At 42.4% G+C, this 144,179-nt stretch overlaps 3 protein-coding genes across 5 annotated transcripts in view; all 3 read right to left on the reverse strand.

Moving 5' to 3' along the window:
• Nucleotides 1–9,836: 9,836 nt before the first annotated feature.
• vps11 (VPS11 core subunit of CORVET and HOPS complexes) lies at nt 9,837–45,665 on the reverse strand (the record flags this gene model as incomplete). Its single annotated transcript, XM_083641888.1, has 16 exons — nt 9,837–10,628; nt 11,714–11,936; nt 14,235–14,406; nt 21,640–21,842; nt 23,442–23,575; nt 24,012–24,173; nt 24,393–24,590; nt 25,773–25,916; nt 26,027–26,213; nt 28,831–28,982; nt 29,401–29,602; nt 34,788–35,035; nt 44,163–44,326; nt 44,444–44,579; nt 44,670–44,809; nt 45,512–45,665. 16 exons carry the CDS (start codon nt 45,663–45,665, stop codon nt 10,464–10,466), a joined length of 2,784 nt encoding a protein of 927 aa, XP_083498014.1. The 3' UTR covers nt 9,837–10,463.
• Nucleotides 45,666–46,492: 827 nt separating this feature from the next.
• Nucleotides 46,493–72,774, reverse strand: bbx (BBX high mobility group box domain containing; the record flags this gene model as incomplete). Of its 2 annotated transcripts, none has more annotated exons than XM_083641067.1 (14): nt 46,493–50,727; nt 52,700–52,880; nt 53,150–53,344; nt 55,146–55,220; nt 55,444–55,595; nt 58,245–58,377; nt 58,562–59,387; nt 62,678–62,755; nt 63,443–63,523; nt 63,949–64,026; nt 65,479–65,546; nt 65,649–65,853; nt 72,103–72,360; nt 72,603–72,774. In XM_083641067.1, the coding sequence occupies 14 exons, from the start codon at nt 72,759–72,761 to the stop codon at nt 50,649–50,651; spliced, it is 2,568 nt and encodes an 855-aa protein (XP_083497193.1). In that variant the 3' UTR covers nt 46,493–50,648. The 2 variants fall into 2 exon arrangements, with proteins under 2 accessions (XP_083497193.1, XP_083497192.1); XM_083641066.1 differs by having other exon boundaries at nt 72,103–72,357; nt 72,603–72,761.
• Nucleotides 72,775–114,816: 42,042 nt separating this feature from the next.
• Nucleotides 114,817–144,179, reverse strand: part of dlg2 (discs, large homolog 2) — a gene marked incomplete at both ends in the record, with an annotated part of 222,832 nt that continues 193,469 nt past the window's right edge. Inside the window, 10 exons of one of the 2 annotated variants that reach the window (XM_083645376.1) lie at nt 114,817–114,923; nt 117,416–117,507; nt 119,151–119,260; nt 119,388–119,560; nt 125,199–125,300; nt 130,784–130,834; nt 136,854–136,950; nt 141,493–141,568; nt 142,340–142,516; nt 143,745–143,859. In XM_083645376.1, the coding sequence (XP_083501502.1) occupies nt 114,817–114,923; nt 117,416–117,507; nt 119,151–119,260; nt 119,388–119,560; nt 125,199–125,300; nt 130,784–130,834; nt 136,854–136,950; nt 141,493–141,568; nt 142,340–142,516; nt 143,745–143,859 (1,100 nt within the window). Of the gene's footprint in view, nt 114,924–117,415; nt 117,508–119,150; nt 119,261–119,387; nt 119,561–125,198; nt 125,301–130,783; nt 130,835–135,170; nt 135,217–136,853; nt 136,951–141,492; nt 141,569–142,339; nt 142,517–143,744; nt 143,860–144,179 lie in introns of those variants that run through there. The other variant, XM_083645377.1, reaches the window with a different exon arrangement.

Genomic DNA, 144,179 nt, shown 5'->3' on the forward strand with positions numbered 1-144,179 from the left:
GATATCTCCATACAACTACTGGTCAGTGTTCAATAGCACCCTAGACAATTCAGTAATGGTATATTTTTCAGGGATTTCAGTTTTTCTGATAAATGAGAGAAAAGTGATGGAGTCCTATGTTCCTATCACCACAAAGTACAATTTCCGCCTAAACTAAAGCTATATTTACAGGACTATAAGTCATTATCTTTTTAGGTAAATCATTTTTTGACTATTTGGTGATGTAGGGCAGCCACCTGGTTCATACCTCAGCAAATCTGATGAGGAAAAGAGTGAGCATTCTCAAGTTATTGGCTTTTTTGTCACCTTTCCCCTATTCGGACTGGCCTAATTTGGCTCTTTTTCAGGGATTGGGGTAGTTCTAAAGAACAGCCCAAAAAACATCTTTTCCCCCAAATTTTTTTTTGACAACAATCAATTTCATTAATGGGAGACCCTAAAGATGAGAAAAATCATTGTTGTCATTTGTTCTACCTCGGGTAGGGGTATCTCAAAATCTGAGGGCCAATTCTGCTAGACTATTAGCGGAGAGAGCCAGCTCGAACCCACGCCACACCCCCGTCTTCCGGTGGCCTGTGCTGCAGTGTTTTCTTCCCCCCACAGAAATGCAACAGTAGGCAGTCGCTACGAGTTGGAGAAAAAATAAGAAGCATGGACATATCAAACGAAGTGTTTGTTTTTAGCTAACGCTAGTTACTCGCGTCGCCCATGTTTTCTAAACTGAACGCAAGAATTTAGCTTTTTTTTTTTTTTTTTTTTAAATCTCATCGACTGTATTATCGTTTACCACTGATTGTGACAATGGCTAAAGATAGCCGTGCCAAGAGGCAGCGGATGCGTGATGCAAAGCGCCGTGTACGTGCAGCTGAGTCAGATAAAGAACGAACGGCACGCCTGGCTAAGAACGCTGAACAGAGGGCAAAGAAGAGGGCAGAGGAATCACCGCATCATGTAACATACACGGCTCACATGAAGACAGAGAAGAAGTTAGAGGAAACACCGGAGATGCGACAGCAGCGCCTCGCAAGGAATGCAGCATACATGGCTAACAAGAGGGCAAAGGAAACACCGCAGAAGCGAGAGCGGCGCCTGGCGATGGCTGCAGCACGCAAAGCAGCATGCAGAGCTCTATTGAGGGCAAAGGAATTTGAACCTCTGTAAACCTCAAACCTTTTGGAACATAGATTTATTAATAACATGGGCGCCTCCTCCCACACTACAGTACAAAGTCTCGTGGATTGGACGCTAAATTACGCAGCTCCACCATGATTCTGAATAGGAGTAAATTGAAAGAAGGAAATTATTGAACCCTCCACCCAATTTGCCTATCTTTTACCAATAAACTATCAATGCATTAAATTTGCAAGCCCAAGGTTAGCTCCACTTCTTGCCCTATGTCTCACTGCCCTCATAGTCCATGGCTTCCTTCCAGACTCTATATGATGACTGTGCTGCTGGTTCCTGTGGTTAAGGATGAAGCAGGAAAAGTGGGTTGCTCAGATAACTATAGACCTATCGCTCTTGCGAATATATTATCGAAAGTGGTTGAACGAATTATCCTGGAGAGGATCGAAGAATTGATTATTTCTACAGATAATCAATTTGGGTTTAAACCGAGACATGGTACGGATATGTGCATTGTGCATATGTGTTAAAGGAATTGCTGAGTAACTATAAGAGAAAAAATTCATCTGTTTTTATGTTTTTTTGTGTTCATGGCCTTTTGATAATCAGTCTATGTGTCATATTATGCATAATGTAGCTATATGACTGTCATTGGATTATTCCAAAATGCTGCAGTAAAACCACTTGAAAATCACCAGGTAGGTAGACTGTAGCCTGGGTAAACCCATCCCCCACGTGACCTGCTCTCAGACCTGTTCTCAGTCACTATGGTCTGGATTCCCACCATTGTTAAACGATTTCCTGCGGTTGTTGGCCCCCCCCGATAGACCGCTCCATTACGCAACCGTCATCCAACCAGCTTTGTGCACAGAGCACATGCGCAGTGCAGCAGATGGCGTCATCGCTCTGCGACCTTTGTTGTTAGCAAGCGAGCTAACACTTTTCATTTCAGTACTGCTAGCACGCAAATGGTTACAACCAGCTACAAGAAGAGAGAACATCGCGTGACGGTGGTCAGGGAATGAAAGAGGAACAGGACGTGTCTACACGGACCCAAACCTCGATCCCTGCTGCAGATGGCCGCAGATCTGGAGAGATATTTGTGGCTGTGAAGAACAGTCATCATCTATACAGCTGCTGCCAACCTGATGAGGAAACAGGCGTGCTTGTTATGCTGGACACTGAATTCCAGACTGCAGACTTCATCCTCCAGTGCTGTTCGCCTCAGGACTTGAAGGGCTAACGTTGTACCATGGACTGTATACATTCTGTGCTAATAATGCTAGCATGCTAACATCCTTTTCACACACACACACTGAATATACCGAAATGCTAGATTTGATCATGGACTTAACGCTAATGTTAATCAAAAACGGCCGCAGTCATAACGGTAAGGTGTGTTTGACCTAATTGAAATATTAACGTTAATGCCCTCACATTTCAGCGTGGTTACAGATAAACCTATTTAACGCTAGCTAGCTACAGTAGATTTTTGGAGGCGTTAATGTGAATGTCATGACGTAGTGAGCGTAGTATTATACTGTATATTATACATAATCCAGATGTAACCTAGCTATAGCTAGACGTTAAGAGGTTAGCGTGAATGCGACTGAGACCTGACATTCCTGGCTTGATATCATATTCCAGATGCAACCTAGCTAGATAAGCTCCACACGGCTGTATGAGTAGCTACAATCAAATGTATCAAGCCTTGATATCATATTCCAGATCCACCTAGCTAGCTAGATGTTAAGAGGTAGGAATATACCGAAATGCTAGACTTGATCGTGGACTTAATGTGAATCCAAAACGGCCACACTCATAACGTTAAGGTGTGTTTGACCTAGCTAGAAATATTAACGTTAATGCCCTCACATTTCAGCGTGGTTACAGATAAACCTATTTAACGCTAGCTAGCTACATTACTGGCTTGATATCATATTCCAGATGCAACCTAGCTAGATAAGCTCCACACGGCTGTATGAGTAGCTACAATCAAATGTATCAAGCCGATATCATATTCCAGATCCAACCTAGCTAGCTAGATGTTAAGAGGTAGGAATATACCGAAATGCTAGACTTGATCGTGGACTTAATGTGAATCCAAAACGGCCACACTCATAACGTTAAGGTGTGTTTGACCTAGCTAGAAATATTAACGTTAATGCCCTCACATTTCAGCGTGGTTACAGATAAACCTATTTAACGCTAGCTAGCTACATTACTGGCTTGATATCATATTCCAGATGCAACCTAGCTAGATAAGCTCCACACGGCTGTATGAGTAGCTACAATCAAATGTATCAAGCCGATATCATATTCCAGATCCAACCTAGCTAGCTAGATGTTAAGAGGTAGGAATATACCGAAATGCTAGACTTGATCGTGGACTTAATGTTAATCCAAAACGGCCACACTCATAACGTTAAGGTGTGTTTGACCTAGCTAGAAATATTAACGTTAATGCCCTCACATTTCAGCGTGGTTACAGATAAACCTATTTAACGCTAGCTAGCTACATTACTGGCTTGATATCATATTCCAGATGCAACCTAGCTAGATAAGCTCCACACGGCTGTATGAGTAGCTACAATCAAATGTATCAAGCCTTGATATCATATTCCAGATCCAACCTAGCTAGCTAGATGTTAAGAGGTAGGAATATACCGAAATGCTAGACTTGATCGTGGACTTAATGTTAATCCAAAACGGCCACACTCATAACGTTAAGGTGTGTTTGACCTAGCTAGAAGTTAAGAGGTTAGCGTGAATGCGACTGAGACCTGACATTACTGAAGTGAATACAAGTGACCTATATTTTTCAATCCTGTCTTTGAATAAAAGTTGTACATTGTGTTATGCTTGAAAACCATGTCTTTGCTCCCTTATGTGTTCACAATTACAACAAATCTGTATGGTTTATCTGTTGGCATTAAACCGTGGTATTTCCTTGGGTGATATTCCATATTTGTCATTAAACCTAGCTGTTCACATAAATTTGCAATGATGATCGACCACGTGAGATATCACAAGTAGCCTACTTTTATTAAAAAATAAAATGCAAAGAGAGGTTTCCTTCTCTAACTATTGGTGCGTTCACAAAATATTTCAGCGTTTCATAACTATAATAGCCTAATGTTACTGTAGCCTGGATGACGTCAGCTAATGCTACCCAGCCTTCCAGCGTTTATCTTCCATAATGCATTAAATCATAATCACAATGCGAAGACATTAGCTGATCACCACAGAGCTGCACAGACAAGTTTATCAGATAATTTCGCCGTAAAATGTGTCCAGGTGATCAGCTCTGAAGCCCCGGCTTGTATGGTCCGCTAAAATCCGATTTCGATATAGGTGTTATTTTGATCAATATTGTATAGCTGGCTAGACAGAGGAGTTTATCTGGAATCAGTGTGACAAGATCCCTGCTGCTAGCTTGTCTGCCTTTCTGTGTCAGAGTATCTAGCTACATTATCTGCATTACATGCTACACCATGCAAATATATTTCGATATAATTCAAACAATTAGCCCACTGTACTACTGGACTGTGTATTGCTGTGAATAAGTTAGATTTGATTGTGTAAAGTGTATCAGCTTTAAATATCCAATATATACAGCATTAAACAAACGACCAGCAGCATTCAAATGTGCAAAAACGTTATATTTATTGAAATGTGGTGATCTCATGTCACATTACATAATGTTATGCCCAAATGGTCTACTGCCCAGAAGCGTCACTTTACATGTTTGGTAGGGAATTATTTTAATTATGTTAAACCAGCGTTTATCTTCCATAATGCATTAAATCATAATCACAATGCTATGAAGACATTAGCTGATCACCACAGAGCAGCACAGACAAGTTTATCAGATAATTTCGCCATAAAATGTGTCCAGGTGATCAGCTCTGAAGCCCTGGCTTGTATGGTCCGCTAAAATCCGATTTCGATAACGCTAGGTGTTATTTTGATCAACAGACCTCAACCTCAACAGCTGTTTTCACTTGAATTTCCTCACGTAGTTGCATAGCCATATAGCTAGCCAGCTAGTAGCTAGCTCGGGAGCTATGCTTTAGAGAGGCCAAATGCTAACGGCTAGGTAGTGCTAAGCCGCTGCAGCTGTTACACGTCATTGACAAAGACGCACTCTCTGATTGGCCGATCACGGCAGGACTGATGTTGGCAGTCACGCCGTCACTCATTGGCTGCGGGGTGGCTGCGGGTCTGCGCGGGTCTTTCAATCGCCCCAGAAATCGATCTGAATGGCCCGGAGTCTAGACGCTAGTGACTGGGAACTGAGAGAGCAGGTCACGTGGTGGCTGGGTTTACCTAGGCTAGGTAGACTGGGGAGTACTGAGCAAGAATCTGGTGGAGTTTGCAGGAAACAAATTGATTTGAAGTGTTCATGGCCTTTTGATTATGAGCCAATGTGTCATATTACGCGTAATGGAGCTATATGACTTTGCCACTGAATTATTCCAAAATGCTGCAGTAAAACCACTTGACAATCACCAGGTAGGTAGACTGGGGAGTACTGAGCCAGAATCTGGTGGAGTTTGCAGGAAACAAATTGATTTGAAGTGTTCATGGCCTTTTGATAATCAGTCTATGTCAGATTATGCATAATGTAGCTATATGACTGTCATTGGATTATTCCAAAATGCTGCAGTAAAACCACTTGAAAATCACCAGGTAGGTAGACTGGGGAGTACTGAGCAAGAATCTGGTGGAGTTTGCAGGAAACAAATTGATTTGAAGTGTTCATGGCCTTTTGATAATGAGCCAATGTGTCAGATTATGCATAATGTAGCTATATGACTGTCATTGGATTATTCCAAAATGCTGCAGTAAAACCACTTGAAAATCACCAGGTAGGTAGACTGGGGAGTACTGAGCAAGAATCTGGTGGAGTTTGCAGGAAACAAATTGATTTGAAGTGTTCATGGCCTTTTGATAATCAGTCTATGTCAGATTATGCATAATGTAGCTATATGACTTTGCCACTGGATTATTCCAAAATGCTGCAGTAAAACCACTTGAAAATCACCAGGTAGGTAGACTGGGGAGTACTGAGCAAGAATCTGGTGGAGTTTGCAGGAAACAAATTGATTTGAAGTGTTCATGGCCTTTTGATAATCAGTCTGTCAGATTATGCATAATGTAGCTATATGACTGTCATTGGATTATTCCAAAATGCTGCAGTAAAACCACTTGAAAATCACCAGGTAGGTAGACTGGGGAGTACTGAGCAAGAATCTGGTGGAGTTTGCAGGAAACAAATTGATTTGAAGTGTTCATGGCCTTTTGATAATCAGTCTATGTCAGATTATGCATAATGTAGCTATATGACTTTGCCACTGGATTATTCCAAAATGCTGCAGTAAAGCCACTTGAAAATCACCATGTAGGTAGACTGGGGAGTACTGAGCAAGAATCTGGTGGAGTTTGCAGGAAACAAATTGATTTGAAGTTTTCATGGCCTTTTGAAAATCAGCCTATGTAAAGAGGGCTATTATAGCGCCACCATGAGGTCAATCTGACATAGATCCGTACCTAAATGTAATGCCTTCTTCCTTTGTCCATGCTTCACCCTTCCACCAAGTTTCATGAAAATGTGCATATTAGTTTTTGTCTAATTCAAATAAACAGACATACAGACAGACAAATGGCACCACAAACAACCTCATTGACAGTTAATTATTAAAAATGTTGTCTTGAAGAACAATAAAGTAGCCTTAATGACAGATGTATGCATTTCAACAGGGGAAAGTGATAAGAAAAACATTATCTGTGCTGTTTACAACAAGCTCTGTGGCCATTAGTATCCTTTCTGGGTGTACGAGGCGTACCTGAAGGCACCATGAGGGGCTCACCCACTCTTTACCGTGCAGAGCGAAGTAGACGCTCAATGGATTTTACGTGCAGATAGCGCTACTACGCTTCCTCAAAGTGCGGATGGCGTGACCGCAGTCCTAATTGCTGTGTAGCTACTGCATCTATTGCACGCTTAAACCGTGCCTTTGGAGTTTCTCACGTGTGCTGTGTGTGCATAATCATTGGCCTGTTGTGGCCCAGTTTGCAGTGATTTCATCTTCATGTGTGTAGTGTTGTTGCCTTATGATAGACCCCAGGGACCGTTGGGAAGCGTATTTGACAGGGATAGCGGAACGCATCTGAACTTGGGGGGGCCGGGGGGCGTGTCGGCCCCCCCCCCCCCCACACACACACACACGTCTGTGAACCACCATCATTGATTATTATTATTATCATCATATAAAGATTTTGGTCGTTTGAAGCCAGATTCATATAGGAATATCTCATTTTAAATTAACATTAGGATTAGACGGTTGCGATGTCAGTATTCAGTCTTAACAATCATATATTTGCTCCTTTTCTCACTCACTCCTATGTCACTATACCTGCTCTCACTGCAGGGTTTGAGATTCAACTTTTTTTTTTATCACCAGCCAATATGGCTGCTAGATTTTAAAGTTACGAGCCAATTAATTTCAACTAGCCAAAATGTTTTTCTTGAAATAAACCAGAATATGAGTGTGACTGGGTTTTACAGCAGGGATATTCAACTAAATTGTTCAGGGGGCCACATTGTCAGAAACCTAAGGGACCGGGACCGGACCATTCCCCGAGCCAGTACACTTGACACAATGCGCCACCATATTTTCGCAGCCGCGCTGGAACTATTATTAAGTAGGGGGTGCTGTAAGGAATGGAATCTCGGCAGCGTCGAAGAAAATTTTATGTTTTTTGGACTTTTATCCATATTTAGAAGAATATTTAATTTTAAATTAACATTAGGATTATACTGTTGTGATGTCATTATTCAGTATATTCTCCTTTTCTATTATTAGTATTAGTATTAGTATTAAATACTGAGTATCTAATGAAAAACTATTAATATTGCATCTTTTGTGTTTAGCTCCGTCTCACAGCAGGCCCGGCTCCAGAACCAAATTACAGAGGGGGCCTGCCCCTAGCTTGGGGGGGCCAAGCTACCCAAGGGGGGTCCGGGGGGATTCTCCCCCGGAAGAAGATTTTGTACATTTTAAAGTAAAATTCGTCAACCTGGTGCATTTGAGAGCAAAATGAAGAGGCTAAATCTATGAAGAACTACACACACCTCTAATGTGTTGTGACTTTACAAATAATTAGGCCTAAACAATTAATATTAAATGTATTTACACATTGTGCACAAATTGCATTCATTGTGACAAATTTACAATAGTTAATATCTAGCCAGAATCATTGCAAATGGAGGTTCAAAGTAACAGTTAGCAATAGCATTCAGTTAATCAATGCCTAATGACAGCCAGATTCCGTTTTAAACTTTGAAACAGAAAAACGGAAAAACGTTTTTAGCACACAAAAAAAATAAAAAAATAATGGGGGGGCCAGTTCAGGGAATGGGGGGGCCCGGCCCGGTCAGGCCCCCCTCCAACGCCGGGCCTGTCTCACAGCATTGTAACATTGTAGTGCAGCAAGAAAGGAATACTACTGTAAACATTTGAACCATATTTCTTGTTTAGAACCAATAGCTAGCAACATCGCCATCTCCTGAAAAACATTAATATTGCACCTTTCTTGTGGCTACATCACAGCATCTACTGAAAAACATTTATAGTGGATCTGACTTGTTTAGTTCACTTTAGATTCACATCACATCTGAAAAACAACCAGTCGAGTGTAATAAGTAAATGAGGTTTAATTGTAAAAAAAAAAAAATTGGGGGGGGGGGGAACTGAAATGTACCCGGGCCCGTGTGGTCCGGGCGGTTCCGCGATCCCTGGTATTTGATACTCACCTGTGATCACCTCTGTGTTTTACTTTGTCATTAAAAGCCTGTAATAATAAAGCTATCTATTTTTATATACTCCTGGGATTTGTGTTGCTTGCCTCCGTCAGAGCCCTTTCCGGGCTGGTTTATTAGCCTACATTATGTACGCGGGAGATTGTGTCATTTTTAGCCCGAGCTCAGCCGGTCTGCAGTCTGTCTGGGGAACAACAGGATGTAAAATATAACGATTCAAAAAGTGCTATTATGATTTGCAGAACCGTGGAAGATAGACGTATGACCTTTCCTGACTTTAAACTGTCTGGTAATGTTCTGAATGTCCGCAGTGAAGTGAAATATCTTGGTCACGTGATCACAGACCAGATGACGAGGACATTCATCGTCAGTGTCGTATGTTGTATGTGCGAGCAAATGTATTGTCACGTAAATTTGGTTGTTGCACTGATGGAGTGAAGCCGACTGTTTACAGCGTATTGTTCACCTTTGTACACTGCACATCTGTGGTTGAACTATAAAAAAGCCAGCCTTCAGAGACTGCAAATGGCATATGACGCTCTGAGAATACTGCTAAAGTGCTGGAGTGAACACACTGCAAGCTGTCTTGAGAAATGTAATGTATAGGTTTATCTGTCGGTTAAATTATTCTGAAAATCAAATTGTTGTGGTGCTGGTGAACATTGCGTAGTGCCACACGCTGCACGTCTCAGCTTTGGGAGCACTGGTATAGGTGTCTTTTAAAATTAGTCACTAGACTATTTTTTATTTTGTTTTCTTTTCATCTTTTTTGTATTGTGTGTATTTGATTGTATTTTTGTATGGACCTTGAGTCTGGAATAAAGCATATCTACCTATTGCATTTTATTTTGTGAACATGTTTTTCATTTATTACATCAATTCAGTAACAGCACATTTGCCTTGGGTAGAACACTCATTGGCTTCAAAGTATCAAAATTCCAGTAGGTCTTCAATTGTAGCTTAATCCTGTTTAACCATTCTTGTGGCTAAACAGTTATTAATCGGTAATTAATGATTAATTCTGCCCTGAAGAGATTAGGTTGTTCTACACTACAGTGTAGATATAATCTAGATTCTGTATAAACCAAGTCCTGGGATGCATTGACCATTTTATTCAAGTTAGCATGACAGACAGTAATAATCAGTAACAATTTCATTGATGATTTAATTGTTAAGAGCTTGTGCAACAATATTGATATTTAAGACTACAACAAAGCACAGTGAACCAGAAATTCTTCCAAGGCATGATTCAGCAGGGGTTTTAGACACAGTATTAGAGTTTCAATCTGAAAAACATTTTACACATGTCCCCAATGAAAGGGGACACAGCAGGAACTACCGTATGCAAACAAGTTAATCACAGGGACTAACAGCAGGCAACTGTGCATTCTCTGCTAAATAAAGTGACATCCTGTGCAGCAAAGCTTCAGGTCGGGACCCTTGATGATGTGAAGTGGGACATAAAATGGCTCCTTGGGTAGGATTCGGACCATATTCAGTTCAACTGGAGGTTCTAGCTGTTCCTCTTGGTGTGGATGAGAAGGTCTCTCTGCAGGTCCACTTCCAGACTGGCAGCGTTTTTACCCCCGGGAAGGTCAGTGACCAGAGTCAGTTTGTTAAACACTCCACGGCCAAAGTAGTCTGCCACCACTGAGAACCCGTCATTGGAGCTGCGTAGCTGGAACACAAAGAAAAAAAAACAGCTTGAATTTTTCCTGCAGCTGTTTTATACTGTGTATCCAGACAAAACACATGAAAAATTTGCGCAATTAGTTTAGATGACATTTTTACCAACACAATGGTTCAAGTATGTCAAAAAAACAATAGAACATACCAAGCAAAAAAGTACAGTAGCCTATACATGTAGGGTGTGCAATGATTAAAAAAAAAATACAAACATGACAAATATTTATATTCTGAAAATGCATATAAAAATGAATGTATGCGGCATAAAAAATAGATATATGCAATACATTGCCGGTTTTCACGGAATTGTGTTGCTAGGGAACAGTTTGAAACATAGCTTATTTCCTCTCAGCTATTGTATTAGCAAATACTGCAACAGGAAGTAAGCTAGGGGCAATTTAGAATGTTTATTGTCATGTTAAAACTGTCTATATAGAAAATATGAAAATATTTAGATATATTAAGACAGTCTAATAACAGCGTGGCTTCCACGCCTTCATTGGATGTGATGTGGATGCATGTCATTTTCGCGGTGTCAGTAGAGCCAGTGGCCGGGGGCTCTGCTCTCATCGGGGGCAGCACGCCTCTTGCCGGCGGGGCGGACTGTCATCGGAACGGCTGCGGCCGGAGCTGGGGGGGACATATCGTGGGTGCAGATATTTCTGGGATGCGTCTTGTGGGGGGCCGAATGCATGTTTCTGCATCTACCTTAAACTAAGATATTGACATTTTGTTGTAATTTTTGCATGCATATTCGTGCAGCTGTTATTCTGGTGGGCTGAGAATTGCGTGTGGCTCTTTCATTTCGTCATGCACGTAGCAACGTGAGTTGTGATTCTTCTACTTTTGTGGGGGCAGACATACATACATACATACAGACATAGACATATCAGATCATAAACATGTGCAAACATGCATAGAATTATGCAGAAGTTTTCACAGAAAAAGTGATTTCCACTGTAGTCAATCACAAACCCAATCACAGCAGGAAGCAAACTATAGGAAGTGCCGATCAAAGAGAGGGAGAATGCTTGTTTTTGTGCATTCCCTCCCGCTCAGAGCTTGAGTGTGGTTCACCTGTCTGGTGAAGTGGTCGTGCAGGTCGCGTTTCTGGTCCTGGGCGCGCAGCATGTCCATCACCTTGCGGTTCTCCGGGGTGCAGGTGGGACACTCGGCTTCGCTCTCGGCGTAGCTCTCGAAGCAGTGCTGGTGGAAGGAGTGGCTGCAAAGGAAGTGGACGGAGGGCAACTCCAGGGGGCTGTTGCACATGTTGCACTTGGTCTTCTGGAAAATCTTTGCACTGTAAGGAAACATGAGGTATTAAGTCATTAAGGAAACGTGGGGTATTAAGTCATCTGTGACCTATACTGGTGACTAGTAGCAACGGCAACATCATCTAGGAGAAACATTGTAACATACATACATACATGTATATATTTTGTATTTATTTAATCGATTATCAATCACTGCTTTCAACTTATTTATTCTGATGTAAATGCGTCTTGTCAAGTTAAATGAGCCTGAGGCCAGTTGTTTATGAATTTTAATCACTTTCACTTTTGCAGGAATTCAGGTCGCTTACAATGCTTTGTGGTTGACTCTAAATCCAGAGATCCACTTTCACTTGACCAACCTGTTCCTGCCTAGCCTGGGTAAACCCAGCCTCAACGTGACCTATTTGCTATTTAAGCACGCAAATTATTTGAAACTCATTGTAAATGAACGTCATCAAAATATTTATTAAAACAAATTCCCATGACTTTTCCAAAACTTTTGGGGATTTAATTTTTTTCCAAAACTTTTCCATGACCTGGAAATTGATTTTAAATTTCCATGATTTTCCAGGTTTTTCCATGACCGTACAAACCCTGATACATACATAGCCTACATACATATACATTAGGGCATTCACAGACTAGTCGACTAGTAAAACCACTAGTCGACACTGTGCTTAGTAGTCGACTAGTCGTTTTAGCAAAAAAAAAAAAAAAAAAAAAAAATCTTTAAGAAAGAACATGAGGTATTTACACGACATACATGGACTATCATATCCCATATCCCCCACAAAGAACATCAAAACACAACAAAACAAAACAAGAAAACTGCATAAGATACACAATAATCCAAGAACAAACAAGACTATTGGACAAACAACCAAACAAAAACAATGCATTCAAAGTAAATACATAGATCTTGCCCTGTTGGCAGCTAGGAAATGCATAGCTTTAAATTGGAAAGCATCCAATCCCCCAGCTGTAGTTCACTGGTGGAATGAACTCTCAAGCTACCATACGTTGGATAACATTTACTACAAGAGCAAAGGCAGATTCTTAGACATCCCCAAAATATGGCAACCACATACAGAGTTTGACTTTAAGAACTTTTTACCCCAGTGTCATTAGGCTTATCAGGATAGGAGCTGAATGCATTGTTTTTGTTTGGTTGTTTGTCCAATAGTCTTGTTTGTTCTTGGATTATTGTGTATCTTATGCAGTTTTCTTGTTTTGTTGTGTTTTGATGTTCTTTGTGGGGGATATGGGATATGATAGTCCATGTATGTCGTGTAAATACCTCATGTTCTTTCTTAAAGATTATTATTTTTATTTATTTATTTATTTATTTTTTAAACGGTTAGTTACCTTTAGGGACGACTAGTCGACTAGTAAAATTCACTAGTCGTGAATGCCCTAATATACATACATATATATATACATATACACACATATATTATACATACTGTATATTTAAGCAATATAGCATGAGAGCCAGTGTGTTGTGCCAAATATATCCCCCTGATCAGCTGTTATCCCACGAGGCCGCAGGCCGAGTGGGATAACTGCTGAGCAGGGGGATATATGCCACAACACACGCAGCTCGAGTGCTATATTGCTTTTATAAAACGGTTTCCAAGTATGATAATATAATAATAATAATAATAATACTATAAGTCCGACTCCGACTGGCATGTCATTCTGATAGAGTCAGTTGAAACACTACTGTAAGGCGGGACCGCAAGAACGTGCGGGTGATTTGATTGGATCGTTCTGGAGACTGAAGTTGACACATTGGCCAATCCTGGCGCTTGCTGAGAACCTGAGAGCTTTCTGGAAACCCCGACAGGCAGCTCGAGCGCAGCGTTGCATTCTCAGCGCTTGCTGAGAAGCTGAGTGCTTTCTGCAAAGCCCGACACCAACTAACGTTACGGGGTTAAATGCGGGGTTAAATGGGGGGTTAACAGCCTTTCTTTTGCAAAGAAGACATTAGCCCGCATCTATTCTTGTACAAAACATCATTTTCTGCGAAGTATTAGTGAAGTTATAAGCGAAGATCGATTCACAAGGATCTGACAGCTGTCTCCGCCATTTGTTTTTTTTTTTAAACCAAAGGCTTTTAGTAAGAGAGTTGCCATGGCAACCAATAACCGAGTCCAATAACCCATGGCCATGGGTTATTGGACTCGGTTATTGGATTTATACAATGGCTGTGAACCAATCAGATTGCTTGATTTGAGAGAGCCGTTTTATAAATATATACATACACACATATGTGTATGTGTGAGCGTGTACGTGTGAAAAATCCCATCCTTCATCTTACTAACCTGCTTCTGAGCTCCTGGATCTCGGAGCGGAGGTTTGCAGTTTCCTCGCGGTACTGCCGGATCTTGCGTTCATCGTCCTCTATCTGCTGGCTCTCCCGCTGCAGCTTGTTGATGAGGTAGTCCTTGATGACGGACAGCGTGGCCGTCGAGTTGTGGGCCAGCGTCTGCACCACTGTAGCCATAAACAAGACTGCTATGAACGCTGTGCAACATCATTCTGTTCAAACTACATGCTACTGATGCTACATGCCAATAGCCTTAGAATCAATAATCGGTCACTCAGTCAGTATTGTTCACCTCTGATAAGATGCGTTCCGTTTGTTTGATGACATTTATTATTATTATTGAGTTATGTCACACTGGTTTTCCATGGGAAGCCCTCAAGCTGAACTTATTTTGATCAGGCTTTAATACAAGTATGCATGAATAACAATATGATCATCTTGGGTTTCAGCGGGTAGGTCCCATTGTCTAAGTGCACGTTCACACAAGAGACAGAGCATAGGCAGAACTGAAGCTTGAGGCAGGCTGACGCTAAACCATTCACACAAGAAGCCTTCTCTTTTCCTCTCAGCGCCTCCTCGGTGCGCCTTGAACTTGCCCACAACTCCCATTGAATTCATGCCTGGCAGCTTCAAGCGTCAAGCCTGGAAAATGGAAAACGATGGCTTCAGCGCGGCTCAGGCGTGGCGTGGCGTGCGGATGGTGTGAACGCTCTCACCTGTTAACAAGGCTTCAGCGTGACTTTGGCGTTGCTTCCGCGTATGGTGTGAACAGCCACTAACTACTGTTTCAGAGGCTTTTCCACTCTGACAAGAATCACATTATGGGGGAAACATATATATATATATATATATATATATATATATATATATATATATATGATATTATACAGTGGTAGACGGATCAATAAGCGTCTTTTACCGCAACGCGGCGTTAATTCTGTTTGCCGTTAGTATGTGGTATCAAAGTGGGACACTAGGGGGCGGCAGTGCACAACTACCTACAGTACAGTATATGCAGCAAGCAGGGAGGCTCTCGCTCTCAGCCTACGAAATCAATCGTGTTTTGTCTCCCCTTGATGATTAAAGTCCCTGGAAACCAAATCCACAAACTAACTATTAAATTAACTATTAAATGTAGGGTCTTATGTGAGTAATTGTGTGCCTCTGAAAAGAGAGAGAATTACTTTCAACCCTAACCCCGAAAATCGACACTTTTCTACAAGGTGTGGATTTCCATTTCCTCATTGAAGAGAGCGGAGCGCGCGGTGCTAAAATGAATGATCTTATCACGTCATAATTATTATTATTATTATTCCTTTGTGTGACATTTGTGCATTCCTGCTGAATATTCTACATGCAGAATAAAATCACTTGCGATGGGGGGTGGAATGTTTCATGTACTCTGCCAACAGTATCCTTTGTACATGTATCCTTTGTACATGTATCCTTTATAAATAAAATAAATAACTCCCATAGCCTACACCTTAATCAAGAGGTGAGAGTAGCTACTTTATTTATTTGTCATCTGGTTCTCGGCCACGCTGGCCGCCCGTCATGTCGCTCAGCAGGCACAGCGTGCGCAGAGCCTGCGGTTCTCGTAGGGGAGCAGTGTGTGTGTGTGTATGTGTGCGCGCGCGCGCGCCGTGCCCATTGTCTGAAAACATATTTTTATCAAACAATATAGGCCTACTCTGGTTATGTAGGCTCTTTCACACCAGCCTTGAAAGCCACAGATTTTATATATAGCCTATTGTAATATAGGCTACTGTAGGCCTATTCTCATCGGGACTGCCCCCGTTCCTTTATTTACATTTCAATAGGTTGGCCACATGAGACAATAGACAGGTAGGGTCTAATAGGGGTGAAACATTCCACCCGCAGAAGTCACAAGGCTGATGCAGATCGCAAGTTGTGGAAAGGGTTTGGAGGCCTTCAACTTTGCACATGCAGCGGAGCAGTTCAATGCAGTGAAGTCCCGACGCAAATAAATGCTAAACGAAAACAGGCAGAACCGAGCAGCCAGCCACTTTATTAAAACATTTTTTTACAAGTGATTCTTCATTTATTAGTTTTCAAGTTATTTAATTTCACGTTCTAGAGACATTCTAGGCATGCCAGACAGTGCATGTATTTACTTAGGTGCCCAATAATGCTGCTATAGGCTATTTGTTTAATTTATTGTTGCTTGCTGAGTTTGCACTTTGCAGTTAGGCCAAAGGCCTTTAATAGGCTACATTCAGCAGTCAGACACCTCAGGCTATCATTGAAAATGTTTTTAATTAGGCTACATGAATAAACAAACGTCTTCAGTCAGGGTTCCATAAGTCTCTACTCTTCCTTCATGTTCACTTGTCCGACTATCCCAGAAACTGAGAAAATGTAAACATAAAAATATGCTTCTAAAATATAGAAGGCTAAATAAAATAAGTAACCGACCAGCATATTTATTGTTGTTTTTAACTGAGCAGCCTACTAGCCTGCAGTTTATGTCGCGCCTGACTCCGTGACATGACATGTTTGTGAATGCGCATTCGCAGCAGTGCCAGGCCGGGCAGCCAAACAGCACCGCAACGACTTCATAAAATTTAATCAACCCCCCCCCCTCCTAATAATAGCCATATAAGACAAATAAAAATGTTACTATAATAAACAGAAATAAAAGAAACAAGCTTGTTTCCGTACAACATCGGGACTGCCCCCGTTCCTTTATTTACATTTCAATAGGTTGGCCACATGAGACAATAGACAGGTATGGGTCTAATAGGGGTGAAACATTCCACCCTCCATCCCCCTCCCCCAATTCCAGTCTCCAGTGTCCCTGCAGAAGTCACAAGGCTGATGCAGATCGCAAGTTGTGGAAAGGGTTTGGAGGCCTTCAACTTTGCACATGCAGCGGAGCAGTTCAATGCAGTGAAGTCCCGACGCAAATAAATGCTAAACGAAAACGGGCAGAACCGAGCAGCCAGCCACTTTATTAAAAAATTTTTTTACAAGTGATTCTTCATTTATTAGTTTTCAAGTTATTTAATTTCACGTTCTAGAGACATTCTAGGCATGCCAGACAGTGCATGTATTTACTTAGGTGCCCAATAATGCTGCTATAGGCTATTTGTTTAATTTATTGTTGCTTGCTGAGTTTGCACTTTGCAGTTAGGCCAAAGGCCTTTAATAGGCTACATTCAGCAGTCAGACACCTCAGGCTATCATTGAAAATGTTTTTAATTAGGCTACATGAATAAACAAACGTCTTCAGTCAGGGTTCCATAAGTCTCTACTCTTCCTTCATGTTCACTTGTCCGACTATCCCAGAAACTGAGAAAATGTAAACATAAAAATATGCTTCTAAAATATAGAAGGCTAAATAAAATAAGTAACCGACCAGCATATTTATTGTTGTTTTTAACTGAGCAGCCTACTAGCCTGCAGTTTATGTCGCGCCTGACTCCGTGACATGACATGTTTGTGAATGCGCATTCGCAGCAGTGCCAGGCCGGGCAGCCAAACAGCACCGCAACGACTTCATAAAATTTAATCAACCCCCCCCCTCCTAATAATAGCCATATAAGACAAATAAAAATGTTACTATAATAAACAGAAATAAAAGAAACAAGCTTGTTTCCGTACAACACTTTATTTGCAAAAACACAACCCAGTGGGACATTGGGAAAACCTTCATCATTTCACACACAAAAATTAAAATAAATTAGCCTGGTAAAATTAACCAGTAGATATTGCTGTGTAAAATAAATACAAAACGAATTATGCAATTATCTTAAATGAATTAAGCTTGTATTAACGAACTTCAGGGATTTAAACAACACAAGCCCACCACACGATCTTATAAACTTAAAGGAATTCGAAATTAAACATTTTGGGCTTGGTTAAAGGCTATAGGCCTTTAGCCATTAGCCTTTTTGCTTCGTTTTACCATTACAGGTTTCTGGCCAAGAATACCAACAGCTTTACCTTTTCGGGCAATAATTTGCTTCGGAGTGGCATTGCAACAATCCCTGCTGTGCTGAACACACGCTCGGATGGTACACTGGTGGCACAAATACACAAATATTTCCCTGCCAAGCCGGCCATGAGTGGAAGCCGTGCCTGGTTATCTTTCCACCAGCACCTGACTCGTCTTCTTCACCCTCCACTCTCACGCGTGCAGCGGGGCCGACTGCTGCCACAATCTCTGTTTCAACACCTGCCCCGCATATGACACGAATAAACACGTCGTTGCACGTTCCAATTCTTTCATACTTTTGGTAAATGCGATCAGCGGTATGGGGACCCTGTATGTGATCACAGCCTAACAGAACGGTGTGCCCCTTGAACGTCCCGTCAATGAAACTGGCCACGATGCCCAGGAAGCTGTGCCCTCTCCTATTTGTCCAAATGTCAGCTGACAAGACAAATCCATCACCCTTTTCTAATAGCGCCCGCAGTCCATGTAAATCATTTTGAAAAATGATATATCCAGCTCCCTTTTTCTCGCTGCTGTCACGGTTGGGCAATGAAGAAACTCTCAGATCTCCATTTCTCTTTCTCTGCTTGCTGTTGGTTCGCCTCGCTCTCTATAAATAAAACATATTCAGACGGTCCGAAATTAAATTAACATTACAGGCTACTTTTTGCATGATAGCCTACATTTTTATTTTATTTTAACGCTATATTGGGGCCTATTTAGCTGCCGTAATTACCTTTTGTTTTCTTCCCGGCGCGCCCTATTGTGTCACATTCAACACTTGATCTCAAGGATGCTCACAGATGACACCTGGTGGTCAACGGTGCAACTACACCTCAATTAGTTTTAATGCCGCCGCGCGTCAATACACAGCTTGCGGTAAGGCACGCTTATTGATCCGTCTACCACTGTATCCCCACCAGAAATGGAAGCTCGGGCTGTGTGTCTGTCCCACCGGGCTCTGTGTGTCTGTCCCACTGTGTCTGTCCCACTGTGATTGTCCCACTGTGACATCATCAGTGATGTCATAAATCCCACTGTGACATCATACATGATGTCATAAATCCAGGGGTCTGTGTGTCTGTCCCACTGTGATTGTACCACTGTGACATCATCAGTGATGTCATAAATCCCACTGTGACATCATCCATGACGTCATAAATCCCACTGTGACGTGATGCTGGTCTCATAGACCTTATTCACAGCTCGGCCATCTTGTGATGACGTCACCCGCTGGTTGGGAACGCAACAAGACTCTCATCCAAATCCCTGTCTGAACATGGGAGCAGTAGACTAAAAGTTTGAGTTCTGTCACACCAATTTCATTTGATCACATCGATAAATGGGCAGATGAATGTGTACAGGGTTCAAAACAAGGGCTACAACAACTGGATCGAGTCTTACATCCATGATATTCAAGAAAGCGCAGCCGATGGTCTAAATTGTAAACTGCTTTACACCCTCGCACCACTGAGCACCGAACAGATACTTCTGGCGCTGTGGAGCAGTTGAACCCGAAATGTTTGAGCTTAAATGTAGGCACTGGCATGTGAATACATGTGAAACTACGCAATATTTGGGAATACCATGACATCAAAATAAATCTTGGATAACAATAGTGTCGGAGGTGACACCTCTGACAACTTTAGTAGCGCTAACATTGACACTAGCGTTAGCTAGGGGTACGGTGGCGCAGTCGGTAGCGCTGTCGCCTCACAGTTAGAAGGTCCTGAGTTCGATTCTCGCCTGGGACACTGTGGGCGCTGTGGTTGTATTCCCCCCCATATCCTCAGTGCCCACTGCCCAGGTGGGTTATCTCGTCGTAAGGGCCTTTCTCTCTGTGTGGAGTTTGCATGTTCTCCCCGTACCCCCCAGGGGGCTCCTCCGTATATAACCCCCCCACTAAAAACATGCAGAAGATCAGATCGTCATCCGACCAGTGACGACAACATCCGAAGTTGGTCCCCGGGCGCTGTACGAGAAAGCGACCACTGCTCCTGGCCTGCCCCTCGGAGGAAAGAACATGCCTGGATGGGTTAAATGCAGAGGACACTTTTCACCGGCCTCCATCAGCATGAGTGTGTTGTGGCCGCATGCATGTATTGTGGTGTTCGTGTGACAATAAAAGACGGGCTTGTCCGTTTAGAGAGTTTTCTTTTTTTTTTTAGCTAGTGTTTGAGCTCACCACTGTCATGCTAACCTAGCTAGCGAAGGTGCACAAGTTTAAGCTCCAACACAGCCTTCTTCGGCTGCGTCATTTCGGGTTCAACTGCTCCACAGTGCCAGATGTATAGGTTCGGTGCGAGGGTGTAAAGCAGTTTACAATTTAGACCATCGGCTGCGCTTGCTTGAATATCGTGGACTCGATCCAGTTGCTGTAGACTTTTTTTTTTTTTAATCCTGTACACATTCATCTGCCCATTTATCAATGTGATCAAACAAAATTGGTGCTCCCACGTTCAGACAGGGGTTTGGATGAGTCTCGTTGCGTTCCCAACCAGCGGTTGACGTCATCCCAAGATGGCCACGCTGTGAATAAGGTCTATTGGCCACACAGCAGCCGAGTTGCGGGCAAGGCCGCGCAGCGGGCAAGCTGCGAATGCGAGCTGCAGGACGGGCTCGGCCGCTTCGCCTAGGAATCGAGCGCGCGAGATTCCTAGTATATAGATTCCTAGTATATATATACAATTGGGTTAGGGCTCTGTCTGTCCCACTGATGATGTTATCAGTGATGTCATAAATTGTGACATCATCAGTGATGTCAGAGGCATTGTGACATCACACACACACAAACACACACACACACACACACACAGAAGACAAGACACACACGCGCACACACACAAAGTCCCAGTGATGTCAAATTGTGACATCAGTGATGTCAAGCATTGTGACATCATCAGTGATGTCATAAGCGGTTGTGATGTCATCAGTGATGTCATAAAAGCAGATGTAACATCATCAGTGATGTCATAAGAGCTAATCAAAAGTCCCAGAGGCAGACCCTGAAAGAAGTGGGAGTCTGGCTTCAGACCCCTGTCTTCAGCCATGGACAGCTGTATGTTGCCAGCTCCAGAACAGGTGATCCATCATCCCTGAAGTATGCCATCAAGGAGGAGCCAGGGCGAGGCTGTGCAGTGGTCGAGCTGCGTATGCGAGCTGCAGGGCCAGCTCGGCGAGGTGCAGGGCGGGCGAGGCCATGTAGCGGGCGAGCCTAGGAATCGAACGCGCAAGATGCCTAGTATTGAATATCAGCACAAAATATCAGCCATCGCAGCTTGCATCCAAACATATCAGTATTTCCTTACCCATACCTAGCCTGATCACATATTCACATGATAACTACAACATTTCAGAAAACCCACAGATAATGCACAGAATGTACAGTATTTGAGTGATAACAGACTACTACAGAGAACATGGATAGTTGCATCCAGCTCACCCAGTAAAGGAGGCATCAGGTTGTTCTGGTCGATGTGCAGCAGGACCTGGCTGATGTAGGCCTTGCAGTCCTCTTCTTTCCTGGCAAAGTATCCCAGCGCCTGCTCCCACAGGCAAACCTCCTGGTCCCCGTAGCGCTTGCAAGCCTCCACCACTTTGCCATACTCCTCGTTCTGCATGTGGTAGTGCATAATCTGCTGATACCTGCACGGGAAAGCAAATAATGTTCACTTTAGCTACAAATATTACACATTCAAATCGTGTTGATACATGTAAGGGTTAATGCACGACGAGGTGTACATTATCACTTTTTAAGGGACGACGCGAGAGGCGTGAACCGTCCGAGGCGAAGCCGAGGATGGTTGCCTCCGCGAAGTCCCTTAAAAAGTGATAATGTACACCTCGAAATGCATTAACCCGCTTATACCATGGTCACTTGCCAACAAAACAATAAGACCAGTCATTTATATTTCCATGTGTAATAAATAAAGCAATCTAAATGGCTAAATGTCTGTTATTCATACTGTAAATCAGTCTTCCACGAAATAAAATAGTCCCTCCCACCTCCACCACCCTCCGTTTTAAAGCCGACTCAAACGTTAACTTTATCACAGGAATGCGGGTTTAACGACGTTTTGCGTTCTACTTTAAATGAAGACATTACCGTTTGGCTGCTTGCTTTATTTTGTATGATAGATACGTATTGGCCAAGTATATTAACATTTAAGAGCGAAGAGTTTCAGGAAGTGACAGAGCAGCGGGGGCTCGCACTGCGTGTGCTGTTGTGGTGAAATGCAGAGAGTTGTCTCTCTCTCTTTCGCTCTCTCTCTTTCTCTCTCTCGGTACGTGCACATCATGAAACGCTCGGCGGCTTGCACGTTTCATGATGTGCACGTACCGTCTGTCAAAGGCCCCCGCTCGTGCACGAGCCGAGGGAAATCTCCTCTTTGTCGCCGAGAAGAGCCTGGTGACGCGAGGTTAGAAATGTCGAAAATCAAAATTGTAAATAATAGTTATTTTTGATAAACTGAGCACACAGGGGTGATTTAAATAGTTACTTTGACCGACTCAATTTTTTTCTCAAGTTCCAAAATTGTCATATTAACCCTTAACGGGGGTATAGAACTCAAACTGCTCTCTTGATAACACTTTTGAAACTATGGCGCATTGATATGAACGGTGAACAGACCATTTAGCTAGGTGTACATTATCACTGTACAATATCACAAATTAATGGACACCCTGCAGCCAATCAGAATCGAGTATTCACCCAGACCATGGTATAAACACACGATATACAAGGATCATAGGTACAAGAGTAACACCATAACTTTTTGGAGCCACTCTAACCAGACACGAGATTTACTAATTCCCACACAATGATAAGCAGTCAAATGATATACAAAATATTCCATGGTCTTTGAATAGAATTGAGGATTTCTCTGGGTTGGAACATTTTAGATAATGTAAGTAGACAACAGAAAAAAGTGTACGACATAGGTCTACTCATTTTTAGATAATTTAATGTAATAATCTTACTTAAGTTTACATATTGCATCTTTAAACATGAGACATGAGATTTATACTTGAGCCCTCTCATAAGACAAGACTTCACTAGACAGTAGACACCAGATATTGGTCAAAAGTGCCCCAAAATATCCCCCGAGCAGCTCACACTGTGCCTGACCAGCTCACACCGTGCCTGACACTCCAAGGAAACATCAAGCAGTGATGTGATACGAGGTTTTGAAAAACATTAGAGCTAATTTAAAAACCGCTTTCATGTGTTTTTCAGACACTCACAGTTTGCCCTTCTCGTAGAGGTAGAGGACACCTTCTTTGAAGTTGTGCATCTGACACAGGACCAGGGCCTTGTCAAACACAGTGTTGTCACTCCTCAACAGAGACAGTGCTGCCCCCTGCAGGACCTTCTTTCTCTGCCACACAAATAGAAAAAAGATCTGACACAAAACCCTTTAAAAACACCAGGGTTCCTAGTACTTCCTACACATTTTCAATTAAACAAGTGGACTCAAAGTGGGTCTACCAGAACATAAAAGCTATGATTGTGTGTGTATCGGACCTGAACCACAACATTTTCCATACTCGCACCCCCTCCCACCCCCAAATTCCGAAACTGTTCAAGACATGGTCATCATAATACATAATACTTTTCCTGAATTTCCAGAACTGTGCAGGAACCCTGAAACACACCTACAAATCCTCAATAATATGTCTTGGAGGCTTTCAGTTTGCTGGATTGCCATCACTTGAACTGACCAATGCAATCCGTGTTATATTATACATATATTCTGCAATCCCGCGTGGATGCATTTGATAGTTTGTATGTGTTGGTCTGTGTGTTGTGCCAACCTCAGGATCCTGCTCGTGTGCCCAGTCCTGCAGCCGCAGCTCCAGCAGCGTGTCGTACACACCCTGGGGAGAGAAGGGCTCCACCTCCATCATGTGCTCCAGGAAGGCCTTCAGCTCCCGGGGGTTGTTGGCGAAGATTGGGATGAACTCCTCAGAGTTGGCCTGGGAACAAAAGGGATATTCACACCAGTTTCCGTTTCAACATGTTGAATCGGCGGAAAAAGGCAGATTCAACATTCAGGCAGCAGACAAGGCCGACTAGAGCCAACAGTGCGAGACACACCGCAAAGACTAGGGCGACAGACACGCACCGACAGCCCAGACATTGCCGACACCTGAATGGGCCTGATTATCGGGTCTATAATGTGTCAGGGGTTTGACCTGGTTTGCAGAGCCTCTTTCCAGGCTGTCTCTGTCGGCAGCGTCTCGGCTGGGCTGGTAGTCGGTGCACAGGCCCTTGAGGAGCAGCGTGGTGCCGTCGGGGACGTGGTGCATCAGCGTCTTGCCGTAGCGCTTCATGTTGCTCTCAGCCTGTTCGAAAGGCAGGCGTCCGATGTAGCGGAGCGCTTCTTGGTAGTTCTGTGACACAGAGCGAGAGAAATCGTGGTTGAATTGCATATGTCTTGTAAGTGCCTTCATCTGGATAATTATCATCATTACGGTTATGATTTGTATCCTATGAAACACAATCTAGCTTTTATACTTAAATTAATCAAATTGGATTACTAGTACAATGTACGTTTTGATTTCTGCTTTAATGCTGCAGTGCTACTTCCATAAGAAAAACATGGAGCAATTACTTTTTGAATTCATAATAAAGTCAAAGTCAAAATCATCTACTATTCACACCTCATATCAATAGTAAGAACAGCTGGTGGACTAATTCACAACTAATGTTAACAGGGACAAATACTGGAAGTTAAAGCACCCACTTCCCCGGCTTGAAACCTTCTGGTGCTGCCTATCGAATGATCAGTTTTGCAAAATCTTCTCTGCAAACAGATACTGTTAATTTTATGCACTGATGGGATTTGATAACTGAGTGGACTCAACTTCCACCTCAATGAGTGTTTACATGCACACTAAGAAACCGATTATTATCTGATTTATGGAGTTACGCAGTTATTCAAGTGGTCATGTAGACAGCATAGTCCGATATGCTTTATCGGATAAAGGCCGTCTTTGGATTATGAGAAATCCGATAAACACACCTAGGATTTTGCGGAATCATCAGTTTTATTCAGTGCATGGCCCAATCTCAATGCCATCCCAGCTGACTTCGCTACGATTGGCTGTTGAAAAAGGTGACGTACTCAAAACAGCCCCTGCCACTTGGCAAGCTGAAACGCTGGAAACAGCATCGGCCGGCTGGAGTCGAGCTGAGACTGGACAGTTTACACCGCTGCAACTTTCCCTGCGATGGTTTCGTCTCGTTGCAGATCTTTGGTGTAAACTGCCCTTTAGGTGCGTTCTCGCTTCTTACTAAAGTGCATGTAAACACATCAATCAGATTATTGCCATTACCTGATTATTCTCAGATATTGGATTGCGTGCATGCATGTAAACACACTCAGTGTCTGAAGAAAGAAAAGCATACGTAAGCAGGGGGTGAACAATAGTAAATATTTCCCTCTCCTCACTACAGAGGCTGCCAATGTACAAAAGCAACTAACTTAAGCTTCAAGAGATCTGACAGACCTCTTGATTAGAAGTACTTCTCAGTCTCGCCCCAACAGATTATCTGTAAAACTACTTCCAGACCTTGAGGTCTTCAAGCTGGATCTTCAGGTACCACTCATGGTGCATGTGTTTCTCAGCCAGGAAAACGGCATGGCTGTGGTAGCCGGCCTGGCGGAGAACCTTGATGGCGATCTCAACGTCAAAGTGCACCTCACTCTCACTGCTCTGTTGCCAATACATGGGAAGAGAAGAGCGTTAGAATACGGTGGCCGTAAATGACCTGTTCAGTAAGAAATGATAAATTATGCGTCGACAGCTTTGCCAGTCACACTCACCTTGATGAACTCTTCCAGTTTGGAGCTGTCCTTCAGCTTGGTGTAGCAGTTGAGCAGCAGTGTGGTGTGGTCTGCATTGGCCAGCGACTGCCTGTGCAGGGCTTGCAGGTATGCCGTCAGGTTGTGGATCCTCTGCGCGTCCAGGAATTTCCTGATCACGTAAGACGGCTCCAGTTTTCCAATGGTGCTGTGAGAACATAATGGTTTAAGGCAGCAGTTCTCAAACCTTTTGATGACAAGGACCCCTAAACTGACACAAATTAGGCCACGGACCTCCATTTGATAAGATGTTGTCCCAGGGTTCCCCATCTGATACGATTTTCGCTTTTAGATGTTTTATTACAGAACGTGTATGAAACTCATGACCAAAATGTCATACATTCTGTCATTGTGTTACTTATGGATGTATTATAGTGAAAATAAATAATCCCTCTTTTTTGCTGGGGACCCCCTGGAACACCCTCAAGGACCCCGCTTTGAGAACCACTGCTTTAAGGTTTAACAGTGGTTGATTTACCAGGAGAGTGGTCGACAATCCAATCCACTAAAGCAATTTGAAGATTTGCACTGGCTCTGTGCTTGCTATGATAAGAGTACACAAATTGGAGTCTCTGTATTTTCTATCCATTTATCTGACATATCCTTATATATCTGGGGCCGGTTGCACAAAGCACCTTAAAGGGGGACTAAACCCCCCAGATTTCTGGCAAAACGGTATTCTACTTGATTTGAAAATTCTGCAGGCAAGATGGCCGCCTATAGTCCATTGTACCCTGGCAGAATTCCTAGCCCATAAACTAACTAATAACTTGGCCAATAAGTATGTAACACACAAAATAAAACAAACAGTAATTTCTTCATTTGATGTAGAATGCAGAGGACATGAAACTGGTTCGTTAAACTCGCATTCCAGGAATATTGTATTTACCGCACTGCTCCTAAAGTTAACTTACCGTAAGTGGCTCGTGCCTCAGAGAGCCTGGTTGTCCTGGAACCCACTCACTTAGCGCCAGAACACACTCGATTTGGGGGTGGAACACGCCAGGGTTGGCCAACGCCAGTGCCCAGAACGGTCAAATCAAATCATCGACAGAGACGCTATGGCCCGCCTCCCAACCCCTCTTTCTTTTTTTTACAAGGCAGGCAGTATTTTCAGTGTATCAGAGATAGAGTACGTTATAAATATAGCCACGTTATAAACAACTAACTAATGCTGATGGTCCGTATGGAAACGGTGTTACTCGAAATGGTTAAAAGTTATATCAATTTGGTCATTCAGTGGCGGTAAAGTAACTAACGTTAGCTGCTAGCATTAGCCACAGTAGCCGATTTACCCATAATGCATTACGTTATCCCAGCACCCGAATGGCTCGCGCATAAAATAAAGCTGATAATATACAATTGATTCACATTGAAGTACACTGCGCGCAAATACCACCGTGACGTAACGATGTACCAAATCGTCCATTCATTCGAGGCCCCCCAAAAAAGCAGGTTTGAACCCATAGAGGGCACCTATGCTGTTGAAATGATAAAGGCCAGGTTTCCCAAAAGTTTCTTAGCGCTAAGAAGCTTCTTAGACCCCTCCCGTGGAGCCTTAAGAAGGGTCTAAGAAGCTTCTTAGCGCTAAGAAGTTTTTGGGAAACCCAAAGTTTGTAGAATATTATCAGTTTTGTCTCAAATGTGGAAATTTTGACCAGAATTCTTCACATACCACCCCAAAAGCGATATATATAAGCTGAAGAAAAGTGTTTTGGGGTTTAGTCCTGCTTTAAGTTAAAGTCGAACTGAACCCGTTCGTCACGTGCGTCGCAGTCCGTTTCAGACTGAAAACATAATTTGTCTGAGATGACAAGTTGAGAGGCGGGTCATAGTATCATGTCGATGATTTTATTTGACAATTCTGTCAACTGGCTTTGGCATTGGTCAATCATGGCGTGTTCCACCCCCAAATCGAGTGGGATTCAATGTGTTGCCGTGCTACGCGAGTGGGATCCGCGGAGTACCAGGCAGCCAGCTGCTTCGTGCACAGCAAGCGGACAATCCGATGCATGGGTGCTGCCCGCCCGCCTGGAAACTCCAAGGGGAGACCCCTGACAACCACGCTCTCAGGCGCGCGCCTTTTACGCTATTTCTGTAAATACGATATTCCTGGAATGTGCATTTTAACGAGCCAGTTACATTTCTTTGCATTCTTAGAGATTATTGTTTTTTGTTCATGTTTCATGCAATTCGCCAAGTTAGTAGTTAGTTTATGGGATAGGAATTCTGCCAGATGACAGGCACTAGTACCATTTCCTACTTCATTTGGAAGAGAAAATTATCCTGAAATTAAGATTTGATTGACAGCTGCCATGTCGTGATATGATTGGTTGAAATGGGGTAGAAATTTGATAGTACTAGGTGACGTCAGCAAACTGTAGATTTCTGTTATCAATGAAATCTTGAAAAATTAACTTTTGATGTGAAAAAGTGTGAAAAACTAAAGAAATTTGATTTTTGTGATTTTCTTTTGCATACATTATTAAATAGGTGCACTGCATACCCAGGTATTTGAACTAAAAGAAAAGAAAAGTCATTTTTGGGTTCAGCTTGACTTTTAAGATTTTTCTTAAGAGTCCGAGTTAAGGTGTCCATAAAATAGAATCGGCTGCACAAAACACCTTTAAATGTTGTGCTTACATTTTCCTTAAAATGTTTCACCTTAAGGAGAAACGCTTGAACATGTCTGCTTGAGTAGATGGTCAACAAGCAAACGCCACAATAGTGAAGAAGACATGGCAGATTTATTTTCATGTAGTTACCGGATGTACTGCTGGATGGCGCCATCATGGTCTCCCTTAAGGTAGAGGTGATCACCATACTGTCTGAAGATCTCTGACAGTCCATCACTATCCAGATGTTGGCTCTTAGCCAGGTTTATGGCCATCACAAACAGGTTCTTCTTGAACAGCATCTTGAAAGACAAACAATAATATTCAATTCAACTCAATTCAATTCTTTATTTCAGACCCAGGGAGATCCATATCACAGTAAGAAACAGTAAAACAGCACAGTACAAAATAAGAAAATAACAACAAAAGGGAAACATGCAAGGCCTTCCACAATGTTCAATGCCTAACATACAGACATGTTCAATGCCTAACATACAGACATGTTCGCCAACGGTTCCACAGTCTGGAAAAGAATCTGACAGAACTGCGTACAGGGTTAGTCAGGACAGCGATGAGGTCATTTTCTGACACAGATGCCCTACACATAAATCTATACATTCCAGATGAATAGCCGTTGGGTTGATTTGGACCGGATTCCTCACTATTCTTCTTTAAGACCCCTTTAAAAGGATGTTTCCTCATGCTGCCTTCGGGACTCACCTCTAATTTAGTCTGCGTGTCCTTCTCCTGGAGAACGAACATCTTGCCGTCTCTGGTCAGGATGTAGAAGGAGCCCCACTCTGCCAGCACATCAACAATGTCGTCGAAAGCGGCGCTGTAGGCGATGAATTTGTTGTCCAGGTCGTAGATGGTCAGAAGCTGCTTTTCTGATGGAGAGGTCTCCCTGCTACCGAACGCTGTCCTGGGTATAGAGTAAGCAGTGTAAGCAGAGACCCGACAAGCCAACTTTGTGTGATGCTTTCGGTTAGCCGGAATTTGCCAAATTAAGCCTTTATTTTTTTTTATGAAAAATCCCTATGATCGCTTAGGTCTTCGCTTAGATAGCCTTATGCAAACAAGACTGCGTCCTTTCTGGCTGAGAGTTAATTAGATAGAACATTTTAGCGGTGCAACCGCTTCTATAAGTGACTTTGTGTGTATGAACACGAGATGTATTCACCTGAAAAGTGACCTGAAGTCACCTGGTCGAATCCATCTCATGCTGTGTTGAGTGACATCACGAGATGTAGTCTCGTGAGATCTGGCAAGTGATGTCACTCAACTGGAAGTGATGTCATGCAATTGCTCGACTGTGATGTCATCAGGCAGTCGTGTTGTCTTCTATGAGTGACTTTGTCCGTATGACCACGAGAGTTCACCTGGAAGGGGTTAGGGTTACCCTCGGTTCACACTAGGGGTGGGGGAAAAAATCGATTCCTAGATGCATCGAGATGCGGACGACGTGGACGATTATGAATCAATTCACAAACGTAAATAATCGATTTTTTTTTGCGTTAGTTGTAACGTGATGTTGACGGAACGAAAAGGCGGAACTAAACTGCGAGTGCGATGCAGCGCCGGACAGTTTACGGCGTGGCGCAGCCAAAAGCATGTTGCTTGATAAACTCTCACTTTAGGGGTAGCCTACTGAGTGAAATGCAGGCTCTCTCAAAGGAGAAAGACTACTGTACTCACTAATTTAGTGCTTAGCTTCAACACAACAAACATGCACAGAGAGCTAAATGGAATTATGTTTGCTTGCGTTGCGTTGCTGACAGTGGCCCGTCTACAGGTTGGCCATGTCATGGCAACAAACCCCAAATCCAGTGTAGCGTTATATTTTGCATGATTGCTGTATTGTATTAAACTGCCATGAGATTTGCTTGGGGAGCATAGCGGATGCACAGAGAGACATGCAGATAGAGAGAAAAAGAGAGACTCCCCCACTTCGTGTCTTTTTCGTGTCAAGCCAGCCAGCCTCAACCACCACAATTTCATTTTCTAACTGAATTTAAAAATAAAATAAATTTCTTTTAACCTAATAATACCAAAGTAAACTAGAACGACCGCAACGCGGACTTATGCCTCCGCCATTAGTTCATTCTGGAGTCCAAATCGCCATTTGAGGCTAATTGGAAGAGATTCCGTCAAGGCGCTCCTGTGATGTTGCGTTACAGAGCTTGGAAATTGGGTGTGTGAGAGGTCACAGTGACCTTGAACTTTGACCACCAAAATGTAATCAGTTCATCCTTGAGTCCAAGTCGATGTTTGAGACAAGTTTGATTAAATTCCGTCAAGGCATTCCTGAGATATCGCGTTAACAAGCTTGAAAATGGCGTTCGAGAGGTCACAGTGACCTTGACCTTTGACCTTTGACCACCAAAATCTAATCAGATCATCCTTGAGTCTAAGTCGATGTTTGAGGCAAATTTGATGAAATTCCGTCCAGGCGTTCCTCAGATATCGCGTTAACAAGCTTGAAAATGGCGTTCGAGAGGTCAAAGTGACCTTGACCTTTGACCACCAACATCTAATCAGATCATCCTTGAGTCTAAGTCGATGTTTGAGGCAAATTTGATGAAATTCCGTCCAGGCGTTCCTCAGATATCGCGTTAACAAGCTTGAAAATGGCGTTCGAGAGGTCACAGTGACCTTGACCTTTGACCTTTGACCACCAAAATCTAATCAGATCATCCTTGAGTCTAAGTCGATGTTTGAGGCAAATTTGATGAAATTCCGTCCAGGCGTTCCTCAGATATCGCGTTAACAAACATCGTACGGACGGACGGACAGCCGTACGTACGTACGGACGGACGGACAACCCGGATCCATAATGCCTCCGGCCTGGCTATCGCCGGCGGAGGCATAAAAATAATGAATACAGTGACATGCAAGACACAGGGCAGGAACAGGTTGGTCAAGTGAAAGTGGATCCCTTGATTTAGTCAACCACAAGGCATTTATGCAACCTGAATTCCTGCAAAAGAATGAAATTGAGTGATTAAAATTAAAACAGCTGACCTCAGGCTCATTTAACTTCACAAGACGCATTTAAATCAGAAAGAAGTTGAAAGCAGTTATTTTAATCAATGAAATCTAATGTTTTTCTGCAAATAGATTCTGGCACTCAATATTAGGGGTGGGCAATGTTATATCAATATTGTGATATCAGACTATATATGGTCTTAGATGTTGGATATGGTGATACAGCATAAATGTTGTATTTTCCTGGTTTTAAAAGCTGCATTACACTAAGTGTAGGCTAGTGACATTTGAAAGTAGAATGTTGTGCCAGTGGTTGAGAAACACTTTTAAAATACCTAATTTCCCCTCAAAATCAGATGGACTCCTCTATAAAATCACCCCAATCATTCTAGAAGAATTTTCTTTAAAATATAGCTATTCTGGTAATCTGGTGAAAATCTCTGTATTTTTTCATATTGCAATATACAGTATATCGCTGCGGGGGAAATATCGCAATGCCAGTTTTTTCCAATATCGTGCAGCCCTAATCTGTTTATTTAATTATGGACCATTACAATGCAATTCAAAATGCACTTTATTTTAAAAGTAGTCACACAGTGAGAAAAAAGAAAGCATGTATTGAAAAAAAAGATGCATCTATAATCGATGGCATCGTTAATCGTTTTATCATCTAATCGTAGCCCTCTGAATCGAAATCGAATCGAATCATGAGGTGCCTAGAGATTCCCACCCCTAGTTCACACGAGGCGCTATTCAGAAGCAGCGCTTAAAGATGGCCTGAACCCATGTGGTGTGAGGCTCGGAGACGTATCTGACTGAAAACCATCTGAAAACAAATGTTGTCTGAGATGACAGGAGAGGCGGGCCATAGCATTCGATGATTTGATTCATTTGACAATTCTGGGGACTGGATTTGCCATTGGCCAATCCTGGTGTGTTCTGCCCCCAAATCGAGTGGAATTCAGCGTGTTGTGGCGCTACGCGAGTGGGATCCGCAGAGAAGCAGGCAGCCAGCTGCTTCCCTGTGGAGCGTAGTGGAGAATCCGATGAGTGCTGCCTGCCCGCCTGGAATCTCTGAAGGGCCGGGGTAAGACCTGCGTACGTTAACGTTATCCTGGAATGCGAGTTTAAAGAGCCAGTTACATGTCTTTGCATTCGTATACATTACCGTTTGCTTTATTTTGTATGTTACATACAATTGGCCATGTTATTAGTTAGTTTATGGGCTAGAAATTCTGCCAGATTACAGGCACTAGACGGCCATTTTGCCTGCAGAATTTTCTCCTCGAAATGATTGATTGCCAGCTGCCATGTCGTGATATGATTGGTTGAAATGGGGTAGAAATTTGATAGTGCAATGTGACTTCAGCAAACTGTAGATTACAGTTATGAATGAAATCTTGGAAAATGAACTTTTGATGTGAAAAAGTGTGAAGTCCATCCCAGGTCCTTTCTGTATGGAGTTTACATGTTTGCATGTTCTCCACATGTCGGGCAATTGCGCACAGTCATTCCACGTTCGCTAAAACTGCTTGTTTTGCCACTGGGAGACTCAAACTGTCATTATAGTGTCTGGCAACATGGAAATGACTCGATACATGAATATTATTCTCCTGGGTCGGACAGAGAAAATGGCCGTATGAACACTTAACAGGCGAGGCAGAGGGGCAACCAGCAATACAGGGAAGCTCGTGCTGTGTCACCAAGGAGGATTTCCCCTCTCTCATCAACACAACAGCGCTGTGCTGGAGACAGTTCTTTCATGTCCCAAAAGTGAATTGGAAGAAGCAGCCAAAACAGAGGGGAAACCATCCATCAATCAGCTAAATATATATAGAGTCATTTCCATGTTGCCAGACACTATTGATAGTTTGAGCCTCCCAGCCGGCAAAACAAGCAGTTTTATTAGCGAACGTGTATTGACGACGCAGCGCACAATTGCCCGACTGGGTTACACTGTGTAGTTGTTTGAGCACATTGCTCCAGCTGTAAACAAGGCTATCTCTGTGAGTACTCGATCAATTTGAAAAAAATGTGTCACGATGAATTTATTAGACACATACAGTGTGGAAAAACAACAACAAAATGATCCTTTAACAAGGACGCCAAAATGAAAGTGCCATAGCGCTGCGTAGCTTCAGCGTATGGTGTGAACGAGGGCTTAGGCAGTTTTGTGTGTGTGTGTGTGTGTGTTGAATGCATTTGCAATTGCCAAACTGTGATGTCACCCGAGATTTGGGTCTGGATCGAGGCAACAAGGAAGAGGGTGTGTGAAGTGATGTCACTCAACTGGAAATGATGTCACGCAATTGCTCGACTGTGATGTCCTCAGGCAGTTGTGATGTCACTCAAGCAATTGTCTTCTTCTCTTTAGTTAAAATTGGTTAAAGTCGAGCTGAACCCCAAATTATTTTTTTGTTCAAATACCTGGGTATTCAGTGCACCTATTTAATAATGTATGCCAAAAGAAATCACAAAAATCAAATTTCTTTTGTTTTTTCACAATTTTTCATATCAAAAGTTCATTCTTCAAGATTTCATTCATAACAGTAATCTACAGTTTGCCGACGTCACATAGTACTATCAAATTTCTACCCCATTTCAACCAATCATATCACGACATGGCAGCGGTCAATCAATCTTAATTTCAGGAGAATTCTCTCCTCCAAGTTAATGCAATTCAGTGTTGTAGTAGTTCCCAAACTTTTCTGGCTTCAGTACCCCCTTTCCTTGATTTCTGAATCCAAGTACCTTCTTTACCCGACTACAATATTTTCCTTAGAAAACTGCAAAAGAAAATTATAGCATATGGTGCCATGAATGAATGATAACCAAACTTTTGAAGAATATAACATTACAAAATAAGAAATGGGGTGAAAGAGTTGTAATTAGTGCCTCCTGGACAGATTTATTTGAGTGTTTCATTTATTTCCATGATTTATATATACTTACATTTTTCCATTTTCCCCTTTCTCTCAAGTACCCCCTGTAGTACCTCCGTACGTGTACCCAAGTTTGGGAACCACTGGTTTACTGAGATAGCAATGCACCATTTTTTTGTTTATTCTTAGTCATGTCTTTTTCTCTGCTACGTCAGTCCAAACAAATGTAACTGTCCTTACTTGCTGGGTGACTTTGTGTCCCTGATGAGTAAGAGCAGATAGCCTCGGTGCCAATGGGCCAGCAGCTTGTGTCCATCGAAAGCGAAGCAGGGCCCTCGCTCATCAGGCTGGTACAGGTAAACGCATTCGTCGCCGGCCACGATGAACTGGGAATCCTGGGAGGGATCTGCGAGGGAGGAGCAGCGCAGCGCACAGCCATGTGTGTCCAGTTCTAGTTTAGGATACTCCTTGATGGACAGGGTGTAGCACTGACCATAAGGGAAGAGAAAACAGTTTAGGATACTCCTTGATGGACAGGGTGTAGCACTGACCATAAGGGAAGAGAAAACAGTTTAGGATACTCCTTGATGACCATCAGAGCAGAGAACATGCAGATCTGTTGGGTGTCATTTCAGCACTACAGACAGCACCCCGTGCTGTGCGCCCAGCACCCGCACAGTGTTTGTGAATTGGAGGCGTGGTTGAATGTTACAAGTACGCCAGGAGAAACACCTGTGGCAGATTGATTTAGTATCCATGGTCAGACTCGTGTCTGCCATGTGTTAGCACTGTTCTAATTCTTCACAAGTAACATGTAAATTATTGTAAATAAACTATTTTTGAACTGCAAAATGTGTCATCAATTCTGGGAAATCTACCACACATGTGAAAACCACTTTTTAATACGTTTTAATAACCTTTCTTTGGAGATTGCATAAACTCAAAAATGGATGGTGGCCAAGCATGCATGGTGGTCAAGTGAAGAAAGGATAAGCTTGGCCCCGCACTCCAGATCAGTGGCATCGTTAGGCCTGGGCTTCCGGGGCTAGAGCCCCGGATCTTTTTTGAATAGCCCCGGATCACAAAATGCAAAATAAATAAATATGATATATATATATATATATATATATATACACATACATACATACATACATATACTGTATATATATACATTTCTTTTTTAATAAGAATAGCTGGCCCGCCTCATTTCTCATTCATGTTTTAAAGCCCTAAAATATAATAATAATGGTATTGGTGATCAGAAATGCATGCAACATACAACCTTTATTTTGAAAATTAGGTTAGGTCTAGAGGAAGTTACTCATCTACACTCCTGGAAAATGTATCGATCACCCAGGAAATAACAAGGAAGTGTTGTATTTCTCCGTGGGAGAGAACAGAGACCACCAGAGAGCCAAGGTAGATGAATTCTATTTTCTATAGTGAGTAGGTGTTGAACACCATGATCATTGAGTTGGTTGAAAAACAAAGTCTTTATTTGAAGTTATATTTTGTAAATGAACTTCTTCATTCGTCAACCAGAGTTTACCATGAAGTGAATGCGGGCAACATCATGCGCCCTGCAAATGTATTGGGTACCTGTGATCTGTAGGGGGCTACTGCTAAGGTGTAAACTACTAGTGCTAAGCTGTTTGTTAATGGATCTGTTGATATACAAATGCCCACTAGCATAATGTCTGGCTACGTCCGCACTTGTTACTGTGGTCTGAGGTAGAGAAGATAGTTTATTTGATCTAACTCACAGTCCCCTGGGAAGATCAAGTTGAGGAGGCTTATGAGCGCAAGAAAGCTAGGTATGCTGAAATGGCAGCAGAGGCAGAGCAGCGAGGTTGGAGGGCTCGAGTGCGGCCTGTAGAGGTGGGCTGCTGTGGTTTTTTGGCAAAGTCTGTTATTGCCCTACTAACTGAGTTGGGCATTCGGGGACGGAGCCTGAAGCTTGCGGTTAGCAACATGTCTCAGGCAGCAGAACGAGCAAGTGAATGGCTGTGGCTAAGGAAGAAACATGCTAGCTGGGGAGCTCGCTAAGGAAAGATTGATTGTTGTTGGTCATGATTGACGGTCCGCATCAACAGGGCTGAATCATTGACAGTGGTGGTGTAGTTAAGAATGTCATACCGAACCGACCTGGATAGCTAGGCTTAGATGGTAAGGTAATATACAGTTGTGCGGTAGTAGCATGGAGGGGGGTGTTTCCAGGACGCTGGATTACACCGTTAAGCCTTCTTGAGGTGTTGTGGGCCTAAGTTAACGAAACATCTGTGAAGGAAGGTGCCCACTTGAAAACCCCAATGACATGCTTCATACTGCTGTTGGCTAGGGTAGGTAACTGGTGGTGATTTGTGTCTTGTTTATTAGTTTGTTAGCCTGTTAGCTTGTTTAATTCTGGATTGGGCTTCTAAATGTGTTTTTCCTCAGATTTTGGCACAAGGGATAGTAACATCTTGTCCTGTGTATTAATTAATAATAAGTGGCCAGCCATTTTGGTAATGTGTTAAATGGTAGTATGTGTGAAGGTTAGCTTTATTCATGGTTGCCATACAGTTTATAAATTAATTAATTTAACATATTTGGTACCTCATTAACTCATTGAGTGCCAGCCACTTTTGGAGAACGGAAGCTCCCAGTGCGAGTTTCAGAGCGTTTTCAGTGATTTCTCGAGGCCCACAGAATATTGTGTGATATTACTATGTAAACACCGAACACGCACAAAGAACGAGGAGACTCTCTTCTATCATCTGCAAAAAAAAGTTTATTGATCCCATTTTCCGTTCTTTAGTTATGAGCCAGAGAAGATAGGCTGTTTTGAGCAAAAAGCCAGTTTTCAAATTATAAGCTGAGATATTCAGCCTTTTGTGAAATGCAGCATTTCAAGCACATTCACTGACGCTAGAGATGCAGCGGTATGATTTTTTGACGGTATGATAACCTTGGAGAAAATTACCACGGTTTCACGGTATCACGGTATCGCGGACCTTTATGTATTCTTGTCAAATATGGCACAAATTTTTTTTTTTTTTTTTTTTACCATGAACAAAATGATAGTTGAATGGGGACCATGATCACAAAAATATCTTTGGCAATGAAGTATGCCACAGCATCATTTAATTCTTTGGCATGTTTGGATTTGGGTGCATAGGTGTGTGTGCTTGGATATATAACAGTACTATTCTTACTTGTCATAAATGACGATTTATTTAATCTAATTTTATGTAAAACTAAAACACATAATATCAAATAGATGCTTATCTTTTGTAAAAATCGGATGGACACTGACTGCACTGGACACAAATGATTGTTTCACGTTGATGGCGCACACCCCCACTCACACACACCCCTCTCCCTCTGTCTCACGCATGCCTCTGCCCCTGTGCTGAGAGCGCTTGTCTTTTCCCCCTCTCTCTCTCTCACACACACACACACACTGTTTGTGCCTCAATTCACTGGCAGGTTGGAGGAGTCAGTTTCTACATTATTGAACGTTACTTCTCTCTCATTAGTGCAATATGTTTTTGATAACGAGGCGCTGGCCAGCCTGGCCTACACAAGACGTGATCACTCAGTCAAGAAGTAACGTTACGTTAACGTTAGTCAGCTGATGCTAATTAGCCATGTTAACGATAGCCTATGATGAGTCATGACGTTAATGTTAGCTACTCCTCAAACCTGCCGGTGGAAATGGTTTAGCGTTATGTCCGATGTGATGCATGATGAAGCAAGACAACGTTAAGTACCTTGAATTTTGCAAATGAGGACGGCTGGTGTTGATGGGCTATCATGTTTGAGGTGGGCTATCATGTTTGAGGTAGGCTATTGCCTCCTAGTGCAGCCACTCTTCGCCTGCATGTCTTGCATGTTGGCTGTCCTTCCTCCTGTAAGCCCTGGCCATCCGTTTTTCTGATAACCAAAATAGTCCCACACTACCGATTTTGTCCTTTTTTGACTGGGGAAAAAGTTTGGGGGGTTCTTCACCTCTCTGGCAGTGGCAGCCATTGTCATGCGGCACGCCACTCACAACAATGATGACTCGTTGATGATGATGACGCAGCTGCGGTCTGCCAGCTACTGATTGCTCTACACACACATGCAGCAGGGGGGAGGGGCCGCGTAACTGCACTCTGTCTCTGCAAGGGACTGGGCACTTTTTCTCAGGGAAACAGCTGATACCGTGGAGAAGGTATGACGGCAAAATTTAGTGGTTTTGATACCGTGGCTTTTTCAAACCCCGGTATACCTTCAAACCGGAAACCGCTGCATCCCTAACTGACGCTAGCTAATATTTTCTGATGTAGTGACGTGGTGTAGTTCTGTGGAGCCTGCGTGCCCCACCCCCCTCTCCCCGCCTCAGCTGCAAACTCCTCCCCACACGCACCCAGTCTATTTTCGGAGCCTCCGTTTTTGCGCCGGGCGGCTCCCGGCCGTCTCCCAGCGCGACAAGGAAATGCCAAACGGGACTGCAGGGATAGGTTTGGCCTTTCGGCGTCGGGTGCTGCCTTTCTGGCGGGTAATCGTGTGGAGAAACTATATGCAGACAGACAGACAGAGGCAGAGGAGCTCAGTTGTGTGCGCGGATTGACTGATGTTCGCAGCCCGACTTCAGCTGCAGATAGAGCAATCTATATGGCTCTGGCTGCAGCATGCATCGGCTTCTCTTTGATCACGGCTTTTTGCTGTAGTTTTCCGGACCTTTCTGTAATCTGGAGAGCACTGTCGCCACCTATGGGTCTGTAAAATAGGTTATACACACCCAATAGCTACAATATTTGTACAGGAGATACAGAAGGCTTTGATCAACGTCCCACCGTCAAAAAACGCAATTGACGAACATGTTCGTCCTTGGCACTCTACGTTACTAAACCAATTGACGAACATGTTCGTCCATGGCACTCAATGAGTTAACCTCAAGTCACTCTTAGGTTATAGTTTTACTTATTTTGTGTGGAGGTGGAGAACAGAGGAACTGTGAGAAGAAGCTGTATCTGCTAAGAAGCACACACACACACACACACACACACACACACACAGAAGAAGAGTGAATCTGACAAATTGATTAAGCTTTAATAAAAACATTTTTTTCCCAACAAGTCTCTCAGTATTTAATTATAATTTAGATGAGTTTGTGTGTAGTGTATAGTTCGGGTTGTGTTTGCAGGCATCATTTTGGCCCGAAATTTGCTTGGCGGCGAGCAAATTCTTCCCATAAATTTCCATAATCAAAATTCTGGAAAATTAACGATCGATTATCGATAGCGTAATAATAATAATAATTATTATATATATTTATATTTTTTTAAATGACTGGTAATAACGTCGCGCGTTCTCGGCCGGCTATAATGACGATGCCGCTGTGTAGTAAGAATATCAGACAGTAGCGCTGTGGCCAGCTAAACAAACATGTTACATGACAGGTTACATGATGTAACCTAAGCCGTTTTCCCACATGCGTACCAGAAAATTACCTGTAAGTCAATATCGGACATTTCCCTGAATTTCCCTTCACACCTTAGTGCTGCATGTGGGAATCTAGTCGTCAAATAGCCGGTATGTTGGGGGGAGGGGGGAGCTTATTTGGGGGGTCGGCAAAACTTGCCACACAATAAATCACACTCGTTTGACATTTGCAGCGTCAAGCCAGCGTAATAAACACAGCCGATTTCCCCCCTCCCCTCTCTGCTCCAGAGAGGCCAGTCCTTCACTCAGTCCTCCGCAGCAGCCTGACACAGGACAGACACAGCGAGAATGGCAGCGGCTTGCAAGCTGCCCAACGCTTGTAGCCTATGTATGTAGAGAAAGCAAATGCACGAAGCGAAATGTGGAAGTAGTTTGCTTTGATGTGCGCGAATGATTAGATGATGCACGCTGGAAGTGAACGTTAAGCAACGTGTGTACACCTCGCCCATGAGAGAAGGAGGACCGGTGTCGCGGAAAATGACTGCACTTGTTTCTCACTTGAGTCCGTTATAGCGCATACTGCTCTTCTGACTGGCTCGAAACTGGTGAAATCTCCGCGACGACGAGGTCGCGCTTATACCGGCACGACGACTTTCCCACATGCAGGCAATAGACCACGTTCCGGTCATTTAGCGGTACAAAGCGCATGTGGGAAAACGGCTCTAGCTAGCTAGGCTACTGTACTCAGATTTTGAAAGTAGGACTCAGCTCACCGGCCACGGCTTCCAGGCTTATAAACTCGTGACAAAAACCTCATCTGTCGTGATGGTCGAGTTCCATCCAGCTGCTCTCAGTCAGATACGTGGATATTATTAGCGTTATTTGCCACGAGATCTGTGTGAATTGATTCAGGTGGGCATTAACAGCTAAAGGCTAGCTGAGTCCATGCTGACTGTTTGCTACTTCATAGTTCATAACATTATAAACAAATAAAACGACTTGAATTAACTTAAACACGTGTACAGTTACTCACACTTTGTTGAAAATTAGGAGAAAAGTGTACGAAGTTTCATAGTTATAACAGCCTCAATGAGGTCCGCAGACCACTGGGTGCGTTTGTTTGTGTCCCCAGAATTTCCCATGTTAAAAACAGTGTTGTTGGCACAAAGGGCCCCGCCCAGCCAGAAAACCTAGACACTATACGAAGTTCCACCTCACGTTAGTTGGCTGTGCAATGGAGTGGGGCGAGGAGGAACGAATTCCACCCAAACCTAGTCCGCAAAAACAAAACAAAACAAAACAAAAAAACAATAATCGATCAAAATTCCACATGATCGAATTAATTCCTCAACGATCAATTATCGATTATTGATGAACATCCCTACTTTGAATGTTATTATTTTTAATTCAAGCAAGCACTTTCAAGTCATTTCCAGCCCCGTAGCAACCCTGTTAACTAGAGGTCGACCGATATGGGTCTTTCAATGGCCGATGCTGATATTAAGATTAAGATATTAAGATATTAGAGAGCAGAGCTATTTAAGGGAGAGCATGTATGTCAGAGACCTCATTCAACTGTATTATTCAATTAACTGAGACAGTTTGAGAGACGATTCGTCTCCCAAACTCTTAATATTATTACAAGAAAAGAGTGTGGGCCTGAAATTCGGCGCAGGATTGCGGGAATCGTGCACATTTTCGGGAATTCCCGTATATTTCGAATTTATAATGCGGGACGAATCCCGCATCTGTTTGCAGGAGCCGATGTCTATGCATGTAGTAATCATGAACATCGAGATGTTTTTACCCTGTCGGCATGTCACGCTACATGTTTATGTACCCTGTCGGCATGTCACCCTACATGTTTTTACCCTGTCGGCATGTCACCCTACATGTTTTTACGCTGTCGGCATGTCACCCTACATGTTTTTACGCTGTCGGCATGTCACGCTACATGTTTTTACCCTGTCGGCATGTCACGCTACATGTTTTTACCCTGTCGGCATGTCACCCTACATGTTTTTACCCTGTCGGCATGTCACCCTACATGTTTTTACGCTGTCGGCATATCACGCTACATGTTTTTACGCTGTCGGCATGTCACGCTACATGTTTTTACCCTGTCGGCATGTCACGCTACATGTTTTTACCCTGTCGGCATGTCACCCTACATGTTTTTACCCTGTCGGCATGTCACGCTACATGTTTTTACGCTGTCGGCATGTCACGCTACATGTTTTTACGCTGTCGGCATGTCACGCTACATGTTTTTACCCTGTCGGCATATCACGCTACATGTTTTTACCCTGTCGGCATGTCACGCTACATGTTTTTACCCTGTCGGCATATCACGCTACATGTTTTTACCCTGTCGGCATATCACGCTACATGTTTTTACCCTGTCGGCATGTCACCCTACATGTTTTTACCCTGTCGGCATATCACGCTACATGTTTTTACGCTGTCGGCATGTCACGCTACATGTTTTTACGCTGTCGGCATGTCACGCTACATGTTTTTACCCTGTCGGCATATCACGCTACATGTTTTTACCCTGTCGGCATGTCACGCTACATGTTTTTACCCTGTCGGCATGTCACGCTACATGTTTTTACCCTGTCGGCATGTCACGCTACATGTTTTTACGCTGTCGGCATGTCACGCTACATGTTTTTACCCTGTCGGCATGTCACGCTACTTGTTTTTACACTGTAATAATCGGCCTTGTGAGCGCAGGCAGCGGTCGATGCGGATTAATTAAAAATGCCAATAATCGGTGCCGATTAATCGGTCTACCTCTACTGTTAACAGTTGACATTTTGGAGGTACAAGGTTTCCCCCGATAGCAATGATGTAACATAGGCCCCCATAAATGCCCCATTATCTATCTATCTATCTATCTATCTATATCTATATATATATATATATATATGTATATACTGTATATAAAATTGAGTATGTGGGCAATGTTTGTTTCAAGTTATGTGTTCGGCCACAGCAATGCCGTTTTACGTGCGATCAGGCTGAAACCTTCAGGGTGTGTAAAGGGCACCCGTGCGGGTGACCTGACCGAGCTGGATTTTTTAATTAGGCTAATTAGCTAATTATGTGATGTCAAAAGTGATGTCATAATGCTGCGCGCACGCACACACACACACACACACGGATGCATTGTGACAAGACTGATCAGTGATGTCACACACACACACACGGAGGCATTAGGCTCGTTTGAGATGAGCAAATTCTGCGCAGATTCGACCAGCGCCTTGCTTGCCCCATTGCATGATGGTTAGAAAGTTGTCCGACTTGCTCCGTCCTGCCCGACTGCGTGAGTCACGTGATTCTCGCGAGAGCAAGGCGGGCACAGATTTGGAGCGAGGCGCCGCAGTTGCTCCCCACCAACTGCGCCCGACTGCGGATGACAGAGGATGACGAGAAACGCATCAAGCTGAGCGCCCATTGGTTCAACACAGGTGCATCTAAACCCACAGTGAAGTGTAGAAACTTCAATTTTATATCTATTCCAAGCTGTCACTCCATATTTTACATAAATACCACCTGGAATGCCTACATTAAAATAAAAATAAGGAATCTGAAGGGCTGTGTTATTTGAGCAGTGAGTGTGGGTGGGGCTAATGCATGTTTTAATTTGTTTACAAACCGCTGTTAAACAAAACGGTAGAAGAAGAAAAGCAGCAGGAAGTGTGCCGTCGGGGGTGTTCGACTTGTTGACGCCTCGCCTGACTGTGCTCGCCTGCTCTCGTCTGCTTTCCAGGCGAGGCGGCAGTCATCTCAAACGAGCCTATTGTGACAAGAATGATCAGTGATGTCATAGGAAGGCACACACACACACTGATGATGTCATCAGTGATATCATAATGGGACGCACAAACATACACACACAAACACACACACGGAGGCATTGTGACATCACTGATGTAATAACATTTAGTGAGCAACACACATACGCACATGCCAATCGGGCAGGCGAGGCCACGCAGCAGCCGAGCTACAGGGGAGGCCGCGCAGCTTTATACAAATGCATAAAGGGTGGCAAACTGACTGGCAACTGGCTGAAAAACATGACTTGGCCTCACAAAGCAGAAGGAAGGACATAACTTGCCATTCATCAAAAAGTCAATTAGATCGTTTCCTAGCAAACCAGTCTCTGCAATACCGGCACAAAGTGTAATTCCATTGACTTACATGAACTTTCTCCAGCGTGGCAACAAATAGATGCGTGACCTTGCCCATTTGGCGGAAGGCGAGGCCTGTGACTGGGCAGGTTCCCTCATGCAGCGTCAGAGTTTTACTGTGTCGATCCCTGGTAATGTCGCCTTTGGTCAACACCACACTGCCATCTGTGAAGCCTGACAAAAATATACATTATCACCATCATCCACTTGCAAACCAGAAGGAGAGAACTCTGTGGCAGTGGAGGGTCAACGCTGATTGGCGGGCTTAAATCGGGGCTTTATGTGGTTTACCGATTGCCATGAAGTTGAGGTTCTCATGTACGCTGAGGCAGGACACTTCTGTCGGCTTGTTCCCTGGAATGGCGGGAAAAATCCTGGTGCACAGAGGATTTCCACTGTCTCTCTTGTCGAGGTTCCACACCTTTACCTGTGCAATGAGTATCAGATTCAGTTTAGCGATGGTCCATCAAAAAAAATGAGACAATCGTTCTGTTTCTCTGAAGGTCCGTGCACTTACCAGGGGGTTTATTCCATGTTCGTCCTGTCCCACCGATACAAGGATGCTGTGCTGCTTCAGTTGATAGAGGTGTGTTACCCGCAGCTTGTAGGCCTGAAAGGAGGACAGCTGCAGGGAACGCGTCAAAAGGGAGATCTGGCCTTCCATATGTAATATTTAGAAGGTTGAAGTCAAATATCTAGAGTTGTGGCATGGGATGGATAAGCAGGACATGTGGTGCAAATAATCTTAGCTAACTAAACTCACAACTGTGGCGCCCCCCCCCCCCCCCCCACAAATAATAATAATCGTATAATAGATTTTAGAAGTATACTATCAAAGCTAATCAGTAGGTCGCCCTGCAGTAGGTATGTTATTTGCTATCGCCCTCCACTGTGTATTATTAGGTGGACGAATTGGTAAGAAGAAAAATAATTATAAATGTTGACGTTTATAATACATACAAATAAACAATAAATATGCTACCTGTTGTGATGTATGCCGAAGAGTAGTTAAGTTTGCGTTGGCTCCAGTCCGTAAAGACTCGTAAAGTCAAATCATGTTGATGTTCTACCGAAACGTCAGCATAGACACATAATTTACAGACAGATGTTAGATGTTAAACCGACTTTGGCGTTACGGTCGGGGGGCCTATCGTGGCTAAACTTCTGCTTTCCTTCTTTGTTAACGTTACATGTCACTCCATAGCTCACGCTCCCCTTGCTTTTTTTGAGACCACCAAATCATTGTTGCATTACTGTAAGGCTACGTTCAACAATTAGCTAACTAAGTTACCAAATGTTTTGACCATAGCTGAGGCAGGGCTAACGTTAGCTGTCAACACACTTAACTGCGCTCGTCACTGTAAAGGATATCTCCAAGAACAATATGGCCCCGGCCGGAGTCACAAGCCGATATTCCGCTTGGAAGGACAAAGTTTTTTCCATTATCCACAGGATCTTTCACCGTCTCTTTGTCAAAAAAGACAAATTTTCTCCACTGTAGGAATGCTGCCATTTTGTTAGCATTAGCCTGTGCTTAGGAGGCGGTGTCTCTCATGTGACACAAGTACGTGAACAAACCGGAAGCGGAAATATTTTTCAAAATAATAATAATTGTTATTATTAAAACAAATTAACAGAACAAAAGGTGCATTGGCGAGGAGGGACAGAGACTGGATGGTCTGAAGGTCCTAAGCCCAAGAAGTGCACTGGGCCCAGGTGCACCCAATTAGCCTAATGACCCAACATGCTCCTGCAAGACAGGCCAGCAGAGTAAGCTCAAATCTTATCAGCCTGGGCCCTGGGACAAAATCTTATCAAATGGGCATCCATGGTCTAATTTGTATTAGTTTAGGGGTCCTTGATGTGAAAAAGTTTGAGAACCACTGCTCTGGAGGACAAAATTAATTTTCAGCATTTCGTTGCCAAATGAATATCAAGCATTGAATAATTGACTCTTAAAAATGTCCTCATCACAATGAGCTAATTTGGTACAATTGAAATGATTGAAATTCACAAATATGAAAATTAACTTGCGTGCCATTTCTGGGCAAGAGGCAGAAACATAATCTGTTGTATTTTAGGTCACACAGATCACCCATCCTTACTGACAAACAATAGTAGCAACCATATTTTAATCAATTCTGAAAAAAGGCTGGGGTGTGTGTGTGTTAATTTAAGAAGCAGCTTGGACCATAAGAAACACTTCTACAAGAGATGAACAAAGCCATTTGAGGGCTTTACTTTGTCGACCATCACATCAGTGACCATTCTGACAAAAAGTTTATCAATATCATCACCGACGAAGAAAAGCCATTCACACAGATGCACAGATTTAATAGATGTTATTTTAATAGGTGTTCAAGAAGTAACAGTTGCGTCAGCAGAAAGTGTAAAAGGAATAATAGTTGCATCAGCAAACAGTGTTATGACATCGGAGTCGTGGGTGGGTGGAGTAGGGGTGTGTGTGTGTGTGGGGGGGGGGGGGTTAAGGGATCCCTCACTAAGCAGGGGTTCCAGTAAGGCAAGGCTGCATTTAACAACTGGACTGTAACAATCAAAAAACATACCTGTTATGATGATTACTATTAACATAAATTACTTGAACATGTTGTACAAACTATCCGAGGAAATAGACTTAAAAGATCTGACGTAACCTCTTCTCCACACACACAAAAAAAAGGAAGCCATGATCTACATTCCAGTAAAGGGTACATAATCTTACGCAGGTTGATGTATAAATTGATGCATATTCAGTTGTATATTTCATTGTTTTTATTTTATCTTACTAAACCTATAAAAAAGGAATAGCAATAAATAAGTTGAAATCCAAGCATTCAATAGATCTATTTGATTGCAGGAGTGTCCCTGTTGTTTTAACTGTCCTGAACAGAGTTTCACTTTGACTGCAAAGAAAAGGAAAAAGAACACGCAAACTAGGGGGCAGCCGTCATCCCGCTGTTGAAATTATAAGAAGCTCTCAATCATCAGTCTAATGGATGCTCACACGTTAAGTCCTTTGGACTTGAAACCTCCACACATTTCCAATGAGTTTGCAGCGCAGCAGCTATCTTGATATGAGAACTGTTGGTTGTAACGAACTATGCACCTAGGAACAGTATACCATCGCATACACACAGTACAATCAAGACTGAATTGGAATTAGAAAAATACAGGTACAAAATGATTACATTCAAGAAGACAGTACTAGCACAAAAGGGTATTATTTATAGTCATTTAGGTAACTAATATAGGAATTTCAACTTTATAGAAGCATTTTCTAGATAGAAAAAGTGAGGGGAGGGGGAAATGATAGTATTATGGCTGTTTGGTAGATGTGTGGGTTTGTTGTTGAGTGGATTCTAGCATATATATATATATAATAGTTAAAATGCATAATTTCCATAGATGGGGTAAAAATTATATATTTTCTTTAAAGATCATGATCATTTTGGTTTGGGTCATAAGGTGCAAATACTGTCTATTAAAAGAGGCATTGAGTGGTGCCCTTTTGTTGCACACCGTTCTGGGTTCAAACATCAAGGAAAACCCATTAGAAACACAGGATTAGTTGTGCTGATATTATCATGTTACCTGAAGATTTATACACCTAAAAAATGCAGTGCAACTGTTATGCTAACTTTCTTTCTTTTTTATTTTTTTTATTTTTACAGGATTTCCATTTGAAGACAACTTTCCCTTTTCTTTGGCAAATGTCAATAAACTCACTTGCTATAAGCAAATATATATTTTGGGGGAAGACAATTTCTTTGTCTTTACAAAGAACTACACTGATGTCCACCAGTGAAAGAACTATACAGTTTACTGCTTGGATGATATCATCCTTAATGTAACTTTCTCTCATATCTGAAAATATATATATATATACTATTAGGATTATCTTAAAGCATATTCTGTTTCCCTTAAGCATAACTGGGAAACACTGGCTTGTGGTTAATTTGTTAGCTTTTACCGTCAAATTTAGAGAGGAATCATATAGCATCATCAATGCATGTTCTCTACTATTTGTACAGAAGGGCCTAGCCAAGCAACACATGTTTACCATGTAACAATGCCTTGGTTCAGAATAAATACTCTATTTCAAAGCAAGAGTTCTCTCAAACCCATATCTTGTTTGTCTGTCCTGTCGCTAAGAGTCGGCGAAGCACACTTCACACATAACCAAGAAATGGCAATGCAGTCGCAGTCAAACACACACTTCCAAAGGTGAAAAGACGGGCTCACTATCTAGAGACGGTGCATTTTTATCTCAGTGCCTATTCGCTTAGCAGGTAAGCATAGATGCATTTGTCATGTACGAGCTTGTTCTTTTTTGACAACAGTCTTAATCCAGTAAACCTGACCTCAGGAAAGACTACTGAAGTTAATAAAGAAAGAGGAAATCCTACCTAGTTAAAAAGAGCATCAGAAATGAACAAACACCTTAACAGATAAGGAATCGAATAGAAAAAAACAACTAAAAACATGATTGAATCTAAAATTCGCGATAAATCAAGCATTGGTCTACACAGTGGAACAGAAGGCTATTTGTAGCATGATGGCGGCTTCCTGGGGTTATCGGGGCTTTTTTTTGTTGGGGAGTCTAAGTAGCTTGTGAGATCAGTCTGATGGCTAGTTCCAACCCACAGGAAGACGACAAACCTGCAGCTTAACTAGACGCTTCAGCCCTTACTTCTCCTCGCCACTACCACAAACACACTGTAAACAAAAGTACGGCCAAGAGAGAGATCTGGAAACGGAATGACTCTGACCACGCAGCGAGAAAACAACGCTAAAAGCAAGAACACCACCAAGTGGCACCTAATATAAATCTTTTTAAAAAGCAAAATGATTTCTCATGGCCTATGAGTGAGTGGACCATTACTTGGCAATAAAATCTCAAAAGGCCGATAGGAAACAAATGAGGGAAACATTATCGAATGCCTCATCTCCATTAGGTCTGTTCAACCGGGTTTGGACTAGTCCTAGTATGGTACGGCCCGATTAGCCTGCAACTTGCACACAACAGATAGTTTCATTTCAGCACACAAGCAAGAGAACAGTCACACAACAGAAAAATTATTTTCATTGTTACTCTTCTCCAAATTGATAATCTTATGAGACAAATAGCAATTCAGTACAACTGAATGCTGCCAATATTTAGAATCACCAACTACAACTATGAGCAAGACGGGCTCTGACATGGCTCAACTGTGGCCAGTGACGACAAGGCATTTTACTAGCCTACCAAGAACCACTCATACTTCAGCTACAAATTAGTGCAGTGTTTGTGTAATAAACAAAAATATCTCATGAAAACAAGCCGCACACAAGGAATTAGCCATTCTAACTGCTACGCAAACTGCAATAAGACCAAGTATCGACACAACCTGTATTTCACTATTCAAAAAAATATTTCAACCGATTTCAGAACTGTGATGGCATTGAGCAAGAGGCTGGTCGAGGGCTTTGTGGCTTCATGAGGGAATAAGTGGGAGGGTTAAGGCTATATCTGAATCTTTTTTTTTTACCCACACACTACTTTCCTATCACAAAGAAGCGGCTTTTAAGCAGACCCACCATCTCATAAACCTGACATGGACGTTGTGAAGCAACTACTAAAAGATAATAACCGATAAACAAAATACCCTCAGCTAGAGTGAACTCTGGTTCAAACGCAAGGGCGTACACAGGTCTACTCTTACACCTTCAATCTAAAGTGATTATACTGGAGCTACCACATACCGTTTTACAGTAGCACTTTCTATGATAGCAAGTCAAGGTAGTTATTAAATACTTAGCCTTGATTTCTTCATAATTTGAATACACAGAGTTAGTGTACCACATGGAAACACTAAGTGAGATGTAGGTAATGGAAGCCTATCTGTCATGATTATTTACCCTGGTTAAAGTCATTTTGGGTTGAAGCTGGAAGGAATGAAGGGAGCCACAAGATAAGAGCTATTCAAATATAGAGGTATTCTACCGGAGGTGGAGGGAACTCTTTCAGTAGGTGTGTGAGGTAAAAAGGTGACAGAAAGCTGTGTTCTTCTATAAAATTAATGCTGTGTTGGGTTTTTTTTCCTTCCTAAAATGCTATTTTTTAAATTGCAAGACGTGACCTTAAAATGGCCTCTATGTGACAAAAGGATATACGATAAACCCTTGACAACCATCTCTATAAGGGAAGCCATGCACTGGGGGACAGCTTGGTTCTTCCACAGGCCCTGCTGGAGCGGTGAGAGGAGATCAGAAAAGCATCCTCCTCCTAACCAAAGCGAGGCTTCAGGAGAACACTGAGATGGTGAGGAGCGGGGAGGATCTCCTTCCCCCCCACCAGAAACCAGAGCTCAAGCAAATTCACCACAAGGGGGGGAGGTGGAGTCTGTCCGAAGCATCCTGCTCAAGTCTCCCCTTCAAGCGTAGGGTTACAACATCGAGGAACGTGAAGCTCAGGCTTCACGTCCATGTTGTGGCTTCTCATAACAGCAGCTGCGTTTCACTGGTCGGCGCAGGAGATGAGGACTGGAGTCTGGGCGAGGTCCTTCTTCTGACTCTCAGCTAAGCCTCGTTGGCCTCTGAATCAGGACACAAAGCACAGCTGCTGTCAGGTGTTTTTTTTTACACCCCCCACACACACACTCCCCAGTTTTCTTTTCTTTTTTGGACCCCCCAATTCCCCCCCACTCCCCATTTCCCCCTCTGCTGTCCCGATATCGTTGCTCCACCCCCTCTGCGGATCTGGGGGAGTTGTAAACTAGCACATGCTTCCTCCGATACATGTGTAGTCGCCAGCCGCTGATTTTCACCTGACAGCGAGGAGTTTCACCGGCAGGACATAGTGCATGGGAGGATCATGCTATTCCCCCAGTTCTGCTCCACCCGGAACAGGCACCCTGACTAACCAGAGGAGGCACTAGTGTAGCGACCAGGACTAGAGTTCTCAATGTCAGCCCGAACCCGACGGGTCCCACTCAGCCCGACGGGTTTGGGTCAGCACAGGCTTAATTGGCCGGGTCGGGCGGAGCTCGGGCTTGGGAAAAAAAAAGGCTATAGGCTATATTTAGGACTATAATATGCTATTTACACACAGAGACCGCACAGTGGTGCTCATGTTTGAATCAAATAAGAATTAAATTATCATCTTAATATGTTAAATGCAGTTATTCATTTATTACTTTCTCTCATTTGCTGAGAGAGTTAATGAGGTGACATGACTTACTGTGAGTGAAGTAGACCACCTGACAAAATGGATGCTAAGACGATAAAAAAAAAAGTTAGACAAAGGGGAATACACCCTGGAGCGTTGGGACGGAGGAGAGTTTAAGTCAGAAGTATGGAAAACTCTATGCTGTGGTGGACGAAGACGGTGAGGCGCAGTAGGGATACGTTCAATGCAAAAAAAAATGCAAGGTGCTCTTCAAACACGACTCCAAGACCGGCACCTCCCTTCCCTCAGCCGCCATACCTGCTGCACTGCCACCCCTTCTTCAGGTCAGAAATCGATGTCTGGTTTTGTCAGTAGCCTACAGCTGAAGTCCCCATCGCCATCAAGCAGACAGTGACGGAAGGGAAGCATGTGTCTTTATGTGCGCCAAGGGGAAAATGACGAATGCTGGCAGAAAAAAATAGATACTCACAATTCTCTCATGAATTATCGGACTAAATTGGTCGGCTTCAATGTATATAGATTAATAGAAACAAATTCTTAAAAGCTGATAGAGAATGTGTGGTGGTGCAGCAAAATTTGACTTCAAAGGGAGCGGCATCACTCAGGCTCTCAGTACGCTGGGTAATTACGCACGCAGCAGCCCCGCAGTGCTGATGCGAGCGAGCCAGAAATGGAATAAGCATACCACCCATAACAACATAGCATGAAAGCTGAAAAACATTTATGGCAGTAACACACATTGTTCCCATTGTACTTGAGCCGTGCCGACATTAATTAATTGCACACTTTTTATAATGTCCTAGTCTAATAACTGCTTTTTCTTTGGTCGGGCTGAGTCGGTCTCGGTCTGAGTGTTCTATATGACAACGACAGCCGAGTTGAGCTCGGACCTCGTCTCAAGCGGGTTGGGTTGGGTCGGGTTAGATTTTTTAGGACCGTTGAGAGCTCTAACCAGGACTCATACCCTTAATCCAGCTTCCCACCCAGAGACACGTGCCTTTATGGACGCCCGACCAAACTGGAGGTAACACGGGGGCTCGAACCTGCGACCCTCGTGTTGGTAGGCAGGGAATCTACCGCTGCACTACCGGACGCCCAAATAGTCAATTTCTAAATTTTGTTTAGTCTAGTCTTGTTTATTTACATAGCACAAGCATGTTTCAAAGGGCTTTACATAGCATCATATAAAGTACATGTTATATACATATCATATTACACACTAATTTAAAGGCGAGTGGTCACAAGGCAGACAGCAAGTGTACGCTTTGAATAAGTGTTCCACCTGGTGTCATTTAATAGAAAAACATATATGAAAAACTAAATGTTGTATTTAGCATGTTACATATAAATATACGGTATGAAAGCTAGGCTCTGTCTACCTGTGAACGTTTTCCATGGCTGCGACCTCAGCGAGCGCGGTCAAGCTGAAGAAAGCAGGCACGGGGCTCCTCTCAGCTTCCTCTGGTCTGGGAGTTCTGTAGCAGCCTTTTTCATTGCATAAATTCTGTTGGGGTAATGGCTTCTCATCCTGTTCCTGGTTCAGGTCCCTAGTTTTGTCTTCTGTTTAAAAAAAAGAAATATAATATATATATATATTAATATATATAATATGCTTCAGCAACAGCAGTAAAGCACGGCTTTAGCATGGGGGGGAAATCTACATTTTATTTTCTTCTCTTGAAAAATACCTATGTGGACTACGTACTTTTACATTTGGATTCCAAAACATTTTTCACCTAAATATAATAGTGTTATTTGGTATGAAACTCTTCCATTGTAACCTTAAAGATCCAGTGCCTGACGCAGGCCAAAACAAGTTCATTCCTCACCCTCAGCCGGAGACACACTGCCATCAGCTGTGCGCACCAAGTGGGTGATCTTGCTCTTCCTAGCCTTCCTCTTCTGGCTACCAACTAGCATCTCAATACTAGCGGTGCCCTGGGCATCTGGGCACATTGTGGCAACGGGGGCACATGTTTTGGCTTTGGAAGCTGAATCCGCCATGGTGGAGTCACTCTGCACCACTGCTGTGGAGTAAAGGTTCATCAAAATGCTGCTCTGGATGACAAGGATTTGGATGAGTTGGCCCATGCACATTCACATTCACAGTCACAGTCATGAAAATCAATGGTGCCACAACAAGGTTTCAATTTTCTAAACAGTTCCTAACTCTTTACTATTCTGACAACAGAAAAGAATATCTATCTATCTATCTACCTACTAGGGGTGTCACGATACACTCAGTTCACGATATGATACACGATATTGGGTTCACGATAACGATACGATATTTTAACAATATTTCTTGCGATCGATTTGTAAGTTGAGGGAGCATCCTCCACGCTAATTTGAGTAATTTCACCATTTTCATCCTCCGTGTCTGTAACGTCCCTCATCTGTTCAAACAAAGCAATGAAAAGGAGAGCGAGCATGCAATCAGATGCAGATCAGTGCCACCATGTTCAGCTTCTTTTTCTCGCGATATGAGATTTCATCTCAACGATACATATTGTCACGTTTTGATATCGCGATATATTGTGGGACGATATATTGTGACATCCCTACTACCTACCTATCTTTAACAGCAAAATCTTAATGACAATTTTTAACACATTGGGTGCCAGCCATGTTTTCATTCCTGTAGGTAAGTTGTGCCAGGGGTGTTTTTGACGATTCTGGCTCATTTTAGAACAGCCGAGGATTCTTTTCTGTTAAGAATTCATGAACAGCAATCATCTAAAAATAACTAATAGAATGTGTGCTTTCTCTGTCTAAAAGAGTTAGTTTGCAGAGTTAGTAGTTATGTAGATATTAGCCGTTGAGTACAGCATGGTTTCAGCGTCTGGAAATTTATTCAGAGATAAATGGCTTTTTGTGAAACAGTCACTTTAACCATTCATTTTTGGCATCAGTAAGACCGTCAGACATTCTAAACAATAGTTTTGAACAGTAATTTCCTCCATAACAACAGGAAACACCCCTCTCATTCAAACTCCTCCCTCCGTGTGTCTTCTCCTCCTTCCTCCTGGCTTCAGCGGGCGTGTCAGAAGCGTGTTGTGCTGCCTGCCTGTCTGTCTGCGTGCCTGCCTGCCTGCTTGCCTGAAATGGATTGGATTACTGTAAAATCGCCAAGCTTGCTCCCGCGGTGTGTGTGTGTGTGTGTGTGTGTGTGTGTGTGTGTGTGTGTGTGTGTGTGTGTGTGTGTGTGTGTGTTCGCGCGTTGATCCGCGGCTCTGGGGGGAAGGGATCTCTGTCCGTTCTGTGTGTGTGTCTCGGGCTTCTGACTGTAAAATCCAAGCCATTTCCGCGGAGGCGGCTGCTTTTGGGTCCCGTGGCTGTGACTTCTCTCGGTCTCTGTCGCCACTTAGTGGTCGGTAAAATAGATTACACACATGCTCTTGCTCCAAATAGTTATCTCGAAGATGTAAGAGGGGTTGATTGATGTCCCACCGTCAAAAAAACATGTAAGACGAGTTATTTCGGCTCTGGCACTCAAGCGTTGGATTATGTAAGACGAATTATTTCGGCTATGGCACTTAAGGTGTTAACATGTCCTCTTCTTTATGGTAAGATAAATTCTGTAATTGAAGTTCTGTCTTTAACAAACTGGATAACAATTGAAAAATGAAATTAAATATATTGTTTATGATATAAACTGTGACACAACTGTTGGAAAACATTCAGCAAAACTCACCATAAACAATCACCTTTACTAATGACATTACGTGTAATCAGTTACTGTTGAATGTCTTCAATATGAAAACATTTACATCCCTACTATAATGCATAACCATCAACATTCTAGTTCACCTTTTTCCACATCACCTGGTTTCTCCTTTTTGAGTTTGTGCTTCCTAACAATCTTGTGGAATGAAGTCTTTTTCTGAGATGGAGATGATCCTGATATAGTAAAGAAAAAAAAGAAAAGGAAAAAAGAGCATGGGAATGCCATGTTATGGAGTCGAAATGTTTTTGATTTAACAGAGAGAACAGGTTTTGAATAACAGAAGGTGTGAAAAACATGGCTCTACAAACAATTGCAGAGTGGGCCATGGATGGAATGAACGGATATTACAGAACAGTTTATACACTGGAGAAATCTTCCAGCTATCCTTTTCCTCACCTTTTGTGGTTTTCGGTGGTTCTTCTTGTGCAGCAGAGCTGTCGGGTTTCTTCTTCTTTGCCACAGCAGTGCTCTTCTTGTCAAAGGTCATTGGGCTATACTGTGGCAGGCTGTTGAACTTCTTCTCAAACTCTTCCTCCAGTTTTCCTAGCCTACAAGTAGAGTTTACAGTTTATAATGTGAGCATATAACAATGTTAAAACAAGGGGCTTATAAAAACATCTCACCTCACAAAAATAGATGACCAAAAACAGGAACGGCATAACAGGAAATTCACTATCATGAGTCATGACAGATAAATGGCTTAATTATTTACAGTCCTCCTGATGCAGAGGCTGAGGAATGGTGTGGTATGTCAGCAAGTAAAAAGTCCAGCTAACGACTGTAAAAATGCATTCCTCAAAGCAATGTACTTTGATAAGAAAGGCGGACAGAGAAAATATCACTCTGCAAAATTCTGATATGAATATCTAATTCTAAATAGTTGCTAGTTAGCCTCCTGAAAAGCTGTATAAAGATCGGCGCGGCCTGGGGTCCTTCAGGCTAGAGCGAGGTGCTCGCCGCAGGCGAATGACGTGCAGCGCACAGGCCTCCTTGAGGCATCCTCTCTGTCCATGGTACGCCATGATGGTACGGCATAGTAGGATTGCCTTTTGGAGGGTCTGGTGAGACGAAGGAGGAGCGCGGCCGGGAGAAACCCACAGAGCCTTAGCCCTCCATGCACTGAAGGGTCTTTCAATGCTGCGGTGTAGCACTAGCTCTATTGCAGCGGATTGGGCATGATCAACCCTTCCGCGGGCAACGCTGCAGACAGAGTAGGAAGGCTGATCCGTGAGCGGCTGCTTCTGGGACGAGGGTCGGGGTCTTAATCGGCCTCGGCTGGGTCTACTGGGCGAGGGTGTATGATGTTGGACAGACCCGAAACACCTTACGACCCCAGTTAACATCACTGATGACGCGTCCCAGCGCATGCTGAAGCATTGTATCTTGAACCTATGCTTTATTTGTGCATTGTGTACATTGACATATCTGACAAAATGCTTAATGGCTAACTGGAGGTGGCAGCAGTATTCCCATACATTGACAGCCCCAGGCTCACCACACTGATAATTTAACTGAATGTTAACAAGTGAATGTGTTGAATGTAACACTGACTGCAATGTTCTGTGCTGCCAAACTGAATTTCCCTCAGCACAATAAATGGTATTGTTACTTGTACTTGAGCAACACCATCACCGATGCACTGAAATGGCAAGACAGTGTAAACAATAAATAATAATAATAATAATACATTTTATTTGTATTGCACTTTTCATTAGCAATACAATCTCAAAGTGCTACATTAGTACAAACAAACAAACAGGAGCATAAAAGATCAACCAAAGCTGGAGCATAAAAAGCATTAAAAGTCACATAATAAAATGCCAGAGGTGGCCTGAAAGGCCTAAAGACCTAAAACAAAAACAAAAATCACAAAGTTAGGCGAAGGCTTTGTTAAAAAGGAAAGTTTTTAGTCCCCTTTTAAAAGCATCCACCGTCTGTGGAGCCCTTAGGTGGTCGGGAAGAGTGTTCCACAGATGGGGTGCAGCCGAGCAGAAAGCACCATGTATGTCAGCTGAGAAGACTCAACTGGGCGGCCTCATTGTTATAGAGATCAACCTTTAACCAGCAGATACAAGTTCACACTGTCGGTAAGCATCCAACTACAACCATCCAACTACAAGATTTTGTTCACTGTTTAATATGATGTATAAACTGATATATGTTCAGTTAAACCAGACTAACCAATTTGTGACTAATCTCTCGAGACAGACTTTCGACTTTCATTGAAAATCTGTCGGCAGGCTCCGTCAAAAGGGATGTAACAGCGCTCGCACGCATGCTTCACGCGCTTCACCCGATCAAAATGAAGTGAACGGTGTGTAGTCAAAACTTTCAATTTTCAGAGTATAGCAAGTTGCTACTTGCTCCTAGCAACGAGCTAGAGTTGTTATTGTTGTTTCATACCGACGGACGGATTTGAGAGCGACACGCAAGGAGCGGAAAATAAATCCATTAATGGGCAGAGCCGGTCGGTTGGAGCCAATGGCAGAGGTTGCAGGGAGCGGAAAGGGATTTTCTTCCGCTGCCGACCGCGCCTCTTGAGTTCCTGTTGCACCACATTGAAACAGGGCTGCCCCCAGAGGTTAGAGAAAAAAAATGTTTTTCTTGTTTTGTTTTAACCAATGGGTTCCCAGATTGATTTGTGACTGACCATATGAGCATGACATGAGTTAACAGCCTCCAAAAATCTAAGAAGTGCAATCAGAATTAGAAGAGTTGGGTTATTAATAAATCATAGACTAGCAATATGATGTATGTTGTTGTTTGTACATTGACTACATTGTTTCTGATTTCTATCAGGACATTTAGATTGTACGTTATACACATTAAACGTGAACTTCGCGAAAACAATGCTGATTTATTTTGCACATGATCTCACACATCTGAAAACTGTAAACATTTTTGCAGGCATTGCAGGCATTTGTGCATGAATGACATCACTGGTCCACAAGCTAAAAATCTATTCTCAATTCTCAAACGGTTTACAGTTTTCGGATATGTGCGAGATCATGTGCAAAATAAATCAGCATTGTCTGTTCGGTGAAGGTCTGTCTCCTTTATGTGTCTGAAAGATAAAAGATTAAAAAATATATAAAAAGATAAAGTTACCGTTAACATTATGCGGCAAAACATAACCACTCAACAGTATACAAAAAACAACAACAACAAAATGGATAGAAATAAGAAAAATGACCAACCCCTGTGAAGATTCATCTTTGGACTTGGACTTTTTCAGCTTCTTGGGGTTATTAGCTCCCATTTGAGAAACAGTCCAGCTGTCGTCACTCCAGTTTGCATCATGATCAAATGCACGGAAAGCACCTCTTTTACCTGGAAATACATGAAAACTGATGAACTAATGAAATAACACTTTGAAGCACTTTCATCTCTGGTAATTGCAGTAGTGGGCAAATTAATTCACTGTTGATTACTTGTCATAACACACAAACTAAATACAAACGGATGATGCTGCCTACTTTTATGAACCAATTTTCCCTTGAATCAAGACGGATACCTCGGTCAATGTTGGCTCTCAGAGAAGTCAGCATTCCCTCGGAAACCAGGGTCTTATACAAGGCACCTTTGCAGCTCCTCTCAGACTTCCTGGAACCACGGCCCTCTGTGCTGGACTCTGCTTCATTCTGCCTCTCCTTGCTCATGTCTTCATCTTTGAGCTTATCCTGACTGGAGGGGGAGTGATGGGGCTCTGTCCCGCTACCCTCTAGGTCTGTGCTTCCCATACCTGCTTCTTCATCCTCATTCTTAGGGATGTTGTCTGTCGTCTCCTCCACCTCAGAGGAGCCATCCTGCCCATCCTGCCCATGGTCCTCATCCATCTCCTCATCTTTCTCTTTGAGAGGGCTCTTGACTCTGGGCTTACTCTTCTTTCTGGGCAAGTTTCCCCCGCCAGGGCTGCCGTGGATCTTCTTCTTGGGCTTGTCCTCCGTGTCCTTCCAGGCCCCTTTGGCCACTGCCTCAATAGTACAGAAGACACTGTCCAGGTCGGATTCTGCATGATCAGATTTCTTGATGATCTTCTTGGGTGAGCAAGGGATCTCATCGTGATCACTTGACTTGGCCACATCTTTTTTCTTGCTCTTCTTTTTGACACGTGCATTTTGGCTGGCGGGTTGTGGGGGGATGGCGTCAGTGGAGGTAGGAGAGGAAGAGGAGGGTAAGAGAGGTGGTGTGTGATGGGAGGGAGGATGGTCATGGGTGTCTCCCGTCTCCTCCTTGATCTCTGCCTTGACTGTGGCATCTTCGACGGAGGCTGTGGAGGAACTGTCCTGTGGCTGCAATGTCGCCGTCTCCATCTTCCCAGCTTCAGATGCTAAGCACATCTTACAAAACACAATTCATAATCTAGGTCAAACAAATGGATACGAAAATGGAGCCAGGTCACAAACACATTTGCTAGCTTTTAACTGCTACCACCGGTGACCATTTGTTTGAGCATGACATCTGACAAGCTAGCTAGCTACCTGCAGTTCATCCTCTGGTTCAAGACACCCAACATTTTATCCAAAACAAATTGGGTCAATGGCAAGTAGTTCATAGTTAGAGATGTATGAGCTTCAAGCTGCATGTTTTTTGGTGTCCAAACAAATTATACAGATATAAGTTATACATCTCTAAAGGGGCAAGGCATTCTATGATGATGTGCTTTTCAATGATTCCTCTTGATTCCTGATATATTAGTAGGATAAAGATATTACTAGAATATAGTGAGGTTGCTGTATGTGAGCTCACACTTGTTATTGTTCTGGACACATTTGAGAACAAGTTCTTTCAGAACCTTTACAGCACATACTGTACATCATGGTGCATCATGTTATGTATTTTCTAAATCATACACTTAATGATTTGTAATATATTATTTACAAAATGTATTTGTTTTAGACAAGAGACTTGCTAATGTCACATCTCATTTACTTGACTTACATTATTTATAATAATTTGTGCACTGGCAAGTCCATTCAAATGGCATGGCCTACTATTCAATATGGACAGCCGATCAACACTGCAGATGTTTATAATGGGCCATATCTTCTAGCCTAGGTAAACCCAGCCCCCACGTGACCTGCTCTCTCAGTTCCCAGTCACTATCTACACATAGTGACTGAGAACAGGTCTGAGAGCAGGTCACGTGGGGGATGGGTTTACCCAGGCTACATATCTTCCACCGCCTGCAAAGTGGTGCAAAGCACAGCACAAGTGTAATTTCTATTTTCCAACTGACAGTTGTCAATTTCACGCTGTGGGGTCATTGTGTGGCAATAACAATGGGCATCTTATTATTCGTTTTTTACTTTGCATAAGCAAGTTTGCAACCCTACATGAAATAGTTGATAAATGTCTGGATGGACGACACTTACTGTATATTTTTGCCTAGGGCGCTTGATTGGCACTAGCCAGCACTGATTGCATGGTTAAGTCTAGGGATGCACGATATATCGGCAATCATATCGGTATCAGCAGATGTTAGACATTTTCACATCGGTGCATCCCTAGTTAAGTCGATGAATCCCATTAAACCTACCACCAGACCAATTTTAGGTGGTGACCTGGCAATCTGCCCAAAATATTCAGAATTCAGATTATGGCCATGACACACGTTTCTCCAACTTGCCATTGAAACAATAGTGTGCACAACGGGGCAAGCGCACCTGGCTTTTAGAGGGAAGGGGAGATGATGACACTCTGATTGGTTGAGTTCATGTGATGCGCAAAACACACCTAATTAAGGTACTTAATACAACCCCATTACACCTTCCACCAGCTTTGCGCCCAGATTGTGTAGTGTAACTAGCAAAAGTGGACTTGGACACACCCCCAAAAGCACTTGTGCCATGCGCTAGAGACCATGCGCTATCATGGTTGTCAAACTAGGGCCCATCATGTTAGTCTTGGAGGTCTAAATTGCATGTCAGTCAATCACATTCTTCTGGTACTTCTACAACACTGTTAATTATTACAGTACACACTTAGTGCAAATGACTGCGAGCCATCTAATTAGAGACTGATTGACACCTGGGATGCCTGCCAGGTGAATGCAATGAAAACCAGCAGCACTCTGAGAATTTCACAATTTTACATTCTCTCAAAATATCTCAAGATGAAAAACAAGAATAATTGATGTTAATATCCAATCAGCTGAAACTGAAATTGCAATCTGAATCTACAATATGAATTGATGTACTGAAGCAGGACTAATCCCCCCAGATTTCTGGCAAAACGGTATTCTACTTGATTTGAAAACTCTGTAGGCAAGATGGCCGCCTATAGCCCCTTGTACCCTGACAGGATTCCTAGCCCATAAACTAACATAACTTGGCCAATAAGTATGTAACATACAAAATCAAACAAACAGTAATGTCTTCATTTGATGTAGAATGCAGAGGACATGTAACTGGTTTGTTAAACTCGCATTCCAGGAATATTGTATTGACCGCAATGCTCCACATTAACGTAGGTGGCTCGTGCCTCAGACAGCCTGTTGTCCCTGAACCCACTCGCTTAGCGCCAGAACACACTGATTTGGGGGCGAAACACGCCAGGATTGGCCAACGCCAGTGCCCAGAACTGTCAAATCAAATCAAATCATCGACAGAGACGCTGTGGCCTGCCTCCCAATCCCCTTTTTCTTTTTTGCCAGACAGTGTATCAATGTGGCTATATTATAAATATAGCCATGTTATAAACAACTAACCAACACTGATGGGTCCGTATGGAAACGGTCTTGCCCGAAATGGTTAAAAGTTACAGTATATCAATTTGATCATTCAGTGGCGTTTTACTGCCATGTAACATAACTAACTAGCTGCTAAAATTAGCCACAGTAGGTGATTACCCATGATGCATTGCGCTGTTAAAGGGCTCACGCCATTGGAGTGAATGGAGATGTTGCAACTCTCCTATTATGGCTCTGGCATGAACTACAGTAATGATCACATGAAGATAATATTTTTCACGAGTGGGGAAGGCGGGGGGGGAGTTGGCCGTGATGTAGGATGCAACCACATTTTGGGCATTTTGAAGGGCAAATATCGGTTGCCCTTCAAACTTTCGACTCTTCTCGTCCCTGGCACCCCAATGGTGGAACGAGCTTCCACCTTCGGTCAGGACTGCTGAATCACTGCCGATCTTTCGGAAAAGACTAAAGACTCACCTTTTCAGGCTCCATCTGGGCCCTTCTTGATCTAACTTATTTCTCTCTCTTTCTATTAATAAAAAAAAGAAATTCCTAAACTAAACTCGTACCACTGTTCCTTCAGAATTTGTAGTTGTCATAGACTGTGCTCCATAGTTGATTGCTCTATTGCTGACAAAAAATGTGTTATTGTAAGTCGCTTTGGATAAAAGCGTCTGCCAAATGACGTAATGTAATGTAATGTAAAATAAAGCAGGTTTGAACCCATAGAGGGCACTTATGCAGCTGAAAATGATAAAGAGTAGATTATAATAAATTTGGTCTCAAATGTGGAAATTCTGACCAGCATTCTTCACACACCACCCCAAAAGCCATATATATTGGTTAAAAACTGAAAAAAAGTGTTTTGGGGTTTAGTCCTTCTTTAAAGTGCACTCTACATACTGTACTGTAGCCTCCCTAGCCTGTATAATGCATTACCTCAGCGAGCTGGAAGAGAGCGGACTGTCTGCATGGCTTTCCCTCTGGTGCCAAAGACGGAGATGACTGTGAAGGTACCTGTTTTACATAGGAGAAACAGAGGAATCTTTTCGTATAACTTTTTCCAGGAGTGTCTGTATGTATGTATGTCTGCGCACAATTGCCCAACTTTGCATCGCTGATGACATCACTCACTGATGACATCACAATGTTGTCAAAATGTTATCATCAGTGATGTTAAAATTGCTCGAGTATCAGTGCCCAGTGATGTCATAAGATGATTTTGGTCAATGATTTCACAGATGATGTCATAGACATTGTGACATCATCATTGGGACAAAAACAAATGGGGGGGCGGGCACGGGTATTGCACTAGTCTTCTTCTTCTCCTTTATTTATATATATATAAAAAAGGGAATAACCAAACGATTATATTTAGAAACAGGAGAGACCATAGAATATTTAACTCTGACAAAAAAGAAAAGATTTTTTTTTTTTATCCACAATTTTCTTACATTTTGAGTTTCTTGTTTCTTTGCTTTTGCAGAATGGTTACTGGTGTTGCTATAAAATGATGCCAAGTTTGGTTGGGGGGAAAAACCAAGTTAAAAAAAATCTGTCTTGTCACTGGCAAAGCGGGGTGCTCTCTGCTATTGCACAACCAATTGCCCCATTGGGGACAAATAAAGTTCTTGAATGTAAGCAATGATCACAACTAAATGATGGGAACTAGTGCAGAAGTACAGACTTAAGATATAACTGTACCTCGGTCAGTGAGGAAAGGGCAGACTTGACCCCGCTTTTAGTAATGTCAGGCACTCTCTTCGGTATGGTTCCAGACGATATCTATAGATAGAAATTGGGTGCACAAAATTTAGCTATGCCAGGCTCTTGTACCAAAGTTCTATTATGAATTATAAAATCCAAAAATGACAAATCAGTGCTGAGTGCAAGTGAGTTCAACCAATTACCCTTCACATTAAGTGAAGATGATCAATGCATTTGATCAATATTTACATACTGTTGTTTGCATCGTTCAAGACAAAATGTGGGATACTGTAGCTCAATTTGTGCAGGGCTGGGTATTTTGTTTTAGATGCTGGTGCTTTGTACTACAAGCCTGGCCAGATAGAGTTGGCACATATCTTCATCCAGTCACAACAGCCCTGTGACCCACTCCTTTTGGGTCATGACCCACTGTTTGAGGTAACACCGTTCTTAAGTATATAGCATGCTGGAAGAAGAGAAATATAGCCTGAGAATGAACTCACCTCTTCCTTATTCCCTGGAAAAGGTTTCCCCTCACCGTCTGTGTCAGGTAAACTGGGTTTAGGAGTGCTGGAAGGGATCTAGAGAGGGATGCAGTACTGGAGTTACAGTAGTTGGTCCATTTCATCAGGAATTAGCCTCATGATCTTTGGCATAAATCAGCCAAAAATACAACACTTTTTTGTTTGTTAAAAGGGATAGGCCAACTTTTTGGGAGATTTGCCTATTTGCCATATCGCCCATACATAAACACACATTCTAACAGCGCCAAAAAGCTCTATGTACTCACTCGTGTACTCACCACAAGATGAAATAATAATCCACGAAACGGCCATCTTCAAAGTAAATCCACACGGGACCGAGATCTAACAAAGATTAACCAAACTAAGCAAGAGTAACTCAAGCTACTTCCTCATTTGCCATGAGGCGCTGTAGACAGCTTAGAACGCATGTGCTGTGTACAGCGGTGTACAGCCATGGATGAATTAAAAGACCTGGATAGGGGACGAGCCACGCCCACCCATGCATTCGGACGGAGGCTGCTGACCATGCGGCCTAAGGCGAAGTGCGCATGTGTGCCATGACGTATTCCATGACGTCTCCCACCCCTCCCACCCATGGATGTATTAAAAGAAGAAAATACACCCATATACGGCTCTTAGTGGCTTCTGAAGAAAAAATGCCCCATAAAAAATGATTTGATAATTAAAAGAGTTGTTTTATACTTTGAGTGACACCCGGAAAAAAATCCCCTGGGTTTAACAGCTGCCGGGGTCCCCATGCAAGTGGATGGGAGTTTTCCTTTCTGGGCTGCATGGCGTCACGTGACTTGCAATACAGAGCTTCGCCACCATGTTCAAATGGCGTCACAGCCCAGCGCTATTCCTGGGGGCTTGTGTACAGCGTGTACAGCATGGCAAACAAGGAAGAAACTTTGGTTATACTCTTTGTTTGTTTGAGGCGCTGTGTGAAATCACTGCGCCATGTTGCTTGGAAAGTAGTTCCGGCTATCTATCTACCTTCATTTTGGATTCATATTTCATCTCGTGGTGAGTACACAAGTGAACATGTACATAGAGCTTTTTGGCACTGTTAGAATGTGTGTTTTTGGTTAATTGAACAGCTGTACCGTTTACTCAAATTAATTTGCCAATCTAACTAACTGAACAGCTGTACCTCACAGCATTGCAAGGAGAGTGACGAAAAAGGCATGGTTTTTCCTTGTTTATGTATGGGCAATATGGCAAATAGGTGAATGTCCCAAAACGTTGGCCTATCCCTTTAAGCATAGTAAATACTAAAAACTCCAAGTAGATGATTTAATTGAAGATAAGACATTTGGTTAGTTTTTGTACTGTAGATAAAATTGACAAGAGCTGACAGTTGACTGTCCTCTGTCCAAGAACATGTTACCTTGTCACTGTTACACAGATGAAAATATAAACGTTAACTGATAAGTCTTTGAGGACACCTAGCTGAGAGCTGGTGCATTACAAGGAAAGGCTCGTGGGTGGCTTCCAACAGTGACCTACCTCTCTGGTCGTGAGGGCATGTTCCCCAGCCAACAACAGCATGCTAAGGCCTCCCATCTTTGTAGGATCTGATGAGGAAAGACAGGAGTTACACAGAGATGCACCTGCATGGTCTCCTATTACACACAACTAATCATCTGTAACTGTTCCCAAGACATGTTTGCACACACCTGCCATGGCAAAGTGTAACTGTGGCATGCTGTCCGTTTTGGGTAGTTTTTTGGCAGTGGCAGAGTCCTTGGAGGAGTTAGAAGGGAAGGACCACACTTTTTTGCGGGGGTTGCTGACTGGCTGGCAGGATGGGCTCTTCACTGGTTTGTTGGTGGTCGGGCACCACTTGTAGCCTGGGTTTGCCTTCATGAAGGCATCCTTGTACTGAAAGAAGACCATGTAGAATTGATATTATTACAAGCAAAAGATTAAAAAAAGATAGCTTAATATTAGGGATGGGCATTTGAAAAAAAATCCATAATCGAAATTCAGGAAAATTAACGATTATCGATAGCATAATGTATATTATATATATATAGATATGCTATCGATAATCGTTAATTTTATATAGTGTATATATAATATATTTATAAAACGGCTCTCTCAAATCAAGCAATCTGATTGGTTCACAGCCATTGTATAATTCCAGTAACCGAGTTCAATAACCCATGGCCATGGGTTATTGGTTGCCATGGCAACTCTCTTACTAAAAGGCAGCGCTGCCTCGAGCTTCGTGTTGGGCTTTCCAGAAAGCTCTCAGCTTCTCAGCAAGCGCCAGGATTGGCCAATGTCAACTTCAGTCTCCAGAACGATCCAATCAAATCACCCGCACGTCTATCTTCTTGCTAGAGGTCCCGCCTTACAGTAGTGTCAAAACAAAAAGCTACTCGCTTGCAGCCAGACGCATGATGGCGCAACTCTCTTAGGCTTTGGTTACCTCAAAAACAAAATGGCGGAGACAGCTTTCAGATCCTTGTGAATCGATCTTCGCTTATAACTTTACTAATACTTCGCAGAAAATGATGTTTTGTACAAGAATAGACGCGGGCTAATGTCTTAACCCCTCTCTCGCGCGCCCTCACTCTTAACCCCGCATTTCTAAATAAGACGTAACGTTACTTGGTGTCGGCATACGGCTCTGGTGTCGGACTTTGCAAAAAGCTCTCAGCAAGCGCCAGGATTGGCCAATGTCGACTTCAGTCTCCAGAACGATCCAATCAAATCACCCGCACGTCTATCTTCTTGTCCCGCCTTACAGTAGTGTTTCAACTGACTCTCAGAATACCATGCCAGTCGGACTTATAGTATTATTATTATTATATTATTATACTTGGAAACCGTTTTATAAAAGCAATATAGCACTCGAGCAGCGTGTGTTGTGGAATATATCCCGGGATAACAGCTTATCAGCGGGATACAGTATATTCACCACAACACACTTGCTCTCGTGATATATTGCTTAAATATACACTGTATATATTACTTTGGTAATAACGTTGTGTGTTCTCGGCCGGCTGTGGGGATGCAGCTATTTAGTAAGAATATCAGACACTAGCACTGCTATAAACAATAGACTATAGAGAAATAAATGGATTCAAAACGTTTATTTAGGAAACAATTATTTTACAACATCCTTTTTTTAATAGTGGCCAGGAAACATTCAATATGGCCGGATTCTGGAACGTTACCGGCTGCATTGGCCGTCTGGAAAAATGCCTAGCGAAATCCCTGATGCCGGTGTGAATTCCCTATGTTAAAAACAGTGTTGTTTGGCACGAAGGACCCCGTCACAGCCAGAAAACTAATACGAAGCTACACCTCACGTTAGTCGGCTGTGCAATGGAGAGGGGAGAGGAGGAAAGAATTCCACCCAAACCTAGTCTGCATTTTTTTTTATAATAATTCGATCAAAATTCCACATGATCGACATGATTCCATAACGATCAATTATCGATTTTCGATTATTGATGCCCATCCCTACTTAATATCACTTAATACTTTTAAGGTGATATTTGTCTTACGCAATATTATTTTCATTGCTTCATTACTTCTAACTATGTGCCAATTTAAGATAAGAAACTCCATTTCCCTTGTTCAAACCCCCCCCCCCCTCATTTTGCAATGATCAGTTAATATGTTTAACAGTAAAAGAAGAAACATCTGGCAAGGTGATGCCAAACGAAATGGGGATGATACTTTTAACAAACAAACTTGTAAATAAACACTACATGCGTCTTGTGCACATACAATGATACAAAATACAATAAAGAAGCCTTTGTCACAATCAGGGTTTCCGCTAGGCCCGGTTTCAAGAAATAATTTATTTCACTGGACAAATTTGTTGGTCACATTTTAATAATAGTTACAAACGCATTGCCTGGGCCTCACTGTGCCCAGAGTATCCCATACATGTTAACACGTTCACTGCCAACAACGTGTTAACACGTTTTCAGAATCCAGCTGTTGACTGCCAACAACGTGTTAACACGTTTTCAGAATCGATTTTTTTTTTTTGACGGTGGATCGTTGATCTGGCCCTTTTGCATCTTCTATTATACTGTTAGAGCCGCCGGGCGTGTGCAATCCATTCCGCCGACCCACTGAGTGGCGACGGTGCTCAGACTATTGAGTGTTGTTTGGCCAGAAACGCACGCATTCCAGCTGAGCTCAACCGAGGACCCAGAAGCGAACGAGCCTCATTCTCATACTGTAGGCGAAAACCTTTCACACGGGCGCACGGCGGTGGGGGGTTCCAAAGGTGGACTGGGTGGAAAGCACACTTTGAAGCGCGCAGCATAAAGCCTAGAGTCACACAAGGCTTCGTCAAAGCTCTCAACCGAAAATCCAAGAACGGATTAAGCCACATCCACGCTCGCCGACGAGGGGCCGCCAGAGAGGGAGGCTGCTGCTCACTGCTCAGACAGGCAGGAGAGACTGGCTTGTGACTGACAAACGCTGCTGAAATCCACCAGACACGCCCACGGAGGGAGGAGTTGTAAGGAGAGGGGGTGCGGGTGCTGCTATGGAGGAAATTACTGTTCAGAACTATATTGTTTATGTCTGATGTCTCACTGATGCCAAAAATAAATGGTTAAAGTGACTGTTTGATATTGAATTTCACAAAACTGCGATTATCTCAGCTTTTTGTCTCAGACGCTGAAACCATGCTGTACTCAACGGCTAATATCTACATAACTACTAACTCTACAAACTAACTCTTTTAGACAGAGAAAGCACACATTCTATTAGTACTTTTGTGAACTTTGTGTTCACAAAGTCCAAGCAGAAAATTATCCTTGGCTCTTGTAAAATGAGCCAGAATCCTCAAAAAAAACCTCTGGCAAAAGCTACCTACAGTAAAAAAAAAAGGCTGGCAGTGAATGTGTTAAAACACCATGGCAAACAAAATACAGCGAAACCTTCCAACTATGTAATTTAGGGTCTTATTGGCTAATTGTAAGCCTCAAAAAGTAGGAAACATTAGTTTAAACTAGGGATGGGCGGGAGTACTCAGGTACTCGAGTACTCGTTCATAACGTCAGTACTCGAGTAATGTTTCCGCTGTTCGGGTACTCGCCCCACCCCCCACCCCTTTAAAAATGGTACGCACACATCGTCATGTGGATCCGGCTATACAGGCAGCATGGCTGTGTTTCAGACAGGCATAACTGCACGGGCATCAAGTCAGCCAGAATGTAAAAGTATGTCATCTGCTTTAGGGCTTTCAAAATAAAACCCATATTGTAACATTGGCATTAATATTAATTTTGAGTAATGCTTTACAGCCCCAGTTTCAGTCGTAATCTTAGCATCACGAGTATTTTGATACAGCCAGCTCATCACGAAAATTTACTGGTGGAGATGCGCTCCCGTTAACGACACGAGACAGATGCACGCTTCTCCACAACGCACCCCCGATAAAACTCATTGAAAACGTGGCACTAGTTTACTGACTACACTGTCGTCGTCCCATAACGTTAGCCACAAGAAATGAGGAGAACAAATCACTTTATTGCTTCATGGCGATCACTTTAGCTGCAGCTAACGTTATGGTCACTGGTTAGTTTTCACTTTTTGGCAGAACACCGGACCTTGTAATCCGTGGATTTACGTTACTGTAACAGTGATCATGAAGCAGAATGGATTATACCGGACATGTAGGCCTATTGGAAATGAGCCTTCGCTTGTTTCACAAGTCTGCTCGAACGAAGCGCTAACCAATGCCATCCAACCACCAGAGCTCGGAGGTAGGGACAACAGCTGCAGCTAACGTCACCTAATTGTCCCTCTCCTCACAAAAAGTGGTGGGGCGGCTGTAGCTCAGGAGGTAGAGCGGGTCGTCAACTAATCGCTTTGGATAAAAGAGGTCGGTGGTTCGATTCCCGGCTCCTCCAGTCTGCATGTCGAAGTGTCCTTGGGCAAGACACTGAACCCCAAATTGCTCCCGTTGGTGGACCCTGCGTGGTAACCTGCCGCCATCGTTGTGTGAATGGGTGAATGTACCTACTGACTGCAAAGCGCTTTGGATAAAAGCGCTATATAAATGCAGGCCATTTAGGCCATTTACCAAAAAGTGCTACAGATAGTGCTTTTTCCATCCAAAAATGCAAACGTTATGTGTGAACAGCCCCATACACAGCAGATTACCCCTGCTCCGTCATTACCATAGTAATAGATATTCGAAATTAACTGCTTAACTCATTGAGTGCCAATGACGACAGTTGTCGTCAATTCGAATACTAACGTAGAGTGCCAAAGACGACGATTGTCGTCAATTGCGTTTTTTGACGGTGGGACGTGGATCAATGCCCGATACATCTCCTGTACAAATATTGTAGCTATTGGAGGTCTATAACCTATTTTACCGACCCAGTAGGTGGCGACAGTGCTCTCCAGATTACAGAAAGGTCCGGAAAACAGGAGGAAAAAGCCGTGATCAAAGAGAAACCGATGCATGCTGCAGCCAGATCCATATAGATTGCTCTGTCTGCAGCTGACTTTGTCTGCGAACCGCAGTCAATCCGCGCACCCAACTGAGCTCCTCTGCCTCTGTCTGTCTGTCTGCATAGTTTCTTCACACGATTAGCCGCCAGAAAGGCAGCACCCAACGCCGAAGGGCCAAACCTTTCCCTGCAGTCCGGGTTGGCATTTCCTTGTGGCGCTGGGAGCCGCCCGGCGCACACAAACGGAGCACTCCGAAAATAGACTGGGTGCGTGTAGGCTGTGTGTTAGTGTGGGGAGGAGTTTGCAGCTGATGGGGCACGCAGGCACCACACAATGACACCACGTCACTACATCATAAAATATTATCTTCAGACTCAGTGAATGTGCTTGAAATGCTGCATTTCACAAAAGGCGGAATAACATAGCTTCTAATTTGAAAAGTGTCTTTTTGCTCAAAACAGCCTATCTTCTCCGGCGCATAACTAAAGAACGGAAAATGGGATCAATAAACTTTTTTTTTGCAGATGATAGAAGAGAGTCTCCTCGTTCTTTGTATGTGTTCGGTGTTTACATAGTAATATCACACAATATTCTGTGGGCCTCGAGATATCACTGAAAACGCTCTGAAACTCTGGCACTGGGAGCGTCCGTTCTCCAAAAGTGGCTGGCACTCAATGAGTTAACATAGCCAAACTTGGGTTAAACGTGTGTTTCCACACGGACCCCCAAAGCCCCCCAAACCCCCCCCCCCCCCCCCCCCCCAGCGAGTACCCGATTACTCGTTCATAATAAAAGGAGAGTACTCGAGTATTTTGGTTAAAATGCCCATCCCTAGTTTAAACCCAAATCCTGAATATTGCCATTTCCCTGTTTTTACTGTTTGCTGAGGCTGGGGCTGAAATGGGCGGTACTTAGGGCTCATAACTCACTACTCTCCCCTGTGGACTCCCTGCGCTCTCTTGGACGGCACAGCCAGGGGAGAGACATTGTGTATAACGATTTTTCTGAAATGTGTCTTATAACAAGCCAATTACATATTCCTCTGCATCTATATTCATTAAACTAACACATATATATATATATTATATATATATATATATATATATATATATATATATATATATATATATATATATATATATATAATTATTATTTTTTATTTTTTATTTTTTGCATGGTTATTTGCAAAGATATATAAACATTTATGGGCTGCTCTGGGCACCAGCGGGCCAGCCAGCGAGCACCGAGTCCGTACGGCCCTGAACGCAGCGAGGTCCGGGCAATGCATTTGCAACTGTAACTTTGTAACAATCAGTATGCTTTTACTAGGGCTAGGTCACAATGCACATAATGAGAAAAACTGCAGAAGAATGGTGTCATCTTAATGTACCATATCAATTGCTTACTAGGTAACTAAGTATTGTGCTAGATCAATAAAGCTTAAATAGGTTTATTGCACATAGCAAGACACCAAGCCAAATATTTGACTCTAAGGGTATTTAAATGCTGCGAGTTGGATCAGCTTTTACCTTAAAGTGATATTTCACTTTGGTACAAATAGCGGTTCAGTTTGGTACAAATCCCTCATGTTGGTGCTAAGTCTAACAAAGACGCAGCAGCAAAAATGAAACTGAACCGAGCTGAAATGTATGGGTGTAGTCTGGCTGACATTGGCAGAGCAGTGCTCACCTCCTTGGCCATGTCGGTGTACTTCTGCTTCTCCTTGGGCTCCAGTACGGCCCACCAGTCAGCCAGGATCTTGGTGGCCCCGCGGTTGTCCAGGCGAGGGTGCTCCTGCCGCACCAGGGAGCGGTGGCGTTTGCAGAAGAGGAGGAAAGCGTTCATGGGCCGGCGAGCCCGCTGCTCGGTCGAGTCTTCCTCCACTTCCCCCGTTGGCCCTCCGCATTGCACCTGCGATGCCTGCTCCTGGCTGCACAGCACTGGCTGCTGAAAAACACATTCACAAGCCTTAGATGCAAAGGGGACGTGCTTAGGCTTGGGCCGATTTTCAATCATATTGAATATTGCGATATTTGCCGAATATTTCGAAAAAATGTACTCGCCCAAGCCTAAATGGGGTACTGTCTCTGATGAGCCTATAGATTTGTATGACAAACTAAGCTTTTCCATGAGACAAAAAAAAACTTTCAAGGTTGTAAATGTGCAGTCAAGAGTAGAAACACGCTCACCTTCTCCAGCTCCTCTTCCTCTTCCTCCTCTTCTTCCTCAGAGAAATCCAGTGCCTTTTTGGAGAGAAGTGGGTGCCACTGCAGACATTTGCGTTTGGGGCGCTTGCCACTGACCTCCCCCACAACAGGTGGCTCCTTACCCCTTCCACCACCCTTCATGGTACTACCGCACCTAGAAATTAAAGAAATAGGCAGATCATAGGACCACATCATGGTAAAACTAAGAATGCACAATGGGAATGCAATTTAAAGATTGCAACCAACATCCACCCACTATGTCCTTCAAGCCATGTGCCCCTTCAAGTATGCACCGTACACTTCATTTCATATGAATCCATCAACTTTGCCATTGGATATAAACATTTTTCAGTGGCCACTGTAACATTGCTGTGACTGTCAACAAGGGCAAATCCAGCCAAGACCACGTGCATCGTGTGGCATACCTGGGTTGTGGCTAGATGGGGTACAGCCACGGTTGGAGTGACGCAAAATCGTGGCAACTGTTATTCCATTCAACTTGTGTTAGTCCTTGTATAGTATACTATATGTGATGTATCGGAACAGCACAAAAAAAATAGAATTAATTGAAAGATGCTTGGCTTTTTTTGTCAATCGTTCTTGGAAAAAACATTCAAATGGGAATGCAAACAGTGCAGACTATGAATTTCAATAAACAAATAAACCCCTCGTGTGTGATTGGCCCTCGCTTTGGCCCTTGCCCTTGAAAATGGAGCCAGAAGGGGCAGGGGTTGAAAACAATCACGTAGGAAATGGGATACCACTCATTACGTCATCATTTTGCCAAACTGAGATGATAATGCCATTTCTGGTTCAAACAGATTGAATGAAGTCTCCAAAGTTAAGTTAAGTTATCCTTTATTTATCCCCATGGGGAAATTCGTCCTCTGCATTTGACCCATCCTCTACTATGAACCTTCCTAGAACTAGGAGCAGTGGGCAGCCACAGTGCAGCGCCCGGGGACCAACTCCAGCTCTTTTGCCAGTGCCTTGGTCAGGGGGACTGACAGGAGTATTAACCTAACATATATGTCTTTATGACAGGAGTATTAACCTAACATACATGTCTTTTGGTGGTGGGAGGAAACCGGAGCACCCGGAGAAAACCCACAGGAACACGGGGAGAACATGCAAACTCCACACAGAAAGGACCTGGGACGGACGGGGGTTCGAACCCGGGACCTTCTTGCTGTGAGGCAACAGCACTAACCACTGAGCCACCGTGTCGTCCAGATGCTCATAGATACAGGATTTAGTCATATTTCCATAAATTAATTTAAAAAAAAAAAAATTATACGATTTTATGAGTTGCCTGGTTTGCTCAGGAGTCACAGGAAAATTCCAACATTATAGTAGGCTACTTTGTACGTTGAATGTACATTGTAATTGTAGCCTACATATTCTGGTTTTCAGACATGTAACATGCCAACACTTTATGTTGGCGTTTGGGTTGTTTCATAATCGGGAGCTTGAACTATCCCATATGGTTGTGGCTGTATCGGGTGTCCAAAAATAATATATTTTATAGCATTATAGCAGAGTTGACGCTTCAGTGTGAAATGCTTTGTACACAGACTTGCTTGTGGCTGTGCTTCTGCAACTATACTCCCAGGTTGGTCGGCGCCGTATATTAAGCTGCATAAAGTTCACAATCTTGTGATGTATTTCAATAATGACAACGCAGTTTCCCCACTGGAAAAATGCCCGAAGTCACAGGCACTTAGTTGAGGGAACAGGACGGCTTTAATCAGTGTTTTCCCCCCCTCCCATTCTAAAGTAACGTAGCCTACTTCTTCACTGCAACTCTGTGTAACCCGTGTGTTACGCCTGCGCTGTGTTCTGGTGTGTACATCTGCATGGATTCACTGCTACTCTGCATCGATAGGTAACGTTAACTGTTACTGCAGTAAACTGCATCACTGATGGTTAAACATGCAATCAATCCGCCGTTCACATGCGTGGCAAACCGAACCGTGGAGGCAGGGACGGGCGTGTTGCAGTGTGTGTGTGTGTGTGTGTGTGTGTGTGTGTGTGCAGGGACGGCTCGTTGTAGTTCAGGCAGCGGCGCAAGTGGGCAGGGGCAGCACGATTCAAACACCACCCCGTCAGGAAATGAGAGGGAATCTCACCAAGCGACCCCGAAATAAGCGTTCTTTCCCTGAAATGAGTGAGTGAGTGAGTGACTGTTCCCAATGAGCCGTCCCTTGACCAGCGTGCTTGCGCACGTGGTAAAAACCCAATCACCCTAAATCTTTAGCTTTCCAGTGTACTTCGTTGGAACCTGCCTGTGGCTAGTGATTTCTCCACATTGTAGTGATATTTTACTTGGCCAGAATATTCTCATTTCTAGTGAAAATACATCTATAAAAATTCATGGTCAGCTGGCAAGATTGGCCATTGACCTGTCGTCAACACCACTTTCTTACTTTCATTTTGAACACCTACTCTAAGACACTGACAAACACGGAACAGTACAACCGGGTAATAAAATGGTATTTCATTCTCTGTTCTAGATCACACTTGCCCAGAAGTCATTTTTGGTGTTTGCAATTATTGAAGTTATGAGCTAAGAAAGAAGCTTGGATGCTAGAGGTGATAATGACAAGACAAGACAATCTAGTGTTAGAGGTTCAGCGCCCCTGAACTGAACCTCTGTGGAGAATCGTTTGCTGAAAAAAGAACATGTTCTACAGAGGTTGAGAAAATTAAACTAATTAAAAATGTTACAAGTGGCTGCCAACAATAGCTTGCTAGCTAGTCATGGTGTTTCACCTGGCTAAGATGGTTTCAGAGCAAAATATGAAATTAACTGTCTCTTCTGATGTTTGATTAGGTACACAGTGAATTAACTATTCTGTTTTGTTCGCTTGTGATTGACCAATGAAATTGCAAGAGGGTGTGGCCTATCACAAAAGTGGCTATGCCAAATAATCATGAAACTTTATACAAGTAATTACATCACTTCCTTTAAGTGTTTATGAATCAACTATAGGAGGGTACTACCCCCCCCCCCCCCCCCCCCCAACAGACTATATTTTAAGTTTGGTTTTAATTTGAGTGAATTGTTATACTGTATGGGTTCAATCAGTCATATAATAGCATATAACTAACTGACAACTTGACAGAGTATGTTGTGACACTTTGGCTCATACATTATGTCAGCTCCTTGACTTGGACTATATACAGTATGCCAATTTTCAACCAAATTAAATTATATTTGATCAAACAGGATCAAAACTTCACAACAGTACATGGCCAGTCACTGTAATGCGTCTATAAAAGATGTAATTGCTGTATGGAGATAAACATATTACTGTAAAACATGCTATGACTTAAACAACAAAACATTGGGCCCTGGAGAGATTTACATTGTGGCCTTGCCACATTGGCATGAACCCCAGAATTGTGACTTGTGGCTATATTTAGGGGTCCACGCCTATGGGGCTGAAACCCCATTGTTTTGCCCCAGATTGTATTTTCTTTCGAAAGAGGTTGCTTAATTCCCTATGAGATGTCCCACGCTCAAAACACAACACCTTCCAACATAACAAACATTACAACCACCTAGCGTCATACTGTATGACATCAACTGGCAATATGACACAATGACAGTTTCTTTTGAAAGGCTTTCCTCACAGTTTATGCATATCCAGCTCACTTTGCTACAAATTTGTCATTTGTATTCCTGCATCATTGCAAGATTAATATTACTGCCAAAATATTTCATGTTTTTCATAGCTGGACTGCTTGCGATGTCTTAAAATGATCTGATGAATGTTATCATGTGTCTCCCTCATCTCCATAACCGTAAGCTGTGACTTAACATCCACTACGAACAATTTGAGTTCTACCCATGCCTAAAGAGGACAACATGTCTCTAAATATAATGCTTTCCATAAAATTCATAATTTGCTTCTCTACGTCAGTGATTGTGTGGGCTGTGAAGGTACTGCAGGTGGGTTTTCGTAGGAGTCTCCCTATTTTTAACCCTTTCTCCCGCTGTGCTCGCAATTGGTAATTTCTCCTGGGGCTAGTGTTAATTTCGTCGACGAAAACTATGACGAAAAATGTTAGTCGACTACCTTTTTCCCCAAGACTAAGATGAGACTAAAATGTTCAGACAAACTTGACTAAACAAAAAGACGATGAGGTTGACTAAATATGATCAAAACTAACAAGGACATTTGACACAGGACGTTGCTACCGCCGTACGCCGACACTGGCCCGGGTGGGCAGGGTCAGCATTAGCTAGTTTCCCTGGGAAAGAGTTGCCAACACTGCTTCGAAATACCATTACTACTGCAAGCGCATCAGCAGATTCAACAGTTTTCATTGACAAAAACTAGACTAAAATGTGAACAGTTTTCGTTGACTAAAACTAGACTAAAATACTTATGGTTTTATTTGACTAAGCTGAGACTAAAACCTTTTAGTCGACTAAAACGACTAAATAAAAACAGGATGAGGTTGACTAAATATGACAAAGACTAACAAGGACATTTAACACAGGACTAAGACTAAGACTAAATTAAAAAATAGCAGACAAAATTAACACTACCTGGGGCTCAGTTGTAAACCGTTACTGTCTTTCAGATGCTGTTAAGGGATCAGGTGTAAAGTGTTACTGTCTTTCAGAGGCTGTAGAGGGCTCAGGTGTAAACTGTTACTGTCTTTCAGAGGCTGTAGAGGGCTCGGTTGTAAACTGTTACTGTCTTTCAGAGGCTGTAGAGGGCTCAGTTGTAAACTGTTACTATCTTTCAGAGGCTGTAGAGGTCTCGGTTGTAAACTGTTACTGTCTTTCAGAGGCTGTAGAGGGCTCGGTTGTAAACTGTTACGGTCTTTCAGAGGCTGTAGAGGGCTCGGTTGTAAACGGTTACTGTCTTTCAGAGGCTGTAGAGGGCTCAGTTGTAAACTGTTACTGTCTTTCAGAGGCTGTAGAGCCTAGAGGGCTCAGTTGTAAACTGTTACTGTCTTTCAGAGGCTGTAGAGGGTGTAGTTGTAAACTGTTACTGTCTTTCAGAGGCTGTAGAGGGCTCAGTTGTAAACTGTTACTGTCTTTCAGGGGCTGTAGAGCCTAGAGGGCTCAGTTGTAAACTGTTACTGTCTTTCAGAATCTGTAGAGGGCTCAGTTGTAAACTGTTACTGTCTTTCAGAGGCTGTAGATGGCTCAGTTGTAAACTGTTACTGTCTTTCAGAGGCTGTAGAGCCTAGAGGGCTCAGTTGTAAACTGTTACTGTCTTTCAGAGGCTGTAGAGGGTGTAGTTGTAAACTGTTACTGTCTTTCAGAGGCTGTAGAGGGCTCAGTTGTAAACTGTTACTGTCTTTCAGGGGCTGTAGAGGGCTCAGTTGTAAACTGTTACTGTCTTTCAGAATCTGTAGAGGGCTCAGTTGTAAACTGTTACTGTCTTTCAGAGGCTGTAGAGGGCTCGGTTGTAAACTGTTACTGTCTTTCAGAGGCTGTAGAGGACTCAGTTGTAAACTGTTACTGTCTTTCAGGGGCTGTAGAGGGCTCAGTTGTAAACTGTTACTGTCTTTCAGAATCTGTAGAGGGCTCAGTTGTAAACTGTTACTGTCTTTCAGAGGCTGTAGATGGCTCAGTTGTACCAACCCTGTCATGCTAGCTTCAGCTTGTCGCAAAGAGAGCTAAATAACACTCCAAACGGCTCAATCTTGATGAGGGAGTAACTATTTCGAAGGGGTTCCAACTGCCTTGACCACTCACCTCAAAATATCTGAACGAAGTTTAGTTTCGTTTTTTGTACAGTTGATACAATACATGATAAAATTAAGTCACGCATCATAAAAATGTCAAGAATAGCACAAAAAGTCGCAGACTTATTTCCGTTGTGGTCCTTGGTCTCAGCACATAACAATATACATAAACATTATGATCATTACCTACATCATAAAATGCAAAATCAACTAAATACAACATTGATCATAGGATATCTTAAAAAATGAACAGGTCTTACATACACTAAGGTACTAGTAGGGACCATCTCTCCTCTGTCAGTCTCCTGTGTTTATTCCTGGACTTTTTCTAACGATCACAATGGAAATGGCCATGGGTTCTACCAGTATTTCATGTCATATCTGCCCATGGCCGCTTGGAGACATTTAATTGCATTAATAGCTTGTGGATTGATCCCCCCCTCCAATGTTACTAATCACAGTTTGTCTCAACAAATCTCTCATTTATGTTATGCACACACATATTTTGATGAGTAAGGGAGAAGAAAATGTTGGCAATCAGGCTTTTGGGTATTGGATATTAATTTGTAATGCATTGGCCACATTTGTATAAAAATATCTATGGAAATAGGCTACATCATCTTAGTCTGGTGCGTTGATCAGAGTTGTGATTAAAGGGTTTGGTCATGGGCCGTGGCATTCTGAAGTTTGGGAATGGCTGCTCTAAAGTCATCTCTCATCACAGAAGCACTTCATTTGATTCCAGCTGTAGTCATAGAAATTATAAGTAACAAAACAGTTTGAAAGGATGTACAGTATGTCATGTTGAGAGGGTAATGGTCTCCTTACTCCTTTCATACTGACTTGCACTATAAGGCTGGTGTGTGTTAGAAACACAAATGAAGACATTTATAAATGGAAAGCAGGCTTGATTGGGTATCATTAACTCCTGCACCTTCCCTTACTAGAACCTTCTTGCCATTAGAACTGCAACCATTAGTTGATTAATCGGTCAACAGAAAATTTAATCTGCACCTTTTTTTGGGGGGTGGGGGGTATTAAAACGCTCTGGTTTCAACTTCTTAAATGTGCTTATTTTCTGGTGTCTTTAGTCTTCTATGACAGTAAAGTGATTATCTTTTGGGTGTGGACTGTTGGTCAGGAGGACAAAAGACATTTAAGGATGTCATCTTGGGCTTTGGGGAAAAAGTGATCAAGATTTGTCACAATTTTTTTGACATTTGATAGGTTAAATGACAAATTGAGAAAATCGAGAAAATAATCGACAGATTAATCGATAATAAAAATCTAAATAAAAAAAAATTCTAAAATGGGTCAGCAAATATGCCATTAATATCTCTCTGTGTGGGAGACACTGCTCCAAAACAGGAGCAAAGGAGCAAGTGAAAAAGCCGAATGATCCCCTACTGACCATGATTTGATTAGCCTTAATTTACTATGCTCATTTTCTCACTGCCTTGGAGGATCCCCACTACTTAAGGACCCATGTGGAACAATAAACAGAGCAGCAAAACCATGGTCATCTTTAGCTGCTTTACTTGGGATATCAAGTCAATCAGCTAACATACTCACACAGTCCACTAAAGTTGTACTGAAAAACCAATTAGATGTATTGAAAATGATGAATATAAACCTACACATATTATAATTGGGGAGGAAATGGGGGAAAATCTGAAAAATAATAACAATAATAATATACAGGGTTCCACATATTTTCATGGATAAAATTTCAAAACCTTTCCATGATTTTTCAAGGGTCCATAATAGAATTTCCATGTAATGTGAGGCGGAGACTGAATCAATACCAGAAATTATTACTACACTGGACAAATACAAATAGGACAGACCTCTTTATATTGGCTTTAGGTCAACAGCTACAGAAAATTAATTTGCTGTTATGTTACGTGAAGGTTATCCATGAAAGATTCTCTATTTCATTAGACACAAGAAAATGATATTACCGTAAATTCCGGACTATAAGCCGCACCTTTTTTCCCGTTTTTTGGGCTTTTTTGGCCCCTGCGGCTTATATAACGGTGCGGCTTATCTATGGATTTTTAAAAAAAAAAAAAAAAAAAAAAATCTCTCTTTTTTAGCACTCTTTCTAACTATAAATCCACTTCTGTTTTAATTTCCTCTCTTGCCCTCTTTTCACCACACTGTATGACACTGTGTGCACTGTAAATAACAACACAAGTGGTGTTGTGTTATGTTGTTTTGTTGAAATGTTAATAAATGGGAGCATTACATATGGTAATTAAACATTAAAACACAATAAAAATAATAATAAAAAAAAAAAAAAAATACCATTAAAACAGGCTTATAGTCCGGTGCGGCTTATATAAGAAAAAAATAGTCAACTTTGCAGGTGCGGCTTATACACCGGTGCGCCTTATAGTCCGGAATTTACGGTACTTTTCCCAAACTTTCAATGATTTTAATAATTCCATTACTTTTTCAGGCCTGGAAATTGAGATTTTGAAATTTCATTTGTTTTCCAGGTTTTCCATGACCGAGAGAACCCTGTACAGTAGCCCAGACTTCCTCATAGGGATTGCCGAAGACTAGGGATGTCACAATATATCGTCCCGCAATATATCACGATATAAAAACGTGACAATATGTATCGTTGAGATGAAATCTCATATCGCGAGAAAAAGAAGCTGAACATGGTGGCACTGATCTGCATCTGATTGCATGCTCGCTCTCCTTTTCATTGCTTTGTTTGAACAGACGAGGGACGTTACAGACACGGAGGATGAAAATGGTGAAATTACTCAAATTAGCGTGGAGGATGCCCCCTCAACTTACAAATCGATCGCAAAAAAAGGATTGTTAAAATATCGTATCGTATCGTTAACCCAATTTCGTGCATCGTATCGTATCGTGACACCCCTACCGAAGACTATGCAATCATTAAAGGGTGTGTGTGTGTGTGTGTGTGTGTGTGTGTGTGTGAGAGAGAGAGAGAGAGAGAGAGAGACTAACTGGCTACGGGAGCTGGTTGAATCCAACAGTGTGCTTCATGCAATTCGGGTGGAATCGAGGTTGGATCGCCACAAACTAACCGTAAACGTACCAGAGTTAGTTTGAAACTGGACCGAGATCACCTCTTCAACAGGGTCTCGGTCCAGTTGTTTTGGTCCACACCTGAGTAGGATCGCCGTGTTCACACCTTTTTTCCCTCTTTTTCTTTGGCATGTTTTTAGTGTGGGGGTTCCTATCTGGAGGAAACCCCAGGGGAGCAAATGCAAACTCCACACAGAGGGGCCCTTTACACGAGGACAGTTTCTGGAAGAAACGACACAATAGCGTTTCCTTCACACCTTTTCCTTCATACCTTCTCCCTGTTTACATGAGCGCTGTTGATTTTTTAAAACGCCGTAATGTACATGCCAGGTCGCTAGGTGGCAGTGTGATCACCTTATTCTTTGCCCATACAAGGACGCTTCTGCATGACGTAATTTCGTAATCGTCTTTCCGGTTTTAAACGCGGAAGTAGAGTACGCTTTCCGCAGTCATTTAGACTTGCCAAAAAGCTTTTTTCAAGCAAAAAAAAAAAAAACACAAACTGTTTTAAAGTTTTAATATTTGTCGGGTGAGAATGTAACATATGTGACCAGTTTATCAGAATAACGCCTATTGGAAATCTTTAACGAGCAGCGAGGACCGGGAGCGCTGAGTGTGCTATCTGTCAAACCCTACTGTAGGCTACTGGCAGTGAGAAAACACTGTCGACGTGCTTTTGTAACTAACGTTAAATGCCGACCGGGTACAGCCATCGGCTCCTCGCAGCAGTAACGTTCTGAACATGTAACTGAAGTTGGCCGCAGTGTAGCTTAATTCTGAATGTTGCCAAACTTCATTCATACTGACGTTTTATTTGGTTGCCAACTCGCGCACAGCTATGGCGTAATCGCGTGTGTTGCCTGTGCAGGCACGTCAGAGTTTCTGAAATGTGCCGTTCCAAAGCGATTACATGGAGCGCTCAGCCCCGCTCAGCGGGAAGCGTCTCAAACAAGTTCCACTCTGGAGGGTGGTTTAAAAATGTGTTGTTTCCTAAGCGCGAATTCGCCGTCACCGTCTAAAAGGGAGGCACTAACGATAAAATAATTCCCCGTCACCATAGGAAACCATCCTCGTGTAAAGTGCCCCAGAAAGGACCTTTTTGACGACCCCACCTGGGCCATAGGCACTGAGGACATGGGGATGGGGGGACACCCCCAGTGCCCACAGCGTCCCAGGCGGGAATCGAACCCAGGACCTTCTTGCTGTGAGGCGACAGCGCTACCACTGCACCACCCTGTGTTCACACCTGCCCAAACAAACTGCATCAAGGGGCAAAACGAACCACAGTTTGATTCAATCAAACCAAACAAAGCAGGTGTGAAAACGCCCTTAAACCCAACACTGAGCACCCTGCTGTCACTGGCCAGGAAAACTGTCTATCTTGACTGAGCTGCTTGGCTATGGACAAGTATAGTATAGTTATATAACATTGATGTACTATTTACTAGACTAAGGCAGGGCTATTCAACTTGCGGCCCGCGGGCCGAATCTGGCCCGCCAATCAAGTCAGACCGCGGATGAGTTCCCAATTATTATTATTATTTTTTTTTTAACAATTAAACCTCATTTACTTATTACACCCGACTGGTTGTTTTTCAGATGTGATCTAGCTAAAGTGAACTAAACAAGTCAGATCCACTAGAAATGTTTTTCAGGAGATGCTGTGATGTAGCCACAAGAAAGGTGCAATATTAATGTTTTTCAGGAGATGGCGCTGTGATGTAGCTAATCAAGAAAGATGCATTATAAATGGTTTTTCAGGAGATGTGTGATGTTGCTAGCTAGGTTCTAAACAAGAAATATGGTTAAAATGTTTACAGTAGTTTTCCTTTCTTACTGCACTACAATGTTACAATGCTGTGAGACGTAGCTAAACACAAAATATGCAATATTAATAGTTTTTCATGAGATACTCAGTATTTAATACTGTGCTAGGTTCTAAACAAGAAAGAATGTTTACAGTTGTTTTCCTTTCCTGATGCACTATAAATGTTTACAATGCTATAGTGTAGCTAAGAGATGACAGAATTGACCAAATTATATTTCAAATAGCTGACATGTGTTGTAGAATACTTAGATTTGTTTCAAATGTGTTTACTTTTGGGGCTTTAACACAGCTTTTGTTGCACAGAAATTAAGCACTTTTAAATGAAAATTAAGCTACCGTACTTTTGCAATGTAGTGAAATAAAAGTTTCGAAAATGTGGTGGCGCGTTGTGTCAAGTGTACATATAATGGCTCGGGGAACGGTCCGGCCCCCGGCCCCTTAGGTTTCTGATAGGGCTGTGCCGATTCACTTATCTCCCGATTCGATACTATCACGATACTTTGGTGCCGATTCGATATATATTGCGATTCACGATTATTGCGATTCTACGATTATTGCGATTCGATATTACGATTTATTGCGATTTTTGTTTATTTTTTTCTTTTATTTTTTCAGTTTGTTTGCTTTTTTACACTAGATTAGAACATGGGAAAAGTTGAATCATACACTAGAGACTGTATATTATATATCATGAGTAGGGCTGGGCGATATAGTTAAAAACAGGGGCGGACTGGGATCATAATTCAGGCCGGGCATTAGATACCAAGCAGGCCAGGCCGATATGGGCCAACGCGCGTGAAATTTGGGCCGTTTGAAGCCAGATTTGGGTCCAATTTTACAATGAGATGCACCCACTTTAACCCTGAAGTGTAATTATTACTTCAGACTAACTAATAAAGTAATAAAACCACTAGTAAACCAGTAGGCGGCGCCTGGCCTGCTGTTCAGTGAGTGGCCTGACTGCAAGCACCCAAAAAAAAAAAAAAAAAAAAAAAATTTTTTTTTTTTTTTTTTTAATTTGCGATTATCGATTCTGGAATAAAAGATCGATCCAAAAAATCGTGACATTAAAAATCGCGATACTTAGGTGAATCGATTTTTTCCCCCACCCCTAGTTTCTGACAATGTGACCCCCTGAACAATTTAGTTGAATAGCCCTGCTCTAAGGCCTTGTTCACTCTGGCTTTTTCCACTTTTTTCTGCTGTAAATCAATATATATTGGAAATTAGCTGTGTTCTTGAGGAATCCAGGTCAAAGTCCTGACATTTACTGTAAATGTGAGTAATTCCTCTTCTCACATACCTATGCAGTTCCATACAAACCAAAAAGGCAAAAAGGCCAGCTGTAGACTCCAATTTTCCTCTTTCTATTGGCTGAGCTCTTGATCAATGACGTCGCCAAACCCAGCCCGCCCATCTCTCGTGCCTAGGCCCCTCCCAGCCAAAGTTTATAAAAGTGCCTGCACACCACGCTGGGACTATGGAGTGTGGAGAATTGTTGAATAGAGAGAGAGAGATTTGTGGAGCGTTTTGATTAGAGTGCATAGTGTAAATTGTAGTATTTAGTAGTTTAGGTTTAGTTTTAGAGTACGTCAGATAGCCTAGGTTGTGTGTGTTTGTAAAAAAATAAATCAATAAATGTTTGTCTGTTTGCATAGGTATGTGAGAAGATATGAGGAATTACTCAGTTTTACAGTAAATGTCAGGACTTTGACCTGGATTCATCAAGAACACAGCTTATTTCCAATATATATTGATTTTCAGGAGAAAAAAGTGGAAAAAGTGTTGAGTATCTCTTTGTAGTGTTTAGTAGTTGTTGTAAACGCATAGCAGCGTATCTGTGACATTTTGGAACCCTCAGTATTGTGCTAATGCTAACTTTCACAACAATGAACAAGGCTCATTCAGGCTTAGTTTTATAACTTTTACCTGCTGCTCCTGCACATCACAGCACAGACTAAATGATGCGACATAAATATACATTATGTAAAGTCATTGCATAAATGTGTTTTTATTGAAAAAGTAGCATCAAGTAAGCAAGTTGGAGTGGATATCACAGTGCAACCATGTTACGGTCAAACTACCCATTTCACTATTCACGTTGTATTTGCAAGGGGTATATATACACCCCATCGGTGTATGTGTGTTTCTCTTAGGGTTTAAATTTAAATTCATTTTATTTTGTCCAATATTCAAATATTCCTGAATTGCATTTTGTGTTCAAAATAAGTATTATTTCTATCTAACTTTTTAGACAGATTTGATGGTTTTCTTGTCAAAAGTCTGCCAAATGTGGAGTGGGCGGATTCGAAAGCCTGAAAACTCCCCGCCCTTTTTTGAAAAACTGACATGATGAAGGCCTGGCTTTTCTCTCTGGTCACTGGGGGTTGCATATCTCTTTAAATACATTCACAACGGGATGTTTCATCACTGCTGTAAAGCCGTTCAAGATCATTGAAATACTGTGGATTTGGGATTGGTGATGTAATTTCCCTGCATATGACAAGCGGTTGACGATTTGATCAGCAAATAAATACCAAAGCGCAGCTTGTTTACCTAGTTTTGTTAGTCAAAACATAACAATGAGTTTGTAATTGATTAGTTTTAGTCTCATCAAATCAATGACAATGTGACAGGTCAACTCCAATTGGTAAAGTAAGTTGCTTCCTTGTTTCAGTGTTTGAACTGTAAGAAATGCACCCCAACTGCCACTATAGACAGGTGTGCACGTGTGCATTTGGGGGGAAATTAGAAGTGACCAAAAGGAGAATCTGATACAAACAACAAATGTTTTAAATTTGAGCAATAGGATATAAAGTGGTGAAAATTTGGCTGCTGTACATTGCTGTTCACCAATGGGCTGAAAGCTATTTGTCTGTTGGTTGTTTGCCGCTACATGAGCTGCACAAGACCCTTAATGGGCTCTGTGCTCTTAGGGCCTTCCCTGGCAAGTTTTCATTGCCAAGAAGATAACAGGAACAAAGTCACAACAGAAAGTGGTCAGTTACCCACAGGACTGCTGCAGTTGCCCATTTCAGGAGTTATCCTACACAAACCGAGTTGCAAATGGAAATGTTTGCTTGATCATGTCATATTACCAGACTCCTGAGGAACGAGGACAATAGTACACACTTTCTTTTATCAAGGAGTTATTCAAGCAAATATTCTAGGGACACAGGAATATTTTCTGTTGTCTGGGGACTGTAGCGCCTTTGACCATGACACTTTTTATTTTGGTGGCTTGTAATGAATTAAGGCATAATCTAGTGTACTAGAGGTCTTCATGGGTCTTCCTGGACCCGAGACCCGTACAGGTCTCGCGTCCACGTTTTATTATGGTCAATCGAGTCTTGGTCGGGTACCATTCCATTACCGTGGGTCCCGGGTCTGTTTCTCAACATGTGTAATACAAAATTGGATCTCAGAGGACCCATGATCACTAGAGAAATGCATGGAAGCGATGTGTAACTTGCATGAGACTTGGTTATGCTCACGTGATGCGAGACACCGAGCAGAGCGCAGGCCTCTGGCATTTTTACCAGCAATTTTAAATGCCAGATTTTTTGGGGTCCATAACTCTCTCCTCTCGGACATGCACCAGGTCGGGTCTGTCATATCTGGGACAAAAATTGGTCGGGCATATATAAGGGAGCACAGAGTTGTGGACCAAGGCAGCTCAGCAGGCAAAGTAGTAAACAAAATTGAGAAGGGAGCTCCTTGAATTTTACAAAAATAGTATTTAATCCCGAAGTAATATATTCGTGTACACAGCCTGATGAAGACCCTGTGTGGTTGAAACACGCGTAGTTTGCCCGTGTACCCTATTGAAGATATATTCTGTTTGTAACACTGCTGTGTACACGAATATATTACTTCGGGATTAAATGCTATTTTTGTAAAATTCAAGGAGCTCCCTTCTCAATTTTGTTTACTACTTCGGGCATATATAAAAAATATAAAAAAATGTCAGGTCCAATAGGGTCCAGGCACAAATTTTCCAGGTCCATTAGGGTTCAGGTCTGTCATTTTGGACTCGTGAAGACCTCTATACTGTTGCACTCATTGTAAATCACTCTGCATAACATTGTCAACTCCTAAACTGTGAACATTGTCAACTCCTAAACTGTGATTGAATCAGGCAAGTAAATGAGATTCAACCTAGCCTCTTCTCACCTTGATGCAGACTGTATTCAACTTTACTCTTGAGGTCCCTCTGCTGAAACTATGACAGGGAGCTCCACAAATATGCAAATATTCAAACTAGCATAAATTCACGTTCTACCTGTAGACACCTAAACGTTAATGTTCTACATATGTAAAAAAAAAAAAAAAAACAGCAGTGCAATTTAATAATAATTAAGCATGTCAGTATATTGTTATTGTAATAATTAAGCATGTCAGTTTATTGTTATTGTAATCCTATAGGTGCATGTATTTGTTTTCATCTATAGTTGCACTTCGTCTGGAGACATGTCAGATCATCACAAAGCAATCAATTAATGAATGATGTTTGATTATGTGACTGTAACAAGCTACTAAGTTATCGATCTGGAAGACATTCAAACTAGAAGATGAAAACAAGACTCATAAGTGTTTGCGTTTGTGAAAAGCTGAGTGGAAAACAGGGATACTTACTCAAGAAAAAACTATGGAAATGCTGTATGATGAATGATAAGGATGAATCTGCCACAGCCTTTTGTCATGCAATGACGATGACCTATAAAATACAAGACACTGCTCTCAGTCAAGCGTTACATTGTCATCGCTGCAACAACATGATGAGCTTAAGTCTACAGTGAAATGTAGCAAAGCAACTTTCATCATAATAAACGGCGTGAGTGACACTGCATAGCACAAGACCTCGACTTCAAAGTACGGTGGGACATTTTGTCTGGCGTGTGATCAGATCATTTCAATCGTGCAGTCGATCCGCCCTTCTGGCCAAAACCAAAGGCATGTAGGCCAAAACCTATACGACCACTGGATGCATTTAACGCAACATTATATACAGCTTTGCTATTCACTTGCAGCGAGTCTATTGCTGCGCAGAGGTTTAGTTTTTCAGGTAAAACTGCTGATGCCCGAGTAAAGAGTGCTCAAGTGTGAAGTCCTGAGCGACTGCATCGCGCTTTTTATGCGGAATAACACCACCAAAATAGTGAGGTTGATGGATAAACGATGCCTTTGCCTACCTATTATGCTCCTGTCCCTAAGCTCACATTTTCACCTCGGTGCAAAATGTCGATCTGGGCTCTGACAAGACAGACAAGCCGAATGAGAGTCCATCTTGCTTTGGTTTGGAGGAGAAAACCCAAGTACAGTACAGTAGTGGGGATAATTCACTCCTGTCAAACTCTCCGATGACAATGTCGTCGAAACGTCTCCCGCTCCGAGGGGAAAAACATCCACATTCATTAATTAAACTGGGGATTTTCTGCCCAGGCACATGCATCTGTGTGCAATGCTTTGCTGAGCAGCAGCTCCATTTCCTAGCAGTGTTACTAGGAATAAAAGTAGCTAGTTAGCTTGCTAGCACTCCAGCCTGCTGCTAACTGGACGTGTGACGGCTATAACATGCGATGGTTTCCAAACCCGCACAAGAGACTTGAAAAGCTACTGACAAAACATGTTGACTAAACTGTAACTAAAGCATTTGTTCGTGCTGTTGCAACTATTCGTTTCGATACGAACACAGGCTTGTAATGCATTTAATGCGGAGAGGAAGGGAAGGGGGGGTCATACCACCTCACAGAAACAGTTGCTTTGCAATCTATCTGTTTTACACAGCGATTTCAAAGAGGACTGAATTAAAATGTGGTCAACACAGTCACAGGAGAAATAATGTACAGTCGGTGGCACAAGTTATGGATGAAATCTCGACAAGGGAAAAACAATTTGAAGGGGGAAGAGCCCTGGCAGGCGGACATCGTGTCCAAAGCAGCGATAATAACATTTTTTCAGTGACTGACTGAAAGGTCCGGAAAATAACGAGCGGGTTTGAACGAAAAATCCATAAAAAACAAGTTCTCTGTCATGAAGGTCTCCTTGATGCCAAACATACCTCTAATATCCAGCTCAAGCGCCGGGGGGGCCCTCTCATCATCGGTGGCGTCCACCTTTTTAACTTATTGACACATCATAACAGTTCGGCACTGGCTCTACTGGGCTCAGGGGCATCAAGTCAAACACAGTTAGCCAGGTGGAGAACGGAAGCACAGCGATTTCTCTCCAGAATAAAAGGTGTCACTTTAAGGTAACGAAGCTCTCATTCTACCGCCTTCATGTGCCACTGCTGTAGGTTTCAGTTTCAGAACACTTTCGTTCAATTTCCCTGATTCATGCTCTCGGCTCTGACACGACGGGTGTGATACATTTATTTTATTACATATTGATCATGATCAATACTATACACACACACACACACACACACACACACACACACACACACACACACACACACACACACACACACACACACACACACACACACACACACACACACACACACACACACACACACACACACACACACACCATCGACACACACACACACACACCATCGAGACACACACACACACACACACACACACACACACACACACACACACACACACACACACACACACACACACATCATATAGGCTACACAGTATATATTGTGGCACACCTGCTGGATGATGTGGGGAGTGCTATCGGCCTTTTTCACACCTGCCATTTTGTGTCTAAAAGGCAGGGTAAACACAGGTGCAAAAGAGAAAAGGCCAGCACTCAAAAAAGTCCTTTAGGAGTTTTTAATACTTATCATGTAGCTACAACAGCACAACGTACGCGTTTCAGCAGGTAGCCTTCATCAGCGTTGTGCCGAGTCAGGCGGAAATGGCATATAAATACAGTCAAACCGGAACTACATTCAATAATCCAATCAGTTACCAGGTAAGCGTACACAGATAAGGACATCAACAAAGTTACAGAATATATAGAAAATGTACATAGCAAATACTCTTCCAGTAGAGTTTACAAATAGAAATAATTAAATATTTAATTAAATAAGGCCCAGCCGGATATGTTCCCCTGTCAATAGCCCTTCACAAAGAACAGGCAGAAACATAAATATACATACGGGGGTCTAGTGGACACAATGTAAGTAGACAATATAGAAAATATAGAAATAAAGTTAAAAAGTACCTAGAGGAAACAACCAAACAACAACTCATTAAGGCCTTTAGGATGTTCAGTCTGTAGCGTGTGGATCGTGTGTGTGTCCCTATCGCCTCCTCTTTTCAAAGGTGCTACAGTACAACTTCAATTCCCTGAACCCTGAGTGAACACACATCATGGCCAGCAGAATTAAAATGTCTCGCCACTGAAGACTTTTCCTCTTTGTTCCTAATAGTGCTCTTGTGTTCTGACATATGAGTTTTTAGCTCTCTTTTGCTCGTTTCTACTGTGGCACTACACTGTGATTCACTTTAATTTTGAACTGTGCTCGCTACTGCTGTTGTTAAACACAGGTGCAACCAACTCACTAATTAGGGCCCCAGTACTGGAACACCTAAATGGACTGGAAGTTGGAAACCCTAATTAATGTTTTGGTGCACCTGTGTTACTTCCTGCTTTTTGGACACAAAATGGATGCCGTAAAAAAGGCATATTGCTGATACCCGTTGCAGCCTGCAATCACTGATGGTCTGTGTGTGTGTGTGTGTGTGTGTGTCACCTTCTGGCTGCTGTGGGTAGTGCTGTGTGTGTGTGTGTGTGTGTGTGTGTGTGTGTGTGTGTGTGTGTGTGTGTGTGTGTGTGTGTGTGTGTGTGTGTGTGTGTCACCTGCTGGCTGGCGTGGGTAGCGCCCATTAGAGCATGCAATCACTGTCGTCTGTCTGTCTGTCTGTCTGTCTGTCTGTGTGGGTGTGTATGTGTCACCTGCTGGCTGCTGTGGGTAGTGCTATGAGTATTTTAGTAGAATTGGCTGTTTTGGGCCATTTAATTGGCCATAATGACCTAATTAAAAAATCTGGCCATCTCACCATCTGCTCGGCACCTCTACCCGGGTCAAATAGTCATAACGCAATAAAACTGTGCCTTTTGCTTGGCTGAAAATGATAGTGGTGTCCAGATGGTTTCCAGGAATATACAACCTGCCTATGACTGTCCCCGGGTCATAACCCACTGCCATGCACCTTTTTAGCCCAATCCGACCTGGGATGTGGGCGTGAGGTGGTTTCCAGGATTTGCCAGGGCTTTCCAGGTGGTTCCAGGACTTGATGACCTACCCATGACCTTCCATGGACCATAACCCCGGCCATGCAAATTTTCAGCCCAATCCTACCTGGGGTGTGGGGTTTCCAGGACTTTCCAGGTGGTCCCAGGACTTTACAATCTGCCCAGGGACCTTGCCCAGATTGTAACCCCCTTTGGGCAAATTTTCCGCCCAATCCGTCCTGGGGTGTGGGTGTGAGGTGGTTTCCAGGGCTTTCCAGGCGGTTCCAGGACTTTGCAACTTGCCAACTTGCCCATGACCTTCCCCAGATCATAACCCGCCGCCATGCAAAATGTCAGCTCAAACCGACCTGAGGTCTGGGCATGAGGTGGTTTCCAGGGCTTTTCAGGCAGTTCCAGGACTTGATTATGTGCCCCTGACCTTTCCCAGATCATAACCCACTGCCATGCAAAATTTCACCCCAATCCAACCCGGGGTGTGGGCATGAGGTGGTTTCAAGGATTTATATATATAATTTATACTCCTTACGGAGTTGCAAGGCATACCGTTACTCCGATCATCTCCAAAATGTGCCTACGGTAAACACTTTTCAGGGGTCTGGCATGAATATGGCGTGGGGGGATGTGCCCATGGGAGGTGCTACAGCTATATTTTACACCGTCACACTCACAGAGACATTGTGACATCACTGATGATGTCACAATGTCTAGAAAAAGTGCGCTCATGGCGCATTGCCTCCAGAGTCTCCACCCTAGAAATGAGTGTGCAAAGAGTGCAACATTTAATTTTTCTAACATGAAAATAATCAATTTTAAACATACTGCATAATGGCACAAGCTATTATATCTGCTGTCCTCAGCTTCAATCCAAAGTGATCAGCATCTTCATTCAACTAAGTTTAGTTCACATTGACCTTTCCAAGTACACAACCTTCTGAGTTGTCTATATTTTCCATTTGTGAATTGTGTAACCTGTAATTATACTGTGAAAAGGACATTTTGCTTTTTGTTTTTAATTAATTTACTAAAGGTTCATCCACATGTGAGATTAATGTTCATGTTGGGGAACTTTGTGTTGCTCACAACGGTTTTAACACTTTATTTGTTGTCCACCTACAGATAGTCTATGATTGTAGGCGATTGTAGGCAATTAAATGCATAATACTCATTATTTAAAGGTAAATCGAGCAAATTTCAATAGGTAGGTAGGCCACATGAGTCTACCCTTCAGGTAGCCCTCGACTACCTGAAGGGTAATAAGCTGATTTCAACAGCTTATTGACATTCAACAATTATTTGCTTTGTCTGTAGATGTTGTTTTAACACCTTATTACTTGAGATTCAACAAACAAAATTATGTTTGCTTCCCATTCCACACATCTACACCTAGTGTAATATGTAGGTATGTTGATGAATTGTCATATCATCTATAATCTGTTGAACATCTGTAAGAGTTGAATTGTTGAATGTCAAAGCTGTTGAAATGTTACAAGTAGACGGACTATACAAATAGTTTTACCAACGTTTTATTTTGGACGTTTTGACCGGAAGTGCTCTTTGTTTATTCTGTCTACCTTGACAGTGGTACAGAAACACACTACTTCTCCACTGGATGATGAATGTTACCGTCAGGCGAAGGCGAGACACAAAACGACCTTAACCCACAAAAATAATACGACAATGCGTGACTTGCAGCGGAAACAGAGACTTGTTCAGTCACATATTGTGCTGGAAACACTTTCGTTTTCCTCGAGTTGGGAGAAAAAATTCACATCTCCCAGCCACCCTTCCTCCCTCCCCTCCCCTCCCCTCCCCTCCCCCGGCTTGCAAAGTGTTCATACCCGGGCATTGACTGGCCTGTAGTTGCGAACATCATCCCTGACTCAACTTTATCTTTTAGCACTGTCCTCTTGTTGACAGAGGGGGCAGTGAAAAGATGTGGGCTACCTAGTTAGAAAACCCCGATAAGAAGACACTGAAAAGCTGGGATACACTCTGCCTAACGTTACTTGATGACTGACTACTTGATATAAGCTTCCTGGGTGTTGAGCGACTGATAAACGGGTCAAAAAATGTTGGGCAAAATATAAAATCGTAGTTTAACGGTACTTACCCCTTAGCAGCAACGTAGTAGCCGAGTAGTTAGTTGTTTACGTCTGTTTCACAGCCTTAGCCATGAAATGAACACAACAGTTTTTGCAACATACTGTACGTAGAAGTGAAAATAGCCACCCCCATCATGTAAGCCTGTGTCTGATTGGACGCTCGCTTTGATGGACGGACCGATTCCGCCAATCAGAGGCGACGTTATATTATCGTATTGTTCTGAAATTATTGTAATGTCTTCATAATGTTCAGGACGTGTAGGCTACATTTAGGCCCACAGTGTATACAATCACAATAATAGGGCGACTAGTGTGTGTGTGTGTGTGTGTGGGGGGGGGGGGGGGGTATTTTGGCCTTATGTGGCATTTTATTTTTGGTACCGTACTATTCAAATAATTTCAGAGTTAAATTAATTAGAATGCGCCACTAAGCACTAGATTCCTAAACAGGAGTGAGGGAAAGCTTGATGCATCAGCCACACATCCTCTCAAGTGTCCTTGGACAAGACACTGCAGAGCACCTGCCTATAGTGCCTATATTGTGCAACAAGTCTCTCTGGGATGGGAGAGTGAGGGTCAGTTAAATTTTGTCTTCATTAAATTCAGGTAAGTTCTAGGCCAGTGGTTCTTTTCACGTGAAGTACCCCTCAACTGACACAAATACAGACCACATACATCTGATAAGATGTTGTCCCAGAGTCCCCCATCTGATAAGATTTCAACTTTTGTGACAACCTTCCCACTCTCCTTGCCCCATCTTGCAGGAGCCTGGTGTTGGGGTCATTAGGCTGATTGGGTTGGCCTGTTGCACCCAATCAGAAGACCTTCTGACGATTCAGTCTCTCCCTCTCCTCACATGCACCAGAGCAATCTAGTAAGAGTGGCGTCAGCGGAGGTCCAAAATGCTTGACTCAGTAGCCAATGAATAGCCAGGAACGGGGCTCGCGCTACGTTTGAATGCTAAAATAAAGTAGATATTATAATATACAATTTGATTCTTTAAATGTCTGACCCTTTCAAAGTAGGCTACATCACAAACGATCAATTTTGCTGCAACTCAACAGCACTGCTTAAAAAGCGTGGTGCAGGTACTCGAGATTATTATGGAAATACCCCCCAAAAACAAGAACAAAATTAAAACATGATCCCAGGGCAGAAATATGGAGGAAAATGTGGCATTATAATGCACACCTAAAAAAAAAAAGTGCCATCTGTCCAGATAACACGTGTGATGACACTTGGGCTACTGTATTTACTGTAATAATAATAATACAGTCAATGTGTACAGCAGAAATCTTTCCAAAACACCAGATGTACGATAATTATCATTTGTAATTTACCACGAAAACCAATAGAGCAGGGGTGGGCAACTATTTTTCATGGGGGGCCACATGAGAAACCCAGATTGTTGCCGGGGGCCGAACAAATATTGTCATGCCTTAACCCATGGATGGGCAACTTTGATGATAGAGAGGGCCACAAAAAATGTCCTCGCTACCAGGTTTTTGCTGAGGGCCGAACGGCGGCAGCGTGAAAGATTTGGGGCATTTGAAGCCAGGTTTAGAGGAATAACTCATTTTAAATTAACAGTTGTGATGTCATTATTATTATGTGATGTCTTAACCACCAACATTTGATCCTTTTCTCACTCACTCCTATGTCACCACCTGCTCTCAGGGCTTGAAATTAACTTTTTTGACCACCTGCCAATATGGCTGCTAGATTTTAAAGTTACCAGCCAATTAGAATTTCCACTAGCCGAAATGTTTTTCTTGAAGTAAACCAGAATATGAGAGTATCAGTAAGTGGCCCGGGATTCTCAAAGCCTGTGTTGAGGGTCACACAAACAAATATGCACTCTTGAAGCTAAATAAATCCAAAACCAATGAGTTAATTATTTAAATTTCTACTTCAATGTAGCCTTTTAGTCATAAAGATTATTGAAAGATATTCCATATTCCAGACTGAAATGCTATAACAGAAGTGGAGTATTGGCCAGAATGACATGAACATTTGGACACTTATTCAGTGGGTATCTTGCATGTTTTGCCCATGTGTGCAATAGAGGGTATGCACACCCACTGGAACACGCCCCCTCAATCGGGAATGAGTGTCAAAATGAGTGTCAAGTTCCTCCCTGAGCAGCAGGTTTCAGTTATCTAGGCTGATTACTGCATTCAAGCTCAGTCTTGCTGTGACTCAGTGGGCGTGACCCCACAGTGACTTCTGCCTCTGTGACATCACATGCATACCCTCTATAGCATTTTGATTTTGACCCTCTGTCTGGTATGATAGTTTGACACTGCCCAGAATGCATTTCGGCATTGACGGGAGAAAAAGAAAACTCGGCTCCATTTCCCCCCCAAAGGCAAGTGTTTACTTTCTGTTTAGTTTGGGCTCTATCTATGGTTGATATGGCACTTTTAGTGGGGCGGTATAGCTAACCTATCGTTCATTTTGTGATGAAAGCACCAAATTTTGCAGATATGTCCATAGATATATTCTGAACAAAACTGGATATTGGGGCATCGCATTTGCCCCCTGGTGGCCGTGGCAGACATTTTTCAAATTGGCCACCATCAATTTGTCTACATTTCCTATCCCATTGGACCCACATGCAATACCAGACATAATACTGTATAGAGCCTAGTAAGCCTGAGAACCAAATAAAAATAGTAATTCAAAATTATATGGACTTTTACAAAGTAATTGGTAATTTCATTATGTGTGTACATTATAGGCCTATTAATGTGGCTATTGTTCATTTTGTGTTAAAAGTGCCAAATTTGGCACAGAAATAGCTTAATATATGTAGAAGACATCTGGATATTGGGGCATTGCAGATTGGCATTTCTATGACCATTTTCCAAAATGAACAAAACTGGATATTGGTCCATCACAAATTTGCCCCCTGGTGGCCGTGGCAGGCATTTTTCTAAATGGCGACCAGCGATTTGTCAACATTTCCTATCCCATTGGATCCACATGCAATACCAGACATAATATAGATCCTAGTAAACCTGAGAACCAAATAAAAACACTTGTTCAAAATTATACGGACTTTTACAAAGTAATTGGTCACTTCATTATATTATGTGTGTACATTATATGCCTATTAGTGCGGCTATTCATGTTCATTTAGTGATAAAAGTGCCAAATTTGGCACAGAAATAGCTTAATATATGTAGAAGACATCTGGATATTGTGGCATTGCAGATTGGCATTTTGATGACCATTTTCCAAAATGGCCACCAGCCGTTATAGGCATAGAGAACACTTTGGTTTCCATGTTTTATGAACCTCAAATATTATTTACATAGCCTACAAGTTAATGTGAAACATATATTTTCTAAGCATTTGGATTTTGTAAGCCACTCACAGTATTTCAACAATCAAGGTCATCTCCTGGGAAACTATTAATGTGTTAATCTGAAACATGTGTTTTCTGATGACCATTTTCCAAAATGGCCGCCAGCCATTACTGGCCTCTACACTTTGGTCACCCCCAAGCTGCCGTTTCCATGTTTTCAGGACCACAAATATTATACATACAAGTTCAAGTGATGTTTTCATTGCTGTATACTATTTGAACCATTCTTTGAACACATATCGATCGTCTTTATCTTTATCATGGCAAGACACAGGGCAGCCTTCTTGCACTTGCAACGCTTTCTGCAACCACTCTTGCAGCTACAAGAGATCAGCTCGTAGCAGGATTCTGATGCTATGCAACGCCCCAATATCCAGATGTCTTCTGCTAGTTCTGTGCCAAATTTGGCACTTTTATTACTAAATGAACAATAGCTGCAATTAAGTTAGCATAATCAACTGATGATATATCATGCAAGCCAATGTTTTCCAACAATTTGTGGTGTTGATTTGTTGTGTTCAGTTTTACCTCGTTTCAAACTCATTGGAAGAATATTATTTTTGCTCCAAAATGATCTTTATATAAAACCAACTACCTAGTACCGACATGTGGCGTGGTAACCTTGGGACTGGGGCGGCCACCCACATTCCTTTCCCCGTGATACGTCACGTCCGCCCAGATTCCAAGACATCACTCCTCGTTTCTTCCAGCCCGCTGTTAGACGTATTATTGAAAGCTCCATGTGCTAACTTAGTTTGCGCTCTCAAGCCGAGCTAATTCCGTCTTACTTGCCCGACTAAACAAGGCGTTCGGTGGACGAGATTCTTCAGGCTTCGGGGACCCTTTCCTGCATCTCTTCACCAGCGGCGACGGTCACGGCTCATCAAAGCTAAGAGTGTCTCGCCTTATCTTGTGTTAGCACATTTTGCTTGGCTACCCCGTGTAACTTGCATGCTCTACCCCGGCTGGGGTAACGATTGAATCTGAGAGTATTAGCTTAGCGATTACGCTAGCTAGGTCGGCTTGCTTCACACGAGTGTGTTGCCGCTTATCTCAGTTCTTAACTAGATAGCTACCTTGCATCCGTGCAAATAGCATCGACTAGTTATTTCTCCTCTGCCGAGGAATTTCTTCTTAGAGTGACTAGTAAGCTTTGGCTCGCACTTGTCTCTCTTGCTTATGCTAGCTGAGCTAGTGGTTTTTCATGCTTGTTCTCTTGCCGACCACCCGCTATGCCGACCACCCGCAATGCCGACCTTAGGTTTAGGCGTGGGGGTGGGAGAGGTTAGGTTTTGGGTTAGGGTCTGGGGGAGGTTAGGTTTAGGCATGGGGGGAGGTTAGGTTTGGCGTGGGGGCTGGGAGAGGTTGGCTCCACCGACACGCTGCACGCCGCCTCGCTCAGCTGGTTCTGCTTGTGGGCTATCGGCATTGCGACCTGTCGGCACTGCGGCCTGTCAGCACATAGACGCGGCACCGGTCTCTTAGCAGGTCGTGTTGCTGCCTTCCCTTCGGGTCAGGCTATTAACCGCTTTCGTTACCGTTGCATGTGCATGTTCGCTAGCCTCTGGGTGGCTTACTAGCTTCTTCACGCTAGTTTACTAGCTTCCTTACGGTATTCCCGCTAACCGGGTGCAGCCTGCAGGAGCTTGCTGCTGTTAAATTTCTGCTTTTCTCGTGCTTAAGCATGGAGAAGGGAGAGTCAGTGAGGGGTTGCATGGTGTGCAAGGCTACGTTAGCCGGTTACGACCGGCATGATAGGTGCGTGTTCTGCCTCAGGCATGAGCACGCTGCACACGCGCTTCTGGACCCTCGGTCTTGCGGCCTCTGTGCTACTTTCAAGATAGCCGTGCTGTGCCATAGAGCGGACCTTTTTCGTGAGGAGGACATCCCTTCCAGCCGTACGCTTCCCGAGAGAAGTGTGTCCGTGGCATCTCTCCAGCCTGTCGTGGATGAAGACGCTGCTGCTGCTCAAGGCCTTCTGGGCCAGTCCGAGCAGGACAAGCAGTCTGAATTTAGGTGGGGCAATGAGCCCATGCCTGCTTTCATAGAGCAGGGCGAGTTCCCCAGGTACGACCCCCTAGTGGACACCCCCCAGAAGGAGGTTTCCGGCGGGGAGGAGGCCTGGGACGGTGCTACCACCATCACTACGAATGCGGAGGAGGAAGCTCACTCGGAAGCGAACGAGCCCTACGAGATGCAGTTCGCGGGGTGATGTCCAGGGCCGCAGCTAGGCTGGGCATCGCTTGGGCCGAACCACCCCAGCCCCCTGCCTCAGTGCTACAGGGGTGATTTTTTCAGGCACGCCAGGCATCCCGCACGCAGTGCCGCATGCCTGTCTGTGAGGACGTGGTCCGCGCCGTGCAGACAGGGTGTGAAAAACCACAGGAGGCCAAGCCGCATTGCGCGGCCATGGCTCCATGGTCTGCGCTCGACCGCAAGGAGCGGCTGGCATTCTCCAGAATGCCCCCCCTGGAGGAAGTGGCGTCTCATCTGGCCTCCACCTCCGGCAAGCCGACACTGCCTTCAAAGGCATGCCAGCTAACGGCCAAGATGGCCGAAAAGTCTTACTTGGCGGCGGGTCAGTCCGCCGCCATGACGAAGAACCTGGCCATCCTACAGGGTTACGAGGCCGTCCTCCTGAGGGAGCTGCAGGGTAACCTGGAGATGTATACCGACTCCGCTGCGGTCAGGTCCCTCATGCCACGACGGCAACGAGGGGACGGCCGCCGGTTTCCGGGGGCAGAGCGTTTGTCGAGCCGCCCTTCGGGGCTCGGCGCTCCTCGAACCGCCCCACGCCAGCGGGTGGACCCCCCAGGGTCATGCCTTCTCAATGGCTAGACCCCACCCGGCCGCAGTGTGCCCGTCCTGGGTCCCACGGCCGACCAGGATGCGCGGCCCTCGTCCCCAGCAGCGTAAACCTGGGGGGCTCTTAGTCACCTTCTTTGGGGGAGGGGGGGCTATGAGCCCGCCGTCGTTGGAGCTCAGTGCCCAACTTCGGCCCGGAGCTCAGCAGGGACCCGCTCAGTCCGCCCCTTGCTGGCGCTATGTGCCCAGCAGGGATGGCGGCTCGCCAAGATCTGGGCTCAGGGCCAGCCTTCGGCTTGTAGCTTTAAGCACAAGCCCACCATCCTCGGTGCCCAGGGCCCGAGTTCGGTCGGGAGCTCTCCTTGGGTCTCGTTCCCATCATCAAGGCTCGCCTTGGTCCATGGCCATGGCTTGGCCTCGGGTGGTAGCATCCAGGACAAGCCCACCATCAATGGCGCCGCATGCCCATTGTCGGTCGGGAGCTCTCTTGTGGACCAGGCCCCCGGTCGGGCTCGAAAGAGGACTTCATTCCTGCAGTCCTCCCAGCCCGCGAAAGTCGCGGGGCGGGAGGGTTACCCCGATCTGGCGCACCCACGGGGTGCGTCAGTAGTCGGAGTTTGCGTAAGGGATTTTCCCCCAGCATGCCTAGCATCTACGGAGCTGGCCATGCGGCGGGTGGGCGCAGCCTCTCACACCCTGCTCCCCCCATTTTCGTTCTTGCGGTTTCCCCATCACACATGGAAGAACAGCCAAAAACAACGAATGACAGCGTTTTCACGTGAGACGTGAGGAGTGATGACTGACAGCTAGTTTGCAGGAGAAACGACAATGTTTTCATGTGAGACGTGAGGAGTGATGACTGACAGCTAGTTTGCAGGAGGAACGACAACGTTTTCGTTCGTACTGAAGGCGTTTCAGAGCACACGCGAAGCAGTGTACTGTGATATACAAGAGCTGACAACGCTTAGTCTGAGGAATGATAGCCAATATTCTGAGGTAGGAGGATGCCCTAAAATGGTTGCCATAGGGCTGCCAACTTTTGACTTCAGCTTGGTGTGAGATTTGCTCGCGGGGGGGAGGGGGCACCTTTTTTTATATACAGTTAGGTTCATATATATTTGGACATTGGACACAATCTTCATTTTGGCCCTCTACACCACCACAATGGACTACAAATGAAACAATCAAGATGTGCTTTAACTGCAGACTTCCAGCTTTAATTTGAGGGTATTTGCATCCAAATCAGGTCAACAGTGTCATAATTACATTACATTTTAAGGGACCAAAATTACATTTTAAGGGACCAAGTAATTGGACAAACTAAGATAATCATAAATCAAATTATCAATTTTAATAGGCTACTTGGTTGCAAATCCTTTGCAGGCAATGACAGCCTGAAGTCTGGAACCCATTATCACCAGACACTGGGTTTCATCCCTGGTGATGCTCTGCCAGGCCTCCACTGCAACTGTCTTCAGTACCTGCTTGTTCTTGGGGCATTTTCCCTTCAGTTTTCTCTTCAGCAAGTGACATGCATGCTCAATTGGATCAAGATCAGACCAATTGATTTGGCCATTGAAGAACTTTCCACTTCTTTGCCATAAAAAGCTCTTTGGTTACTTTTGCAGTATGCTTCGGGTCATTCATATTCAGCATTTGGCTGAATATGAGCAGATAATATTGCCCGAAACACTTCAGAATTCATCCTGCTGCTGTTGTCAGAAGTCACATCATCAATAAATACAAGGGAACCAGTTCCATTGACAGCCATACTCTCCCACCTGAATGACCTGGAGTCCATGGATGTGTCTGAAGGAGGCCGCTCAGCGGAGGGGAACAAGGAGCCTCTGCCTGGGCCGCGAGTCAGACAGACCATACAAGTATGAGCTGTTTGCATCCATCAGCCACATGGGGACGAGCACAATGTGCGGCCACTATATGTTTGTCACACCAACAGTGGGTCGGTCATCTTCAACAATCAGAAATGTGTCCGAGAAACCGCCCAAAGACCTGGGATACCTCTATCGAAGAGAGGTTGAATGAGACGGAGAGTCGACTTTGTGTGAGGGAGGAGAGTGTGGACACTAACACAAACGGACACACAACACAACATGCATAGTTGCACCCCAAGCCCTGGCATGCTTCAGAACTGACCAAATTAAGTTGTAAATACACTTCTCAATGTAGTACTGTACACACATACATTGGTGCAGATGTACAGTTAGGGTGTTGGGGAGGGAGATGTTTCTTTTGATCGCTTGAATACACACCAAATGTCCATTCACTCCTTAGTCCATTACATTACTCCTTAGTGTGTCAGTTAAGTTCCCATTGGCATCAGTGGACATCAACCCTCTTTTATTGAACAGTGGCAGCTTTAATGTCATCACTTCAGCCAGAGACCACTTTCAACAGTGCAATAAACCTGTGTTATTGTCATGTGCACACTCTTGGACACTGTGAACAATATCATCTTATTCTATTTAATAGTTTATCATTTCTACTTTATTACCTCTCCTATTTAACTGTTGCCTTAATTGCCCTTCACATACACTGTTTACATTGTTGCCCTCTTTATTGCCTTATTGTCTATTTGTTGCTTGCTGTGATTTTGTGCCCCATTTGTTGTTTGCTGTGATTTTGCTCTATTTACCTACTGCACCTTGTCTGTAACGGAGCCCACAGCATAAGAATTTCACACGTGTGTACTCGTACAACGGAGTGAATATAAAAATCTTGAATCTTGAATATATCAGCAACCCATATGAATCTAATTCTACTTCAAAGACTCAAGTTTATATATCTATAGTAAAAGACCGTCTGTAGGCTACTGGGTTATGAAGCATGTACTGTATAATGCCAGTAGTATGGTGCATTTACGCCCTCTTGTGGATTGATGACAGCACAGTTAATCTGGGTCGTGTGATTTTCAAATGCAGTTTTACTCAAATTGAAATATCCATAATTTGAAGAAAGTGGCACATTCTTACAAAATCCAGATTAAAATGTCCTTAAAATGTCCTCCTGCCATCCATAATTGAACCATTTATTCCATTGTGCTCAACCTACATCTTTAAACATGATGAACTGTCAATTTTGTCAAACTTAAAGCATGTTAAAAAGATATAAAAACATAAACGCATTAAGGAATTTTCTCTTTAGGCAAACCCAAAGGAAATTAATGAAGAGATTATGTTTGACACAGGAGGAATATTATGTTCAGATTCTGCACAACAGGTAAAAACATTTATATTGCAACTTGAGAGTTGACTAACTTACTGTGAATAATTCAGTGGAGCTCCAACCTGGAAGTGAAGGCACATGTATTTTGAGTTTCAGTAGATAGAAGAGGAAGGGGCACCCGCACACTGTCTTCACTTGCTCAAACAGGAATTTAATACACGTTTCTGTACAAGACCTTTTCCAAGTACATAGCCTACCTGAGACGCACCAGCCACAAGACTTCTCAGGTGTGCGTGCAAAAGTCTTTGGATGATGAGTTTCAGTATACTGAAAGTAGGTGTTTACAGTGATATTTATTTTGTCAGATTACTGCACAACCATAAAAAACTGAGTTGATTCAGGCTGACAGAATGCTGATAGGCCTGGCATTATGTTGTGTAGCTGTGATATTACCCAGCGAGCACAGAACGTTTTTTCAACCTTGATTTTTAGTTGAAATCTGGGTGATATTGGGTTTGAACGTCTAAGACCTCATTTCACCCTCTTTTCAACTGGCTAAAATGCGGTTACAACGTCAACGTGTCAAAAAACACTATTTGGTTAATCATATTGTTCAAACGTTTGTTGTAACTTGAAATAGAGACAATATTGATAGTGTGTGAATTGGCATTTGTCCAATTTATTGTGTAACTGAGAGTTGAAATCTGGTCTACACAAACAATACATTTCAACGCATTTTATGTCACATGAAATATCATAAATATGGGACTATATAGGCTATGTGCTGCCAGCAAAAAGCTTCCAGGACACAACTAGGTTAATACTTTAGCGCAATACTATAAAATAATGAATTGACTTCCTGCAGTAACGCGCATGCGCAAGTACATAGTAGTCGCTAGCTGTGACTGACTAGACCAAAGCAAGTCTGCACCGGTCTTAATAAGTGTGGAGCGAGGTTCTCTGGGCAGTGGGCACGCTACGTTATTGTAACAGACTGTATACGAGGCTCTGAGTTGCTGGTGTTAAATGAAGTTAACCTAAGCCGTACAGCCTACAGACTATAGACGCACACACACAGTCAACAACATTTTAGTCTGTTACATAATATTAGTCTCGTACACATCACATAAAATAACCTGTCCTCCAGATCATTGAGCCTGTGGTATCGTACAATCGTGTAGTCTACAAGTTGTGTGCGAGATAGAGTATATATGTGCCTGGCGCACTATGTAATATAAGTAAATGTATAGCTCATTTCGTAGAGCGCCGTGGGAACGTGGTTCGAATCCCGTCTGAAGTGCTGCATTTTTAATTTAAGATCCTGGTGAAATATGGTCTAAATGTGAACGTTTAATCAACATCTGCAAATAGTCAGTGAAAAAACGTTCACTTTTGAACCTTTCTTGCACGTTTTTTCAACGTTGACCCTAAATGTTTTTTCAACGTCTTTTCAACCTAACAATGCTTGCTGGGTAAAGACAAAGAGATAGCGAACAACCAGAATTTCACCAGAATTCTGTTGCTAGGGAACAGTTTGGACTCAAGTTTATTTCCTGTCAGTTATTGTATTAGCAAACAATAACTGATACAATAACTGATAGGAAATAAACTTGAGTCCAAACTGTTCCCTAGCAACAGAATTCTGGTGAAACCAGTGAATCCAGTGAATGTGATAGGGAACGATTTCCAACAGAGCTTTTGTCTCTCTCCCTCTGTGTTGAAAAAAGAGTTGCTGTGCACCATTCTGCACTGCAAATACACAAAACTCTACAAAAACAGCATGAATGCTATTCTCACATTACAGTATATGATTGGCTTTCATTAGCCATGGGCAGCCAAATCATTACAATGTTCCTACACCTAGCTACAGGTGTGTATGTGGCCTACAGGTGTAGGCTATGTCTGTGGCACTAAATAATGAGTTTGTATTGACCTTATAGTAGTTTTATAGTGACCTTTATTGGACTTTATGGTATGTTGTTGGTTAATCTCCAATGGTATTAGTGTGTATACTATACACTAATATACCTTTAATAATAATCACTCCTGTTTGGGACATAATACATCTTTTCCCTTTGACTGTCTGTTAAGAAAGAGGAAGTTGGTGCCAGTTCTTAGAAACAAAAACACTGTGGCAAAAAACATTGGATGTCAAGAAATTTGGTTGGTCAAAAAGCAAAATGTTTCTAAAATAAATAAACAAATAATTCCTGAAAGTTAGAAAGTCATTCACATCCATGTTTCTTGACAAGAAATACTTCACTCAGAGTGCATTGTAAGGCATCATAACCACACTATCAATGTATACTCTGTATGCAATCATTTTACGATATAATCACATGAGAAGTTGACACGCATTGTTTCCTGACACATTGTAAGGCTACTCAGGCATTATGAAGCTGGAATAACGGACAGCTTCATAATAACGGCAGCTGGAGGACAGGGATTGGTGGGGAGGCAGAGAGGGCCTTGAGAGGTCCAGCCGCTCATCAAGCTACACCTGGGCTGTGCCTAACATCTCCCCATCTGTGTTGATCAGTCCATGCTGACAGAAGAGCCTGGGCATAAAGGCCAGAGCGCGCATCCTCGCGCAGGACGCACACCACATGCCTGTCAGCCTGATATGACTGCCTGGTACCTTCAGCCCTGGAGCAGAGCATTTATATACTGTAGAGGCTGTTGACAGATCCTTGGGAGGATTCCGGCACTTGTGGTTTATAATGTTATTTGTGTTTATTAGGTTGGTGCCCCATAAATACAACACAACCACAACCTTGAGTGGATCCTCACAATCGGATTTAGTGTCTTTCTCTTCCTGATGTCTGTCCTTCATTCATCATTCTGTTCTATGGCTGATTTTCAGTTAGTTACACTCATTCTCTGTAGTCCTTAGAGCATTGCCACTCAACTTGTGGCACCCTGACGATATTGTAATTCACAATGAAAACTAACGTAACAGTAAATAAAGTTTGACTGAGCTCCAGCTAAATTGTCAAATATCGCAATTCTGCTTGCTGCCCCGGCACTTATAGGCTATACTTAACTTAACTACCTTAACCTAACTAACTATCCTGTGCACATAGTCAACCTGTTTGGTAAATCTTCTTTTTGATCCTTTATTGATTTGTTTGTGAAGTGGGTTTACTCTAAACAGATTTGAGAACTGAACTGAATTGAAGTGAAGAAACTGAAGTTCTAACATTTGTTGTTTATCGTTTTTATTGTACATTCACTTGTTTGCATTCTCACTCTGATTATTGCTTTGATTATTTGTTTGCCTTCTGCTTGGTGGTTCAGATTTATGCTATGTGGTTTGGGTTCATGGCAGAGTGTAAAAATCTTAAACGTTTAAAATTGTCAAGACTAAATTCCGGCTGGCACCCCAAAAACCTACAATCCACTACAGAAACATATTGTTTGTTTATTAACTGGCCCCTGAGCTCCTGTCAATTTGCAAAAGTGGCCCCCTGGCAAAGCAAGTTGAGTAGGCTATCCCTGGCTTATAGAGACATGTTTGTGCTACATCTAGAAATAAACAAACTTGAACTTGTACTAGACTGCTCAGTTGTCACAGTGGTGCCAAAACCCAGAAATGGAAGCAGCCAATGCACATGGGGCAAGTATGAAATCACCTTGCTCACCTGCATAGAGAGCAGCAGCATTATCAGGCACTGTACAAAATAATGTAGCTACACCCAGGCTGAGGTCTCTCCTGAGGAGTGTGCAGACAGTGGTCTGCCACCTCCCCACCAGATGATCCAAAGGCCAGGCATTAGGGACGATGACACCAGTGGTTGAGCCCAAAGCCTTCCTCCAGGTCTTTAAAGTCTCAGCAGTGGTGTGTGGGTGGCCAGAGGGGGAATTAAATGCATGGAGAACATTAATAACCATGGATAAGAACGAAACTTGCAAGCCCCCCTCTCCCAAAAAAGAAAAATCTACATTGGCAATGATAAATGAGTGTTACACCCTGCATACACTTAGAAGAGGATTGATCGGGTTAAAATGATTAATTTATAAATAAATAAACAATTACATTCAAATAAATGGTTTACACTGCACATTTTGAAATTGGCTGATCTAAGCTCTGGTCAAGAGAGTTTCCACAGACACAGGCTCACAGCAGCTGTCCTCCTCGAGTATCTTTAGGTCCTAGTGTTGACCCATGACCTGAAGATGCATTTGTGTCCATGCACTGACTTATATGGACATGGTCAAATACTGTATATTGTGACTGCTCATTTGCTGACCGATTGGAAATGCATACTGTTAACCTGAACTGTGTTTGACATTGCCTTTGGGAGAAGATGCTTGGTATTTTGGACCCTGTAGAGATGTATAAAGGACCCAGCCTGGATGGAGAGAGCCAGGAGAAGGCATCCCGCGCCGTTACGCCTGTCTCCTCCTGTCTCCTCCTGGGAAATCTTGTTTTCCAGTCATTCAACATTTGTTAAATGCTGTTGTGATCAAAACTTAAGTTGTTTCTGTAACTGGCAAATTGTTAAATTAAACTGTTAAACTTTGGTTTTCATTCTGGACATTCAACTTATTACTTTAAGGTTATTATAGTTGTTTATGAGGTTATCATTTTTAGTTTATCTAATAGGTTCAGTTTTCATTTAGTGTCCATTCCATTTCATTCTTCATCCAAACATTGTCACCACCCATCAAGGACCACATGTTGAAAATGGTTTATAAGGGATAAATCTTCATCAACTTCCCAACTCTTGTCATCACATACCACAAACACTCCACCACTTGCTCTCATTCACTCTGAGCTAAACAAATTCACAAGGAAGAGTCATCCAAGGTAATTTTAAAAGTATCACACTTTTTTAATTTCCTTTTTGAAAAGATGGTTGCTGTAGTAATGTTATACGTATATACAGCAATGCTCTTAAGGTATTTCATCAAAGCAACCAGGTGTGCATACAGTAACATAATGCAAGGACAACTTCCATGTTCTCCATGTTGGTTTTCACGTAAAAGATGCAAAAATGTAAGAAATAAACAAAAAAAAAGAAGAAATAATAATTGAAAGAGATTTGTTTTCAAAAAGAAGCAACATCAGTGTGGACAAGTAAATGTACAGCCTCCACAAGAAATAAGTATGCCTTTTATAGGTTCACCATTCTGATCAACCAAAAATAATATACCTACAATCAAATGTGTTAATCAGATATGGCACATACTGTATGTGCCTAATTTTAAGTGCATGGTATCTTGATATTGAACAGATGTGAAAGCTTAGAACAATGCTGAGAAAAAGCAGACAACCTATAACAAGAACTCAACTCACACAGGTTCCTGCACAACGGTTGCCAAAAATAGTCACATCACCATAACAGATTATACCTATCAATTCTTCTCTACTATCATATGGCCTCAAAGTAGACAGATTTTTTTTTATTTTTAAATCTGAAGAGAAACTTTTTGTCATTGAGCATCTGTAAACATTTTGTGTGTAAATCGTTTTTTTAAGTAATCAAAGCCAGTCCCGCTTGCTTGCAAAAAGTTAAAGAAGTGCATCCATTGACAAGCCTGGTGTATAAAATGATGAAGTATAAAGCTAATCTATATGAATTGAAGGAATCTAACTCTATAGGCCACCTGCTGCAGCCCTGCAAGAGGGCCAGCATTGCATCTGGACATATCAATAACAAAAACCCACAGGCTCCGATTGCTGATGTATTGCACTCATTCACCGTTAAAAATGTACAGACTAACATGTGGGTTATTGTATCACACCCTAGCATGGTACCAACACCAAAATATACACAGCAACCTTAAAGTAAACACTAGTGAGATTCAATGAGTGCATTTAAAAAGGGACATTAGTAAGCAGTGAGGATGTTTTTTTAATAGTTGAAACTTGAAGTTCTCGAATCTTCCTCACACATTTTGAACAATGTCATCTATCCATTCATTCACCCACTCCTCCTTCCATCCATTCATTAATGCTTTGAAAATAAACACTATTCCAGAATATGCCTAGCCTGATATTCAGACCGAATGGGCCCTATATTCCCCCTGGCCTTAGGCGCTAAACTGGCGTTAAAGCAAAAAAACACGCTTTGCGCCTGACTCGAGAATATAGCATCATGTTTTTCGGCCCCGAAATGCGCTTTACGCTGAAGAGGCGTGGCACAGTGCCAGAATAGGCCAGAATGGGCGTTTCGGCCTTAAACGCCATCTTCCCCACTGGCGTTAATTTAGCGCTTAGCGCTTTTCAAAACCAGGCCTTATTCAGTGCGCCGACTCCCCTACCAAAGCCACACACAGACACACATGTGAAATCTCCCAGCATGCATTGAGGCTAATACATTTGGACAAGAAATAGCAACCAAATCAGCCTAAGTAGGCTAAGTGGTAGATATAAATAATATTTATGTTAACACAACATGCAATTCTAGAACATTTCAATATTGGACAAAATAAAACATAAAAATCAAAACACAACCCTACGTGAAACATATATGTAATCCAGGTGGCATATGTATCCGTCGCAAATACGTGGTTTAGACGAGTGACAACCGTAACACGGTTGTACTGTGATGTCCGCTCCAACAAGACTTAGCTTACTTGACATGTACTTTTTCAATAAAAACACATTTATGCCATGACTTTACATAATGTAGGCTACAGTATATATAGCCTGTGCTGTGATGTGCAGGAGCAGCAGGTAGCCTACAAGTTATAAAACTACCTTCCCTGAATAAGCAGAGTGGGGGTGCTTGTTCACTATTGTGAAAGTTATGTGTTTACAACATAAAGATCATGGAATTGGATGGTATCAGGAATGTCACCTATAGTTAACATTCTATATTGTAGGCTACAGGGAGACCGCATAAGCCCTGCTGAACAGATCTGTATTTGCCTGGCTGTAGGTTGAATTGTTTTATTCAGGCTATGATCTGTGATGTGCTGAGATATCCAAATTGGCATGAAGAGATGACAGCATGCAGCCGCAACCCGGACTGGATCGAGTGGATCGGAGCTTCGAAAGGAAGAATGTCATTGCGTAAATGCAGTTCACCCATGACCACAGTTGTGAATAATTCTACGCCTAAAAGGCGTGGTTAAATGGTTACGGCCGGGTTTAGCGCCGAGGGGAAAATAGGGACTGCGCCTGACCACGCCCACTAATAGCGCTGCGCCTGGCGTTAAATGCTATTTTAAGGCCAGGGGGAAGATAGGGCCCGTGAATATGCCTAGCCTGATATTCAGAGTGACTGAATATGCCTAGCCTGATATTCAGACTGAATATGCCTAGCCTGATATTCAGACTGAATATGCCTAGCCTGATATTCAGTCTGAATATGCCTAGCCTGATGTTCAGACTGAATATGCCTAGCCTGATATTCAGAGTGACTGAATATGCAACTAGCCTGATATTCAGTCTGAATATGCCTAGCCTGATATTCAGACTGAATATGCCTAGCCTGATATTCAGACTGAATATGCCTAGCCTGATATTCAGTCTGAATATGCCTAGCCTGATGTTCAGACTGAATATGCCTAGCCTGATATTCAGACTGAATTGAATATGCCTAGCCTGATATTCAGTCTGAATATGCCTAGTCTGATGTTCAGACTGAATATGCCTAGCCTGATATTCAGACTGAATATGCCTAGCCTGATATTCAGACTGAATATGCCTAGCCTGATATTCAGACTGAATTGAATATGTCTAGCCTGATGTTCAGACTGAATTGTGATTTCGTACACTCATTTCCAAGAGCACCAAATTCAACTCTGTGGAGGGGGCGGATTTGAGGGTCTGGTCCCAGGAAAGAATATGCCTGGTAAATATTTGTGATCCCCATCATTACCACTTCCACCATCACCAACATCAGTTCATTACTAACAATGTCATAATTGTTTACTGAAAAATGGACAACAAACAAATTATATAAAAAACATCGCTATAAACGAAATGGGAGATCCTGCAGACACACATTATTGAAAAGAGAACCGGCATTATGGGAGGCATTAGTATTGCTATGTATGTATACTGTATATGGACTGTATTAGCATGGGTAAGAAGTAATGGCCTCAATGTTGTGCAAATAAATAACAATAATTTGCAATGTTTTCATATTGTTAGGGGCAGGAAAGTCATTATTTTGAATGAATTGAGGTTTTGCTAGTGACATTTAAAAAAGGAAATATGCAGAATGTAAGAGCCAAAACATATTGCTTGGACACCCATATTTTACAGCGATTAGATTTATTTTGTTTTAAAATAGTCACAGGTCTGGCTGATTGATTCAAATGTGCAGTTTGACCATGTGGGCAAGTACCTCTTGACGGATCAGTTGTGTTGAATACTGCACATCCACAGGAAACAGAAGACTGTAGCAACATGCATAAGTCAGACATCCTTAACATTTCCACAGAAAAAACACACACTGGCCTGTGAGCTATCACTTGGTACAATGTTCACAATGATTTTGGAAGTATTATATCAAAGCACAATTACCAAGCCAGTATACCAACCAATATTCATTTATACATGTATTGGGGATTGGGTCAAAATTGTTTTCCCTCTTTCATTTGAAAGGCATTTCTTGTTGCCAGGCATGCTTGTTTCAAGATAAAGACAAACTATGAAATATTTCTTCAGTAATGCTGCCTCACAACCTCTAACCTTAACAGTACAAGGCTACCATGGCCTCAATATAATATATATCTTACAATTTATTCAGCCTTCTTTCACTGTAGTGTAGATGCGTAAGAGGATGAAATAAAATGTTCTATTCTCAAAGAAAAAGTACATTTATAAGCTTTTTATCTCTGATATAAACCTACTTCGTTAAGGCAAGTGGTGACCAATAAGTTATGGAAACTTTGCAAAAGAAGCATGCCAGATATTTCAAAATAGATTGCAAAAAGGAAACGGAAAAATAGTGTCGATCTACACACACCTGTGCTGAAACATTTGTGATCTGTGTTTTGGTCTCAGCCACAAATTTCAGATTATGAAGAGATTATGACAAGGGATTTAAATAAGATCCTATCTGTACATAGTATATCACATGGTTTTCATCCTCAAGGTACTGTATTCACCGTATGTAGCCCCGCCCACTTGACCCAGTTGTGTTATGACTTCCTGTTCAAAACACCGTCTGTTTTACCTGCTCACTAGTACTGTACTGTCACAGGAAGTGTGAACACAATAGGAAGTAACTGGCTGACCCCTGTGTTGGAACATAAGGTGAATACACTCATGTAAAAAAAGATGCATGGTCCATACTAGCAGGTTGGGGGTCAGTCCTCACAGTTTTTACTGGTTAACTTGAAATGTGCTGTTGTCCACGATAATGAACTGATTTAATTCATATTTGTATTCAAAGATGGATTTTTACTTATGTCATCGTACAGTTCCTAGTATTTCCTTTATTACCTAACACAATGAATAAGTGCACTTTTGAAGTGTCCCACTGATTAGAAATATACCTTCCATGAATGTAAGTATTTGTTAACTATTTGGGTGAAACATGCCGTCTAAATCAAATAGCAGGAATACTAGAATAGAATGTGAATCTACTGGTCGACAGCATTGCAGTTAAACAGAACAGGGAGGCTATCACACTGGTAGATGCAGGAGTCATTCCAAGTGCTCAAAGTACATAATGACTTTCTTTTTTTACAAAGCGAGGTACTATTTTGTATACCCTTTAAACAAGGCAAGCCACTGGTGAGTAAACTCCATACTGTGGATATATTGTTCTTGTGTTGGGTTGACTAAGCAGGGTGTAAGGCCTTTATTATCTCATGGCAACTTGCTTTTATTCCTGAATGTAACTCTCCCTTTAAACCAGAGGCAGGAGACGTAATCACTAAGGTTACACCGATATGGATTTTTAAAATGTCAATATGTACCAATAGTTGTTCTAAATTTGACCATGGCACTTCCATGCCCAAAAATTAGTAGTAGGCTATTCAATTCCCCCCCAGAATTGTATTCTTGCCAGTGGTAAAAACTGCAAAAAACATTGAACAATTAAACAAGTAGATAAAATGTGCAAAGGAATGTCATTGAAGGTTTACTTTTTTATGTAGGTGTGGTCAGGGAGGAACCTCCATCATATCGGCATTGATGACACTGGCCAATATCTGATAATCAATAAAAGACCAATATCAACCCCATATATCGGTCTAACCCTATAGTCATTTCAGCCTGTGTACTGGCTGTCTCTGAGTTTTTACAGTTGATTTGAACATCGTATTGACTGCTTTTAAGGCTTGTTTTAGTATATCAAAGATTTGAATCCCATACAAACCAGAGTGCAGCTTCAGATCATTCCAAAGCCTGACAAACCATCAGGGGCCTCTAGACTTTGGAAAAGCCTGCTGAAGGTGAACAAGCTATCTGAATTAATATCTGCTTGAAAAACTCACCATTTCTAAATTACTTTGTATAGCTACATGAATTTGTATTGCTAGATCAACATTTTTTTACCCCAATTCCTTTTGTACTGTATTTGTCTTTATCGTTATTTTTCCCACGGCGCTGGGCCAGCAAGGAAGGGGGGGGGAGGGACTTGGGGGTGGTAGCGGCTAGGGAAAAGGGGCAGTAGCTAGGGATAGGGATAGGGATAGTTGGCTCGGGGGAGTGGCTAGGGGGATGTGGATGGTGGGAGCGGTCATCCTGCCATAAAGCTGAATGACCACACCACTGTGCTGTGGGCTTGAAGGTTTGTACTTGTTACATTCTGCCCTCTGTGTTTGAACCTTTTTTTCTGTTCTGTTAGTTGGAGACTGCTTTCCGAAAAGGACAGTTAATTTATTTGCATTCATATTTCTCAGCCATCGTCAGGCTATGTGTCCCAAAAGAGAAGAAAACATGTTGGTGGAAAGTTAAAACCGGATCCCTGTCAGTATTCTGCCCGCCCCTCCATCCTCCATCTCTACAAAACAAAAACAAAAAACTGTGAACACCTAAGGTCTTTATTACCATAACAATATTCCCATCCATCCTAACACTACCACAACATACCCATCCATCCTAACACTACCACTACATACATCACTCAAATAAAATATGCTCTTGAAATGACCCTTTTTTAATTAAAAGGTGTATTTCAATAATAAATATTTCTGTGCTTTTGTGCCCTCTAGCAATATAAGTAGCAAAATATAGTGTTACATCTCCATTGCCTATAGCAGTTTTCTCCGTTTGCTCAACATCATAATCGAGAATGCTGAGAAATGTCTGCCTACAAGTGAATAACTCCATTACAGAACCATTATAGTACAAACCAGCAGATTTTTTTTTACACCAAAATAAAAAACATTTTCAAACCTGGATTCGCCCGTGTCGTGAAAGGAAGAGATAAATAATTCAAGGAGTAAATGCAAACAGAACAAGATGAGCCCGTGCAAATGCATATATGCAAAACCCGGAACGGCGAGAAGATTCTGATGACGCGTTTCTACGTGGCGCTGTGGAGTGAAGGCGGGCGGAGGTTGTCAGAGGCATAGAAAACGTGTTATTTCCCATCCTGCGTTGGCCAAGCAAAGATGTTTGCACTGTATATGCCATCTCCAGTTTCCCATTTCAACTTCCACACGTACCCCATATTTATTGTCATTGTATTTCTTTTCTTTTTTGTTGTTTTTGTTGTTGCAAATAAATAAATAAATCAACAAATATACAAACGGTTCAATGTTTCAAGACCTAAAATTTTCTAACACTTTTGTGGTATACATTCAGGAACATTCATGTTGAGAGTGAAAAAGAAACAATAACCCCTCCTTCCAAAAAATAAAAACAAAAAACAAACAAAAAACAATATTCACAATAATTATTTATGAAGACTATTCATCGCCATACAGTTATCATATGTTACAAATTATTACTAGTGTCTAGCAGTCCAAACTCGCTGCCAGGGTGATGCGTTATTATAGTTTCTCCTTTGAAGGGATCCAGATATAGGGTCCTGAATGTTCCTCTATGACCAGTTTGCAGTGGTTATAAATGTCCTCTAAGGTGTCTCCTTGAACCAGGGCTGCAAAGCAAAGTGGACTATTTATGTATGGTGGAACTTGGAGTTGGACAGGTACACCAACTTCAGAGTTATGCATGCAACTTTTCACTCCTGAAGCTGCATAGTTGCCAAAGTGCTAAATATGGGATTAAACTCTTTGGTTCTCCTATATAAAATGCTTCAAAACTAGGTTATTACATTACATATCTTTACATTTGATTTAATGCCAAGAATCTAGGATCATGCATGCCCTTACTAAAAAGTCACATGTCAAACGTGTGACTTCAAAGCACGTGCTTTTTGGTTTTCACATCAAAAATTTCAGGGTTCCCACACCTTCCTAAACATCAAATTCAAGGACTTTCCAGGCCCAATTCCCTCAAATTCAAGGACCCAACATGGCATAGTATGAGACACGAATCAAGGTTAATTACTGTTACAACACTGAGAACCCTGTAATTTGTTTCATGTTGTTTTTTTCCTGACATTACATGTGTCAGTTTGTAATGTGTTTTATCATGTGTTTGTTCAATGTGTGAAAAATGAATTTCACATGCAAAATCGGCATGTGTCCAAAAAGCACACGTGCTGTGAATTCACATGTTATTTTCCACATCATTTTCTTATGCAATACTCCTAGTACTATTAACACTGCTGCTACTGCTAATCACATATTCATGCATACTTATGTGGAATCTAAACAAAAAATGTCAAGTTAAGGGCATCCCATAGACAACCAGTGTAGTATTGATCAATTCTACTAAATATGTAATCAAATACACTGTATCACATTGGAGGTGGACAACACTTACTGGACCATATCTGATATATAATACAAGGCCAAGATCAGCCTAATATATTGTCCTAACCCTACTCCACACAGAGTTCCCTTTTATAACACTGGAGTCAACTTGAACATTAAAGGATAAGTTCACCAAAAAATGAAAATTCAGTCATTATCTACTCACCTTCATGCCAGTGGAAGGTCGGGTGAAGTGTTTTAGTGGCGTTTTCCAGGCAAACACCGTTACAGCATTGTCCTAAACAATTGAAGTGAATGGTGACCAACTTTCAGACGTCTGATGTAATCCAAGTCTCCAGAAGCCCTGAGATGCCAAGTTTAATTGAAAAGACGTCATTTACACCCTGTTTTTAGCTGAAATCTTCATTGTAGCTGGGAGCTTTTTTCTTTGTCTTTTTTTTTTATAAATTTGGACACCATTCACTTCAATTGTTTAGGAGCTATAACTCTGTTTTCCTGGAAAACTCCACAAATGTTTTGTGGATTAAAAAACTTGACCCATCCTTTCACCGGCATGGGGGTGAGTATAATGATAGAATTTTCATTTTTGGGTGAACTTTTCCTTTAAGCTACAGTGTCCATATAGCTTCTTTTCCTCAGCTCCAGTGTCTTTTTTCAGTTGTTTCCAATGAGGAGAGAGCGTATGCGGGCGCATACGGACGTCTAGAGAAAGTGCGCTGCAACCAGCGTGCCGGGGTTTTTGTGCGCCGGCTCCCAGCACTTCCAGCTGAAAATATTTTAACTATTCAGAAAGATGCTGGTGTTGGATGCTCCTTTTCTGGCAACTAATCATATGGAGAAACTATCACAACAGAGACAGAAAGGCTCAATTGTGGGAGCAGATTGGCTAGACACTTCATATTTCTGGTAAGTGTTGTGCTTTTATCACAGAACGTGTGTTGTTAGCTTGTTAGCTATCAAGCTAGCTTTCTAACATTATTTTTAATCTGCTTGATTGCATATTGTGCACTGGGATCAGCACTCCCCAGCATACTTCCAGCGTTTAACTGTCAGAAAAAGAAGCTATATGGACACACAGCCTAAGTCTGGATGAGGCTCCAAGAAAATCAGACAAGCTACACGTGCAAAAAGCTCACGCTGGCTTATATTAAACGGGTAGAAGAGAGAATCAAAAGGATTGCTTTCGATCAACCGGCCTGCTTGGCGGCACTTCAGCCTTCTACAGACTGCCTGGATAGATTCAGTCAGTGTCTCGTCATAGACGCGTGTTCAATGGATGAGCGTGGGGTAAATCCCCCCATTCTTCCAATGCAGTAGAGTTAGCATTTAGCTGCTAGCCCAGCCCAGGCAGACAGGATCAGGGACTCAACCCCCGCAGTGAACATAACATCCGAACAGACGTCGATGTACCTGCTTTTGAATCCCCAATCCTGTAGTGTAGAGCCGCAGCACCGTCCTTTGGTGAATCAGCCCATTGAGATATATGGGGGGTTTTACCCCACGGTCTAGTCTCGCGCGCCACCCGTAGTAACATTTAGTGGGCGTTCCCACTCAGACCGACTGTATCTATTGCTGATTTTGAGTTCCCCCTTTGAACCAGTCCATTTAGCAAAAAGGTCTAATCTTTTCCCTTACTGCTGAACAAACACATGCAGAGCGCGCTCATATATCAGTATGCCACTACGATGGGGTGCAGTGAGGGACGCTTCAACAAATCCCTATATTAGACTGCTACTTATTAATATCGTACCTGTGAAGAATTCGCCAAACTCCTGCTCCAGCTTCATGGCCCTGTCGAACGTCTTCCTGGCTTGCTCCTCTGTCAGTCTCTTATTCATATCCCTAGGAAGAGAGGGAGGGTGGACAACATCACACACTCACTATTTCACCACACCTTCAAAATAAGTTTTCCAAATAACGTGTACTAGTTGGGGCTGGGGGTCGGTACTCAATACGTTATGGTATCGTCCGAAATAAGGGGGCACAGTGACGCAGTGGTAGCGCTGTCGCCTCACAGCTAGAAGGTCCTGGGTTCGATTCCCACCTTGGACGCTGTGAGCGCTGAGGGTACGTCCCCCCCTTCTCTTCAGTGCCTACTCCCCGGGTGGGCTATCTCATGAAACGGCCTTTCTGTGTGGAGTTTGCATGTTCTCCCCGTGCTCTCCTGGGGTTCGTCCATACAACATCGGTATGGACCCCTACTAAAAACATGCAGAAGATCGTCACATGACTACCGACGACTACGATAGAAGTTGGCCCCCGGGCGCTATATACTGTAAAGCTGCCCACTGCTCCTGGCTGCCCCCCTGGAGGAAGGGCATGCCATGTCTGGGTCAAAATGAGCAGGGACTGTATTGCACCAGCCACCGCTGGCATGAGTGTGTGTGTGTGGCCCTGCATGCATGGTTTGTAATGGGTGTCGTGTGACAAATAAAGATGGGTTTGTCCGTCTGATTCTTCTTCAATAACCCAGTACCAACTAGTATTGAAACTTCTCCAGTCAAAAAAATTATTATTTATATAGTTTTGCTCACAGCCAATTACCGCAAGCGTTCTTTGGTTTAATGTGATGTGTGAGTGGCCCACTACTGCAGCAGCTACATCCCATACAGTCTGTGGTGAAGTCAAGTGCGGTGTATGTGACAAAGTTGGCAGTTCAGCGTGCTGAGATCAGCGTGCTGAGATCATGGATGTATAAAAGAGAGGCCACACACACACAAAAAGAAAAGAAAAAAAACTGTCGTATGAAGTACTCTATTGGTATCTATATCACATTAAGGCAGGGGTTCCCAACCTTTTTTGGCTTGTGACCCTATTTTGACATCGCAAAAATCTAGGGACCCGTGACATTCAAATTCCGGTACACCATCGATGATGTCATCAGTGACATCACTATGTCACTGATGAATTCTCAGAATTCTGATTTAAAGTTATAATCTCAAAAAATTGCATCTAAATAAAATAATAATAATTAAGAGTCACTCACAATGTTGATTGAGGCTATGGTCCATTGATGGAAGCCTTTGCAGTATATTGTGACATTATGTGACATTAGTAATGTCACATGACAACACTGTTTGGATTTCACCTGCAATTACCACTCATCGCCATAGATGTCACCCAAGAGAACAAAGCTGAAATCTTAGAGATTATCACTTTAAATTCAGAACAAAAAAATAAGTAAAAAAAAATAAAAAAAAATCGCAAGTGACCCTAATCATCTTCGGTAGTATTAAATTGGGGCTGGTGTAAAAAAGAAAAAGAAAAAAAAGAAAGAAATGTCAGGCGGCCCTATTTGAATTCCAGGCGACCCCACTTAGGGTCGCAACCCTAAGGTTGGGAACCACTGCTTTAAGGGTAGTGGTATTGGTACTGGTATCGTAATTATTATTTTTACAAAACCCAGCCTTAGCACTAGTGGAATGCTGTGTTATTAGGGGGGGAATCATATGTGGTTGGTAATAAAGGACAAGGTTAATACTCACATTAATGAATCAATAGACTTAGGTTTTATGAAGATGGCAATGGGATAGAGGTGTGCTACTTGTAGCCGTTTGATGGCATTTCCGGACACATCCAGTATGCAGTGTTTACCCTGAGGCAGAGGCAGGAAAGGGATTCAGAAGGGACTAACCCCAAAAGCAACCAATTTCATATGTTTTATCATTTTAAAAGTGAAAGCCAAAATGTTCCTACTGCAGCGTTGATAAGCAGTTTCTCACCCGTTCAGCCACGTATTTCACAGACTGTACACTGGTCCCGTACAGGTTATCGTTGTACTGCCCCGCCTCAATGAACTTGTGCTCCTGGATGTCCTTCTCCATCTGCTCTCTGGACATGACGAAGTGGTAGTCTCGACCATCCACCTCATAGTCCCTCTTCTGTCGAGTGGTGTCTTTGTTGCAAGGGAGAGAGTTTATTAATTTATTTGTTTATTGCAATTATACAGATTCCTCAGAATGGACATGGTAAAGTAATTATTCGTAGTGGAGAGGAAGAGAATGCACACCGCAGAAAGTGTCAGTGAGGTGCTGGCAATGGAGCAAAGTTGTCATAGAAGAAGGGGAAGCTGCACACTCTGGTTCCAGATGCAAGAAAGTGTAATTTATTTGACAACGGTTTCGGCCGTAGTCATGAGACTTGACAAAGGCTATGGCCGAAACCGTTGTCAAATAAATTACACTTTCTTGCATCTGGAACCAGAGTGTCCCCCTACAGCAGTGTTTCTCAAACAGTGGTCCGCGGACCCTCGGTCGTGCCCTAGTGGTCCGCGAGTAGATTTATCTTTTTTTCCCTTTTTTCCCCTCCCACTATCCAATCACAGAAATGTTACGTTTTCTGGGAAAGGGAAGGTCAGATCGCGATGCCTATTAAGGACTATATGTATTTTTTCACCCCGAATCCAACACCACCACCCCCAAGTCCCTATGAGTTACGGTTGCAGAGATAGGTCCACTCTGCATGCAGGGCTACAGGAGAGAGACAGAGTACAGCGGGGGTTGGGAGTTCCAAGTTACTCAAACACTCTATTTCAGTGATTGCTGTCAGAATATAGAGCCATTTAGCACTTATTTGAATACAAAAACATCACTGAATGCAACTTTAAGATGGCAACAGATAGCCTATTTGACTTTGGCAACATTGTGCATTTATTGAACTTGAAAAAACTTTCTTTGAACTTTGAATATATTTGAACTGAAAAGGAGAAATAAATGTAAAAAAAAAAAAGGACTAAAATAAATTGTATATATTTTTTATATCGGTTATCTTGTTTTCATAATTGTGGGAAGCCAGAAATGTTATTAATTGTACAGCCTTAATGCTATTTGTCATTTAATTAGCCTGTAATTTGTAATTTACAGTTGAAGTAGTAGGCCTATTGTTTTTGGGGATGTTTTTTTTATTGGTTAAGTGGTCCTTGGTCTGAAAAAGTTTGAGAAACACTGCCCTACAGATATCCAAAAACATTTTTCACTTATACGAAATTTGCAGTAGTGAGAAAATGGGGACAAAAATAGGATATTAACAGTTGTATCAAAGGTTTTTCTGGCACATCGAAAAGCACTCCTTTGCACTTTGTATTGATTATACCTGGAGTGCAGGTTATTCTAACGTTGTTAGAAAAAAATCTGTTTCCTTCACACATTGTGTTGGAAAATGGATGCTGCAGAATTATTATTTTTTTGCAACAGTTGTATTTGTGTTATTTCTAGGGCAAATGTCAATGGATATCTTTAAAGGAAGGCAGCTGAGTGATTATGACTGTGCTTCTACAAAGGCAGTACGGTAAGTCTACTATTGTCTGATAAATATACATTAATTTTTAACATACTGTACATTATAGACCCTTTCACGCATCTTTCCCAACACTAATATGGGGTACATCACTGAGGATACGTCCCAGTTATGCATCCATGCGATGTTTTTTTCTTTATTAATAGTTTTCATGAAACGGCTTTAAACTATTATTCTATACGAACTGTAATTCTAGTGGGAGTATTTATGGAAGGGATCACTTGCTGACTCACTTTCTAAAAAAAGAAAGAAAGAAAGAAAGAAAGAAAGAAAGAAAGAAAGAAAGAAAGAAAGAAAGAAAGAAAAATAAACTTAACTTATGGACTCACTTACCTTGGTGCCCTGAACTGTTAGCAGCTTTATATGGTTTAAAGGGTAAATTGAAATAAAAGAGATGGGTAAATTAAAACATGCAAAAAGAAAACTGTCCTGGCCAAAGAAAAACATTCCACGGTTCACAGGGGAATGAGGTGATTCCATAAGATGAGTGAAAATGGGGCCACAACACTAAGATGCACACACACAAAAACACACACACTGGATCAATATTTAATGCGATAAATAAATGAGGAACCGTTAAAATACTTTTTCCTTTAAGTATGTCCAAGAGTTAATATCTAAATTGTGCCTAGGTGCAACCTGGTAATGCAGTGGTAGATTCCTTAGTTCGAGCCCCCGTGATACCTCCGGCTTGGTCGGGCGTTCATACAGGCAGAATTGGCCGTGTCTCCGGGTGGGAAGCCGGATTATGTGTATGTGTCCTGGTCGCTGCACTAGCGCCTCCTCTGGTCAGTCAGGGCGCCTGGTCGGGGCGAAAGGGAACTGGTGGGAATAGCGTGATCCTCCCACGTGCTACGTCCTGCCAGTGAAGCTTCCCGCTGTCAGGTGAAAAGAAGCGGCTGGAAACTGCGCATGTGTCGGAGGAAGCGTGGTGCTAGTCTACGGCTCTCCCCAGATCGGCAGAGGGTGGAGCAGCGACTGGGGCAGCAGGGGGGGAAATTGGCCAAGTACAATTGGGGAGAAAATGGGGGGGAATCAGAAAAAAAAATCTAAATGGTGCCTAGGGCAACCTGGTAGTGCAGCGGTAGATACATACAGGCACAATTGGCTGTGTCTGCGGGTGGGAACCCGGATTAAGGGTATGTGTCCTTGTCGCTGCACTAGCGCCTCCTCTGGTCAGTTTCCGGGGGGGGGGAGGGGAACTGGGGGGAATAACGTGTTCCTCCGCACATGCTTCGTCTCCCAGTGAAACTGCTCGCTGTCAGGTGAAAACAAGCGGCTGGCGACTGCACATGTGCTAGTCTACAACTCTCCCCAGAGAGTACAATGAGGGGGGGGGGGGCTTGATAAAAAAAAGTGATGTCTAATAGTATCTAAATGGGGCCATGTTAATATTTGAGTCTATTCTTCCTTGTGTTTGAATGGCTTTAGGTGGCTCTACGCTGAATTGTGAAACACTGAGTTGATGGAAATGGTGACGTTGATGTGGAATAACAACTACATATCACCCAGACTCCACAGTGGATATAATATAACCAGTGTCATGACTCACATTCAACTAAATATCACACAGACTCCACAGTGGATATAATATAACCAGTGTCATCATGACTCACATTCAACTAAATATCACACAGACTCCACAGTGGATATAATATAACCAGTGTCATCATGACTCACATTCAACTAAATATCACACAGACTCCACAGTGGATATAATATAACCAGTGTCATGACTCACATTCAACTAAATATCACACAGACTCCACAGTGGATATAATATAACCAGTGTCATCATGACTCACATTCAACTAAATATCACACAGACTCCACAGTGGATATAATATAACCAGTGTCATCATGACTCACATTCAACTAAATATCACACAGACTCCACAGTGGATATAATATAACCAGTGTCATCATGACTCACATTCAACTAAATATCACACAGACTCCACAGTGGATATAATATAACCAGTGTCATCATGACTCACATTCAACTAAATATCACACAGACTCCACAGTGGATATAATATAACCAGTGTCATCATGACTCACATTCAACTAAATATCACACAGACTCCACAGTGGATATAATATAACCAGTGTCATGACTCACATTCAACTAAATATCACACAGACTCCACAGTGGATATAATATAACCAGTGTCATCATGACTCACATTCAACTAAATATCACACAGACTCCACAGTGGATATAATATAACCAGTGTCATGACTCACATTCAACTAAATATCACACAGACTCCACAGTGGATATAATATAACCAGTGTCATCATGACTCACATTCAACTAAATATCACACAGACTCCACAGTGGATATAATATAACCAGTGTCATCATGACTCACATTCAACTAAATATCACACAGACTCCACAGTGGATATAATATAACCAGTGTCATGACTCACATTCAACTAAATATCACACAGACTCCACAGTGGATATAATATAACCAGTGTCATCATGACTCACATTCAACTAAATATCACACAGACTCCACAGTGGATATAATATAACCAGTGTCATCATGACTCACATTCAACTAAATATCACACAGACTCCACAGTGGATATAATATAACCAGTGTCATGACTCACATTCAACTAAATATCACACAGACTCCACAGTGGATATAATATAACCAGTGTCATGACTCACATTCAACTAAATATCACACAGACTCCACAGTGGATATAATATAACCAGTGTCATGACTCACATTCAACTAAATATCACACAGACTCCACAGTGGATATAATATAACCAGTGTCATCATGACTCACATTCAACTAAATATCACACAGACTCCACAGTGGATATAATATAACCAGTGTCATCATGACTCACATTCAACTAAATATCACACAGACTCCACAGTGGATATAATATAACCAGCGTCATGACTCACATTCAACTAAATATCACACAGACTCCACAGTGGATATAATATAACCAGTGTCATCATGACTCACATTCAACTAAATATCACACAGACTCCACAGTGGATATAATATAACCAGTGTCATGACTCACATTCAACTAAATATCACACAGACTCCACAGTGGATATAATATAACCAGCGTCATGACTCACATTCAACTAAATATCACACAGACTCCACAGTGGATATAATATAACCAGTGTCATCATGACTCACATTCAACTAAATATCACACAGACTCCACAGTGGATATAATATAACCAGTGTCATGACTCACATTCAACTAAATATCACACAGACTCCACAGTGGATATAATATAACCAGTGTCATGACTCACATTCAACTAAATATCACACAGACTCCACAGTGGATATAATATAACCAGTGTCATGACTCACATTCAACTAAATATCACACAGACTCCACAGTGGATATAATATAACCAGTGTCATGACTCACATTCAACTAAATATCACACAGACTCCACAGTGGATATAATATAACCAGTGTCATCATGACTCACATTCAACTAAATATCACACAGACTCCACAGTGGATATAATATAACCAGCGTCATGACTCACATTCAACTAAATATCACACAGACTCCACAGTGGATATAATATAACCAGCGTCATGACTCACATTCAACTAAATATCACACAGACTCCACAGTGGATATAATATAACCAGTGTCATCATGACTCACATTCAACTAAATATCACACAGACTCCACAGTGGATATAATATAACCAGTGTCATGACTCACATTCAACTAAATATCACACAGACTCCACAGTGGATATAATATAACCAGCGTCATGACTCACATTCAACTAAATATCACACAGACTCCACAGTGGATATAATATAACCAGTGTCATCATGACTCACATTCAACTAAATATCACACAGACTCCACAGTGGATATAATATAACCAGTGTCATGACTCACATTCAACTAAATATCACACAGACTCCACAGTGGATATAATATAACCAGTGTCATGACTCACATTCAACTAAATATCACACAACCACCTGACTCATGACTCACATTCAGGTCATGGAGCAGCGAGGTAATCACATGCTCAACGCTGACATCACATCCCTTCCCCATTTCCAGTCATTGTCCCCACACAGCGTCATGGTAAATCTATAGACAGTTTGGTGAATCCTACCTGAAATGTCAAATCATCTGTTGTTTCACTGTTGCCCACAAGCCAATTAACATTAACTGTTGCTGTGTTTCCATACACTACTTACGCGGCACACAAGAACCAAACTTGTCGGGGAACTCCGATATCAGATCATCGTTGATTCTGTCCTTCATTGGTCCGAGTATTATGACGGGTCTGGCGTAGTTAACTGGAAGGAAAAACAAAGATTGAATGAAGTTCTGGAAGATATGTGCTTGCTGAAAGCCATTGCAACATTGTGTAAAAGCTGTATGTTTTGAATTTAAGTTATGGTTGCATGAATATTTTTTGTATGTATCAATGAGTATATCTGGAGATTGATTGTAGGCTGCTGTATTTCTCATTTGCATGGTACATCCGGAGTATGTAGAAATGTAGTATGAGATGTATGATCTTATATGCATGTAAATGTCTATCTGTGCTTTTGTGCATCAGTTTATGCTTTAGCCATGAAAATAAAACCAGAACTTTCACTCTTGTTCCCTATAAATATCAGATTTTATGACAAACAAAACAGACACATTTTTTATGTTTAAAGTACTTAAAACATTTATCTATTGTGTTACCCTAACTGACCTAAGGGGGTCACTACAAGCATAGGGCCTATACTACACTCACTGTATACTATAGTATAATATATACTATATATATATACTATATAATATATAAAGTACCATGTTGGGCGAAAGAAAAAACAACAACTCCGTTTTTATGAGTCCTCCTAAATATCAGATTTTAAATGAGTCAAAATCCATGTGACTAGCCCTCTCACATAATCTGTTTTCATCACATTGATAAGCCGCCTGCTATATCTTCTGCAGTGGCACCTGTTACCCTGCTTTATATTAAGGTTATTGAAACATTATATTTAGCTGTCAAAGGCACACAGCTACTGGATGTTATTTGGCATTTTTCAGAAGACAAACATTATGACTTCAGTGGTGGAGTCTTCCAAGCCATTTGTATTTCAGTATTTGCAGAGAAGGAGAAACTGGGAAAATATATATATATATATATATATATATATATATATATATATATATATATATATATATATATATATATATACGGTATATATATTTTATATATATATATATATATATATATACCGGTATATATATATATATAGTTGTCTGTCTTCCAACCTCATTTCTCACATTTCTTAACTGAACAATTTGGCTGGAGAAATGACGTGTGTCCATGTCTAGGCTGCTTTACTTGTGCTGTTGATTAGGACAGTCGCTCTTTGTTCAGCTACCAGAGAGATTTTCCTTCCAGGGAAATTTGCAATATTCAAATGAAAATGTCAGTATGATAAAGGAGTGAACCGCATCAACAACAGTAACACAATAGATACAGTCGGTCTGTGTGGGAACGGCCACAAAATGTTACTACGGCTGGCACACGAGACTAGACGGTGGGGGAAAAAACGCATATATCTCAATGGGCTGACTCACCAAAGGACAGTGCTGCAGCTCTACACTACAGGATTCGGGATTCAACAGCACGTACATAGACATCTGTTCAGATGTGCGTTTACTGCGGTGGTTGGATCCCCGATCCTGTCTGCCTGGGCTGGGCTAGCAGCTAAATGCTAACTATGCTGAATTAGCCTCCACGTGACCTGCTCTCAGACCTGCTCTAGCAGGTCTGAGAGCAGGTCACGTGGAGGCTGGGTTTACCCAGGCTAATGCTGAATAGGGTGAACGTGAGGATTTCCCCCACCCTGACCACGCCCCCAGCCAGCTACCCCAGCGTCTATGACGAGACATTGCCTAAATCTATAACAGTGTTATACATCCTGAGTCCGGTACATTGCTGAGACATGTTCATACAGTTACAACAGTATGACTAGGGCTGCACAATTAATCTAATCGATATCGCAATATGGCCAAGTGCATAACCGCGGGAAGTACGGGTGCTGCAGGTGCGCCAGCACCCCTGCTGGCAGGACCGAAAAAAATATTTTGCCTACCTAATAAATAAAGTTACAAAATAAATATAAAAATAAATAAAATTAATGCAATTGCATTAACATTCATTGTAGACACTAATGGAAACAAATGAAAAGACACAAAGTTCAAATAAAACAGCAACAACAATAACAAATGTCCACAGTGTCACGGTGCCTTCCATTGAAAGTCAGGTGTCTGAAGTTCTGACGCAGTATTTCCGTGTTCCGCTCTAAATGCGTTCGAGTGCAATTGCACGGAAAAATACAAACATGGACAGTAACAAGTAAACTACCTACCGCATGCTTCTATGGCCATGTTCAGACTAGGAGGCCAAATCTGATTTGTGAATTTTATTGACCTATTAATGACTTTATCCAGATTGGTTTTATGAGTCTGGACACTCCAAGTCTGATTTGTGTCACTTGTCCCAAACCACATATTGGGGTAGTTTCCAATCTTCTTTCGACTGATGTGACTTCAGTGCGGACGCGCAGATCCACCAAATCTGATTTGAACGTCACTCGCAACTTGTCATCAAATGCTTCTGCGCAGGAAAACCCCGTCACCAACGTACGTATTTACTGATGCCCACGTCATTACCATAGCAACGAATGCAGATAGGCTGTTTACGTCTGGACACACAGATCCGACTTGAGAATCAGATTTGTGGCAGTGCGGACACACTCCCGAATCAGATTTGGGAAACCAATCAAGATAATGATGATCAATGACTTGATCAGCAAATCAGATTTGCCTGTAATGTGAACATGGCCTATCAAGGACAAATCAACTGTATGGGAATCAAAATGGCAACCAAAAGTTGCTTCATAACACAAACACTACATAAAGTGAAACATTTGTGAAAAAGTAACTTCTTACTTATCACCCTGTGTGTCTATTTGTGCGCCGCCATGTTGATTGTGACATCAGAGTGTCTATCTCGGCAAACTCGGACTTGGTGGATGCTGCCCGAGTTTCCGACTCGGAATTCCGTCTTGAATGACCGTTCCATTGCACTTTTCCCTGTTGGAGGTCATTTTTTCCGAAATTCCGAGTGCAATGGAATGCACGGTCAGTGCCATGCTACACACATGACCAAGTTCAGCGTAAGGTCACTATGTCAGGAAGGGAGGGGCTACTGTAATCACAGCTAGCTGTTGTCACACGCATGTAGCTACGTAGCAGACTTCACAGAAAGCTGACGAAATGGCGCAAAAGCGAATTTCTGACTTTTTTGCAAAGCCTCAACAAAACAAACAGAGGTTAAAGGGATAGTTCGGTTTGTTTGAAGTGGGGTCCTATCAGCTAGTTCGATACACTAACTTAATTAGGTACAGTGTTCTGGAGGCTGGGCGCATTGTGTAAGAGACCCGGCACTCAGAGCAGCAGCCAAACCAGCTTTTTCTCTGTAAGTACGTGGGGTCAACAACTAAAACGTAATTTAGCCACCTAAAACAACGGCCACCTAAACAAATCGATATCTGTGTACATGCACGCTCTATTTTGACAATTTTCAGCGCTTTACTTTTCCGCAAAACAGCAGTTTCATTCGGCACTGCTTTTTCTCCCAACCGTACAACTACCGTATTCCTCCGCTAAAAGCCTGCACAAAGCTGCAGCGCTGGATTACTCCACAGATCAGCTGTTATTTCGGGTTATTTTATTTCTCCCGGCTTGTTAGTGAAGACACAACAAATAGAATACACGAATGAAAATATGAGTGATTTTGATAGCGAGGATGATATGCCATTCACCTTGGTGACAAGAGGATACAATTATGAACCAGAGAGAATACAGAAGAGAAACTTTTGCAGAGAGTGAACAGGCAGAAAGAGAGATGCGCCTGCAGACCTTTTTCACCATTCCCAGGATAAATTGTGGAAAACGTCCCAGACCAGAGAGGCCAGGTGACTTGTTGTCTCTAAAGTAAGTCAGTGTTTTATCTCTCTTCTAAGCCTGTTTTGTAAACCGCGGCTCTGTGCTCTGTGCTGGCTTTTAGCGGAGGAATACGGTAGTTGTACGGTTGGGAGAAAAAGCAGTGCCGAATGAAACTGCTGTTTTGCGGAAAAGTAAAGCGCTGAAAATTGTCAAAATAGAGCGTGCATGTACACAGATATCGATTTGTTTAGGTGGCCGTTGTTTTAGGTGGCTAAATTACGTTTTAGTTGTTGACCCCCCGTACTTACAGAGAAAAAGCTGGTTTGGCTGCTGCTCTGAGTGCCGGGTCTCGTTACACAATGCGCCCAGCCTCCAGAACACTGTACCTAATTAAGTTAGTGTATCGAACTAGCTGATAGGACCCCACTTCAAACAAACCAAACTATCCCTTTAAGCGAGTTGGCGGGCCAAGCGGAGGCAGACTCGGAACCAAGTCCGAGTACCAGCACTTCCGTAGCAGCAGAGGTGCAACCACCTGCGGCGTCACCTGCTGCCCTCCTCGCCTCGCACTCAGCCGCAGCCTCGGCCTCCCAAGCGTATTGACAGGAGCTGTGTCCCTCCAATTCAAGCCGATGTCGCTCCAGCGCCACGTCCTCCACAACCAGCTAGCAACCAGTTATTGAGGCAGCCAACAAAGAGCAAACGGTGGCAATAGCTTCCCTCCCCCTCCCCGCGCATCCCCCTGAGATGTCGTGGTGATTCTCTCTGTAACACTGTAAAAGACGTAGCCACAATGATGGCTAAACTCCATCCACAAACAAGGTCTCTTTTCAAAGAAACTGAAAACCTCATAAAGCTTTGCCTAATCTCCCCATCTCCGCTGCTTCGTCGGAGAGGACATTTTCCGCTCTGCGCCATCTCAAGACATATTTACGCACAACAATGACGCAAAAAAGACTGACGCACTTCGCTTTGATGCATGTGCATGGCGATATTTTGGACAGCCTGGACACCGATGCCCTGATAAAGACATTCATCAGTACCAACCCAGAGAGAAAGGCCACATTTGGAGTTGTGGGAGGCAGGTGCTAAAGGTAAGACAATATAACGTTATGTTTATCTTTTGAGATTGGGCTTATTGGCTATGTGTTTGTTATGTGTATAATATGATTTTTTTTAAAAGCTGCCATCGTGCAGCATGCATTTGAGATTGAGCTTATTGGCTATGTGTTATGTGTATAATGTGAGTTTTTAAAGCTGCCGCCGTGCAGCATACATTTGTGTCTGGCTATATGTGCGCGCCTTCACTTTCTTCTACGTCGTTGATTGTTTACTGTTGCCATGGTGATCAGCACCGTGGACAGCTCTGTGCTGCACTGCTCAGCTGTTTATACACTATAGAGTTGCTCACCGTCATTCCTGCTTGTTCATTTGTGCTCCCCTCCCTCTTTTTTTTCTCAGCCCCCCCAGTATAAATGCCGTCCCGCGGCTATGGCCAAGTGCAATATCCAAATCGCAGGAGCAGCTGCAATTTGATAAAGGTAAAATGTTTGTGGTGCTACAGAGATGCCCCGATCTACAAATCATATTCTCCAGACGTAAGGGAACATGCTTGTTTGGTACAGACCCCAGTAAAAATCACATCATCATTTTTATATATATGTATATATATTTATTTTTTTTCAGAGAAAATGAAATGCAAATATTAGCATTCCCACTAAAATCGTATCGCATATCTCAATCCGATAGCAATACTCAATCAATAATCACAATATGATTTTTGGGGGGATGTTGTGCAGCCCGAAGTGTGACTACTTACTTTCTTGTCGCATCACAGGCTCATATGAGAGAATGAGCTCTTCTTGACTCCCTGGTGGGACACACAGTAGAAAGCTTTACTACCTTGTTGGGACAAACACTCATTCTGACCAAGGCAACATGCCATTTATCAAAACACATCCCATCATAATTACTGCAGCAGGAAATCATTTCTAATGATGTAGCATGCTGACACCAACAGTCCTGCGTTGAATGAATGGGAGTCATATGGCTATCTGCAACATAGTACATTTTGTGCTCAAAATAGCACAAATAGCCCTATTTGTGTCATTCTGGCAACATCGAAGTGTTATTTTAGTTATTTATGATAATTTGGCTACAGGTTCTGAAACATGTTGCAATTACTCCCATGACTAGTAGTTATACAATCCAATCAGGATTCCCTGAATTTCTCTGTTACTCATCTATTTAAATGTTTGAAACATGTAAACAATAAAACAATTAAATACAGATATAATGTGGTATCAAAATCAAAACAGATTACGATTTTCTCATGAAAGACAGTAAAAGGACACTAGATTGTAGTTACTGCGCTTTGCATTTGTACTACCTATATATCTGTTTAAGGAATACACAGAGTGCAGTATCTGCATTTTTGGGGTCATAGGTCAAATAATTGATCATGTTTTTTAGCCATAAAAAATACTTACGCACATTATCACTTTTCAACCTATAACTCATTTGACTGGACAGTCAAAAAACTTTAAAGCCATTTTTCTCAGTTTCATTGTTAGTGTAGTTACTGCGGTTAGGATTTGTAGGGCAGCATAATCTACAGACAGACAGCTTATCTGTTGCCTCTGCATACATACATAGGTAAAAGCAGATTTCACCCTCTGCCCACAGTAACATGTCATGTCACACGTGGCTGACCTTGCTGTCACACACACGCCACACAATCTTGAGTGTGCTGTGTACTTCAAATCTCCCTCCCTCCTCTCTCTCTCTCCTCTCTGCCTCAGTATAAGAACCATGACAACTGTTATATCTTTACTGCATTCTGTAACCTCTGTATTCCATACATCATGTATACTGAGAAGATCGCAGTCCTCCTGTAATGAAGTTTACAGGAGTATATGTTTTGGCTGAATACATTCTTTTAAGACAACTTCCCGACTCCTGGCTTCAATCAATAATTGGTCATTGTTTTCATATTGGCTGAAAATGTTTATGCAGGATGAGGAGTGATGAAATTCCATTCCATAACAAGAGTACATACGATCTGAAAGGTTCATAAATGTAAATATGTCTATATGACTTATATTGAGATGACTAACTACATACAGTATGACAGTATGACTGTACAGTATGACAAATTGTGTATGAATGCCAGGGGCCAGGGTGCCACAGTCCTGCACCGGGTCAGGAACCCGCCGGGTAACCCACAAAAACGTGTAATGGGTAAAAAAAATATACTTTTATTTTTTGTTGACTGTACGTTTTACATGTTGTTTCTACACAACTGCCATTGTTTCATGCATGCATGCATACTGCATTGTTTGATGCTACAGACTGCACAAAATAAACATTCAAAACTCAGCCGTGGAGTCTAGCCAATGAGTCGGACAGATAGCCTTCCCTACTTAGCCTCTCAGCGGCTAATACAGTATGTGTAGCCTGGGTGTTTAATCATGGGTAACGGGTCAGGTCGCGGGTCTTATATTAACGGGTCGTGTCCGGTTTTGACTTCAAGATAATTGTGGGTAATGGGTCCGGTCATGCTGAGCTTTGCGCGTGCGGGTTTGCAAAACCCGTGCAGGACTCCGGGTTGAACACAATCCATCTCATGTAGGTGAACATTACATGAACCATTAGGAAGGCTTGTGAACAATGTCATGTCATTTGAGCTGAGCTAAGTCAGGGCGCTGATTTACTTCCAGTGAATGAGATCCTAGAATCGTAGATTTGTTGTTGTTGTTGCTGTTGTTTAATTGATGGGTTCCCAGATTGATGAGATCCATACACAACCAATAAGTAATTTGATCGAAATGTACTAAATGAATCGAAGAATCCATTTCTCTACTGAATACGTTTGAAAGATTTGACCATCACTACTATATCTGCTGTTATAAACATTTACTGTAAAGAAAAGACAGGGGAAGCATGCCGCTGTTCAGCAGGGAATTACAAGAGAAGTCGAACAAATGTGGTGGGGTTTGGACAAGATTAGTCTCGCTTGACAGACTATCTCTGTTTCACGCTGTACCAGCGTAGGAGGGAGTCTGGCTGCTCTTACTCTCACATTGGTCTTGCGGGAAAAAAAATACTCTGTTATCTTTACAACCATCCACTGAAAGTACCAACCAGGCCTGCTTTATTGCACAATCCAAATCTTCATCAAAACTTGCCATTTTCAGCGTGTAGCAACAAGCTAGCGTTGTTGTTGTTTCACAGTGGCGGAGGCATTTGAGAGCGACACGCAGGGAGTGGAAGTATATCCCTTTCTGCTCCGACTGAAATGGTCGGAATGGGTCGGAGCCAATAGAGTACCGCAGGGATGACATATTTTTGTAGGCTTAACCAGAAATCGCCGCCATTTTGGTTCGTCAGTGGAAAAGTCTATGGGGTTTTAGAATGGGGATTTCACTTAAATGCGTCAAATAGCCTAAGGTCTGTGGTTAACAAAAGTTTATGGGAACACAAATTTGGGTTCAGCAGGATAATCTTCACAAACGTTAATCACTTTTCTCAGAGATTGTATTTCCTCAGTCAATTAAAGAAGTTGAGAGTAAACAAATGCCTCCTGGTCTGGTTGCACTTTATTGTGATGCACTTATGTGATGTAACTCTGATGCAGTGTCTATTTCTACATCCTGTATGCACCGAAAACAAATACCACCGGCCCTGGTCGTGAGGCAATTCAAGTTCTATTCTATTCTGCCTTTTGAAGCGTTTTCTAAAAATAGCGTTAAAAAACCCCAAATGCATTTACGTTCCAAAAGTCATAAAAGTTATTAATGTTTGTGAAGATTATCCTGCTGAACCCAAATTCGCATTCCCATAAACTTTTGTTAACCACAGACCTTATTTTATGCATATAAGTGAAATCCCCATTCTAAAACCCCATTCACATTTCTCCTGACGAACCCAGAAGTATACTTCCAGATTCATTCCTGTGGTTCTCTATGGCAGAGCTCGCAGGGAGCGGAAAGGCATTTTCTTCCGCTGCTGACTGAAATGGTCGGCACCAATGACAGCGCTAAGACCCGCGATCAGACTAGGACAAGATTGTTGTTTCTGTTAGACAGTTGTGATCATTTAATACCTATCTCAGTTGGCAATCAGAGTATTCAATGAGCAGGTGGTTGCTGCCACCAATTGGTTTCAATGCTGACAGCTGATTTTAGGTTAACTGAGAAACAGATGTAAAATACACCAAGTTCCAGATGCAGAGAACTAAACAAAAAATTCAAAACAACAAGAAATCCCTTCAAATCAGTGCAAATGTCCCTGATCAGCAGGCAAGGGCGCATCCACCATCAATAGGACCTTCAGGTATCACAAACTCAACAGTAGACACGGTACAACATAGCTTACACACAAAATAGACATAATTGTAGCAAATGTCAAAGTCCTGGTTTAAACTGATGTGCTCACATGTTAAGGATGACAAGAACATTCTGTCAAGCGACATGCAAACATGCATTAACCGCCATCAACATTTGAAGATCGGCATCAATTAGGGGTGGAACGGTACTGTATATACAGTATATTTTTTTAAATCTCTTCCGTACGCCACCCAAGCTTTTGAGATTTAGAAGTGAAAAAATAATTATAATTATAATTTAAATACAAAAACAACTTGGGGGCCTATAATCTAAAAACAAAAAGAACTATAGGCCAAAAGCTAACCCACTTATTGTGCTTTTATTTTCCAAACTAACCCTTGCAGCCAAGCTAACTTGCATTTGCCAACTTTGACAGTTGAATTAAGAGATCTATTCGGTTTCACAACAAATAGTAAATGTATGTGAAATCCTGCACATGGGTTTTATTTCTCATCGCTATAAAACATTTTAAAAGCCTTTTTGTAAGGTGGCCGGATTTCATATTAATTAACTAATTTAAATGGGCAGTTTTTACCTTGCTGCACCCAAAACAGACCAAACTGTGACCCCGAAACTTAAGTGCGTACCGAACCTTGAGCTCTGAGAACCCGCTCCGCCCCCTTGTGACCAACATTGCAGGCACTGCAAACCGAGAAGCAAAGAAAAAATCCACCAAATGCAGCATGCAACAATTCAGACAAATGAAAAGGAAACTGAGAAAAGCATTCAAAGGGGAAATGTGACGGGGAGGAGCTGTTGCTGTTGTGGTGGGAGGGAGTGGAAAGTAGAGGTGAAGAACCATTCCTGGAACCAACTTACTGAATGTCTTTGTCCCATACCCATCATCACCCATCCCCAGGATGTCCTACATGGCCGTCCAAAGAGAGCCAGGGCCGAGGAAAGAGAGGAAGCGGAACAGCCGCAAAATAAGGAGAAAGGTAAGAGAGGCATTGAAAGGAGGGAGCTGTGGGCCCACACGCAGGCCAGGCCAAAGCCCATCTGTCCCTGTCCAGATGCTGAACAGCCAGCAGAGGGAGACAAACACAACATGTCCGCCAATAGCTGAGCTGAAACTTCAATGATCTCTGTAGGGAAACTGGGTTAGGTGATGCAAGAAAAGGGGTTAGGGTTAGACTTTTGATGGAGATATTTCTGTTAAAAAACATTCCATACTTTTTCCAGACCTTGATTTCTTTTGAATATTTTGTCAAGTGATTGTCAGGGTTCTTGCACAGTTTCCATTTTAAAATTCCATATTTTAGACCCTATGTTCTTGACTGGATTAGATTTTAGTGAGTATTTAATATAATGCATGCATTGGATAATAAGAGCGTAAGAACATTAATCTTCACATCAACAAAAACTGTGAATTCAAAGTGGGTCGACAACAACATAAAAGCTATCATTATGTGTTGGATGTATGGGACCTGAACCACAACATTTTCCATACTTTTCACTTTTTTTTCTCCAAAATCCCAAACTATTCAAGACGTGGAAATGATCAAATTCAAATTTAATACTTTTCCAGACTTTCCAGCCTTGCATAGGAACTCTGAGATGAAACTTCATTGATCTCCGTAGGGAAACTGGGTGGAACGATGTGAGAAAAGGGGTTAGGGTTAGACTTTTGATGCAGACATTTCTGTTTTAAAAAAAAAGCACTGCATTGGACTTGGCTTCGCTCCGGGTGGCTGATCAGCATCTGAGACAGTCTGTCTGACCGTAATTCAAAATAAATAAATAGGGTAACACTTTATACTGAGGTACACATATTCACGATTAACTAGTTGCTTATTAGCATGCATATTAGTAGCATATTGGCTGTTTATTATTAATTATAAAACACTTATTAATGACCATAATTCTACAACTACTTAGTCGCTCCCCAGATTCAAATATTATGTTGAATTGCTGCACTCCGCATACTACATAATAGAGTCTGTGCCACTTCACACTCGCAGCCCCACCTGCTGTATTGAGGGAGGGTCTAAGGGTCAAAATTGAATGACTGACAGTAAGGAAGTTGTTGTACATGAAGATCTTAATGCTTTGCTCAGTATGAGCCTTATAAGGTGGTAGTACAACTAAAGCTTATTAAGATCATAATTCATGCACAACAACAACAACTTCCTTCCTATAAGCAGTAATTAGGAGGTTATGGCAGAAAACTCTTATTATCTCTTAGTTATTGGCCTAGTTGTGGAATACGAGCATGCAGAATAAGGCATTAATAAGTGCTTCATAATGACTAATAAACAGCCAATATGCTACTAATGCTAATAAGCAACTAGTTAATGCTGAATAAAGTGTTACCAGAAAGGGGAAGAGAAAGAGACAGGAAATGACCGAGGGACGAAGCAGGAAAGGCTTCCATGAAAAAAATCCTACCCTTCAAATACACCTGTGTCTCCTATCAACCCTGCATTTGACCTGTGTGTGTGTGTGTGTGTGTGTGTGTGTGTGTGTGTGTGTGTGTCAGTGAGCCTGAACGCAGTTACTTACGGTCTGAATCACTGCCATCCTGCTCACCCTCTCTGTTCTTGTAGAATGGGAACTTTCGTGTAAAGATGAAATTCTTTTTACGTTTGTCATTGAATGACTGTGAAGGGAGAGAGAGCATGGGGCAGACAGGTATATCCCACTGCTGTCACGTTCATGCTGACAAAACAACTGCTCGGTGCACAAAGTGGGACGTCAAGAAGTTATGGACACACCATTGTAGATTTAGCAAAGCGGAAATATTGATTGCTGTTAATGCCCAGATTCGTCTCATTTTCATGTTTTTCAAAAACATGAAAATATATATATATATTTCATTCTAGTTGCAACAGCACTCATTTTAGATCCTGATTGAAAATTAACTCCTCCAAACACACGCTGCCTTGCTGCCGCCCCTCTCTTCTGGCCGAGTGTCTGTGACGTTACGCAGCGTGGGTGAGTGTGTTTGGCATAAGGCAGTGATCCCCCCCCGTGTTACGACTGTGTTGTTTATTTTCTTCTTCTTATATTTCTGATATTGTATTTGTGCGTGACTTACGGTAATATGGCCAGTGTCATATTCTTATGAAGCGAATTTGGGTTCAGCAGGATAATCTTCACGAACGTTAATCACTGTTCTGCCTTTTGAAGCGTTTTCTAGACTATCCTACTGAACCCAAATTCGCGCTCCCATAAACTTTTGTTAACCACAGACCTTATTTTATGCATTTAAGTGAAATCCTCGTTCTAAAACCCCATTCACTTTCCCCCTGACGAACCCAAGCGCTACTCCCGGACTCATTCCTGCGGTGCTCTATACACACAGCTCATTGGCTGTTTGTGTCACTTGATTGTAATCACCTGATAATTTATTACAATCACCTGTTATTTTCCTACCAAGATGGCTGTGTGGTGATGTAACAGAATACTATCAATACAAAGTTGTTAGCATCCCATAGCTTACTCAGAGAAATCACATTTTGATAGCTCTTACTTTTGTTGGGACTGTATCTGGGAACACTTCTCATGAACTCTGGGTTATAACACATTCATCTGGTTTATAACACATTCATCTGATTTATAACACATTCATCTGGTTTATAACACATTCATCGTGCCTAATTAAAGCTACATGTCATTTTTCAAGGCTTATATTGTGTCCATCTAGGAGAATAATTTGTACCATGACTGCTTGACGTGCCACAGTTGCATCAGAGGCATAAAAAAACATAAGCCAGGTGAGAAAAGAGTTGGTGAGATCATGCATGACAGAAGTAGCATCACAGGGGTTTAGTGAAAGACTAGACTTTTGGAAGCAAACCAAAAGCATGCAGTGGCAGAAATGAAAGGTGGAGTTGTAGGGGCTGAGGTGGAGACTTCAAACAGTGACTGATCTGATCTGTGTCATCATTTGAAGACAAAACGATTAATGATGCGGATATGTAGGGCTGAACGATTATGTTTGAAAACGATATCACGATACTCATAATAAGGACGCCCCCCCCTTCCCCCCCGATATCAATACATATGAGGATATGGCTCACATAAGCAAAACTATGTTAAATAATCAAATTAATGTTCATCTCATTGAACTGAATGGTAATGTTTTGTGTGATGTCAAACTCAACTGCATTTTTCACAGAATATTCCTACCATACTTCATTTTGTCTGAGTTTCAAAATAAAATGTGCTCGTTCTCAACAGTTCAGACATTTTGCGTCTCAATATCCCCAAATCATCACAATATAATCCCACTGAAAGATGATCAGATTAAAGATTATATTGAATCGTCCAGCCCTAGTGATATGTAATATGTATATAGCCACAGTCTGTAGGCTTCCATATGGAGAGTATATACAGTATATGTATATAGCCACAGTCTGTACTAGGCTTCCATATGGAGAGTATATGTAATATGTATATAGCCACAGTCTGTTGCTTCCATATGGAGAGTATATATATGTAATATGTATATAGCCACAGTCTGTAGGCTTCCATATGGAGAGTATATATAATGTAATATGTATATAGCCACAGTCTGTAGGCTTCCATATGGAGAGTATATATAATGTAATATGTATATAGCCACAGTCTGTAGGCTTCCATATGGAGAGTATATATAATGTAATATGTATATAGCCACAGTCTGTAGGCTTCCATATGGAGAGTATATATAATGTAATATGTATATAGCCACAGTCTGTACTAGGCTTCCATATGGACAGTATATGTATGTAATATGTATATAGCCACAGTCTGTACGCTTCCATATGGACAGTATATGTATGTAATATGTATATAGCCACAGTCTGTACTAGGCTTCCATATGGAGAGTATATATATGTAATATGTCTATAGCCACAGTCTGTAGGCTTCCATATGGACAGTATATACAGTATATTTAATATGTATATAGCCACAGTCTGTACTAGGCTTCCATATGGAGAGTATATGTAATATGTATATAGCCACAGTCTGTAGGCTTCCATATGGAGAGTATATGTAATATGTATATAGCCACAGTCTGTAGGCTTCCATATGGAGAGTATATATATGTAATATGTATATAGCCACAGTCTGTAGGCTTCCATATGGAGAGTATATATAATGTAATATGTATATAGCCACAGTCTGTACTAGGCTTCCATATGGAGAGTATATATATGTAATATGTATATAGCCACAGTCTGTAGGCTTCCATATGGACAGTATATACAGTATATGTAATATGTATATAGCCACAGTCTGTAGGCTTCCATATGGACAGTATATACAGTATATGTAATATGTATATAGCCACAGTCTGTACTAGGCTTCCATATGGAGAGTATATATATGTAATATGTATATAGCCACAGTCTGTACTAGGCTTCCATATGGAGAGTATATATATGTAATATGTATATAGACACAGTCTGTAGGCTTCCATATGGACAGTATATATATGTAATATGTACAGTATATAGCCACAGTCTGTACTAGGCTTCCATATGGACAGTATATATATGTAATATGTACAGTATATAGCCACAGTCTGTACTAGGCTTCCATATGGAGAGTATATATATGTAATATGTATATATATAGCCACAGTCTGTAGGCTTCTGTAGGCTTCCATATGGAGAGTATATGTAATATGTATATAGCCACAGTCTGTACTAGGCTTCCATATGGAGAGTATATATATGTAATATGTACAGTATATAGCCACAGTCTGTACTAGGCCTCCATATGGAGAGTCACCTGTGCAACACTTGAGTGAGTTAAAGGCCCTATCCTTACTTTTAGATGGCCTGTCATCGCTGCCTTCATGTTTATCTTTGTTTATTGTTTGAAAGATGGTATGTGATTACGGGGGATGTGAATTATATACTCAAAATGTGGATCCAGATACTTTATATGGTATTCAATCAAGTTTAAATGATCAAACTTGCGTTTTTTTTTAGGAATAGTGCGGTAAATTAATCAATGCCTTCTTAATTAAGAAGGGATTTAAGCCTTGTTCAGACTGCCAGTCCAAATTGGATTGTTTGCATAATCCAGATTGGAATCGGATTGATTTTCATCTGAACAGCAAAAAAACACATGGAATCCGATTTTTGCAAATCAGATCCAAACCACATTTGGAGGTGGTTTCAATTGATTCCAATTGGATTTCTACAGATGCATCTTGAGTCCAGACGCTCTGGTCGCTCAAATCAGATTTCAAAGTATATTTTGCATCACTCAAAACTGTGATCCGTTCCTCCACGGATATTAGCCTCCTAAAGTGAGTGTCTTGACGGACAAGACTTGGTCCTCGATGGCCACAGAGCCTGCCAAAAAGCCCCGGCACATTCTAAAATTGGTAAGCCACCTATCGAGGACTTGGCTACATGTTCCGACCAGTCACTACTTTGCAGATGGCACCACACCTGTTGCTGCACATTGAAGCCCGACAAGGCTGCAGCACAGAACATGGCAACGTAAGTTATACCAGCATCTGCACCGCGGCTTGACAGCCCGATTGTTTGGATGACGAGAGTATTTACTGATGCCGACGTTGTTGCCACAGCAACCCATGCAGATAGGTGACGATCTGATCACTTGCCAAGTCTGATTTTTGGCAGTGCGGACAGTCTGTCTAGTCTTGCAGTCTGAACGAAGCCATACTCTGTTCTTTGTCATTAACATAATCAGTAATTAACATTACAAAAGTGAAAATGTATTTGCAACAGTCACATTAACATAACTTACATAATTTTTGGGGTGTGGCTCACAATGTTGTGGTGTTTTTGATGGAAGTGTAAATGAACAAACACATGATGAAATGGGCTGAGGTGTTCTACTGAATCAGTGAAATGCAGCTAGGAAATCTGTCAGACTAAAAGACTAAGAAAAGACTAAGAAAAGCTAACATCTGGAAATCTGTCGTCACGTCAGACTAAAAAACTAGGAAAAGACTAAGAAATGCTAACATCTGGAAAAGCAGATGAACATGTGCTCAAATGTTTTTACATTACATTACGGTATTTTGCCTTTCTTTAAATAAGTCACAGAAAGTGTAACTTTCTCTCGCACAGGGATTTCACAGTCACATCCCAATGTGACTGTGAATACATACAGTAATACAGTACATCGTCAGGTCTTTCATGCTCTTTGCTGCCTTCAAAAAGGCTCTTACCCCTTTTAAATCCATTGACCCGGGCTTGGCGTTGAATTTCACTGTCTTTAGACGGGCCCGCTCTTTCCTCTCAACCCTGCCAAGCAAAGAGACATTACAGTCATTAGCCAGCCAGATAAAAGCACTCAGAGCGGAAAAAAAAAAAAAAGATCGTTTGGACCGCAAGTTCCTCAATATTCCTGTCCGGAGAGCGCAGACCTCCGCCAAGGCCAAGACTCCAGTCTACTATGAAATGCAAACTTTGTGAGTCAGATCAGAACCCTAACCTTGACCCACCCATATCCCCCCAGCCACTTCCCCTACCCAGCCCTCAAACCCTGACTCTCAACGACCTGCCTATCCCTAGCTATGGCCCCTTTTGCTGACCACGCCCCATCCACCACCCACATACATCTAGCCACTCCCGCTATGCACCCCTCGAACCCGGACTCTCTAGGACCTTCCTATCTCTAGCTACGACCCCTTTGGCCGAGCCCCGCCCCCTTCCTTGACCAAAATCAGAATGGATCTGTGCTCAAATTTAAAGGGATCTTTCTTGGCCCATGGCCTTGGCCCCTTCCACCAAGTTTCATGAAAATCAGCCCAGTAGTTTTTCCGTAATCCTGCTAACAAACAGACAGACAGACAGACAGACAGACAGACAGACAGACGGCACCGAAAACAGAACCTCCTTGGTGGAGGTAAAAATAAGTCAACAGATAGAACTATTGGTGTCATGGGGTGGATACAACAAAGACCAATCAAAACACACTGCTCCTCGAGTTCCTTGCTGAATTGCAACGGGTCAATAGAGGACTTGGACAGATTTCTAATGTCTTCCCGAAACATACGTCTATGGTCCGCTCACCGTCTCTTGCTGGGGATGACGCCCATTTCCTCGCTGTCCCCATGCGGGGTAACCCGGCGTGCCTGCCACCACTCGTCGTCTGAGGCGTTGATGACGTGGAGGATGTCCCCATACCTGAAACTGAGCCCTTGGCTAGGGAGGCCGCTGTCCTTCGCCCTCTCGTAGTCAAACAGTGCCCTGTTACCGTAGGGAGGGAGAGAGGCTGTTATGGTAGGGAGGCAGAGAGGCTGTTACCATAGGGAGGGAGAGAGGCTGTTACCATAGGGAGGGAGAGAGGCTGTTACCATAGGGAGGGAGAGAGGCTATTACCATAGGGAGGGAGAGAGGCTGTTACCATAGGGAGGGAGAGAGGCTGTTACCATAGGGAGGGAGAGAGGCTATTACCATAGGGAGGGTTGCTATAATAAGAAATGTTCCTTATCTGCCACCCTGCTTCAGCCACAGGGCTCACACTTGGTTTCTGAATGTCACTGATACTGGAAGAGGAATCTTGCATGCATTTTCTTTTTTTACCATGATACAATTTGGAACGACCAATCAGGGTCAACTATTGTGACCAGTGTGTGTGTGTGTGTGTGTGTGTGTGTGTGTGTGTGTGTGTGTGTGTGTGTGTGTGTGTGTGTGTGTGTGTGTGTGTGTGTGTGTGTGTGTGTGTGTGTGTGTGTGTGTGCGTGTGTGCGTGTGTCTGTGTGTTTAGATTCATTCCACAGACACTAAACAAAAACATCAGGAATCACATTATATTATCATATCCTGAGGCATTTCTATGAAAAGTGAATGACAAGGTTCCCACACCTTCTTAAACATCAAATTCAAGGACTTTCCACACCTAATTCCCTCAAATTCAAGGACCCAACACGGCTGAGTTTGACACACTGTTACAACACTGCATTTCTTTATAATGACAACTAGCAGGCTTTACAGAAGCTCACAGACAACAATTAAAAAGAGAGAGAGGCTTGAATGAGTGACCATGTCTCAACTGTGCTGTGTTACAGTGACGGAAAATTAATATCAAAATAACTTTTTTTCCGTTCTTTCACAAAATAATTTATATAAATTCATAAATTCAAGCACTTCCAATGACTCATGTCTATTTATGTCTATAATTTACAAATATATAAATTCTAAAAACTTTCAAGGGCCTGTGGGAACCCTGTATAACTGTCAAAAACATCAGGAATCATTATTCGTATCCTGACGTGGATGAAAACTGAATAATGCAACTCTTTTAAATCATTGTATTCATATACATTCGCCAGGAAGTAGATTAGAATAAATTAGTACAGGCAACACAAGGAAAATGGGAGTGGAATTACTGTGTTTTTATATCTTCCTGCACATTTCCAAATATGAATTTAAGTTGGACATCCAAATCTATGGTAAAAATCCAAAACAGACCGACCTCACATAGAGCGATCTCTTCTGATTGGTCCGCAGGGATCCTGACCCAGAGCTCATGCTGTGGTTCATCATCTGTTCCCGCAGGTCGTGGATTTTAGCCTCGAAGCGGCCGTACTCTGCAAGACAAGACCCACAACTCCATTACATCCTGGGATAGAGGGGACTCAACCTAAGGATGTCGCTCAACTGAAACATACTGGGACTGTGAAGTGGAATGAATAAAAAAAATGAATGAATTGCTTCCGCCAATACACGTACAATACATGTACAGTCGCGAGCCACTTCTTTTCATGTGACAGCGAGGGGCTTCCCCGGCAGGACGTAGCACGTGGGAGGATCACGCTTAACCCCAGTTGCCCTCCCCCCTGAACAGGCGCCCTGACCCACCAGAGGAGGCACTAGTGCACACCCTTAATCCGGCTTCCCACCCACAGAC

The sequence above is a fragment of the Poromitra crassiceps genome (genome assembly GCF_964638095.1).
Source record: "Poromitra crassiceps genome assembly, chromosome: 1".
Taxonomy (NCBI): Eukaryota; Metazoa; Chordata; class Actinopteri; order Beryciformes; family Melamphaidae; genus Poromitra; species Poromitra crassiceps.